This window comes from Motacilla alba, chromosome 4A, assembly GCF_015832195.1.
Source record: "Motacilla alba alba isolate MOTALB_02 chromosome 4A, Motacilla_alba_V1.0_pri, whole genome shotgun sequence".
Lineage (NCBI taxonomy): Eukaryota > Metazoa > Chordata > Aves > Passeriformes > Motacillidae > Motacilla > Motacilla alba.
The window spans coordinates 5316257-5418701 of NC_052045.1; the positions used below are offsets into that span (position 1 = coordinate 5316257).

Sequence of the window (102445 nt, forward strand, 5' to 3'; positions counted from 1 at the left end):
GAAGCATCCACGGCCAGGAAGGCGTTTGTGGCCCTGGGGACAGGTCCTGTCCTGTGGGAACTGCCTCTCCCTGTCTTCTGCTGCTGCTTTCCTCGCAGAAATCCTGCAAGGAGCTCCTGTTGTGCTTCCCAGCATGGAAAGTCACCTGTGGGCAGGTGGAGAAGGTGGCGCAGAGGGGGCAGAGAAGTCCTGCAAGGGGTTTAGGGATAAATCCCGGGCCCCACAGAAGTGCAAACCATCATTTTCTTCCCTGCCTCAGGAATAAACAGTGTGGCAGCCCACAGCTGCATGTGCTGAGCCTGATCCCAGCCTGTGGAAGAGCTGCTCTCCCCCTCTTTCCTAGAACAAGGGGAAAGAAAAGTGGATTTAGTTTGTTGTCGAAGGTCAGTGTCTGAAATTCCTCCTCCCTCCCTCCTCCCAGGATGTTTTTGTGTAACACGCTCTGACTCATGGAAGTCAAATGACTTGGCCTCGGAGCTGCCTCAGCGCAGGATTCTGGCACAGGGATCCCGTGCCTGCCCCTCGTGCTGGGTGAGCGTTCTCCAGCTCCTCCAGGCGCTGCCGGAGCCATGGGGCTGCTCCTGCTCCCCCAGGCTGATCCAAACCCAAGGCAGGGCTGGGATGTGTCTCCAGCCGGGATGGCTGATCCGGGTGCTGAACGCCTGCCTGGGTGTGGATGGGAGCACCGGAGCTGCTGCTGGAATGTTCCGCAGGGCGGATCAGAGGGAGCAGCTCCTGGTTTCTCCCTGTCTCTGAGGAGCCGGGATGGGAGTCCCCAGCACATCTCTGCCTCCAGACCTGGCTGCAGTCAGGCCTTCCTGGGTTATAACAACACATTGCAGCTGCTTCCAGAATGTTCCTGATCGCCTGCCCGACAAAATCACAACACAACTTTATTTTTGGTTCTGTTTTGCCTCAGAAAGTGAAAAACTTTGACAAAACTCACATGGAATGTGCTCTAAGTGGCTTCCAAATCTAGTCAGCTGTCATGAAAACCAGTTTTAAAAAGCTTTTAAATTTGCTTCCCAAGTGGAACCTGTTATTTTCAGAACAGCGGGAACACACTGTCATTTTTCGTAAATCCTGGGATTGCTGGCACTTTAAAAGCTGACTTCAGAGCTATTAATGAAATAACAAAACTCCCTCCGGCATCCCCACAGGGCAGATGGGGGGGGGGCACTGGGCTGTCTGCAGCAGGGGCAGTGGGAAAACAGTTACTGGAATCCAGCAGATTTGGTCTGTGCATCAATTGGCCTTCATGAATATTTATAGTAAAGTGAATTTCTGCCCTGACAGGCCGCGTCTCCACGGCAACCCCGCTAGGCCGCGTCTCCATAGCAACGCCACCCTCCCGGCCGCCGTAGCCGCGCCCCTTGTGTCACATGACCGGAAACTATGGAGGCCACCAAGATGGCGTCTCCCAAGAGCGCCCCTAAAGACGCGCAGGTACCGCGGGGCCCGGGGGGATCCGGGCGGGACCGGGGGGCACCGGGGGCTCGGGGGGCTGAGCGGTGCCGGTGTCCCCCCCGCAGGTGATGGCGCAGATCCTCAAGGACATGGGCATCACCGAGTACGAGCCGCGCGTCATCAACCAGATGCTGGAGTTCGCCTACAGTAAGCGGGGCCGGGCGGGAAGGGCGCGGGGGAGCCGCGGGCGGAGCAGGGAAATGTTGTGTGGAGCACGGGGTGCTCTGGGAGTCCGTGTTTCCGCGGGAGCTCCCCTGTCAGACTCGGTGACCGCGGAGATCTCCTCCAGTCCAGCTGTAATTGTGTGACTCTTTAATCACAGAATCACAAACCCAGGACGGTTTGGGCAGGGGCACCTTCCCCTATCCCAGGGGCCTCCAAGCCGCGTCCAGCCTGGCCTTGGGCACTTCCAGGGGTGCAGGGGCAGCCACAGCTGCTCTGGGCCCCCGTGCCAGGGCCGGGCAGGGAAGAATTCCTTCCCGTTATCCCGTTATCCCGCCAGCGCTGCCCTCGGGCAGGCGGAGCGGCGCCCGCAGGCCGCAGGGAGCAGTGCCAGCCGGGCGAGACCAGGGCGGGGCTGGGGAGCATCTCATGGAACCCAGAGCCCGTTTCCCCCAGGGTACGTCACCACCATCCTGGAGGACGCCAAGATCTACTCGAGCCACGCCAAGAAGTCGAGCGTGGACGCGGACGACGTGCGCCTGGCGATCCAGTGCCGCACCGACCAGTCCTTCACATCGCCCCCGCCCCGCGACGTGAGCGCCGCCGGGCTGGGCGGGGACACGGGGGGGCCACGGGGCTGGCACGGGGACACGGGGATGCCACTGGGACACGGGGGTGTCACTGGGACATGGGGCTGGGCAGGGACACGGGGCTGGGCATGGGGACACGGGGCTGCCACGGGGATGTCAGTGGGACACGGGGCTGGCACTGGGACACGGGGCTGGGCAGGGACACGGGGGTGGCACGGGGACACGGGGCTGGCACGGGGGTGTCAGTCGGACACGGGGATGCCACTGGGACACGGGGCTGGCACCAGGACACGGGGATGTCGTAGGACACAAGGAAAGAGGGCAGGACATGGGAATGAGGCCAGAACGTGGGAATGTCACTGGGACACTGGGATGTGGCCAGGAGACAGGGTTGAGGCCTGGACATGGGGATGTTGCCGGGATACAGGGAGGTGTCCAGGACATGGGAATGTGGTTGGGACACAGGGATGAAGCCAGGACACGGGGGTATCAGTGGGACATGGGGATGTCAATGGGACACAAGGATGTGTCCAGGACACAGGGATGAGGCTGGGACACAGGAATGTGGCCAGGACACAGGGATGTCAGTGGGACATGGGGATGTCAATGGGACACAAGGATGTGTCCAGGACATGGGGATGAGGCCAGGATACAGGGATCTGACCAGACACTGAGATGTCAGTGGGACACGGGGATGTGGCTGGGACACTGGGATATCACTGGGACATTGGGATACCAGTGGGACATGGGGATGAGGCAGGGACACTGGGATGTCACCTGGACACTGGGATGTCACCGGGACACGGGGATGAGGCAGGGACATGGGGATGTCAGTGGGACATGGGGTTGTCACCAGGACACAGGAATGTGACCAGACACAGGGATGTCCCCAGGACACAGGGATGTGGCCAGACACGGGGATGTCAGTGGGACACAGGGATGTCAGTGGGACACAGGGATGTGGCCAGACACGGGTATGTCCCCAGGACACAGGGATGTCACCGGGACACGGGGCTGTGGCCAGACACGGGGATGTCAGTGGGACACAGGGATGTCCTCAGGACACAGGGATGTGGCCAGACACGGGGATGTCACCGGGACACTGGGATGTCACCGGGACACAGGGATGTCCCCAGGACACAGGGATGTCCCCAGGACACGGGGCTGTGGCTGTGTCTCTGCAGTTCCTGCTGGACATTGCCCGCCAGAAGAACCAGACGCCGCTGCCGCTGATCAAGCCGTACTCGGGCCCGCGGCTGCCCCCCGACAGGTACTGCCTGACTGCCCCCAACTACCGCCTGAAATCCCTGCAGAAGAAGGTAAGGGTTGCTCAGGGACTGGGGGTGCACCCCTGGCGGGGGGGAGTGGTGCTAAAGTGCAGTTCTGCACAGCTCTGGGAGGTGGGGGTGAATATTGGCCTGTGCGCGTCAGCTCGGAGATCTCTGGGCTGGATTTGCAATGTGTTGTTGGTTTGATTTTAAAGGGAAATTTTGAAATGTGGGAACTTTTAAAATATGGGAGAATTTCAGGTACGGGAGTGTTGTAGTGTTAAAGAAATGCTGCAGAATCCCAGAATCATTGAAAAGCCCTCCAGGATCACCAAATCCAGCCTGGGCCAGGGCACTGAGTGCCATTTGCAGTCATTCCCTGGACACCTCCAGGGATGGGGACTCCAAAACCTCCCTGGGCAGCCCCTTCCAATGCCTGGCCACCCTTTCCCTGAAGAAATTCCTCCTCATGTCCAGGAGGAACTGTCAGGTTTAATGTCAGCTTGTCAGAGGCACAGGTCAGACTTTGGTGTTGATATCAAAGAGAATTTTTGGCTTCCACCTCAGTTGTTTCTACTTTAGAAGGAAAATATTTCCTTTGCTGGGAAGCCCTGAGTGCCTCACTATGGGGGGACTTTCCTGTTTATTCCAGGCCATTCCCTGATTCCTGGTTCTCTCCCCACAGGTCTCCTCCACAGCAGGCAGGATCACAGTCCCTCGCCTGAGCGTGGGCGCCGTGAGCAGCAGGCCCAGCACTCCCACTTTGGGTAGGGAACAGCTCCACAGGGCATTCCCACCTTCATTTTAGGAAGGGAAAATAAAGAGGAGTAATTTAAAACCCTTTTCAGCCCCTGAGGGAATGTCAGGGACTGCCTGACCTTATCTTGTTTGACGGCATCAGAAAGTTAATTTCATAAATTAATCTTTATTATTACAATAGCATTTAAGGGTAAATGCATTACAGATGTTCTGTATTTGTGATAAATTCTTTATTTAAGGGACTATTCAAGAACTTTGCTAAAATTTAGAGTTATTTTCCTCAGTGTTAGTATGATGCTGAATTAAAAAACACTGGGAAACACCCATTTTTAAAAGGATCCTAAAATTTAAAGCTATGCCCTAAAAATCACTGTGTGTTTATAGCCTGGAATGCAGTAGGGCTGGGAAAAATGTGGGAAAGTGAGCGAATGTGCAGCTCTGCCTGGAAATCTGATCCTTAAATCTGGTGTCCTTCCCGTGCATTCCCACTGTGTCTGATAGCAGATTCCGTTTGGGAGGGGTTGTAGGAGTGTTTGTGGGTTTGTTTTGCTTTATTGTGGTGTGTTTGTGGTGAGTCCAGGCACCCCCTCAGCCCAGACCGTGTCGGTGTCAGCCAAGGTAGGAGCGCCGGTGTCGCTGGCGGGGCAGCGCTTCACCGTCCAGATCCCATCCTCACAGCCTGCTGGCAAGTCAGGTACTCCTGGGATTCCCGGGGCTGGGAACAGGGATAACCACGCAGCCACAGCCTGCTTGGGCTGGGAGGGAGAAGCTCCTCCAGTCCCACCCCTTGCCATGGACAGACACACCGTCCATGCTGCTCCAGGCTGGCCTGGAACGCTTCCGGGGCTGGGGCAGCCACAGCTGCTCTGGCCAAGCTGACGGGGGGATTTCTCCCCCTCTCCCTCATTCCAGGAACTTGCAGTGTTAATTCCCATTCCCAGCACAGCCGTGGCAGCCAGAACACCACAATCCTGGGCAGCTCCCCCCACCCTGGCTCCAGTGTCCCTCTCCCCCTCGGCATTTCCCCATCCTCCCTCTCGGGATGAGCCTGGGATAACGCAGGGATTGCTCCAAGCTTTCAGTGACGCCTCTCCGTGATTCCCACAGCCACTCCCACCACTCCCACGGTGCAGAACGTGCTGATCAACCCGTCCCTGATCGGCCCCAAGAACATCCTGATCACCACCAACATGGTCCCGCCCGGCGCCGCCGACCCCAGCCCGCTCAAGAGGAAGCACGAGGACGACGACGACTACGACGCCTTGTGAGGGCACGCAGCCCTTCCCGAGGGCTTCAGGGAGCCCTTCCCGAGGGCTTCAGGGAGCCCTTCCCGAGGGCTTCAGGGAGCCCTTCCCGAGGGCTTCAGGGAGCCCTTCCCGAGGGATTCAGGGAGCCCTTCTGTGCGATTCAGGGAGCCTTTCCTGTGGGATTCAGGGAGCCTTTCCTGTGGGATTCAGGGAGCCCTTCCCATGGCATTCATGGAACCGTTCCCGTGAGATTCATGGGAGCCCTTCCCGTGGGATTCACACGGATTCCAGAGGGTGGGAATGGGCAGGAAGGCCCCATTTGGGCCTTGGGAGTGTGGAAATAAAGTGCAGAGTGTTTGTAACCCGGCCTTGGTGTCTTGGGCACACACCTGGGGGAGGGGGCAGGGGCTTTTCTATAAATTTCCTTTATAATTTTATATATTTTTTCTATATAGTGTCTATATTTTTCCTATATTTTAATATTAATTTATATATTATTTATATTTACACATATATATATTGTTTTTATATATGTTTCATATATATATGTTATATAATATATATATTTATATATTTTATATATATATATATATTTACACACACATGTAATTGCCTTATACACTCAAAACGCTCCCAGACACATTTTAATATATTTTAATATATATACATTTGTCTGTACACATACATACATACTTATATATTAACATATATATGTATGTGTGCACAAATACATGAAATATATAGAATATAGTGTGTAGAGAGAATACACAGTAGTTAATTATGGATACACAGAAACACTTCATATCTAAATTGTATTTAATATTAGGTACATATTGTAAAATAAACAATGACATAATCCTATGCTATATAAAGTAAAACATATATATTTTCTATAATAATATATAATATTATTATATATTATATGTTATATTATTATATAATAATAATATATAATATTATGGGGACAATCTTCTGTTAGGGCCTGATCCCCCAGAACTTCCAAGCTCGTTTAAATCCCTTGGAAATCTTTTACAGCTCTCAGGGCCTTCATAGACGTGGAAAGCAGGGAGAGTGAGGGGGGATTTCGGGAAGGAATTCTTCCCTGAGTAGTAAAGCCCTGGCTGAGGGTGCCCAGAGAAGCTGTGTCTGTCCCATTCCTGGAAGTGCCCAAGGCCCGCTTGGACAGAGCTTGGAGCAGCCTGGGATGGTGGAAGTGGATGATCCCTTAAGGCCCCTTCCGGGATTGCCTGAGGTAAATCCAAGAGGTAAATAAATATCGAGGATTGTCAGGCCAGGGAAACTGTGCAAGGCCCAGGGAAGGGCTGGGTCACACCCAGGGGCAGAAGAGGAAAAATAAATTGAACAAAATTTTCATTTATCACCTTCTCTTCCTGCTGCCCCTCATGCCTTAGGGCTGAGGGCAAGGAGAAGCAGCAGGAACTTGTTTGGGGGGCCTGCACAGAAAGACCTGAGCAGATCTCAGTGACAGCAGTTCCTGGGCTGGTGTTAAGACCAAATTTAAGCACAGAGTGCCCAGGGGAGGCTGGGGGGTGCTGTGCACAATAATTCCAACTCTAAGCCAGGTTTCTTTAGTAACTCCTTTATTAAAATCACAAACCAGAGTTAAAATTCCTACATTATTCACATAGGTCAAGTTTCTAAGTTTATTGAATAAACACAGTCCAGTGGCCAAAGGGGCCAGGAAGCCTGAGCAGTTCAGAGCTGCTGGTTTAAGACTTCAGCCAGGGCCTTCTCACTCCATGGCTCTCCCAGGGCCGCTGGAAAAGTTCCTTCAGGCTCCATGGGAAGAGGCAGGAGCAGAGCTCCAGTGCAAAGTTCTCTCAAGATTACAGGTGAAACCGTACCCAGCGTTCACAGCTCAGCAGGAGGGAGGGAGCTGGGAACACCCACCTGGAAAATCACCTCCATTCACTCCAGGAATGCCAGAGGAAAGATTCTTTCCCCCCCCCCACCTGGCCCCAACACACAAATATTTACAGAGACATAACAAAGAAAGAAGCAGTTTGGCTCCCTTGCTGAGGGCAGGAGCTGCTGCTCCAGCAGGAGAATCCAACTCCCTCAAAAGTCACCAGGAATGTGGCCTAAAGGGATGGGAAAAGCTCCAGGTCAGGTAAACTACTCCTTGATGGGGGTGCAGCCTGAGAAGAAGCTGATGTTGCTGCTCAGCATCCTCTTCTTCTTCCTCCCAAAGGGGTTCTGGTTCTCCTGGGACTCCTCATCCCTCCCGAGCAGGGAGGCAGCAGTGCTGGGAATCTTCAGGAGCGCATCCTGCTCTGTGATGTCCTGCAGGACCTGTGGGAAAGCAGGGGACAATCTTTGGAGTTAGTCACAGCTGGGGTGACCCACCAGAGGCAGCAGGACACCAAGTGCCAGGCCAACATCAAGAGCTGCTTTTTTTACTCAAGTCAGGAAAAAGACAAATTTTTGGACAAAATACCAAGATCCAGCAGGAAGAGACAGCAGTTGGAATAGTGGGCTCCCATGGGATAAGGGAATTCGTTTAGCTGACGTGAAATGAGATGAGCCAGGTCAGAGAGGTCACTTTGAACATGGACAGGCAGGATTTTATCCTGCAAACTCCTCACTTCCCTCTCTCCTTGCTGAAGGTGCTGCAGGAAAATGTGGCAAGCTCGTGGCATCATTTCAGTGTGGGAACTTGGGAATTCAGCACCCTCCCAGCTTCCACACAAGCTGCCTAGAGCTGTGAGTTTTCCAGCAGCAGCTTCTCCTCTGGGGTGATTTCCCTCCAAGACCCCTCACTCAGCAGCTCTGCTCTGCCCTGGGAATACCTTGGTGGTTGGAGTGATACACAAGGGCTGGAAGAAGCTCTCTTCTGCTTTCACCTCCGTGGGGTCTTCCAGCTTCAAGGACCCCTCCGAGTCCCTTTTGTGCTCCTCACATGTTGTGGTTTCCTGAGGGGCAGCAGAGGGTGAAGCTCTTGCAGAACATCCATCCCTTCCCTTCCCACCACAGCCCCTGCTCTCCAGCTGGGAAGTTTTCCACAGTACAGGATGCTGCAGCTCAGGCTGGGCCTCCATAAAATGGGCAATAATTAGAGCACCGTGGGATGTCCCTGCTCCACATCTGAGATCCAAGAGCAAAATTCCCACTAGGAACATCAGTTTCTCATGGACCTTCCTGCTGCTACGACCCCCTCCCTTAAACTATCCCTTCCATTCTTAAAAAGAAATCTGGAAATGAGTCAGGGATTTGTGTTGTCTGAAGCCAAAGACAAAACTTTAATTTACTGAGTCCAAAAGGAAAATTGAAATAATTTTTTCTTAAATTTGTGGACGAGAAGTGGGAACACGAAAATCTTTGCTGTGAATCTCCAAAATTCTGTCCTGAAAGGTAGAGTCTGGTCCTGCAGTGGAAAATTTTCCTCAGTTACCAGAGAGGCACTAATTAGTGACATTCGCAGAGTTTCAGCAAAGTGCACGTGCTCTGCCTGGACAAACTATGCTCGAGTGGGAATTATCCCTCCACCCAGCTTTGCTCCTGCCCAAATGCAGCCCCTGTGCCCCCCAGAGCAGCAGCACTCACCAGGCCCCGCTCCCTGTTCCTGCACGTGGCCGCGGCGCAGCTGCAGCCGTCGGTGCATCCCAACTTCTGCCTCCTGCAGCCACACTGCCTGTTCCCACAGCGGCCCTTGCACGAGCACTGCGGAGGGAGGCAAGGGGGATCCAATGGCCAGGATGCTCCTGGAATGCTCCAGGTCCTGCCAGCTGCGGCATCTCAAGGACAGGAACACCCCCAAGCTGTCCCTTGTTGCATTTCGCTGCCATTTCACATTTTGCTACATCCCAGAATAATTTTCTTCCTAATATCCAGAATAAAATCCTTCCACCTCCAGATCCATCTCACGATCTACAGAAGTACCTTCAGTTACTCAGTGCCTGACTTGAGGTTACGCCAAAGGATCCCAGTTTCTGTGCCACACTTCCACAAAAAGAGAGCCCCCACCCCTAAAGCCTCAGGAATTCTCTGAGCCACAGGCTGAAGCTCCAGACTGACACAGACAGATGGAAGGTGAGGCTCTGCCAGGACTGGGAGCTGCAAGTTCCCTAAGCAAACAGGGATCCACAACAGGTCAGCCTTTTTTTCTTTGTTTTTCCCCCTAAAATTGGCTCCCTGGATGGATCTGGCTGCTGTTGGGGCTGTTCCTAAAGCAGAGGCCAGCTCAGACACAGGCAGCAGGACAGAACATGGGAGAAGGTGACTTGGGCAGGGAAAACCTGTCCAGGAAGGTCTTGCTGACTGCAGACAACCTTTGCTGTGTCTGTGGGAAGGTCCCAAATATCCCCAGGCACCCAAATAACCCCTTCCTGCCACTTTGAGAGCAGTGGAGACACCACACCTCACAGCTCCATGCCCAACCCCTGCCCACAGCAAGTGATTCCCTAACAGACCCTGGATCAAGTGGATCTTACCCCCATGAGGTTTTTCCTGGTTCCTCTGCCTGCTTTCCCAGGAAGCCAGTCAGAATCCTCCAGCTCCCCAGGGTCGGAGAGCAGCTCCTCCACATCCACCTCGGGGCTGGGCGCTCGGGGCTTGGCCGTCGTCTGCCGGCGGCACTTGGGCTGCAACACAGCAGCACGAGGGGTTAGGCCACCAAAAATCAGCTCTATTTCATTAATAATATTAATAATGGTTATATTTTACTAAGGTTTTATTAGGGTTTTCAGAGTCCCTCACGGCCAAGAAGGCTGTGGGGTGAGGGAGGGAAAAAAAGACCTAATTAATCAGGATTGAAAATTCAATCAATTCGAACTATTGATGACAAATCCTTGGAAGTCTGAGTTGTTGACACATCACATGACAAAAAACAAGTGTCACACTCCTGCCCAAAGAGTTTTAAATCATTTCTTCCTCCCAGCACAAAGATTTGGCTCTATGCAAAGCAGCAAAGTTGGCTGTGAGACACGTGCCTTGCTCTGTAATTCAGACTGGGAATGCTGCAGAAAAACAATCTGAATTGTGAAGGAGGATGCAGAGTCAGAACTACAATGAGGAAACAGGTTTGGGGGTTTGTTTGCCTTTTTTTTTTTAATCGAAACACTAATGCAAGGTATTTGAGTCTTCTGGAAAGGACTGAATTCAATGAGCAGAATTTCAATTAGTACAACATGTGCCTGATAAAAGCAGCTTAGGAGAAAGAAAACCACATTATCAAAGAGCCAAAATTAACTCTGGCAAAGGATTCAGGTGCAATACAAATTCAGGAGCAGCCTCTTACTTTGGGTGGAACATAATCAAAAGAAGAGTCTGGAGACTCAGGTGGCCTTTGCTGGATGTGCCGGAGCTTCTGGCCACTGGCAACTTGGAGGAGCAGCAGTTTCTGTCAAAAGGGATAAGACTTAGCCCTGCAAAATCATCAAACCCAACTGCCACGAGGCTCTGGTGTCTGTACAAGGCTCTACCTGCTTCAGATTGTCATTTTCCCGGAGGAGTTCCTGGTTCTTCTCACAGATCTCCCTCATTTTTTCCAGCTCTTCCTCCTGTTTGCAGGACGAGAGAAAATTTGTTTCATCGCAGATAAATAAGAGAAAATCTCCCAGGGTTATTCCAGCCAGCACAGCTACCACCCCATGCAGCCTTCTGCAAAGGGAACACACAATCCTTCTAATTCCAGGTATCCTAAAGGATCCCAGCCTCCCCCAGCCTCTGACCTGGAACCGCAGTCGCTCCTGCAGTTGTTTCTCCTGCTCGTTCAGGGAATCTTCCAATCTCTTCTCTGCTGCTTCTTTCTGCTGGAATTGGCTGAGCAGGTACAGAACCTAAAAGCAAGTTGGAATAAACAGGGGTGAATTCCTGAAAGGAGCACTTGGCATCAGAGTCCAGGCTCGGGGAAATTTCCTGTCACTTCCAGCACAATTCCACCCTGATCTATCTGAAAAGTGATCTTGTGCTCAGGTGTAGCCTCCTCGTTTAAAGCAGGAGGAAAGTTACTGAATAAACCAATTTACACAGGATGAATACAGAGATTTCTTTGGCTTTGTATGAACCATCTGCAAAAATCCAACAAAATTTGAGCTGATATTCAGCACCAGCTTCATTTCAGCACATCCCCCTTTGCCCTTCCCTCTGAGCCGACCTGGAGATCAAACTCCAAGATTTCCATGAGCTGTGATTCACCTTTTCCTGGTGCTGCTGCTCCTGCACCAAAATCTGATTTTGGAATTCCGCCTCCATCTCTACTATGTGGTTTCTCTCTTCCATCAGCATCTTCTGCACATCAGAGCAGCTGGCCTGGCTCTGCTGCAGGCTGCTCTGCAGTTTGCTCTCCTGCACTTTGGAGGAGACCAGCTGGAAAACAAGAGCAAGGCATGGCTTGGGACAGGGATTCCCTGCTGGGACAGTGTGGAGGAGAAGCATGTCTGTAAGTTCCAGCCACCCCAGGAACTGGACCAGCCCTCAGCACCAAGGAAACCAGGAGAGATTCAGAAGCAGACTCTTTGGAAGGGCAAACCAGGGAGCTGAGGGTCTTGTTCAGAGTCAATTTTTCTTTTCCCAACTCAACACCAATTCCACTGCTTCCCCTGACCTCAGCCAGCACTGCCCTTGCTTCCCTGCTTGTTCAGGAAGTATTTTAGATAACTCTTCTCTTCCACTTTTCAAATTTGCCTTTTCCCTTTCCCATGCAAGCATTTAGCTGGCATCTCCAGACCCTCATCTATTCCACTCCCCTCTTCCCTGCTTTTCACATTTCACTCCCCAGTATAGATTATTTTATTAAACCTCATCCACTACAAGAAGGCTCCACTCCTTTGGTCACGTCCTGTTATTTGTGGCTAAGCAGACTTACAGCCTTTGTTTTCAGGGATAAAAGAGGAAAATGCAGGGTTTACCTCTCCCAGGAGATACTTCAGAGCACATTTGGCCTCCAGGATGGTGGCAATGCTGTCCCAGCGCTGCTTGGCCCGGTCTCCATTGTCTGCATCCAGGAGTTTCTGCTGCAGATCTGCTATCTGGGCACTCCTGGGGAAGAATCCAAGGATTTGGGGTTACAACACAGGAGAAAACCAGGGCTGGTTTAAGGGCTAATGTGACTGTTCCCAGAATATTAAGTAAAATAGTATAAATTGAGATTTTTGCTGCTCAGTAGAGCAGTGCTTCCCTGGGGAGTTCTGCTCCCACTCCACATTCCCAAATCAAAGTGGAGGTTTTCCCCCAGAGGTGCTCACTAACAGCTCAAAACACCCAGACTGGGTGTCTGAGTATTTTCCCCACATTTTGGAAAAATTCCAGCCAGGAAAACCCACTGAAAGGGGTTTGGGGGTTTCACCCCCTGAAAAGCCATTTTCAGATTGTTTAGTCAGTTTGCCAGTAAATACTTGGCCAATACCAAAAACCTCCACATCTTCCACCATTTGTTATAAACCCCTCTGATGGATGGGGTGTTGGGCCCAAATTCCTTCCGGAATCATCCTTTGAACCCCAAGAACTGGAAATTCTTGGTTCTGTAAAAATGGATTTTTGCGTCAAATTTGGCATTTTTGGGCTTGAAGAAAACAAAGACAAAACTTCAGATGTCACTCCCTATCACTCTGTGTATAAAGATGCAGATTCTTGGTGTAATTATACTTCAGCTCTGTTTTTAGTTACAATTTACCATGAGGGGAGTTTTTCATCTGTGGGGACAGAGCTTGGCCAACCATTCCATCAAACACCAAAGGGGGCCCACGTGGCATTGGAAGGCTTTCTCTGCTGACACCCAGTGTAAAGAGGATTATAGACCATAGATACAGAGGAAAAAGGTTTGTCCACCAGCATGACTCAGACTGTAAAGATGATTTTGAACCTCGGAGCTTTGGAAAAAGATTTTCAGCATCTGTATTTTCACCCCAATTTGCTTTGGCAGTGGCTCTAAAACCATCAGATGGGTTAGGGTGCTGGTTAAGGCAGCAGACCAAAGCTACTGCTCCTGCCCTGAGTGAAAAGGCTTTCCCTCATCATTCCAGGGTCAGTCTGTGTGTTTTACACCTTCCTCCTCCTCCTCCCAGAGAGCTGGGATGGAAATGAGGGACAAGGCAGAGGCGAGGCTGTTGGATGGGCGTTGTGGCAGTGCCTTACCTGAGCTCCATCTCTGTTTGCAGGCTCTCAATCTGCTTGGAGACGGAGAGATCCGTGTCCAGAGCCTGCAGCTCGGCCAGGCAGTACGTGCGCCTCTGCAAGGGATGCAGGGCAGGAACAGGGGAGGAAAGCACACATTTACAGATAGTCCAGCTAGGAAAGCCTCCAGGCATCTCCCCACAGTTCCATTGTTCCTCCCCAAAAGCCTGCGCTCAGGGGAGTGAGCCACTCGCATCCCTCCGAATCCTTGAGGCTGGAAAAGCTCTCCCAGAGCGTTGAGTGCAACCATTCACCCAACACTGATGGGTCACCCATGTCCCCAGGGGCCACATCCAGATGGTTTTTGGACACTTCCAGGGATGGAGATTCCACCACTTCCCTGGGCAGCCCGTTCCAAAGCCTGACTGCCCTTTCAGGGAAAAAAATTCCCAGATTCCATTAAGTAACAAATTCCTTCAGCACTTCCTGTCCCTGACAGGTCAGAGGATAAGAATATTAACCCTTTCTCCCAGAAAGGGTGGGATCCATCCCCACCTTCTGAAGGAACAGCTCAAGTAGGAGAGAGAAGAATGAATCCAGTATTGCTGAACAGCCAGAGGAGTGGGGTGGGAAAAGGGGAATTTCCCTCTCACCCGCAGCTTTGGAGGGGGGTTTTCTCCAGCATCTTTCTTCTCTTTCAGCTGAAGGAGCTCTTTTGCAAGGATTTTCCTGTCCTCCAGCAAGTCTGCCAGGTGTCTTCGAGCTTCCTCAGTGCTGACAAGAACCTCCACTTCATTTGCAAGCCAGCTCTGAAAAAATAACCCCCAAAACCCCGTGGCTGAGCTCAACTCCAGGACTGAATCCTTCTGAACAATCCCATTGCAATTCCCTGGTCCTCCTGCTGTGCTCCAGCCACCAAGGCCAGCAGCACCCACCCCAAATCCCAGTTTGCCCAGCGTAGGGATGCAAAACCACTGTTACCCACTTTGACTCGTGCAGCAATTCCTTCCATGCCCCGATTTTGGGTCTCCTTCCGTTTCTCTGCCACCTCCTTCTGCCTCTGCAGGGCATCCTTGAGGCGTTTGTTGGCAGCTGCTGCCTGGAAAAGATTCCCCAAGGAGCTGAACAGGGGCTGCAAATCATCTGCTACAGCTGGAAACACCAGGGATTCCCAGCCCAGGGCAAACACTGGGGCAGTGACAGCACAAGGTTCATTATTCTCAAGTTATTCTGGTTTAACTCAAGGAGTCCTGCCCTTGATTTATTTCCTTTGTTGCCATTCCTCCTTTAAGGAAAAGCTCCTTCTAGGCTTGAAGGTAGAAGAAAACACCCTTAATGGGGGGTTGAAGATGCATTTCTTTTACAAAGCCATCCTGAAAGGATTTTGAACTGCAACCCTGTAGATCCACCACCCAAACTCATTCCCCACTTCCTACCTTGGGCATCTGCATGGATTTGCCACAGGAGCCTGGGAATTCAGAGTCACCTGGCACCCAGTCACCTACCTGGCACCCAGAGTCACCTACCTGGCAACCCAGAGTCACCTCCCTGGAGCAAATTTAACTGGGATCCCTCAAAAGCAGAAATGGGGGTTTCTCTACAGAGAGAATTTTTTTTTCCCAGCCTCCAAACTTCCTTTCAGAGGTTTCAGTGTATGCTGTTCCCTCCTCCAGCCCCACGTGGCAGGCTGTAGGGATTGGTTGGGGTTCCCAGGAGATGCTGGCTCCTCACCTCCTCTGTTTTGCGCCGGAGGACGTTGGCCTGTTTCTGGAAATCCCTCTCCAGCTTGAGGAGCTCATATTGTCTCTTACGGTCCTGCAAGGAGAAACAGCTGCAAAAGTCACATTTTTCATGACAAAGGAGCCCCAAAATTCCAGCATCCCAAGGCACTGAGGGGCAGGAATTGCTGTGACACCAAACTCCAGGTGTTTGCTGGCCATTGCACTCAGCCACCACAAGCAGCTGGATTTTATTGCCCTTCAGATCCAACATTTGTTTGGAAGTTTAAAAACCCCCCATGCTGAGGCCAAACCCCACAACTGTAAATCCTTCAAATATCAACTATTTTTGCTTTCTGCTTTAGAGCAGAGCCACAGCTGTGGCAAGAGCTCGAAGATCTCCAGCCACAAAGTCCAAGTGGTGAAAAGCAGCAGCCACGTGAGCCAAGCTTCTCTTCAAAGCATCCCCAGCTCTCCTAAGATGCTTCCCAGTTAAAGAATCCTTTCAGCAGCTGTTTGGAGGGAGGAACAGTGTGAGGGGCTTGTTTGCTCACTTTTTCCTTCAGCTGGATCACTTCCTTGTCCTTCTGCTGCTTCCACTGCCTGAATTTCTCAGTGTCTTCTTTCATCTGACGCATCAGCTGCACCCTTTGCTGCTTCATTTCCTGAAAAGCACCGGTGGCTGGAAGAACTATCCAGGATTTACATCCTAAAGAGCTTCAACCTCCATTCCCCCCCATGCCTGCCAGGTGTGGGGAGTGGCAGGTGGGAAATCTTGCTGTGCTCCCACTCAAAGTGCTAAAATACAGGGATTTCTTTTGGCATAGGAGGAAGACCAACACAGGCACAATTCAGAGAAATCAAAGAGAAATCAAATGATATGACTGAGGCAATAAATTAGAAATGCCAGAAGATACTTTGGACTTATTTTCCTCCTAGTCATCTGCCTATTGTGGTCATGTAGACACAGGAATCTTGCCAAAAACTGCTATTTTCAGTCTGACTAAACAGAAAGTGGATTCCTGTTTGGGATTCCTGTCAGGGATTTCTGGGATTCCTGCCTGGGAGCTGCTTTGCCCACACTGGCTCGAGTCAGAGGTGCCTGTTGGTTACCCTGATCTCCTGGTTCAGCTTGGACACTGTGTGCTCCGTGGATTCCTTCAGCTTCAAGAGCTTGGATTGCTCGTTCAGCTTCTTCTTGAGCTCAGTAATTTGTGCTTCCAGCTCCTGGAGCCTCTTCCGGCGCCGCTCGCTCAGCCTGGAGAGAAACAGCAACAAATTCAAATGTCACCTGTCACCTCTGCTGCTGCTGAAAGCCCACAGGAGGTTTCTTTGCAGCTCTTGGCACATTAAAGGGACATTTTTACACCAAAAAAGAGCTTTTACAGATCATGGAAGTGCAAGACATCCCCCAGAGCTGCAGGCAGAGCCCTCTTACTTGGCCTGGTTGATGTCTTTCTTTGCCATTTGCAGAGCAAGGATCAGCTCCTCCTTTTCCTTCTGCAAGTTGCTGACCTCCAATTCCAGATCCCTGATATTGGTCTGGAAAGGACAAGAATAAATCTCCAAATAAAAACCTTGGAAAGACACCCTGAGACAAAGCTTTAAGATTAAGAAACCTTGAAAAGCCCCATTCCTTCACAGCAGGCTGCTAAACCACCTCATCTGAGAGCAGCGTGAGGGTCACCGGGGCTGGCCCAGCACACTCTGGAGCTTTGGGGGGCACAGAGTCACTGGGGCCACGTCCTGACTGAGTCATTCCAGAGATGGGAGACCCCAGCACAGCAGGGAACACTGCCCGAGGGAGCAGGGACCCAGCTTATGGAATAAACCCCGATCAGAACAGGCTCTGGGGACACACCTCCCTTCCCTCCCCTGCAGGAGCTGGGCAAAACAAACCGACCAAGGAGGATTTCAGCTTTACCTGGTACTGGGACTGAATGGGCCCAAGCTGAGTATCATTCTGTGACATTTTTTTGGCCAGGGCCTCTTTCAGAGTCAGGGCTTTGTTGAGCTCCAGCAGCTCCCTGGAGAGCTGTGCCTGGCGCAGGGCGTGCTGGGTGCTGAAGTCAGAGACTCTCTTGGATTCCTGGCCCACTTCTGCTCCCTGCAGGAGACACAGCCGTGAGGAGAGGCCAATCCAGAGCTCCTGAATTACCTGATCTCTGTTTCTACAGAGCTCTTCAAATCCATTTTTATGTAAAAAAATCAGATATTCAGAAATGAGAACAGGTTCTTGACCGTGAACACATTGAGTTTGAAACAGCACAGACAGGAGAGATGATTTATCAAGCTTTTGGGTTAGAAAATGAGCAAGAGGGAGCAGATAAAAGTGATGAGGAGATAAAACCATGCCCCAGTGAGGTGTGCACTGCTGAGCCCCTCACTTACACCTGGAGAATCCTGTTCAGAGTTGGACAGCTCTGCAGCAGCTTCTGTGGTGGCATTTTCACTCTGGTGGACAAGAAAGAGAAAATTTGGGTGAAAAGGGAAATATGAAATAAACTGAAGGAAATAACAGCGTGTTGGCACATTGTGGCAAAGCACAACGTGATTCTCCTCTGGCCAGAACCTCTCTGGAAAGAGGAGGCCATCATCTTCCTCCTCAAGGAATGGGAGGAAACTCCACCTTGTCTAGTTGGAAAAGCCATTCCTTGAAATCTTCCCTGAACTCCAGCACTGGAAAGAACAGGAAGAGGAGGAGGAGGAGGAGAGAACAGAGGAATGTCCAGTGAGGGACAACTGAAATTCCTCCATTAGACAAGAGACTGGAAGTTTCTATTTAACAATTTCAGACCCCTGCAATTTACATTGTCCATAAAAACACCAAGTTTGGAACTCTCCATCCAATTTAGGGACTGTAAATCTATGCCAAGCTCCCGTGTCAGGTTTTTCCATGTAGATTCCTCCTTCCTTTCCCCTCAGGAGCAGCACAAGTGGCCTTTCTGCAGCATCAGAGCACAACAGGACAGTTTTGAAGTGGATCTCAAGAGTAATTTCACACTTTCAATTGCTGGGCTCCTTGAGGGAAGTTGTTGGAGTGGAATCCCAGATTTCCCGAGGTTGTTGGAGTGGAATCCCAGGTTTCCTGAGTAAGTTGTCACAACTCCCCCTCCCTGGGCTCAGCCTTACCTGCAGCTCAGCCAGCACCTGCTGCAGGTTCCGGATCACCTCCACATTTTCCTTTAACTCCTCATCTTCCACAGTCTCCACCAGCTTCTGCAGATCCAGCTTGCACCTGGAAACACGGGAACAAGTCCATGGCGAGTTTGTGGCAGGGAAGAGCAACTTCTCACTCAACCTCTGAATTAATTCTGGATGAACAAACCCCAGCTGACTGCATCCAGTTTATCCCACTGGAAACACTGAATTCCCAAGGACATCATCCCAGGAGAAGAGTGTGGGGATACTTACACAGCGTGGTGCTGGAGCTGCTCGAGTTTTGCATTCATCTTCTCATTCTCCTGCTCTGTCTAGAGAAACCAGAATGGTAGAAGGTTAAGAAGCCAGAAATCAGCTGATTAATTTGCAGGAAAAGATTGGCAGTGTGAAAATCAAGGCACTGAAAGATCTTTCATGGCTAGGGCCATCAGTCTGGATTTCACAGCTTTCTTCCAGAGATAGACACTGCAGGCAACAGGAAAAAAGCAGGCTGGGGAAGGGAGAGCACAAGTGTGCAAGTGCTATTTAAAAGATTAAAAATAAATATTTAAAGTATTAAAAAAGCTGAAAGATTCAGGTCTCCTTTTTCCAAAAGGAAACTAAAGACCAACAGATTCAGGCAGGTTTTTGGTTCTGACTGATTTGGGATCCATGTGAAAGGAACATTCAAGAGAGATTCTCAGTATCTCATAAATACTGGAGCTGCTGTTGATTCACCCCCAGCAATTCAGAGCTCTCCTGATAACTGAACTCACCAGGATGATCCTCTCCAGCATCTGTGCTGTTTGCCCAGCAGCCTCGCTCAGCCCCTGGCTCAGCTTCTGGTTCTCCTCCTGCAGGGATTGGTTCTTCTCCATCAGGGACTGGAGGCTCTCCGAGGGGGCCAAACCACTGCAACAGCAAGAGCAGTTGGCTGTGAGTCTGGGCTTTGGGACAGCACCGAAGTCACCTCCAAAATGATTATTATTCCCTGAATAATTTAAATAACTAGCCCAGAATGGTTTGGGAGGGAAGGATCTTAAAGTTCATCCAGCCCCACCCCTGCCATGGGCAGAACACCTTCCACAGACCAGGCTGCTCCAGGTTCTGTCCAGGCCTTGGACACTTCCAGAATGCAGGAAAAACCTCCAAACAGAGGCTGTGAACTCCATGCTCTTGGTTTTGGAACATCCCCAGAACACAACACCTGCACAGTCCAACTCTGTCCCAGATTCTGTGCTTTTAAGGATAATGGAGGTGGAACTGCCCCCCATTTAGGGGTAGAGGGGTGAGGAGAACAGGGATGGACGGGTCTCAGAGACAGGAATTTATTCAGGAGGTGTTTCCTGCTCCCTCTTTTACCTCCTGCAACAGATTTTTGCAATCATGAGGTGTTCACTACAAAACTAAATATCCCAGGGAATTTCAGTAAGGATGACAAAAAGAGGGGGGAAAGAGCAACCAATTTGTTCCCCCCTCACTCCACAGCACTGCCCAGAACTAAGGGATCCAGAGACTTCTCTGGAGTGTGATAAATACACATCCAGAGGACATTAAACAACAGATCTTACTTGAGAGCCACAGGCAGGGTCCCTCCATGGGCCTGGAGCAGCAACACCTGGAGCTGCTGGACCTGCAAAGACAAATAATTATTGCTTGTCAATGTAGCAGCCCCATGGATCCTTGGTCTTCCCGACAATTCCCCTTTTACCACTGCCTGGGGAAAGGAGGGGTATGGTTACTGCACTTATTTATTCCTCAAATAGTTATTCCTTCTTCAAAAGTTATTTATTCCTCAAATATATTCCTCAAAAGGTTCTTCACTTCCCCCTGGGTTCACCCCAGGGAAAACCCTTCCCTTCCCACCGTGCTTGGCACAGGCAGGAGATGTCAGGAAGGCACCAAACCATCCCTGTGATTTTGATTGTGCCTGCAGCTCACCAGGCAATGATTTGCTGGGTGGAAGGGAAATTTAAATTACACCAGCACTACCACTTTTCTCTGGCTGCAGGAAAACTCCAAGAAATATCCACACATCCCCTTCCCACCGCCTCCAGAGACGGAGCAATGCACATTTTTGATGAGGTTGTGCTTTCCTTTGGGGTTTGCTGAGGGGTTCCCCCAGTACCTGCTGCTTCAGCTGGTGCAGCTCAGCTGCCTGGGGGTCCACGTTGACAATGGGTTTGTTTTTGATCTTCCTGGCCCTGTCAGCGTAACGCAGAGTGTTCAGGGTCTCCTCCAGGTTGGAATCTGCTGGGCTCACACAGGCAATCATCAGCGTGTGGCTGTTCCCACCCAGGGAGTCTGGGAAGGAGAAGAAACAATGTCAAAGCTGTCAGAGCAACAACGACAGTGAAATGTCATCCTTCAAGGGTTCCAACCCCACGAGTACATCCCCAAAACACTGATTAAACAGCTGGATTTTGGTGCCACTCGTTACTTTCTCCTCTGCACACTCAGTTCTGCTTTAAAGTGGGTTTTCAAAAGCCAAAGTCAGGGTTTGAAACCAAAGGTTTCACCCCAGAAGCCCCAGTTGCTGCCCTAATAAATAACTTTACGCCATTTCTGGCCTGGTTCTTTTCCCCCCCCCAATAACAAGACCTCCAGGAATATCCAGAATTTTTTCCAATTTAAGGAATTACTGGCTAAGAACAGATCACAAAGCTGCATGGAACTTCGTCCTTTGGTTTTACACAAATTGGCTCTTCAAGCTACTGATCAGAAAAAAATCAGGAGCCCCACATCCAGCCCAATCCAGGTTTTAATTAGGTACTTTCAGACACGGAAAATACTGAAGAGCTTTTGCAGCAAATTATGTAATTACCATCAAAATCCCAGTAACTTCATTACTAAGGCTGAGCCAAAATGAAAGGGTAACTTAAATAAAATGCATGGAAAGACAAATCCCAGCTATTGAAAAATAAAGACCAGATATTCAGACTAAGAAAACAAATCCCAGGGAAGGCACAGACAGCTGGAGCTTCATTCTGGCTGTGACATCACCCAGGGAGTTGCTGTAATTAAGGTACAATAATAGATCTCTGCTCCCAGCCTTCTCCTCTTCCTTCTCCCCACCAAAAATATGCCCTGATTTTGTCTTGTTTCCTCCTGTCACACAAAGTGCAGGAGAGCAGGACTTGTTGTGAGCTCATCTCACTGCATTTGCAACCTAAAAGAAGAGTTCAGGAAAGGCCTGGCTCCAGCGAGGAATTAAACAAACAAATCCCTTTGCAGCAGCAGCTCTGAGCTGGGGGGTTTCTCCTGCTTTGTTATTTAAAAAGCACCTGTGAATTTAGGCTTTGTCATCATCTTCTCTCACCTTGCAGCAGCCTGGTCAGCTTGGAGTCTCTGTAGGGGACAAACCCTCCTTTTTTATTCTCATCTCCCAGAGCACTGATGACATTCCCCAGGCACAGGAGGCCCCTGTTGATGTTGATTCCTGCAGACAAAGCTCACAGTGAGCACAGTCACCTCAACAGCTCCGAACTCCTCATTTCCTGCCCTTATTATAAATTTAACAAGGTTAAAAAAAAGCAGATTAAAGGGTTAAACAAATGCTTTGCTCTTTTATTAACTCCCAAGCGAGAAGAAACCCAGACTCCACCAGTCCCAGCCCAGAGACCTTCTTTGAGTCTGTCTCCCTCAGCCTTGGTCTTCTTTTGTCTCTCAGAGCCAGCAAGATCCACCAGGTGCAGCTTGCAGTGAAAACTGCAATTCCTAGGGCAGAAAGAACCTGTTTTACCCTCCCAGGTGGAAAAGGAGCAGCCCAGGAGCTGAAAATTCAGAGAGCCAAAACCTGAAGTGCCTTGAGAAGCACAGCTCAGGACCAGGATGGGGGAATTTTGGGAAGGTAGCTCCCATCACAATGACACTCACTTGTCATTCTTCTTCTTCTGATCGATGCAGATGGTGAAGATGGCGTGGGATCTGGAGGACTGGGAATTCATGGCCGTGGATCCCACAGTTCTGGAGTTGTTCCCCTGCTCCAGGCAGGACACGGTCTCTTGGGCACAGGTGACATTTCTTTCTGTCAACCCCACAATCTGTAGCCAGGAAGGAAACACTGTTTATCCTCTGCTTCCTCTTCATCCCACCTGGGATCAGAAGAATCTCCCTGCACACCTCAGGCTGTGCCAGCCCATTCCCAAGAATCACCTCCAGCCAGGGGGGTGGAAAGGAAACTCCCAGGAAAAACTGGTTCTGAATTTCACTTCAGGAACATGGAATCACATCACCTGTTCCTAAACACCCCCCAGGATCCTCTGCCCGCTCCAGAGCCAGAGCTCCTCAGGGCTCCAGGGACAAATCCATGGATATCCCAGGCCAAGCTGGGAGTGCCAGTGACAGCAAGGGGCTGAGGGGAGGGGATTTGTGTGAATAAAGCCCTGCAGAGGCAGCTCCCAGGGACACAAACCAGACAGGGGATGAGCAGCAGGGACTGGATGTGCTCCTCGGCAAGCTGTGCTTCCCCTGAGCATCCCACCCCCTGGATCTCCGGGCTGCTCCCAACACAAGGATTAGCCCCACCCCGCTGCTCCAGGGATGACAAAAACTCCCACGTGAACCCCTTCTTCAGCCCCCAGCCCTGCAGACCTTGATGCCTTCCTTGGGGTCCTCCCGGATGCTGATCTGGGAGCGCTCCCGGGAGGGGCACAGCAGGTCCAGGATGTCCTCGTTGTAAATCTGCAGAGGAGCAGCTCAGAGTTACCAGCAGTCGTGCTGAAATCAGGGCTAATTAAGCATCACATTTTACTCCTTTCACCTTTAGGGAAAGGCACCTTGGACCAGAAAGGACAAACAGAACCTCCTGGAGTCCTGGGGGGTGATTTCATCAATATCTGTTACCTGAAGGGGGTGACCTCAAAGCTCCCTTTATTCCCAACTTGACAAAACCCAAATTTTTACCTCCAAATAAGAAACTTTGAGGACGAAGTCCCAATCCTGCCTTTGCTGTTTCTCCTCAAAGAGCAGCTTGATGACCCTGGGGATGACCCCCACGCTGGGCTCATGCTCCTGGTTGGCAGTGTAGGTGCCTCCCATGGAATAGGTTTTCCCTGACCCCGTCTGTCCGTAGGCCAAGACGGTGGCATTGTACCCTGAGGGAACAAAGGACAGCCGGGTGAGTCACGTGGAGACTGAAAGCTGCATTTCTGAAAACCACCCTTGCAGAAAATCAGCAGCTTACACCAGCTTTCAGCACAGATTACAGTCAGGAACATTGAAGGGGAAAAACAAAGCCATGAAAACTTCATAAAGCGCAGATAAAGTTAGTATTTCACCTCTTTTTTAAGACTGGATGTTTTATTAGAGCTAAACAAAAACGCAGCACAAATTCTCTGCTGTCCCAGCTCCACTGCAGCAGCCTGGAACAGGATGTTTATCAATTCACTGTGCTATTCTTAAGGAGAGAGAGGGACTTGTTCTGATGGCTTGGAGTCACAGGACAAGGGGGAATGGCTTCCCAATGCTAGAGGAATACTGGGAAGGAATTGTTCCCTGTGGGGGGAAGGGGGGTGGCTGCCCCTGGATCCCTGGAAGTGTCCAAGGACAGGCTGGACAGGGCTTGGAGCAACCTGGGATAGGGGAAGGTGTCCCTGCCCATGGCAGGGGTGGCACTGGATGGGCTTTAAGGTCCCTTCCGCCCCAAACTCCTCTGGCATTCCATGAAGAGTGGCTCAGAGCGCACAGCCCCCTCGTTGTGCGGAGGGGAACGGGCTCCGAACGGGCAAAACCCGCGACAAACCTTTGAAGATGCCTCGGACCAGAGGCGACACCGCGGTGTTGAAAACCTCCTCCTGCTCCACGGACGGGTCGAACACGTAGTCGTAGGTGAAGGCTTTGTCATTGCCCACCACGACCTGCGGACGAGAGGGACGAGAGGCAGCGCTGGGAAAGGCGCCGGCGCTGCGGGACCCCCGGGAGCGCCCCGCGGCTCACCTGCGGCTCTCCGGGCACGAAGGACAGGCACATGCGGCAGCCCTCGCTGCTCTCCTTGGCCACCAGCGGCCGGCAGCGCAGCGCCACGCGCACCGGGATGCCCTTCTCGTCCTCCCGCACCATCACCGGCCTGCGGGACACGAGCGCCGTGAGGCGGGCCGGGACCGAGCGGGGCTCCCCGCGGGGCTGCCCGGCCCGGGGGTGGAGCGGGCGGGAAGCGGCCGCAGTGGGGCGATGGAGGGGCGGGGAGGGGGGTGCAGCGGCCCTGCCGGGGCTCAGGGATGGAGCAGAAGCCCCGGGGCTGGAGCGGGGGCGGAGCGGGCCCGGCCTGGCCCTGCCCGGTGTCGCGGGGCGGCCGCGGGACTGACCTGGAACCGCCGCTGCCCGTGCCAATGGCGGCGCCGCAACGGCCGCCGTTCGAACCGGGCCGCGCGCCGCCGCGGCCAATCAGCGGCGGGCGCCTCCAGCGGGGCGGCACCGCAGCCAATCGCGGGGCCGTGCGTCGCCGAGAGGCGGGGCTGCAGCCAATCGCAGAGCGGTGCGTCAGGCAGGGGCGGGGCCAAGAGAGGGTGGGGACGGGACCGCGCGAGGGGCGGGACGGAGCCAATCGAGTGCGGGTGCGTCAGGCGGGGGGCGGGGCGAGGGGAGCGTCTCGGCCAATCGCAGCCCGGTGCGTCGCGCTCGGGGCGCGTCCCGGGCGCGGCGGAGCGGCAGCATGGAGGGCCGGGTGCCCTACGACGACTTCCCGGTGGTTTTCCTGCCGCCCTACGAGAGCCCGCCCGCCTGGGTGCCGCCGCACGAGGTCAGCCCGGGACGGGGGGAGCGGGGGCACGGCCCGGGGGCGGCGGCGGCGGCCGCGGGGCCCCTCCGGGCGGGGGAGCCCGGCCCGGCCCCGGCTGAGCCGCCGCGCGTCCCCCGCAGCGCGTTTACCACCCCGACTACAACAACGAGCTCACGCAGTTCCTGCCCCGCACCATCGTCCTCAAGAAGCCGCCCGGGGCGCAGGTGAGGCGGGCGGCGCCGGCCCCGGCGCTGCCTGGTCGCGGTGTCGCGTTCCCGGAGCGTTTCCTGGCGGAAAAGGCGCTGGGGTCGCGATGTTCCCGGCTGGCAGCGTCCTGGCGCAGGGAATTGCTGTGACAGGCGTGGGGCGGGCAGGGTGACACATGCCAGGGCGGTGGGCAGGGGAGGGGTTGTTCCCGATGTGGTATCTTGGGATGTGGAGCTGCTGGAGGATGGAGCGGGGCCCCTCGGGTGTTCCCGGTGGCAGGAATCAGGAGAGGGGACCTGGCGCTGCTGCCTGGCTGAGCACCGCAGCACCCACGCCTCGGATCCCTCCGGGAGGCAGGGCAGGGAGAAGAATCCTGGGGAATGGAAAGAGAACTGGGCCAAGGGAAGGGTCCCGGTGACTGCGTTTCCCTTCTGGCTTTTCTCACAGCTGGGCTTCAACATCCGGGGAGGAAAAGCCTCGCAGTTGGGAATCTTCATCTCCAAGGTGTGTCCGTCCTTGTGCCGTTCCCGCCCGGATCCTGCCTGTGCCGGTGGGAGCAGCTGAGCCCCAGGGAGGCTCTGGCTGCCTCAGAACATCCTGCACCACTCCCTGCTCTCCTCCCAGCCCCTGGAATTGCTCCCCGGAGCAGTGTGGGGGGCAGCTGTGGGACATCCCCTGCTGCCATCCCTGCTCTCCCTTCCCAGGTGATTCCCGACTCGGATGCTCACAGGGCCGGGCTGCAGGAGGGGGACCAGGTGCTCTCAGTGAACGATGTGGATTTCCAGGACATTGAGCACAGCAAGGTGGGCGCTGGGATGGGGAGTCCACCTCCCTGCAGCCTCTCAGCCCAGCACAGACCCCATGGAATGCTCTCTCCTCCTTTCCCAGGCCGTGGAGATCCTGAAGACGGCGCGGGAGATCACGATGCGCGTCCGGTACTTCCCCTACAGTACGTGCCCGGGCCTGGGGTGCTCCTTGGGGAGCAAAGTGCCATGAATCCCTGCCCATTCCACCCCAGTTTAGCAGCTCGAGGTCACTGATTGTTGATTTGGGATCAGGCACCACATCGGGATAATGAGGCCTGGCTTCATCCGCCCCTGTAGGAAAGCTCGGAGAGCAGGAAGGTGGGATGGCTGGGAATGGAAAAGTTAATTTAAAGCTCATGACTTTCAGCTAATTTTCCCTGAATGACATAGGAACGAGGTCTGGCACAAGTGCAAGTGGTGCATATCCCTGCCTAAGGACGTTTGAATTGTGAGTGAAGGGAAGGACTGGGTTAACTCCCAGTTTCTGCTTCTGCACCCATAAAGTTTCAAGATTTAAGGGATAAAAAAAAGGAGAAGTCAAGCCAAACCAGGATTCTTCATAGAATAGAAATCCATTGTGAAGAAAAAAAAAAAGGAGTAGGGGAAGAGAGGGTTTTGAACAAATAATTTCAAACAAAGCATTTTGTTCTAAATGCCTTAAAATCACTTGAAGTGACAGGCGGGGGTGCCCTTTTAAAGCCAGAGGGTCTCAAACACTGCCTCCACTTGGGAATGTGTGTTTTCCTGAATGTTTTGGGTGATTCCCCCTGGCCATCCTCTCCTTGTCCCTCCCTCCCAGATTACCAGCGGCAGAAGGAGCGGACAGTTCACTAACAGGGAGCTGCATCCTGCCCAAACCTCTCCACTCCTTTTTCCCAACGTCTGAGATGACTCCTCACGTTTCAGCTGTCACTGGAGGCACCACTGGCCTGCACAGGATCAGCTCTTTGCCCCGCGGGGGGATGCCCAGGGGCTCGTTTGGCTGGAAGGTGGATGGGGGTTGAGGCTGTGCTCCTGGGAACGGGTGTTGGGGAAAGCTGGTGTGAAGGGGGTCCTGGGGGCAGCTGCTCCAGCAGGATCCAGATTTTAGCAACACTTTAATTAATGAGTTCGGAGCTGGTTCTGGATCCCTTGATCCTGGATCCCTGGTTGTTGAGCATTCCTGAGCTTGGCACAGGCATTGTCCTCCAGGACATTCACCTGTTCCACTCTCTTGTGCCACGGAATTCTTTCCTTCTCCTCTGTCCCACCTCTGCTCTGCATTGCTGGGTTTGCTGGCAACTCCAGGAGTAAAATCCAGCCCCAGTCCATGCACAGCTCGGGCTGTTTGTGCCTCTTTGCTGATAAAACCCCCACTATATAGCACTGGGATGTTTGGAAATGTTAATTACCAAGGAAATCATCAGCAAATCCTGGGGCAAATGCCTGGTGGGATCACATTGTAATGGCTTCAGGACAGCCCTGGCTCTGACTTCTCTTCTTTGTGGTGTTTTCCACTTTTTCTGTAAAAACAAATCAATAAATCAAGTACGGCAGCGTGAATTCAGCTTCTTCCCACTCGGGAAGTCTGTGTGGAGGTTGGGATGTACCCTCCATGAGCATCTTTCCAAGGGAATGCTGGGACAAGGCTCAGCCCCGGTCACCCTTGCAGCCTGCAGGAGAAAATTGAGGATCTGCAGCTGTTTCTGGGGCTTTCTCCAGTGACTCTGCTGGAAATCAGCCCCTGAGGAACCTGGAGCGTGTTCCAGCACTGCTGGGAAGGAGCAGGGCAGGATTGTGGCTGTGGTGGCACCAGCACAACTCCAGGAGCAGGGCAGGGCCCTGAGCCAGGCTGGGAACGAGGAAAAGACACCGGAAAAGAGATTTTCTCTCAGAATTAAAAATCAGCTTTTGCACCACGGGAATGAACATCCTGAAAGCCCCTGCAACACTCTGGAAAAGGAAGGAGACCTCTCACCTCTCTGGTTTCCCACAGTCTCTGTTCCATGGGGAAGGAGGAGCTGCAAATACAATCTCAAGGTTGATATTTGTCCCTGCTGCTTCAGAGCATTCCCTGGCAGGAGCTCCAGGAAGGTCTCCCCTGCCCGGGGCAGCTCCTCCCAGGGAGTGACTCAGGTGTTTTCCTGCTGACCTGACTGACAGGAAAGAGTGGATTCTTTCCCAAGGCACATTCATGTTTTGGGTATGTTAATTAGCACAGCATTAAGGCCACCAGAGTCCATTTCATCCTCCAGAATTTGAGCAGTTACTGATCCCTGCTGGGAAAACAGCTCCAGCAACACTGGATTTTTTTTTAGTGACACAAAACTGGGCTGAGAGGCACAAATTTATAAAATCATGGACTGGTTTGGGTGGGAAGGATCATCCAGTGCCACCCCCTGCCGTGGGCAAGGACACCTCCCAATACCCCAGGGTGCTCCAAGCCCTGTCCAACCTGGCCTTGGACACTTGCAGGGATGAAGGGAGCACTGCCAGGGGTTCAGGCTGCAGGGAAGCAGCACTGCCAGAGTCCTGCAGGTCCTTCTGGAGCAGCAGGACCAGTCCCAGGTGTGCTGCAGGGCAGGGCTCACCTGAGGGCTCCAGGAGCCGTGTGCTCTTGGCTCCATTCAGAGTCACGTTTGGATCCACAGGATCCTGCTGTTATCCCAAAATTGGGATGGATCCTTCTTCCCAAGCTTTGGTAACCTCCCCAGGGCTGAGATCACTGAAGCATGTCCAGCCCTAACCCTCAGTGAAGCAATTCCACCCACAAGTGACCTGTCCCTCCAACACCTGGACATCACTTCCAGCTCACTGGCTGCTCAATTTCTTGGATTAAATCTCATTTTTTGCTGATCAGGCTGGAAGGTGACAAAGATCAAACATCAAAGAAGAGACCTCCTGAGAACATTGTTACACATTGCACATTTTGCAACAACATCAGCAAAGTCCTTTCTCCTCCTCTGTCCTTTCTCCTTCCCTCCTCCCTCTTCCTGTCCCTCCTTCTGTTCCATTCTTCCTCTTCTGTTCTTCCTTCTCCATTTCTCCACCTCTGCCCCTTCTCCCATTCTTTTTCCTCATTCATTCTTCCTCCTTTATCCCTTCTTCATGCCACCTGCTCCATCCTTCCTCCTCCTCCTCTTCCTCCATTCCTCCTTGCCTTCCTCCTTTTCCTCCCTTCATGCCACCTGCTCCATCCTCCCTCCTCCTCCTCTTCCTCCATCCTTCCTTGTCTTCCTCCTTTTCCTCCATCCTTCCTCCTCTATCCCTCCTTCATGCCACCTGCTCCATCCTTCCTCCTCCTCCTCTTCCTCCATTCCTCCTCGTCTTCCTCCTTTTCCTCCCTTCTTCCTCCTCTTTCCTTCCTTCATGCCAGCTGCTCCATCCTTCCTCCATTCCTCCTTGCCTTCCTCCTTTTCCTGCATTCTTCCTCCTCTATCCCTTCTTCATGCCACCTGCTCCATCCTCCCTCCTCCTCCTCTTCCTCCATCCTTCCTCGTCTTCCTCCTTTTCCTCCCTTCTTCCTCCTCCTCCATCCTTCCTCTGCTCCTCCTCCATCCCTGCTCAGGACAGGAATGTCACAGCTGGGAGCAAACCCCTCTTCCCCCAGCCCAGCGCGGCAGCAGGAGAGCGCGGCGTTGGTGAAATAACTTTATTTATTTAGTGATACACTGTGGCTGTGTCACACAGTCCTTACTCAGAGTTACAGTCACACTTACTCGCTACAGCTACAAGACAGCGGGGCCGGACACACGGCAGGAACACATCCAGAAAAACAGTGGGAAGGGAACTATTGGATTCCACTAATTACCCCCCGCCCCTAATTGGGGTCTCCCCCCTCCCGCCCCGGTCCGTGACTCGAACAACACGAAGGGACAGCAGAGCTGCCTGGGGAGGGACAGCAACACCGGTTCTACAGACACGGACACCGACACCAGCGACTCCCACGAGGGGCTATGTACAGGGAATGGGATCAGCTTCCCGAGGGGTGGGACTGGACTCACATCCCAGCTTCCTCCTGCGGCCAGGGGAGGGGACTCTGGGGACCTCAGTGAGCTGCTGCCAGGCCAGGGCTGTCCCTTCCCCTCCTCAGGTGACACACGGTGTCAGGGACCCAGGGACACCCTGCCAAGGGAGGGGAGGGAGCGCCAGTGACCCCCCCACCGCGGTCACTGTCCTGCCACAGCATCCTCTGTGTCACACAGGCCACGTGGGGAGGGACAGTGGAATTCTCCTCTCTGCCAACTCACAAACCAACTTTTGGTGGACCCAAAAGCCCAGGAAATCTCTGAAAAGCTCTATGAATTAATCCAAAACCAGGGGCTGGGGGAAAGGAGGCAGTTCCCAACCTCCAAGGTTGGGGAGTGACACCAGAATTCCCTTCAGCAGCGTCCAGTCCTCCAGTCCTCCACCCACTGTGACAGGAATTCCCTGCCACTGCTCCCCTCAGCTTTGGCAAAGGTTAAAACTCCCCCTGGAGTGAAATGGCTGCTGGTGCCACCCCAGAGCTCTGCTCCAAGGGCAGAGGCAGTGGGAATGATTCCATCAAGCAGCAACCTGGGAATGAGAGTGGAATGTTGCCCTTCCCTCTGCTGTGGCTCTCCTGCTCGAATGAACCAGCTCCCACGACAAAGAACAGGAGAATGGAGATCAGGGAAGGAGCCTGAGGAGCATCCATGACTCCCAGGGCAGGTATTGCCCCTGCAGTGATGGATTCCAGGTCACTGTTTGCTTCCAGAATCCCTGAGGATCTCTCCCCACCCAGCCTCGGGCTGCAAAGCCTCTGTTCCCTCATCCTCCCCCAGGTCTGCAGCCAGCACTCAGCAACATCCTCTGGATGGGAAGAGATTCCAGCAGGCTCTGGGATGTCCCTGCCGCACAAACGGGAGCAGCAGGGTCCAGAGCTCTCAGAGCCTGGGGCTGTGTGACTCAAGGGGCAAAACTGGGAAGCGGTGAGCAAGAGTTAGCCAGGATCATCCACGGAAAGGAGAAACCAGGGAGCTCACGGGGCGTGTGCCCTGCGGGAAGCAAAGCCTGGGAACCTGCAGAGTCCAAAAAGGCAAGTCCAAGTGACTGGTTTAAGTTTAAGGAGCAGCCTTTTACCAGAGGAAGTGGGGATGCAGGACAGGGGGCTGGAGAAGGCAGGGGGAGGATGCAAGGCAGGAGGGAAGGCAGAAAACCCAACCCCCAAAGCTTCATTTTTTGTCTTCCCTAACTCGGCAGCTTTTCCATGGCATTCACGAGATACATCTGAGCAGGGAGGCTCCAGGTGGGAACACGGGGAGAAAGGCAGGAAGAGAGAGAGAGAGAGAGAGAGAGGGAGAGAGAGAGAGTGTGAAGGGCACCATGGTGCCAAAGTGCAACAACATAAAAAAATAAACTCAAAAGACAGGACACTCATTCTGCACTCAGGGCTCAAACCATGCAGTGAGAGGGGCGGCCAGGGCTGCTCCCCACCAGTACCCAGGGGTTCATTTGCTCGTTGGGGATGGTTTGCCAGCCCCGGGGGGGGCGATGAGCGCGAGGTTCTCTGCCAGCCTGGCCGGGCAGGGCTGCTGCTGCTGCCAGGGGCTGTTAGCAGGAGCACCCGCTCTCCGTGACTGGCTGCTCGGGGGGCTTCTCTAGCTTGATGTCAATCACTGCAGGGACAGTCAAGGAATCACCCAGCACAAGATGTGGAAGGGTTGTTCGGGGTCTCTCCATGGCCTGCCTGCACAGGCAAAGCCAGGCATGAGGTGAGACCACTGAGAGGATGGACAAAAAGAGTAACAGACTCCAGTGTTCTAAAGCTGTGGAAATTCCAGCCTCAGTTCAAGTGGAGAAGCAAAACTTGTGCTGGCCATTAGTTGTGTACATTTATACCTGGCCCACAACCAGGGTCATACAATCCAGGGTGGCTTGAGTTGGAGGGGACCTTAAAGATCACTCAGTGCCACCCCCTGACACCTTCCACTAGCCCAGGGTGCTCCAAGCCCCATCCAACCTGGCCTTGGACACTGCCAGGGATCCAGGGGCAGCCACAGCTTCTCTGGGTAATCTGTGCCAGGGCTTCCCACCCTCACAGGACAGAATTCCTTCCCAATATCCCACCTAACCCTGCCCTGTGGCAGAGGGAAGCCATTCCCCCTTGTCCTGTTGCCCCAAGCCATTGTAAATATTCCCTTTCCATTTTTCTTTTTGGCTTCTTCAGGTCCTGAAGGTCACCCCAAAGCTTCTCTTCTCCAGCCTGAACAATCCCAGCTGGCCCAACCTTTCCTCATGGCAGAGCTGCTCCATCCCTCTGCTCACACTCCAACAGCTCCGTGCCCTGCTTCAGCCACATCCCTGCAAAGCCCAGCAAGGCCCGTCCCCACAAGGTGCCAAAGGAAGTCAGCAAGCCCAGTTTAACACCAGGAGATTGCCCAATTCCATGGGAAAACAAGGATACTGTCTTCTTTGCTCTTCTCTGGTGTGCTGTCCATCCCAGGTAAGGCAGCAGCCACACGGCGGAAAAGCTGGAAAGCAGCAAGAGAGAAGCTCAAGGCTTGTCAGAAACAAGTTCCTGTTAAAAACACTGTTTTACAGCAGAGTCTGAGTTGTACAAACTCCTTAAGTGGGTACTTTAGCAGGCAGAGCAGTGATCAAAAATGCCACGAGGATTTTATGCAGGATATTTAACAGGTTTTAAAGAACTTTTTATTAAAGAACTTACTCAATGCCTACGAAAAACCAGTTTTATTTTACCTGTTCCTGCTTGAAGAGAACGTGGAATTAATTAGTAACATTCTTCCAGGGATCCATGGAACTCCCTCCTGCACTTACTAAAAATCATTTACCATGTTTAGCCTCTGCTTGTGCACAAAGGGTGCACGTTTGGGGATTTCTCATCACTCAGCTGGCACTGAATATTCCTCTGTGGAACAACAGAGCTTTTAGAGCCCAGCCCTTCAGATCAGCCCTGCTGCCAAAGAGCCATTCCTCAGCAGAACTGCTGGTTCCAGGGAGCTGCACTTACACTGGGAAGGGCTATGCTATCCCCAGAAAACCTGGAAAATGAGTTTGCATCACTCCTCAGCCAATGCCTGGAGCTCGCCCTGCTGCCCTCACGCAGTGCAGACACTGCCAGGCTGCTGAACTCTGCTGCATCAAAGCCCAGAGCAATCCCTGCTGCTCTGATTCCCCTCCTCAGCCAGCCCTCAAAGGGTGCTCCTTCAAAACCAAGGTCCCAGTGAGGTGCTGGGGTTTGCAGCCTTCCAATCCCAGCTCTCCTCACAAACTCCCACTGGGCAAAGAAGGCAACAGGAGTCAAAATCCACACTAAAGTGGGTTCAACCCAGAACAGCCACAAAAACTGAGCCCAAAGCCTCCCAATCCCACTGTGGGGCAGAACCAAGCTGCTGGTGTGCAGCAAACCCCTGAGGATGTTTCCCAATTTCCTCCAGAGCTCCTCACAGCTCCTTATTCCAAGCTCTGTCATATCCAGAACAATCCCTGAACCAGTGGAGAGGGGAATCACAAGCAAGAAGCAAAGAGCACAGGCAGAAATCAGAGAAATTCTGCTTAAAATGAAAATTTCAAGGTTATTTTGCTGTTTGGTTGATCAAACACTGGCACCTGGACAGTTCCTGTCCTTTGAGATATTCCAAACTCAGCTGGAGTCAGTTCTGGGCAGCCTGCTCTGAGCAGAAGGGCTGGAAGGGGTGATTTCCAGAGATCCCTTCCAACCTCAATTCCTCTAAAACATTTCAAGATTCTCTGGCTGGCAAACAGAAGGAGGAACTTCTACTCCAGTGCATCAGCAGAAACAATTCTCCCCACTGATGTCAGCAGTGATTTCAGCAAATTGACTGTGAACCAAACCAAACCAAACCAAACCAAATTCCAGCTGACTGGCTGCACAATTTCCCCCCTTTCCCATCCCTCAGCACATTCTGGAGTGAGTCCTCCTTTGTTTCAAGGTTTAGCTTTGACAGGGAATCATTGACTCAACGGGAGAGGAGCTTGCACTACATAAACCAAGAAACATCTCAGGGGCTGGCATTAAACACGAGGGAATTCCTGCAGGATCACAAATCCAGCCTGGAGCAGACCCAGAGCAGGGAGATTCCTGCCTGGGAACACAGCCTGGGCGTACCTGTTTGACATTGTAGCCAGTCTTTGCACTGGTCTCAATGAACATCACATTCAGCTCTTTGGCTCTCTGCTCCCCTTCCTCTGTGGTGATTTGCCTGCACAAAGGTGGAAAGGAGACACAAGGAACAGAAGGAAGAGTTGGAGATGGCTGGCAGTGAGCTGCTGCTCCCCCTCCAAGAGGGTGCAGCCCACCTCAGGACCCCGGAGGCTTCACCAGCCCCAGGTATTCCAGCTGGGAGTGAAAACACCTCAGGGAAGCTCCCCAGGGAAGCCCTGGAGTTGTGGCAGATGAGCAGCACAGGATGAGGTTTGTGCAGAACAGCTGAGCCTCATCCACAGCGTTCCAGGCAAGGAAAAACCCCCACATCGAGACAGGGAGTTTTCCAAATCTAACAGAGGGAATGCTGTGAGGTGACACAGAGACTCCAGCAGCAGGGACAGTGCAGCAGCGTGGGGACAAGCACCTGGAACTGCCCTTCTGTGTGCCATTAAGCCCTGCTTTAGCACTGCTTTCAACACACAGCACATTCAGCTCCTGGGCTTTTCCCTCACCCTCCTCTACAGAAACCTGTCTCCAGTAATGAGAACAAATCACAGAGCAGGAAAACCAAACCAAAGCAAAAGAGTCCAAAAATGAGAGAAAGAAAGCTGCAGGGAGAAAGAAAAAAAACAACCAAAAAAAGCCACCAGCCACCAACTGAAGCAACGTTGAGTGGAATGAAAAACTTACCAGGCTGCACTGAACAGGAACAGAGCTATTTTTAGTGCTGCTTTTTGGCCTCAGAACTTGCCTCATCTCTGGTTTTTATCAGAGGATGAATGGCTTCCCTGTATTCTGCCTCAGAAAAAAAATGTCACCTTTGTGACACCAAAGGTGGCTTTGTCCAGCCTTCAGAGGCCCAGAATCAGCCTGACACAACCCCAAGGTCCTTTGAAAAGAAAGGCAAGGCAGCTCCTGTTACTGACACCTGGATATTCCCTTCCCCTTCATTCCAAATTCCAGCCCACACCAGGACTACTGGCACATCCAGCTGCCAAAATAAGAATTTCCAGGGCTGCATGAACTTCAGCTGTAGCTGCTTCAAACAATTTTCTGGTATTTTTAATTCTTCCAGCAGTGCTGGGCCAGCTGTTGTGCACCATCAGGAAATACTGCAAGGCTGAAATGATCCCGTTGGCCTTTCTAGTTTCACATGAAACTGGATTTTGAGAGGAATTAGAAATGCCAGGCTATTCAGTCAGGGAGCTGCAGCCATTCCCAGCTGCCAGGAGGGCACGGGAGAGGCTCAGTGGTCAAAATCCAGAGCTGGCTCAGGGACAACATCTCGGATTTTGCTTTTGTGAACGTTTTCAGGGACAGATCATGAATTCATCACACATGGAATTCTTAAGCAAAATGAACTGCACATGGTTTTATTGTATTCCTGAAGCTCTCAGCACCAAGTTTTAGGAATATTTCCAAAGTGCAAGGAATGGAACTCCTCAAAATGCTTCCCAGCGAAGTGGGAAAAGACAAATGGAATAACCCCTGCTTTTCCTGCTGGGCATGAAAACTAAAAACCTGCAGGGCAAACAGCCAGGGATGCTGGGACACAAAACCACCAGAGCCACAGGAGAAAACCCACATCACAACACATCCTGAAGGAATGTGTAACTGCAGGAGTGAGCAAAGCAGGGGTTAGCAGTGTTCCCACAATGGAACACTCAGATCACTCTGCCCATCATCCCAAGAAACAGAGTAAACTGATACTTAAACAAAAGCCAAGATTTTGCTCAGAAAACATCAATTTCATCTATAAATTGTTCTCCTTCGATCAGGAAAATCTTCTGAACAGCCAAAGTACAAGAACTTAATGTTTTAAGGCTTTGTTTTGCTGTGAGATCCAGGTTCTACCTTCCTGAGGTGATTTTCTGTGCATCAGATCAAAATCCCCCTGTGGCTTCCAGCCCTCACACACGCCCTGACACCCAAAGCCCACATTTCTGGGATCTGTGAAGGTTGGAACTGCCTGGTTCACTGCACCTTCCCTTTGCCAACTGCTTCTGGCAGCACCCACTAAAATAAAAACCTTCCCTTATCTACACTGCTCCTGGTACCCTCCTAAGGAACAAAAATCTCTGAAAATATTCACCAGAATCATCGCTAAATCAACAATCCAGAGAAGGATTTGAAATAGGAACACAAAGTAAAGCCTGTGCTCTTCTAAGAGCTCGTTACATTGGTTATTTTGGTTGATGTGCTGTAGAATTAAGAGTTTTAAAGCAAAATGCTTTATGGCACCTCCCAACACATTACTCTGTGTCACTTTAGGAGTCTAATCGAATTCTTGGGTCTCTCTTTGCGGGAAGTTTGGGTTTTGCTGATTTGGTTTCCTTTCACACACCCACAAGCTCAGTGTGTGTTATGTATGACGTGAAATTTATACTCAGAGAAATTCATTCTTTTAGATCAATCCTCCAAAAGTTTGTGCTGCTTCTTAACGAGGAGAAATTGAACTTCCAGTTGCACGTGGAGAGAGAGTGAGGGTAATTAGTGGAAAACAGTGAAAATCAGCTGATTTCCTTGCTTTCACAGGCAGCTTTTAGCCTTTACCTCAGTGTGAAAAGGAAAAATCAGACAAAATACCCTACTGAGATAATGGTGCAGAGCCACTTAAGCAATTTTTTTAGGTGGGTTTGCTTTAAACTATTTGTTGGACGGCAAAGGGAATAACTTTTGCTGAAACCAGAAGTGAGAATTTCCTGACGAGCAAACGATGTTGTGTTTAAAACTAAGGCCTTGTTTAAAGCCCAGACTGGCCCAGTGGTGGCTCCGGGCAGGGCAGCAGGGCCCAGTGTCCCCTGTTACCTCTTGTCTGCCAGGTCGGTTTTGTTCCCCACCAACATGATGATGACATCACTGCCTCGCTCTGTCCTGACGTCATCGATCCACTTGGAGGTTTGCTGGAAAGAATTCAAGTCTGCAGGGAAGAATGAAACAGCAAAGCTGAGGATAAAACTCCTTTACGACACGGAAAATGCTTCACTTGTACTCAGGTGCTTCTCCAAACCTCCACACCCCACATCAATTATTTCCCACCCAGACAGAAAAACAAGGAAGGCATGAGAACATCTCTGATTTTAATGATGTTTTTGCAGAACTTGAGGCTGTAACTTCTCCATTCTGCTCGTGTGGGGCGTTTCTACCAAGGGCACAGCAGAGCACCCCTGCCCGGAGCTGCCCCAGGGCCCCACTCACTTGTGATGTCATAGACCACGACGGCGATGGTGGAGTCGCGGATGTAGCTGGGGATGAGGCTGCGGAACCGCTCCTGCCCCGCCGTGTCCCAGAGCTGCAGCCGCACCTGCTGGGGCCAGCCCGGCCCACAGGGAGAGGAGAGAGAGCAGGGAAACCCTTTAGGGAAAAGGCCACTCCACACCCAACTGCAGCAGCTGAGGGGACCTTGTCATCTTGCCCCCAAATCCAACCCCAGCAGAGCTGTTTCCTGGATCTGTTTGTAAAGTGCTTTGATTCCCTCCTCTGCTTGCCCAGAGATCCTGGGCATCCAAATCATCATCAAACCAGATCCCAAACAACTCTAGGATTTGGCTCCCACCTCATTACTGGGGGTAGCCAACAGTACAGCACTGATCTCCCAGGATTATGGATGGGATCTCCACAGGACTCATAGCCTGGAGCATCTCTGATCAAAGCTTTTGGGGCAATTCTCCCAGGACAGACACCAGGCAGGAAAACAGATTCAACCTCCAGCACAGAACATCCGTGTGATGGCAGTGGGGATTTCCATGTGATACTGAAGCAATGATAACTTCAATTCCAGCAGAAATGAAAGCAAGTGTTACACACTGCAGGGTTCAGGTGGTGCAAAGGGCATTGGGTTCTCCCAGAGCAGCACAGGAGTCATAAAAATGCTGGAGGAGTTTGACTCCAAACACAAACTGTTATTATTATATATTACATATTATTATATATGACAGCTCCATGGTCTGGGACCTGCCTGGCTGAACCAGCACGACTCATAAACCCCCCAAACACCCCAAACAAAAAGCTTTCCACACTGGGAGTCCTTTTCCTTCGCCCCACAGTTCCTGAGAACAGGATTGCTCCTCCTTCCCAACAGTTTTCTGGAGGCACCCACTGGTTCCCAGTTTACAGCCACAAATAATCCCAGCAGGGAGGCAGAGCACTGGTTAATGAAGCAGCTCATCAAGGAAAAAGCAGCTTCTCCAGGACCAATCACTGCTTGTTTAGAAGAGGAAGAGAAGCTGATAGAGCACAGGCCTGCAGTCAGATTCAAAACAACATCTTATCTCCATCAGGGAATGTCGAGCTGATGCCCTGGGGCTTAAGGAAGATTAGGGTTTATAGTTAAAGCAATTAGCTCTTGCTTCATTATGACGGCAGACTTGATTACAGGAGCAGAAGTCAGGGCTCTTCTCTACTCAGGAAACTCAAGGTGACAAAGTGGGAGCACCTGGGCAGTGTCACAGCAGAGCTGGAAGATCAGGCTGATCAAAACAGCTCCTGGATTTCCCAAGCTTCCCTGGACAGTGCTGCTACACTGGAATATTCCAACAGTCACCCAGGTGGTGACTGAACCACCCCAAACCTTCAGACTCACAGCAAAAGGCAACTGGAGGAAGCACCACAGAGATGGCCCAGGCAATTTGTTTTATTTGTTAAATTTATTTAATTTTATAGATTTGTTTAATTTATAATTTGTGCAGAGTAAAGTTATTTGAGGGAAGGTTTCCAGTGAGCAGGTAGGTACCACACAGACACCCCTGAAGTGACCCAGGTTTGCTGCATTTCTACAAGCCCAGGTTTGTGTACACCCATTTTAGAAGGGAAAATACAAATAACCACTGTGGGACACCAGGAATGAGCCCAGCCTCCCTTAGGAACAACCTTCAAGAGGGGCCTGAGCTGAGTATGGACTCCCCTCATGGATCTCTCCACCTGCATTTTGGGATATCCAGCACATCATCACTAGCTAAACAATTTGACTGTGCCCCCAGAAGTACCTGAGCATGTCCCTTCTGCAACACAAGAAAACTTTAAACCTCTCAGTCACTAAGAACTGTGAAAAAATGAAACTATCTGCAAAGACCAGCCTGTTACTGAAGAATCATGAGATCAGCTGTCACTTAATTTCTTCTGACATGGCTGGGAACTGTTAAGAACAGTATGGACTGGCAAAATGCTTCCAGCTGCCTGGATAAACAGCATCCTGTACCTGCACAGTGGGAAAAATGATGCCAAGCTGTGCATCCTGCCCAGCTGCCTCAGCCAGGAGAGTCCCCAGCACAGGCCACCACCTGCACATCTCTGTGCTCCCCAAACAGGCCAGTCTGACATCATGTGCACCAAACCAGGAATTCCCCAGGACTTCTCTGGGAGAAAGACCAGGAAATGATTTGCCCTGAATAGGGAGGATAAATCACAGCCTATTATTGTTACAGTTCAGCCTAGCAGAGCAAAACAAACACCTGAGTCTAAACTTGTCTGTAACAGAATAAAGCTGGGCCAGAGCTTTTCCACTTGTGCTGTTTTCTTTAGTGAAATTCATATAAATCCTGATACTGTAGATTAACAAAACCCCCACCAGATCAAGTGGAATCAAAACCAAGGAGTTACAACAAAAAATTCTCTTCATAACTTCCTATCCTGTATTAAAACATTCACGTCAAGAGTTACAGAGAATTTCCCTCAAGCTTGTTTGTTCTTTAGAAATTGTGGTTGTTGCACCTCTCCTCTTTCAAAAGCTCTCTCGTGAGTCTCCAGGTGTCTTTTCCAACAAAATGGGAATCTTGAATCCTCCTAAGTCCCTCTGCAGCTTCTGTTTAAAAGGGTCTTGTTTTGTTTTACCTACTCTGACAACATTCCTTTGCTCTGGCACCTGAAGCTGTTACTTGTATAACCTCTCTCCTTACCCAGAAATGAAAAAGAAAAATAATTTTGAAGTTAGAAAAAATAAAAAACCAAACAAACAACACAAACAAAAAGAAAAACAGTAAAGCTTTGCAAAGGCTACCAACAACCAGCACAGACACAGGAATCCCCAATCCCTGCCAACACCCACAGGTGGCTGGTGGGCTATTGTAGCTCTTTTTGGGTGCCACCACCACTTCAAGAGTAAGATATGTGTTAAAAGCAAGGTCCCTGCAGACCCTGGGCTCGATACCTACTTGTGATGTCAAAGACAATGAGAGCCACAGCAGAGTCACGGGTGGAGCTGGGAATGAGGAACCTCTCCTGGCCGGCTGTGTCCCACAGCTGCAGCCTGATCTGGGAAATGGAAAAGTGCAGGGGAAAGGGGAAGGGGAACAGCAGGAAAATGGAGAACAAAACCAAAACTCAAGTGAAATCAAAAATAAATAAATAAAAATAAGTTGCAAAGCAAAACTAAGGCAACAAAAGGAAAGTTCAAATGGAACAGAAATGTGAAGAGGCAGCGGCACTTCCCGGGGTCTGGGAACATCCCTCCCTCCACACACCCAGGAATATCTCACACATTCCAACCAGAAACCAGGAGAGCCCTAAATCCCTCCTCATGGCACCAACTAACAAGGGAAATGCACAGCCAGGCCTCAGGGATCCTGCCAGAGCAGCCACACAAGCAGCTGGCCAGATGTGGGACTCCTGACCCTAAGGACCACCTCAGCCCAGCCTGGATGATCCCACTGGAAAACCAGAGGTGGTGGAACCCCCAAGAGCAACCACGCTGCAGGCTGGCTTCTCCTGCACTAATCCAACCAGGCTGGGAAGATATGGACACACAGAGCAGGAGGAACTGCTCAGTCTGTCAGGAATGAGAGGAACTGGCACGTGGATGTGGCTCCTGACAGTCAGGACTGAGGATGGGGCTTCAGGTGGCTCCAGCCACGCATCCCAGTGCTGGGAATGTCACACAGCTGCCCTTCCTGGGAGATGGTTTTAAAGAACCAAATTGCACATGTATTTCATGGAATCCCAGAATGGTTTGGGGTGGATGGGATCTTAAAGCTCATCTCATTCCACCCTGCCTTCCACTACCCCAGCTTGCTGCAAGCCCTGTCCAGCCCAGCCTTGGACCCTTCCAGGGATGAGGATCCCTTCTGCTGGCTTTTGCTGTAAGGCCATATCAAATCCACCGAAGCACACATCCCAGCTGGAGGCTCAGCATTCCTCATTTCCAGCCCAGAAATCAAAGCCTATTGCAAAATCCAGCATTAACCACATCTGAGAAACTATTCCAGCGTCTGAATTTCCTCAGCTTGCTTGCTTGTATTTGTCCCTCCTCTTATCTACACTCCACACCTCTGTTATCTGAACAGGCTTTATGGGCTCTGTGAACCACTTACATAACCAGGAGAGCTCACAGCACTCCAACATTGGGAGGAAAATGGGATTTTCTGGATAGCAGAGCAGCAGGTGAATGACATCCTGACTTACACAACCATGAGGAACCCACATCACCATAACATCACACAGGCATCCACAGGTGTCCAGCAGCATTCCCAGGGTCTTTGCTTTAAACAAAGGTTAAAGAAGGGCTTTTCTAAGAGGGAATCGTTGCTAAAATGGCAGAAAAATTCTCAGGAAATTCAGCACACACAATGGGAAGAGGCTTCTTTGGAACAGCAGGCCCAAAGCTCCACACAGGAGTGTTTCCTGCTCCCCACAGCTCTCTCACACTCCTCACACAGCAGTGAAATGGGAAAAAGGCAAACACTGGCACAACACGAGCAAACCCACAAGTACTGAGAGGAAATCCAGGAGAAGGGAGTGAGAGGTCTCTGTGCAAACAGGAATCTCATGCAGGCTAAATCCCAAATTGCTTTACTGCAGGAGGTCAGAGCTGTGCTACCACAGGAACTTCCTAGGAGGAGGAACAAGATCTAATCATGAAGGACTTCAAGACTTGGAACACCAAATCCTTGGCTTTTTATTGGCTTCAGGAGCTGCACTGCATGAGCCACATGGGTCCTTTCCAGCTCAGAATAGTCTGTGCTGGTCTGAGGTCTGCTCAGCCCTTTTCATCCTGACAATCCCAGAGGCAGAGCTGCAAATTCAGGGAGCAAACTGCACCTAAAGCAGGTCCACACAAGAGGCAGCACGTTCCCTGGGATGTGGCCATCACCCAGCCCCAATTCTCCATGGAAGACTTTGACTTCCTGACAGAGGTATCAGATCTTGTACCAGTGATGGGATTCAGCCCAGGCTGGCTCTCTGGAGGCTGCTGAGGGATTCCAGCAGCTGCTGGAGGAAGGGCCAGGGGAAAGAGCCCTCCCAGCCATCCCAGCCCTGCCCCACTCACCGTGCGGTCCTCCAGGTACATTGTTTTGGACAGGAAATCAATTCCAATGGTTGCCTGGAAAGAGGAGAAGCATTAGGAGCTGTGACTTGCCTCCCAGCATCCCCTTGCTGCACAAACTCTCAGAAATGTTCCCAAACTTGTTATGAAGCTGGTGAAGTGATTTGCCTTCAATTGCCTTCAACTGAAGTGATGAAAACAAAGCAATCTGGGGATCTGCACCAGCTGCATTTCACAGCATTCCTCAACACTTCTCAGCTCCACAAGAACCTCTGAGTCTGGATTTTAACCTCAGACATTCCTGCATTTCCACACAGATTGTATCTGAGCTGGCAGCTCCTTCTGGCCTGCCCCAATTCAGTCTGGTAAGAATTATCTTGTTAGAAATACCCAAAAGGTAGAACAAACGAGATCTATAAAATATGGGCAGCCGAAAGCTAAAAAAGCCATTTTTATCCAGGCCTTTCTGCTTCAGAACGTGCCTCCCTTCCAGGGACATTCGGCAGCTTCATTTCCCAGGCAGGTCTGCATCCATTCCCATTGCTACAGCAATTCCAGCACAAAGGCATTTAAAATACTGCCCTCAGTAAGGTGCACTCCCAGGCACTTCCATCAAGGAGCTGTCCTGGCTCATCAAAGCCCCAGGAAAGAGGAGAGAGCTCCTGATGTACCAGATTTGAGTGTTTTAGGCAGATTATCCCCATTCTTAACACTCACAGCTGAATGTGTACCACTGGATAATTGTAAAGAGCAACACAGTCAGTTTTGGGAGGGAGAATTTATTTCTGGGAGGTCAATTTTCCAACCAGGCCATGGTTTATAACAAATACAACAAGCAATAAATAAATCTGTGAGAGCATCTTACAAGAGTCAGGAAAAGAAAGGAAGCACAGGAGAAGAAAAAGCACAGGAAGCACAAGAGAATCCAGTTCCAGTGACTTGTCCTCGACTTCCAATCACCCCAAGCTAACCCAGTAACTCTTCCAGGCTGAATTAAAAGATAAAGCCCTAATCTCATCTGCTTTACAGATATTTGATATTCCCATGAAATACCTCTGAGTGCTTTTGATGCAATTAATTCTTCCCCAAACCTTCAGGCCTCTTCCACATCTTCTGCTTTTCATCTGCAGCCTCTCCATCCCCACCCCCCTCTTTGCCTGCCAAGACTTCCCTGGCTTTTCCTATCTTTAGTCCTTTAGTCAAAAAATAGTAATAAAAAAACTGAGAGACAAAATATACCAAGCTGACTGCTGGCAGATCCATCTACACACTCCAGACTCAACTATTCTGACTGAAATGGAAGCTCTAAAGATAACAGAGACTAAGAATGTCAGAAGGTGCTGGGTTTTTATTCATTCTCCATTTCCTGAGGCTCCCACATCCAGCACCAGAAATCCTGACCATAAAACAATGTTCTCCCCATTTTCCTCAAGGCTTCTCACAGGATCTATCCCACATCCAAAGGGGATCTAAATCTTGCTCCCTTTCTGGGCACTGCACTTCCTGACATCACACTGGATGCTGTGATTCACCATTTCACAGCACATTTTAACCCCCTATCTGATTTTTGAACTGACATCTCATGGAGAAATGGGCTCCCGGGCATCAATTTGAACAGCAGGGCATGGATTCATTAATAAAAATATATTTTAAAAGCAAATAAATACTATCACATACCTGGTAAGTATTGTCAAAACTGTCATACATAAACCTGGTGATCAGGGAGGTCTTCCCAACTACAAGAGAAGAGAAAAATTACTTTCAAGCGGCAGTGGGGGAGAAAAAAAAAAATAGCACTGCTTTGGGAGTGGCACTGATGTGACAGCAGCTGCCAATCTCAGGCCATTCCAGCTACACCTTCCTGGGAAACAGCCAGCTGGAAATTTCAGTCCCAAAATGACAGAGGCAGATCAATCTCTGCAGGTCCAAACTTAATCACGGAGATAACCTGGCCCTCAGATCAGGTGTGTGGATAACAAAGAACCGCTTGTTTGCTGTGGGCAAGCAATAAATCTGCTTTGTTACCCTGTTCTGCTCCTTATGTAATCCCCAAGTCTGGGACATAAACATCAAAACAAAGCAGGTGATATCCCAGATGCTGTTCTGCTGCCTCTGGCTGCGTGGAAAAGCAAAATTCCACACTCCCACCCTCGCTTTGTAACAAGATTTTAGATACAGAGCAAACTCTGGTGGTTTATTTCAAAACTTTAGATTTACATCTCCAAATATCATCAAGAGACAAAGTGCAGAACTGATAAGAAGTGAAAAACAAAGATAAAGCTCCAATTCTGGCTCAGGAAGCTGGAGGAAGCCAAGAAAAATTGGATATCCGTGGACACGGATAGAAAAGGGAAGAGGAATAAATTGCCTAAAAAGGTTGTGAAATTAGGAACACTGGAGAGGGTTAAAGACAAATTAGACAAATGTCTATCAGCAGCAATGTCAATCCTGCATTGGAAAGGCTGGGAAATGAGACAACTTCTGGAAATCCCTCCAAGCTCTCCAGTTCCAGGCTCGAGGAGAAGGTGAGGAGCAATAACCCCACGACTGTTTGGGTTGGAAGGAGACCTTAAAGCTCATCCAGTTCCACCCCTGCCGTGGGCAGGGACACCTTCCACAGTCCGGGCGGCTCCCGGCCCCGTCCAACGGGCCTTGGACACTCCCAGCGAGAACACACCACGATTCCAAGCAAAACACACAACTCACCCTCCTATTCCCAGGGAAGGGGCACAAAAGGGAGGCCCTTTGAGGCAAAACAAAACCCCCTGCGAGGGAGGGAGGAAGGGAGGCCGCGGCCAGCGGGGCAGCGCAGCCGCCGGGAGCCCCCGCAGCTCGGGGGCCGCCTCCCCGCACGGGCTGCGGGCGCACTGCGGGCCCGGGAGGGCGGAACGGAGCCCCGGCCGAGGGGAAGGGCCGGGAACGGGGCCCCGGCCGAGGGGAAGGGCCGGGAACGGAGCCCCGGCCGAGGGGAAGGGCCGGGAACGCGGCCCCGGGCCCCGCCCGCGAAGGCCTCGGGCCGGGCCGCCCCTCCCTGAACCGCGTCCCCCGCCCCGGGCACGGCGCGGCCTCGGCCCCGCACGGCCCCGGGCGCTGCCCCCCGCCCCGCCGGCCCCTCCCGGTTCCGCCCGGGCCCGGCCCGGCGCTCACCGCTCTGCTCGCCCAGGAACACGAGCTTGAACTTCCTGAGCGGGTTGCCGAAGTCGCCGCCGCTGCCGGGCGCGGACATGGCGGCGCGGGGGGGCCGAGCGGGAGCCGTGATGGGGACAAGGAGACAGCGCCGAGCGCCCCGGTACCACCGCCCCGCGCGTCACCTCCGCCGCGTCAGCGCCGGCCCGCCCCGCGGGGAGGAGCCGCCGGAGGAGGGACGCGGCCATGGCAACGGCGAGGGCCGGGCGGCAGGGGAGGGCGGTCGCCACGGCGACGGGAGGGGTTGCCGTGGTGATGGGGAGGGCGGTTGCCATGGCGACGGGAGGGGGTTGCCGTGGTGATGGGGAGGGCGGTTGCCATGGCGACGGGAGGGGGTTGCCGTGGTGATGGGGAGGGCGGTTGCCATGGTGCCCGGGCGGGCTCCGGGGCGAGGATGCTGCGGCGGGTAGCGGGGGTGCCCGCGCTGCAGCGGGGGTGCTCGAGCGGAGCCGCCTGGAGCGGGACGGAGCCGGCTGGAGCTGGGCTGGAGCCCTCCGCAGCGGCGATGGTTGCGGCAGAATGGGTCTGCCTGTACCGGGATTGGACTGCAGGATAGATCCTGCGGCTGTAGCAGGATGCATCCAGTCGTACCTTGGATGGGCCCGGCCGGGAGGGGCTCCACCACGTCCTGCAGCACCTCGTCCTCCCCACCACTGCACAAAGGCAGTGTGCTCCCCCCGCCCAGCACAACACGGAGCCTGCACCGGGCCACCGGGTGGGTTTATTGGTATCAATGTCGCAGAGCTGTGCACAACATGTCACGGGCAGGTGACAGCCACGCTGGTGACGCGCTCGGCCGGGGCCATCGCATCCCACCCTGTCCCTGTCCCTGTGCTGGCACCCATGGGAACAGGGAGCACCGCGGGGCTTTCCAGCGTGGCGGGCCCGGGAGGAGCTGCAGCAGCTCTCAGCACCACTACCAGGGCTTGGAGTGGGTGAGGAGGGGGGACCTATGGGGACTGTGGGGGGCTGAGGGGGCTGTGCCAGGTGTGGCACAGTGGGGACACTACAGGTGGCTGCGTCCTGAACTGGGGCGTGGGGGCCGGCAGCTTAGCTCTCCTCTTTCTCAGCTTCCTCCTTCTCATCTTCATCATCCTTCTCTCCCTTGAGCTTCTGGCGAGCAAATTCCTCGATGACAATGTCCTCCTCGCTGGAAGGAAGAGCAGAGCACAGTGAGCCCTCAGGAGGAGGGGAAATCCCTGCTGAGCCAAAACCCTGCTCCTGATGGGGACAGCACAGTGGTCACACCGGCCCTGTCACCTCACTCAGAACACTCAGGTCACTGTGAGGCACAGCCTGGACCCAGCACGCAAACCTTGGCCCCATCACTGTGAGCCTGCATGACCCAAGGAGCCAGGCCTGCAGCTTCTGGTGGTTTTCCACAAAATATTTTGCATTTCCAAGGGAAAACAAGGAAAGGAAAACAATGAACTGAGTTACCTCCTGAAGAAAGGCAAGCAGTGAATGACAGCAAGGGAGAAAACAGAAAAAAAAGAGTCAGCAAAAGAAATTCCAAAAATTCCAAAAGCTTGGGAATGTGAAATGATTTGGCAAAACTGATATGGAGCCACCAAGAGATTTCCTCTTTGGAAGTTTAAATGTTCTCACTGAGCTGGGAAAGGGATGTTGCGAAAGGGATAAGTGTGAAAGTCTGGAGTTGCAGCCTGGTTTTCCAGGCCCCAAGTCCCAGTGCTCACATCCTGTTGCAGGGTGTAACCAGACACAAAACCTTCGGCAGGGCCATGGTGTCAGGAATGGGTTTGGCACTGCAGCTTCCCAGAGGGAAGAAGTCGCAGCTGTGGCTTCAGCTGGAAGAAGCTGATTTGGGAGGAGAAGAGGCCTCTGGTGCTGGGGAATGTGCAGGGGCACAGGGACATGGCTGCCAGCAGCCCAGGGACCTCTGTGCAGGACCAAGACCATGGAGACATCTTGTCCAGTGACGGCACTTGTGGCTGGAAGACACTGCCAGCTGCTTCTGAGGGACAGGGCAGGGCCTGGGCTTGCAGCTGCTGTGGCTGCAGCAAGGGCACTTGTCAAATAAGCCCTGGGAGTCTGCAGAAATCCCAATCCTGGGATTTGGTCTCTTCTGCTGCCTCTGAGAGTGGCTGCTGTGACACTGGCTCAGGGCTTTGAGTGGGTGGTTTAATCCAAGGATGTGACCTCAAGCTGGGATGTCAGCTCCATCTGTGATGGATCTGTGTGGTGTGTGTGTTAGAGGGAACATCTCTTTACCTTGGCTTAGCTGTACTCCAGTGATGAGCACAGGGAGAAAGGGATGGGGAAGAGAAAAGATGTGCAGGTTAATACAGAAAGGACATTTCAACTGACAGCTCTCCTCAAGGCTTGGGTGTTTTCCTGGAAAGAGGGACAGGTGGGAAGGGTGCTGTGGGGAGGGCATCTCCCACTCTGCTCCAGGACACAGGATGGGTGCAGCACAGCTGGACAGCTGTGCCCATCCCATGGGAAAACTGCTCCCACCTCTCCCCAACACAGCTGGACAGCTGTGCCCATCCCATGGGAAAACTGCTCCCATCCTGCTCCAGCACAGCTGGACAGCTGTGCCCATCCCATGGGAAAACTGCTCCCACCCTGCTCCAGCACAGCTGGACAGCTGTGCCCATCCCATGGGAAAACTGCTCCCACCTCTCCCCAGCACAGCTGGACAGCTGTGCCCATCCCACAGAGAGCACAGCAGGGCCCTGGGCACTGGGGCAGCTGCACCAGAGTTGTTTTCAGCAGCTGCCCCCTGAACCAGAAGTGCCTCTTTCCCGCTGATTTTTGGCAGCATCCCACACAGAACTCACAGTCATCAGGCTTCGGGTGCATGAGGATGACGGGCATCTCCACCCCAACATCACTGGAAGGAAAAGCAGCTCTGTCAAGGATCCTGCCCAGCACAGGCCCACGCCCGGCCCCACAGGCAGCTCCCCTTACCTGGCAGTGAGATCCCCCAGGATGCTGTGGCAGCAGGAGAGAAGGGACAGAAATGAGCCAAGGCAGAGGAGGGAGGTGTTAGGCTGTGCTTTATACTGAGGTGGAAGATGGTTGATAACAGGGGTGGTGGGGTGGGGGTCAGAGAGCAGCCCAGTGACCCCAGGGGAGCAGGGCAGGGATGAGGGGGGCCATGGTGTGAGTGCTCTCTCATTTCCCTGGGGTACAAAACCCCCCAGCACAGCCAGAGCTGATGGGCCCTGATTCCCCTGCCCACGGAGCCTCACCCTCCTCGGGACACCACCAGGTTGACCTTCACTTTGTAGGACACCAGGATGCCCAGCACCTCCTTGTCCATGCCAGGTCTCAGGCTAGGAAAGAGGCAGAGGGGGACAGTGAGGGGGCAGTGCTGCCTGCAGACCCCATCCACTCCCCCCACGGCAGCACCAGGGTTTATTTGCATCCTGCAACATGTGGGGTGCACTGAGGTTCAGCGGGCGAGGAGAGCAGGAGAAGAGAGGGGAGGGCACTTGGGGGAAGCCACAGAGAAGCTTCTGGAGGCCCCTTCAAGCCCTGCAGAGGGATTCGGGATCTTTGAACAACATTGGAACTGGGAAGCTACATCTCTCCTATGGAATGGAGAGGTGACAATGTCACAACATCTCTACATTTTCCAGCTGGGTGGGCTGGGTGGGCTCAGGGGCCCTTGCTGGGAGCCCAGAGCATCCTGAGCAGGGGGAAGTGGGGGAAGGCGTGGTGGGGAGCAGGGGGAGCCCACACAGCTCTCACATGGTAGTGGAGGCCAGGTTGGTGTCCTCGTGCTTGAGTTTGCCATCGAGAGCGAGGCCTCGCTTCTGGCGGTTCGACGAGAGCAGGGGGGTCACCGAGTACGTTTTGGAGAAGGTGGAATTGGCGGCCACAGTCTCACTGGAAGGGTGGGAGAGAAGAGCTCAGAGCCAGCCCCAGCCTGGGGGTGTTCAGCATCACTGCAGGCACCTGTGCAGGGCCAGCCCTGCCCTCCCCATGCAGCTGCTGGGCCATTTCCTCCTTTCGCTCCCTCCTCTCTTTCCCCTCTGCAACCACTTCTTTTTTCTCCCCACCACCTTTGCTCCCTCCCTCCTCGTTCTCAGGCGGGCAGACGCTGTGCCTGGCCTCAAAAATGCAAAATGAGGAGAAGCAGCAGCCTGGGACCAGCCGTGCACCTTCCCCAGGGACCTTGCCAGCCACCACCAGCTTGTGCTGGTGGGACGTGGCCCACGGCCTTCCCTGTCCTCTGCTTCCTCTGCACCTGCTCTACTAACCAGGACATTTTTGCTGCTTGGTGTAAAACTGCCACATCCTCTGTCCCCATCTCCCATCCTCCTCCTCTTCCTCCCTCTCGGAAATGCCACTTCACCTCCGGCCCCTCATCCCTTACTTTATCTCCTCGGTGCACACGGTCTTCGTGTATTTGTCCAGGGAATACAGGACCACATCTGTGACCTGATCCACTGGGGACAGAAAAGGGGGAGCCGTGTTGGTGACACGGCAGGGGCTCACAGTCCCCATCTCCATCAGTGATGGGTGCTGGGACTTGTCCCTTCTGCCCCTCTCTCACCTGAGATCTTAATTTTTTTCACGACCTTGTTGGTGGTGTTGTTGATGTTGACGGTCACATTGATGGGCTCCCCGTGGTAGTAGATCTGCGAGGGGAAGAGGCTCAGTGATGTGACCAGAAATCCTGGTCCCCATCCCTGGCAGAGGGGACAGTGTCCCTACTGACCTCCCTGTCCAGGGAAGCTTCGAGGTGCAGAGGCTTGTCTGACATCATGAACTGCCGGGTGGTCTCGGCTCTCGGGGCCGGCCCCGTCTGCAGCGGGGCGAACTGGACCTTGCGGATGATGAGGCGCACGGAGTTCCTGTGGGGACACGGGTGGCACCCCCAGTGTCCCCCACAGCATCAACGGGGGGCCACAGGGACTCTCTGGGGACTTCACGGTGTCTCCAGCCAAAGGGTGAGCGTTTCACCTGGCTCTTAGGATGTGACACAGGGACCACTGCCCCAGTTTCTGGCAGAGTTCCCCACCCGAGCATGGCCCAGGCTGACACAAGGCCCTCAGCCTGACCCCTAAGCTGGTCACCCCAAAAAGATCCTGTGGTTTAGTTTTAGGGCTGAAAGGGGGAAAAGGGATCCCCTGAAAATACCTCTTGTGAATTTTCTCCTCCAGATTTTCAGCACAAAATCCTTTGACCTCGAAGTCCACGCCACAGGCCTGGGGGAACATTTGTGGTCACTGAGCAGGAGGGGCTCAGAGCTGCCTGAGCTTTAGGTTCCTTGTCTTCCTTCCTTCCTCCACTGCATTCCCAGAGATCCTGGCTTTGATTCCAGCCATCCTCCCTTCCCACCCTTCACCCCACGGGCCATGAGAATCAATTCTCATTTTTAGCACCCCACGACTCAACCCCTTCCCAGGGAGGATGGTCCAGGGGACACAGGCTGGGGACAGCAGCTCACCTTTCCCACATCATCTGGCCCAGGCTGGAGGGTGATGGAGCAGGGCAGGTTGGTGGCAATCTGGGCAGAGCAGGGAAAGAGAGAAAATGGGAATAAAGGGCGTGTTCAGAGCTGAGCCCTGGTGACACCACGGAGCCACATGGCCGGGAGGGGCTGAGCAGCCCCTACCTCGAAGGTGAAGGGGTAGGCGTTCTCCCCGAGCTTCTTCATCAGCTTCTCCTGCAGAGGAGTGAGGGTTTTGGGGGCCTGGTCGGGCACAGGTGGGTACAGCTGGGTGGTCAGCACGTAGATGTCCTTCCTGAAGGTCAGGCCGATCACGTCGAGGTCATCGCGGCCGTAGCGGAAGGCGCAGGTCAGCGTCACGTACACTGAGCCAGGCAGGACAGGGACCAGGGGAGGGAGGGAAGGCACAGGGAGTGAATAGAGAGGCAAGAAAAATTGTTCATAAAGTCTTCAGCGGAAATGAGACTTCCTCAGACTCTAAATATGAACAGGATCCCTCATATCCTGCCTCGGTCCTGATGGAAAAGGAGCTGTAGGTGACACGGAGCAGCTTTAACCCGAGCACAGCCCCGGGCTGCTGCTGAGCGTTGGGCTGGTTCCATCCCCTCCCCTCATGCTGTATTTCTGTAGCAATACCTTTCCTGTCCTTTAGGTACTCCGGGTCAATCAGGCAGACACCATCTGCAAACAAGCAGAAGGAGAAGGACTGGTGAGCTCAGCTGCCTGGGAAGATCTTTGCTAAAACACAGCTTTTTAAACCCAAATAATCACTTTGCAGCTGGAAGGTGACTGAGAGGAGCTGCTGCCAAGGGGGATGGTGATGCCTCCTCCAGCAGTGTGGCTGGGTTGTTTTGCAAAGAGATTTTGTCCCCTTCCCCACTATTTTTCATAAGGATATTTGCAGGAAAACAGCATTTGCTCCTTCAGAGCTGCTCCTCCTGCTCTACCAGCAGCCTGCAGCACTGAGGCTGGCATCCCCAGCCTCTTGTGCCTGTACTTCCCCCTCAGTGCTGGGCACAGCCCCACTCACCGACAGATTCCACTGAATCCACGTTATCCACATAGTCTCTCTTCCCCAGGTAGAGGGAGAGCTGGAAGCAGCACATGGGAAAAGGAAGGGAGTAAACAAGTTAATGTTTGCCATGGAAATGGCCCAAATTTTGAAGCCCTGAGTTGTGTCATGGGGCTTGTCACCAGGCTGGACCAGAATCACCTTGAAGGGCTGATATCAGGGTATTTTTTAATTTCTGTTTTGAAAAGCCAGTCGTGCTGTGGCATCGTGGCAGGTCCAGGAATCAATCAGATTTCAAAGGGAAGGCAAACCCAGCCTGGATCCTGGGCAGATCCAGCCCAGAGGGATCCCAGCACAGCCTGAACTTTGGGCTGGACACACGAGGGGACAGGGCGCATCAGGGGACAGGGCACAGAGACTCACCTTGCTGTTGGGGCTGGTCTTCTTGAAAACCCTGTGGAGAAAACAGAGACAGGTATTTGGGAATGTCTTGGACAAGGCTGGATGGGGCACAGGGAGATGATGGGCTGCCCTACAAATGTGCGGCATCACCGAGAGCCACGCAGGGTGTCCAGTCCCTGGGGAATTCCATGTCCTGCAAATTCAGGGCCAAACCCACCCAGTGTGGCTACCCCAGGTGTGCTGCTGAGCTCAGGGTGACCATGGAGGAGTGGGGGGATTCTGTGTCCTAAGAGCAAGTGAGAAAGACCAGCACAGAGCTCCACGACAGCTCCATGGGAGCTCACATTCCAGCCCCTGGGAGCAGCAGCTGGGCTGAGCTGCGGTCTCACTTTCCCTCTCCTCCTGTCCTGCTCCATCCCAATTCCAGGTAAATAAATCAATAAAGATGCTTACTTTGATCCATCTGCCATTTTGGCTCAGTGCAGGAATGTCCACGTGGAAATCTGTGGGGGGAAACAGGGAAAGCACTGGATGAGGCGCTGGGGAAGAGGCAACTCCAGCCACGGCCACCATCCAACATCCTGCACATCCCAGCAAACTGCAGAGCCCTCAGGATAGGGCACTGCCACCTTTGCAGAGCTTGGGAGCCCCAGGTTTGGCTTTGTGGCAGCACATGGGAGCTGAGCCAGCTCCTTGTTCCCAGCCAAAATGGTGAGGAAGTGAGAGAGGGTTGCTCCAGAAAAGAGGAAGCACCGGGGTGATTCCTAATGGAGCAGGTTCAAGACTGGGAAAGGTAAGAAAATGAACAAAAGGCCTTATAGAGTCTTAATTTTAATAGTTTTTCCTGGAAACTGGCTGGCATGGCTCAGGGGTAGGAATGGGCTTGTTTTGTCCTGTCACTCACAGGAAGGTGAGGAAAACCCAGGCAAAAAGGTCAAGGGAAGCTCAACTGCCCCACGGAAAGAGGGGTCTCAGGGCACAGGATCCCTCCATTGCCCACCCTTTATGCTGGGAGTGGGGCTGGAGCTGCCCAGCCCTGCCCAAGCTCTGCTGGCTCCAGCCCGTGTCCAGAAGGAATCTGTAAAGATCCCACTGATCACCGGCTGATTCTCCGGGATATTAAACGGGATGAGCTCAGCCTCTTAGGGATAGGCAGCTCTGACATGAGCACAGCTTAAGCCCAGGCAGGATTTTAAGCCCCAGGGGCACGTGGACAGCGTTGCCTCTGAGCTCAACCTCAGGGAAGCTGGTGAGAGAGAAGAATTGGCCGTGGGAGTGAGGGGATGATTCTCTTCCCCACAGAAAGACAAGAGATTAGTCCCAAGCTCAGGATCTTCGAGGTCCTTGGGTGCTGTGGGATGTGAAGTTCGGGAATCCTCGCAGGGTGAGAAGGCGCAGAGGGAGTGGGAGCAGAGTTTGGCTCCCTCCAGACCCCAGGAATTGGGAATGAGGCAATGAAAGGTGGAGGGGAGAAGAGCTGAACTCCTGCTCTGCATCTCCTAATCCCCAAAGAGGGAACTCAGACCCTCCCTGGCTTTGCTCAGCTGTCCCATGCCACTACCCAACCCCTCCACTGTGTCGTTTGGCCACACTGGAATCCTTTTTGTCCTCATTTTCCCCATTTTTCATCTGTAAACCACCCTCCTTCCTGCCACAAGCCAGCACCAGTGTCCTTGCCCTGTTTTCTAAACCCTCAGAACCCCGGAGCCGTGGCAGGGCTCAGGCAGCAGAGCAGGCAGCACTCACCTGGCAGGTAGATGGACAGACAGACGCTCTCCTCTTCCTCTCCCAGCAGCTCCCAGTGCCACCCAGTCACTACAGGCTGCTCTCAGTGCTGCTGCTTCTTATATCCCCCCTCAGCTGTCCCTCCCCTGGCATCTGATCTCGCCCACTCAGCCCTGGCTGGGCTCTGGGGGGTGTGAGTCTGTGAGTGCTCCAGGAAAGGGACTTGAGGGAAGAATCCTATTAGTTGATTAATTGGGGAGACGCTTCATGAGTAAGAGTGGGCTATAAATACGATCTCTTGCTGGAGCCCTGGGAAAGCAGCTTAGAGGGATTGGCAAAGAGGGCTTAGGAGCAAGGTGATGGTAATTGAGGTGGAAGCTCTGCTCCTGGTGGGAAGGAGTGTGGATTCCCACAGGGGCTCTCTCCCGTGGCAAAGGGAGATGGGATGGGTCTGGGCATGGGGCTGGATGGAGATGGCAGAGGAGGGACCAGCCTGGAGTTCTCCCTCTCATTCCTAACTGGATAACAGAAGGATGGAGGCCCAAGCAGCTTCCTGCATGGCCAAGGTGCCCATGAGGTTGCTCACCTAGAGGTGACCTGCCATGGCCCAGGGCACAGAGGACACCCTCCCCATGGGGACACTGCTGTACGAGATGATGGGGTGAAGGCAGGATTCACCCTCCCTGAACCAAGAGGGAAGGACCAGCCACCCCTGGTGGGTGGGACACAGAGCTGCCACTGTCCCCAACACAGCCTGCCCAGCCCAGCATCATTTCATAACTCCAGGCTGGCCTTGCCTGACCCCACTAGTGCATCATCAACTCCAGGTTTGCTGCAGCAAAGAGGAGACTGTGGAAAGCCCAAAGTGGCTCTGCCTTATGGCTGCCAGGCAAGCAGAAATCCCACTGCAACCCTGGCCCAGCCACAGGCATTGTGTGGCATACCTTCCTGTGGGAACAGTTCTAGGGATGGGGCACAAGGACAGCCCAGGGCAGCTACAAACTGCTCCAGCAATACCCCACTCACCCTCCTCACCTCCAGCACCACTCAAGCCCTTCCTTTGGGGCTGCACTTGGTTCAGAGCTGAGCATGGGAATCAGGATATCCCTGCAGGAGCTGTGCCTCCTCCCAGACCCCTGCATCAGCTCAACAACATTTATCACCTAGGTACCAACTCCTCCAAACACAGCTCACCTGTTCATGGCCATGCCATGCCATGCCATGCCCAGCAGCCCCACTGCCAGGGCTTTAGCTGCCAGCACACGTTCCCTGGGGCCGAGACTTGTGATCTCTTTAACTGCACACAGGAGAGCTGCTTACGTTCCAGATTAACGGGTGCTATTTCTGCCACAGTCAGGGGGACACGTGAACTGTGACCTTCACACTGGCAGGTGAAAGAGGAGGAGGAGGAGGAGGCAGCCCCACTTGGACACCCTCAGCCCGGCCAGGGCCCCCAGCACTGCACCTGGGGCACCTAATCCTGTGCTTTGTTTGTGGCTCTTCATCACGCTCTCAATGAAAGCCCTGTGACCGGGCCACTCACTGGCTCTGCAGGGTCTGCGCAGTGTGGCGAGGTGGAGAGCAGGGCTCACCTTGGGTCCCTTCAGCTCAGCCTAATCCCAGCTGGGTGGATTCAGCCTTGCCCAAGCTGGGGAGCAGATAATTCTCCTCCCCAAAACAGCGGGGAGATGGACAGAGCCCACATCCCTTCCCACGCTCTCCCTGAGCTCCAAACCAAGCGCTGGGGAAGGAAACAGAGTTCAAAATCATCAGGAAATGAAAGAGGCTTCTTCCTTTTTCCTGTGCAATGAATGGCCAGAGGTTTCTCTCATCATCTCATCCCACCATCCCTCCAGGTACATGCACTGTGTGAAGCACAGCTCAGCCACTTCCGGAGGGGCAGGACACCCGTGGGCGTGGGGCTGGTGGCTTCATCCCTCTGTCCCAATGGCCCGTGCCCTGGAGTGTCCTGCATTCCCAGGGAAGGGCCACGGGGCCTCCTGCATCCACAGGCTCTGGAGGGAGCCTTGGTGCAGCCAGAGCCCAGCAGCCTGGCCCTGGTGAGCCCACACTGCCGTCCCAGCCTCACCTGTGCCCAGGTGCTGGCGGAGCTGCCAGGTGCCTCTGGCTGGGTGCCAGCTCTGCCTCTGGCACTGCACGCCGCAGCCACCTTACATAAACACTCACAGCAGGCACTGCTGATTTCCCAAAGCCCTTCAGAGCTCCTGGGCTTTCTCCCCTGATCCGGATTAAGCGGCATGGATGGCATTAATCAGGAGACAGGCACCTCCACGCCTGCCAGGAATTACTGCCAGGCTGTTAAGTAACGGGATGGAGCAGCGCTGCTGGGGCTCCAGCAGGATGGGTGTCTCCAGCCCCACACACAAACCTGCCACCTCTGTGTGTCCCCATGGCAGGGGCTGGGCAGAGTTGCACCTGCTGCTGTGTGACCAGAACACCAGCCCAAAATAAACCGGGTGGCCCAACTTCTCACCGGCCTGGCCACAGGTTCCTCTGGAGGCTGGGAAGCCAGGAGGAAGCCTCACAGGGGGTTTTGGTACATCTGTGCCGGAGGGCTGGAGCAGGAGGTGGGGGGAACTGTCCCTTAGCACTGGCCCAGGGCTGCAGGGATGTGCACTGGTGCCAAGGGTGGGGAGCAGTCAGGAGCGTGGCTTGGCACAGCGCTCCATCCTCATCCTTATCCTCATCCTCCTCCAGCAGGAATCTGCTTCTCCATCTATCTCCTGAGCAGCTCTGGAGCTGCCAGGCACTTGGACAGCAGACAGTGACTGCTGCTCATCTGTAATTAATTGCTGTTAATCACCCCGGCAGCTCGAGCCACCACACGCGTGTGGGCCTGCCGCTCCCGGCCACGAGGAGTAAAACCTCTGGAGCTGCACCCAGGACCTGCGGGGCTGTCTGAGCCCTGTCTTGCTGGGGAAATCTCCCTCCTTCCCGACCCTTCTCGGCAGCCCCTGAACCCAAATTGCCTCCCCGCTGCAGGCAGGGCACACACAGTTGTGGTGACATGAGTGCCACTGTGGGTGCCCGGTGCCCGCAGCTCCATCTCCCTCTGCCGAGGGCAGAGCTCAGCCCCAATGCAAGTCCCCAGGAGTGGATCTGCTCACCTCCTCAAGCCCTGCTCACCGCCCCAAACATATTTCAGGGACTTTCTGCCATCCCGCACTGCTGGCAGCGCCTTCTCCCAGCGTTCTGCCCGTCCCGCGTCCCCGGGGAGGATGCGCAGGGAGCAGGTGGAGGCAGAGCGCTCCGCGGGGCTGTCCCCGCCGTGCCGAGCCCCCGTGGCCGCTGCCTGGCCCCGGTAGCGGGGCTGGAGGAGGAGCGAGGAGGCCGCTCTGGGGCAGGGGAGAGCGGGGCTCACAGAAGGAGGAAGAGCGCGGCCGCCGCGGTGCCGAGCGAGCAGCAGCGAGCGGGGCCGGCCCGTGGGACGGGGACCGAGGGCACCGCGCTGGGCACGGCGTGACCCCGAGCTGCCGTCCCGATGGGGCCGGTGTGACCCACCGGGGGAAGCCCAGCGGCATCACGGCCCTGCTCCCGCTCGGCTGAACCCCAGAAGCTCAGCTCGCTGCCCGCAGCACCCCAGAGGAGCCCCGGAGCCCCGCACGGCGTCTGGGAGGGACGGTGAGTGTGTCGGGTGAGGTCGGACCCCTGGGTGCCACCAGCATGGCCTGTCCTCGCCGCGCACCGCGGCAGGATGGTGGCCCAGGGCCGCTTTTCCTGTGACCTCCCAACAGGAAAGATGCGCTCGCTGATCTGCCCCCGTGCTGCCTGCAGGCTGGAGCCTCCGTGATGAGGATCATCCGGACCCCCAGCCACCCCCAGCTGCCCCCCCGGTGCTCCTGCCACGCTGCCCGGCCGCAGGGCACCCTGTCCCCATGAGCATCACCTCGGTGTCTCCCTGTCACCCACCGGGTCCTGCAGCCAGCACCACTCTCGGGTACCGGGAGCCCGGTGTCCCCACACCACCCCCTCCTACACCTGCCCCAGCAGCCCCCGTGACTGCCAGCAGCCCCTGCTGAACTGGATGTGGCTCTGGGAAGGGGACACGGCTCGGCAGGATGGCGGCAGCGCGGTGGTACCACCGCGACATCAGCCAGGTGGTGGCCGAGGAGCTGCTGGCCCAGGCTGGGCGGGACGGCTCCTTCCTGGTGCGGGACAGCGAGTCGGTGAAGGGGGCATATGCCCTGTGCCTCCTGTGAGTCCCTGCCCCGCCTCTGCGGGTGGCTTCTGTGTCTTTGTCCCTTTCCTGCCTCCCTCTGTGCCCCTCCCTGCTCCAGGCACCGCCAAAACCTCATGGAAGAGCGGCAGGGATGTGGGTGGGGTGGGCGGGGTGGCAGCTCCCTGGCGCCGGGGTTTTGGGTGATGCCCGGGCCAGGGCAGTGGAGCCGTGTCCTTGGGAGCAGGATGAAGGCCGGGCCCACAGCCCTGCCCAGCACCACGGCTGCTGAATGAATAACCCCAAATCCAGGGCGCACTGAGCTGTTCTGGGCTGCCTGCTGGCCTGTGAGCATCTCCCACGCTGGGGCTTTGGGGCTACCGCCCCCAACATGGGGCCTCTTGCCATTTTCACACCTGGAACCAGGTGCGCAGCCCCTGAGAGCACTGCTGCCTGCACCCTTCCTGCTCTGCACCCTTCCTGCTCTGCACCCTTCCTGCCTGCTCGTCACATGTCTGTGCAGGCAGCTTCGGCAGGATGCACCCCCTTTCCTTCACTGGCCTGGCTCTTTGTGTGGGACAAATCGCAAATTTGGGCACTGGGGGTGCGGGGCACGAGCCAGAGTCCAGGCTGGTGGCACAGGATGGTGGCACGGGCGGGGATGTGCACTGGCCCCACAGGCAGCACAGCAAAGGCTCTGCCTGGCCCAAAGCCAGCTCTGTGGGTAGCCCAGCGAGTGCTGGGGGAGTCACGGCTGTCCCGGGCTGTTTGGGAGCAGGGGGACATTGCACATCCTCCCGCAGACTCCGAGCGGAGGGTGATGATTTATTTCTAGAAATGCTGGCTCAGCTCCTCTCCCTGCAGCGGGGACGGGGTGTTTGTCTCAGGGCTGGGCCCCCAGCGCTGCCCCAGGGCAGCAGAATGGGGCCCTCACCTGCTCTCTCCAGGTTCCAGAGGCACGTCTACACCTACCGCATCCTCCCCGATGACGAGGGGCTGCTCTCCGTGCAGGTGGGTGCAGCCCCCGGCCTGGGCGGTGCCTCGGAGCTGGGCGCGGGCAGGATGCGGCTGTGCAGGGCCCGGGGTGCTCGTTCCCCTCCCCGTGAGGTGGCACCAGCCTGTGGTTTGTTTTCCGCACGAGCTGCAGGATGCGGGCGCTTTGCAGCCGCTCCAGCTCGGGGCCGTCAGAGGCTCCCTCCCAAAAGCATCCGGACGCTGTCCCTTCCTGCCGCGCACCCTATCACAGCCTGTCCCCTCACGGGGTCTGTCCTGCCCTCGCTTCGATGTCCCCTCAGGGCTTCTCCTGGTACCCAGCTCTCTGCAGCTGCCCTTTCTGCCCCCCTAAAAAGAGCATCCTGGGTGTCCAGAGGATGCTGACGGAGGCTGATGTCTCCATGCTCCTCACCTCATGGGCCCGGTGTCCGGCTGGCCCTTCCAACTCACCACGGGCACATTTTGAGGGACAGACCCACCGGACCCAGCAGGCTGGGGCTGCCCCTGCAGAGGAGAGGGTGTGATGGTGCTTCCCCCGCTCTGCCTCCCCAGACCATCCAGGGCATCCAAGCCAAGTGTTTCCACACCCTCCCCGACCTGATCGGTGCCTACCAGCACCCCAACAACGGGCTGGTGACCCCGCTGCTGCACCCCGTGCACCGCCCGCGGCCGGAGGAGGACTCGGGTGAGCCGGGGAGGGCCCGGGGGCTATGCCAGGCTGGCAGCGGGGAGGGTCCCGCTGATCTGCTGACTCTGCCCACAGACGGGGAGGGTGCCCGAGGCGGGGGGCACACGCTGCCGTGTCCCGGCGCTCCCCCCTCCAGCCGGACCCACATCCCGCAGCAGCTGCACCAGAGGCTGCAGGAGCAGGTCCACAGCAGGTAACGCACCCCTGCCCGCCCCGGGCGATGGGATGGTCATGCCCAGGGGAGATCTTGATGTCCATCCCTCTCCCAGCCCGGCCAGTGACTTCATGGGCTTCATGGCCGAGTACCTGACCCACCACGTGCACGACCTGCAGGCTCTGTGCCACGGGCACCCGCAGCTGCGGCACCTCAGCACCGCGCTCGCCACTGCCTGCCGGGCACTGCACAGGTCGGTGGCCCGGGGACAGTGGGGCTGGAGCGGGGCCACCGCCCGGGGCCACCCACCTGGTCCCCGTCCCCTTTCGTTGGCGGGTGTCGCGTCAAGGCACGGGAAACGCCCACACCGCCCCTCGCCCATTCTCTCCTTCCCTGCAGTGAGATCGACTTCACGCTGGCGGGTCTGGAGACCCTGGCCAGGGTGTTCGACCCCCCTGTGTCCCCCCGCAGCCCGGCCAGGGAGCAGGTGGGTGCCCCCACAGCCCCCGGGGACCTCCACATCTTGTGGAGCAGCCCAGACGCACAGCGAGGAACCCACCAGTCCAGCGCCACCGTGGTGCTCCAAAATTATCCATCCTCCCCTTCAGGGTTTCCCGAGCTGTGACCCAGACCTGGAGCTGCTCCTCAACAAGATCTCCACTGTCAACCACCTCCTCTCTTCACTGGAGAAGAAGGTGCCTGACCCCAGTCATGGTGCAGGAGGAGGCACAGCTCCCCCTCCCCTAAATCAACCCCTCTGCCCCCCCCAAGCTCTGGTGGCAGCACCGCCCAGGGCTCCCAGTTGTCCCAGTGCCCCCAGCATGCTGCCTGTCCCTCTGGCAGGTGCTGAAGTCGCTGCAGGAGACGGTGACAAGGCACAACCTGGCACTGCCCAGCGTGGCCGTGGACCCCCTGCCAGCTGCCAGGCCCCTCGCCGTGCAGAACTTCGAGGTGAGGCTGGGGACACGGAGGGACCCTGGTGTCACTGCAGGGCAGGACGGGTGTGGGGACAGCTCCAGAGCCACATCCCTGTGTGCAGGTGAAGGTGGGCAAGTCCCAGCGTGCGGCCCTGACGGTGGACGTGGAGTCAGGGACAGTGACCGTCACCAAGCGAGGCAGCGGCTCCCCAGAGGAGGTGATCCCACAGGATAAAAGTAAGGGGCTGCTGCACTCCTGCTGGCTGCCCCGGGATTCTCTGGGGCTGCAGGGTTCCCTGCCATAGGCCTGATGCCACGGGGATGGGCCACATGCCCTGTCACACCCCTGCCCCATCCCACTCTGCCCCGTGGTGGAAGGTGGGGGCCACCATGCCCCCCTGACCCCCATCATTCAGTCCTGCAGCTGATCAAGTACCAGAGTGTGCAGAGCAAGGTGAGGCTGGTGTGTGCCCGCGAGAACCAGAAGAGCCTGAGCAGGGACTTCATCTTCCCCAACGCGCGGGTGAGCGGCATCACCGTGCCCACTGAGTGTCCTGGGGGAATATGGGGCCCTTGGGAATATGGGAAGCAGTAAATCAGTGGTCTCGGGACTGTGACCACCTCTGCAAGCTGGCTCCTACACCCGAGGGTGATGCCCACCTGATCCTGGGGTGGCTGTGCCCCCCATCTCTCTGAGACACCCTCACCATCCTGCAGAAGCGAGAGGCTTTCTGCCAGCTACTGCAGCTGATGAAGATCCAGCATTCCAACCTGGACGAGCCCGAGATCATCTCGGTGTATGTCGGGACGTGGAACATGGGTAAGGGGCCAGGAGAAGGTAGCCTTGTCCGGGAGGTTGTTGTGGCTCTTTGTGAGCCTGGCTGGGTTTTGGGAATGTCTCAGGAAACCTCAGGTCCGAGCTGGTGGTCAGTTTGAGGAGGAGCCTGGAGAAGAACCAGTCTGGCTGCCATGGGCTCTGTCTGTCCTGTGGCAATCCAGTCACTTGCAGAGTGCTGGGGAACAGGGATATCACGAGGGTTTTGGCCTGTAAATCCCAGCAGCAGTCTGGGATACACACAGCTGATCCACGGGGCTGGCACACTGCTTCCCATCCCGGCAGCTCCTAGAGACGGGCAGGGCTGTGCTGGGGAGGAGCTCGGCGTCCTGGCACGTCCCCTCTGTGTGATCTGTGTCCCTGCCTGCAGGCAGCACGCCCCCACCCCGCTCCCTGGCCTCCTGGCTGACCTCAAGGGGCTTGGGGCGCACGCAGGACGAGACCACGGCCTGCATCCCCCACGACATCTACGTCATCGGCACCCAGGAGAACTCCCTGGGCGACCGCGAGTGGGTCGAGTTCCTCTGCGCCTCCCTCAAGACCCTCATGGCCATCGACTACCGAGTGGTAACTGCAGGCGCAGCCAGCCCCTGGCAGGCCTGGGGGGCTGGGTACCCCACAGCTCCTACCCCAACCCCCAGGTCCTCCCCCACCCCAAATCAGCCCAGGGAACATCCTGTGCCCCACGGCCTCCCTGAGCGCTGTCCCCAGGAGTCAGGGTCACAGCTGACCTAGCTGTGTGTCCAGCCCCATCCTCCTGGCTGGGGGGCAGGATGGGGGCCAGGCAGACTCACCCCTGCCCCACCACAGGTGGCCCTGCAGTGCCTGTGGAGCATCAAGATCGTGGTGCTGGTGAAGCCGGAGCACCAGCGGCGCATCAGCCACGTCCACACCTCCAGCGTGAAAACCGGGATCGCCAACACGCTGGGTACGGAGGGGATGGGAGATGCCCCCGAGGGAGGGGACAGCCTGAGGGCCAGCACACGACCTCTGGGCTCCCCCAGGGCTCAGTGGTGGCACATCCCTGCAGGCAACAAGGGAGCTGTGGGCGTCTCCTTCCTTTTCAACGGGACCTCCTTTGGCTTCGTCAACTGCCACCTGGCCTCCGGCAGCGAGAAGACGCACAGGTGATGCAGGGATGGGGAGGGTGCGGCTGCCACGGGGCAGGTGGGTGTCTCAGGGGGCTGGAGGAGCCCTGAGGGGCTGTGGGGCTGCCCCTGTCCCCACCTGGCAGGAACAGAATAAGAGTGAGGTGTCCCCGGGGTGGCTCATACGATGCTGATGTCCCCCTGCAGGCGTAACCAGAACTACAGTGACATCCTGCACTCCCTGGCCCTGGGGGACAAACGTCTGGGGGGCTTCGACCTCACCCTGCGCTTCACCCACCTCTTCTGGTTCGGGGACCTCAACTACCGCCTGGACATGGACGTGCAGGTGGGACCCTGCAGGTGCCAGGCTGGGGACAGCAGGGGGAGAGGAGCTCAGGGGGTCACTGTCCCTTCCCTGGCACAGGACATCCTCAGCCACATCGTCAAGAAGGAGTTTCAAGCCCTCCTGGCTGTTGACCAGCTGAACCTGGAGCGGGAGAAGAACAAGGTGTTCCTGCGGTTCAGTGAGTGTGGGGACAAGGGCGCTGCTCCTCCCGCTGAGACAGCAGCACCAGGGTTCCCACAGCCCTCCCCGTGTCACCCCCAGCTCTTGAGGTCCCCTCTCCTGGCACAGCCGTGCATGAGGTGCTGAGAGCCTGGGGGACCTTGGTGTGCACCGGGCCGGGGATGCCAGCCATGGGTGTGAGCCTCCCATGGGGACCATGACACCCCATAGGGACAGGCAGGGGCCATGGCCCCCATGCCACCTGCGTGTCCTGATTCCAGGTGAGGGTGACATCTCCTTCCCTCCCACGTACCGGTATGAGCGGGGCACCCGGGACACCTACGTGTGGCAGAAGTGCAAGCCCACAGGGGTGAGTTCCAGAGGCCACGCTCCAAGCAGGACATCTCTGGGGACAGGGACAGCAGGGTGCTGTGGGGACTGCGTGCTGATGTTCAGTCCCCACAGCTCCATCAGCCCATTCCCCACCAAAACAGGGTCTGGGCAGGATGGAACTCACTTTTTGGGGTGCTGGAATGCTCTTCTGGGCAGCGGCACCCAGAGGCTGCTGGACCAGCTGCTTTCTCTATTTCTAGATGAGGATCAATGTCCCCTCGTGGTGTGACCGCATCCTGTGGAAGTCACACCCGGAGACCCACGTGGTCTGTAACTCCTACGGTGAGTGAGAGCCTGGGGACATAGCAGCCAGGGGTGGCCAGGGCTGCCCAGGACACCAGGGCTCTGGGACCCTCCCCGAGCTGCCCCTCCTGCCATCCAGGCTGCACTGATGACATCGTGACCAGTGACCACTCGCCTGTCTTTGCCACCTTTGAGGTGGGAGTGACGTCACAGTTTGTGCCCAAAGAGGGTAAGGGCTGGGGTCTGTCACCCCTCGGGCCGGGTTTGGGGTGAGCCCTGGCACACCCTGACCTTCCAGGACCTACCTGCAGCTCCCGGCTCCGGCCCCGAGGCGCTGGCCTGCATCGAGTGGGAGAGCATCGAGGTGATCCTGAAAACCACGAGCCGCAGCAAGTGCTACATCGAGTTCCACTCCTACTGCCTGGAGGGTGAGGGGGTGCCTGGGCTGCTGGGCGTGGCTGTGGGGGTCACCTAGCCTGGCTGGAGCTGTGTGCCCCTCTGTCCCCCCCAGAGGTGCAGCGGAGCGGGGAGAACACCTTCCAGAACTGTGACATCCCTGGGTTCCTCAAGCTGGGCTGGTCCTCCAAGCATCTGCCTGTGGTGCGCAGCCCTGGAGCATCCCCATCCCCATCCCTGCCTCTGGCTCTGTACCCTGAGCCCCAAGGGGAGTTGCAGCTGTCACCACCCCCCAAGAAAGAGCCTCCCCATGCCCCCTACCCCGTGGCAGCCCCCCAAGCCTGCCCTCTCTGTGCACAGCTGAACCCCATCCTGCCCGACCTGGAGTACCTGGGGGACCAGCACCTGCTCCTCAGCATCAAGGGCGTGGAGAGCTGCGAGTCCTACGGTGCGTGGGGATGGTGACGCTGGGGCCACCACGGTGCAGGAGGGTGCCAAACACAGCCCCCCAGGTTACAGCCTGCTGGGTGCGAGCTTGGTAGCTGGAGCTCGGCAGGAGGGACCCCAGCACCCCCTCTGCTGCTGCTCACGGGGGCTCCCGTGTCCCCCGAGCCCCGGGGGCTGACGCTGTGCCCGCAGGCGAGTGCTGCCTCGCCCTGAGGTCAGCGATCGGCACCGCGGCCCAGCAGTTCGAGACCTTCCTGTTCCACCGCGGCGAGGAGACGGGCTCCGTGCGCGGCTGGATGCGGGTCCGGGTTCCCCGGGGCCGGAGCGGCACCCGCGAGAGGCTCTACGGTAACGGCGGCCGCACGCAGCCCGCTCCCGGCGCCCTGGGGACATCCCGGGCCACGTTTCAATCTGGCCCCGGGCCGTGGGGTGAGGCCAGACCTCGCTGCCTTTGCAGAGTGGATCAGCTTTGAGGAGGAGGATGCTGAGCCGGCGGCAGAGCCCGCGACGCGCCCCAAGCCACCCCCGCAGCGCCTCAGGTACCCCGGGCGGGCTCGGCCGTGCCGCAGCCGCGGACTGGGGCGATGCTGAGCCCTTTCCCTCTCTGTGCTTCGCAGGAGCCGCCCCCGCAGCCTCCCGGAGCCGGCCACCGGCTACACCAACCCTGCCTACTTCATCTTCGAGGGAGTGCCCAACGCGTGGCTCCCGGCCCCCGGAGAAGCCCCCAAGAAGCAGGCAGAGGGCCCGGCCGGGGGGCAGCGGTGCCGGAGCCCCGCCGGACCGCGGGTCCCGGTGCCCTCAGAGGAGGAGCCGTGGTGTGGCCGGCCCCGCTGTGGGCCACTGAGCCCGTCCCGAGGGCATCCACTCAGCCCCCCCAGAGCGGGCCACCACAAGAGACCCAAGTCTGCCGTCCTGACGAGGGACGCGCTGGGGCTGGGCGACTGCTCGCTGTACGCGGCCGCTCAGCCGAGCCAGCCGCAGCAGGTGTCACCGCAGTGCAGGGGGGACAGGCAGGAGCCCCCCCTGCGCCAGACCCACCACGTCCTGGAGCCGCCGCCGCGGCCCTGCCGGGAGGCGCCGAGGCCGCTCGGGAAGCGGGGAGCGCTCGGTGCCTTGGACCCGGAGGCTCAGCCTCCTCCGCCCGCCGACCTGCAGCCTGCCAGGATGTAGCGACAGCTGTCCCGGTGCCCTCGGCAGCTGCTCCCTCGAGCCCAGCCCTGCTCAGACATTCCCGGAGGACTTTCCCTCCGGCACAGCTCCCCAGGCCGCTGCGCTGCTTCCCTTTGCTCTCACTATCCAGAATAAAGCGCCAGGGACTGGGTGTGTGTTTGCACACCTGCTTCTGCTAAAGGGCAAGCAGAAAAAGTGCCGAGCCAGGTGGGGAAAGCACCAAGGCACTGCCCCTCAGCTCTCCCCGTCCCATGGGAACCCTGCGCTCCTCGAGGCCGCCCTCGCCCATGGCAAAGCCGAAGGGTGTCACAGCCCCGGACACCCCCGCTCTGCTCTGCTCGGCACAGGGAGAGGGGCACCCCTCAAAAACACAGCGACACGCCGAGCCGGCAGTGTCCCGGCTGCGCGACACGCGCGGCGGCCCCGGTTTGGGGACACGATGCCCGGGCTGGCCTCAAGGTGGCAGTGGCCACCTTTGTCCCCAGCATCGCCCCGCAGGGCTGGGGGCCCGCGGAACAGCGCCGCGGGCTCTGCGGGACCCCGGGGGACAGGAGGGCTGTCCTGGGGTGGACGAGGGGCCACGGGCCCCAGGGATGGGGGCTGTGACCCTCGCGGCTGAGGGACTGTGGGCTCCATGAGAGAGGGGCCGTGGTCGCCATGGGCAGAGGGACACAGCGCATGGGTGGGGGACTATGGACCTTGTGGTTGAGTGACCGCGGTCCCCACGGGTGGAGGGATGTGGTCGCCATGGTGGGGGGACACGGTGCCCAGGGATGAGGGGCTATGCCCTCGCGGTTGAGGAGCCTTTCCCTTTCCTGAGGAAAGGGCTGTGACCGCACGGGAGAGGCCACCCTGCCCCATGTCCGGGGGCTGCAGGTGTCCCAAAGCCTGCGAGGGCAACAGAGGGATGGGAGGCTGTGGGACTGAGCCCCGCGGCAGCTCCTGCCTCCGCCTCTGCCCGCCTCCAGCCCTGCCTTCCCTGGGCACTTTGCTCCCGGCCGCGGGAAGCGGGAGCGGGCACGCTCGGCACGGCAGGGCACGGCCAGGGCCGCCCGCAGCCCCCCGGTATGGCCCCGTCCCGCGTGGGGGACAGGCTCTCCCCGTGGGGGCCCCACTCCTGAGAGCCGCCCAGGTCTGCAGGTGAGCCGGGACAGCCCCTGTTTGGTGACAGCCGGGAGGGACAGCCCTGCCATGGTCACGCGGTCCCAGCTGGGCTCCGGGCGTGAGGGACAGAGATGGGATCTGCAGGGCTGGGTGGGCGCAGGGTGGGGGTCAGCCACTTCTCACCAGCCCTCCACCACCCCAAATCCCTCTGTACCGCCTCCTCTCTGACATGCCACCTCTTTCCTCTGTCACTGAGGGCCTTCATCCATCCCAGTGTGTCCCACTCCTCTCCTCCATCCTCCTCTCCATCCCCCAAATCCCTGCCTCATCGTGGGTTGAAGCTGCCCTGGTGCTGCCGTGGCTCAGCCCGACACCGCGGGCTCCTGCCCATCCCCAGCGAGGTGAGGGACAGGGCCAGCCCAGCAAGGGTGGAAGGGAACCCTCATCCCCACCCTGCCCAGGGTCACCTCGGGGCAGGGGATGGGGTGGACAGCGAGGGAAACGCCCGACCCTGCTGGTGTCCCCGGGGAGCTGTCCCAGCAGAGCGTGCCTTGGCTGCTCTTCCAGGCGAAGGGAAGGATTGGAATTGGGTCACATCCCCTTGTGCCGGGGCTTTGGCTGCACCAACCACGTGGCGATTAGGGACAAGGGTCCTTCTGCAGGATGTTTTGCATAATTTCTCCTTGTTTTGCAATTTCCAAGGGCTTAGGCGAGGAGAAAAGCCCTGCTTTTCCCATGCTCCAGCAGCAGCCGGTCCCAGGCTCACCCATCCCTTGGCAGCTGCTCCAAAATCTGCTCTCACCTCCCCTCTCCGAGCTCCCGCTGCTGCTCCATGGCCCCCAGCACCACGATTCCCATCCTGGCCCACCAGCAGGACTTTGGCTCCAGGGCAGATTCTGCTCTGGTGTTGTCCCACTCCTCCATTTTACTGGAGCCCTTCCAACTCCTCCATGAATCCCCAGGGCTGGGGGAACCCTCGGATCCCACCAGGACTGGTGCTGCCAGCGGGGCCAAAGGACAGTTCTGGCTGGGAACACCTGCAGGAGCAGGAGCCAGGGAAAAGCTGCCAATCTTGTGGCCAAGGGCATCGTGTGCCTTCATCGTGCGTCACATGGCTGGCCCCTGCCCCTTCCCACTGGCCCATGGCTGTTGCTGCATTTTCCAGGAGCCCCCTTGCTGCTTCCTGGGGAAAACTCCAAAGACACCATCCCTGGGGGATGTGCCTGCCATGGACAAGGGATTCTGCAGCGTTCCTTGTACATCCTCAAAATGGGCAGAACTAGAGCATCACCTCTTCCAGCAGCACCTTCCATCTTGCTGCTCCAAGTCCTTTTCCTGCAGTGCCTTCCATTTCCCTGCTCCAAGTCCTTTTCCTGCAGCACCTTCCATCTCCCTGCTCCGAGTCCTTTTCCTGCAGCACCTTCCATCTTGCTGCTCCAAGTCCTTTTCCTGCAGTGCCTTCCAGTTCTCTGCTCCAAGTCCTTTTCCTGCAGTGCCTTCCATTTCCCTGCTCCAAGTCCTTTTCCTGCAGTGCCTTCCATCTCCCTGCTCCACATCCTTCCCCTGCAGCGCCTTCCATCTCCTGCTCCAACAATCAGTCCCAACTCTTGGCTCGCCTCTCCTTCTCTCCTCAAAAGCCCACAGCCAAGGATAGTTTTGCTGGGAATGTCAGCAAGAAACAGGGATGGGGCTGGTGGTGATGCGTCCTCAGGCTAGACCAATGTGATTCATTAATTTCAATCACTGATTTTGGTTGTGACTAAGATGAGGAAGAAACTTGTTAAGATATAACTTGCCAAATGTCATCTTCTTCTGCATTTCTGTATTTTGGTGGTTATCCTCAAAGGAATGTGCTTGGGAATGGTTAAATCCCACTGCTGACTGTGCTCAGGCTGCACCAGCTGCCAGAAGCCGGGTGCCTGTGCTCTCCTCTGAGCAGTCCCGCAGTCCACAGCTGCTCAGGATTTTTCCTCATGCATTTTTCACACTTGATTATTAACTTTTATGAACTGTCTTCTCCATATCTTAATTGGTTGGTGACCTGGGTCACGAACACTGATCCTGCAGCAGCTCTGCTCCGGTCACGCTCAAGGCTTTGTGTTCCCTTGCACTCAGAGGAAGAGGAAACAAAATCTCCTGGTCCCTCATGTCCTCAGCAGTTTGGGGACATGTGGCTGTCAGGCCAGGACCACCACTGCCACCTCACTTGCAAGCTCAGGTTTTCCTACCACCCCTTTTCCCTCTTGGTTCTGAGAAAACAAACCAAGTTCTCCCCACTGTTAATGTTTGATCAGGACCTGCCTGTTGCTCTCTGAACTCATCCCTGCAATAAAGGCGGGAGCTGTGGCGGGCCAGGAGCTGCAGGGTGTTGGATGTGGGCCCGGAGCTCAGCCCGCAACTCAAACAGAGCCCCGGGAGCGGGGCTGGAGGGGCCCCCGCTGTCCCATCTGCCTGCTGCGTCATTTATGAGCATCTCTGTCAACCCCAGGTATCTCTCCAGGCCGGGCGTGGCAGGGATGATCCCACAGAGACACCCCAAAGATATTCCCGCAGGGAGAACCCTGCACATCCTCAGGGCAAAGGGAAACAGGAGGAGGATGATGAGGGAGCCAGGGGATGAAGGAGCCTGAGAAGGTGTGTCCTTCCACCTTGTAGTACCAACTCCAACTAACGCGCATCCCTGAGCCCCGAGTCCTTCCCTGTCCTGGTGCCCATCAGCTCCTGGATGAGCTCTGGACAAAAGGAATTTCGTCCATCTAATATGGTTTTGGCTACACCCTGATCTCTGCCAGCAGCACAGCAGCTCCTGCTCCCAGGTTACTCATCCAAGCATCCATCCTCCGTTGGAGGAATCGTTTCACCAGGGATGGTGGAGGGTGTGGAGGGCCAAGTCCCCGGCAGCCCTCACTGATCCTTTGCTGGTCACCACGGTGGTGGCAGACCCTTCCTTTTCCTCGAGAAGAGAGTTCTGAACTTTGACAGCTTGTCCTCATGCCGACTTCCCAGGAGTTCACAGATCCCAGCCTTTGATCCCAGCACAGCCAGGAGGGTCCTGCCTGCCTTGTGAGCTGGGGCTTGGCTCCGGCAGCTCCTCTCCACAGGGCTCAGCTCATCCTTCCCTACGGACAGCACCCGGCAGCCAGCGGCTCCTCGCTGTCCAGGGACGTTCTCCCAAAGGCTCCTTTAACAGCCCCCCTAGGATTTCTCTGGGCCACAACATTCCCCCAGACAAGCCTTTCTTCTCCTCCCGCCTTTCTTCTCCCAAGGAGCCCTCCGGGAGCAGCGGCATTGTCAGGATGGTGCCAATTAGGCTGAGGCAGCTTCCAAGAGGCTGCGCCGGCCCCGGCCGGGGGCTGCTGGTGCTCATCAGGGTCTCATTGTTCGGCGGCCGTGGGGCTGTCCCCGGCGTGGCGCTCTGTCCCCGGCTCGGGGCTCTGTCCCCGGCCTGCTCCCGGCTCCGCGCAGCGCGGCCGTCCCTGCGCCGGCTCAAAGGGGGGATTAATGGGTGATTAATGGGTGATTAATGGGTGTCAGCGCAGGGGCTGCAGAGGGGAGGCTTTGCCGAGCCCGCTCCCCCCACCCCCGGCTCCCCACGCGCGAGTTGAGAAAAACCAGAGAACCATCAAAGTGGCCGGAGCTCCTGGAGGGGGAGAAAATCTGGCAGCTTTGGCTCCCTTCCACGCTTTGTGCCTGACAATGCTCGGGATCACTGACTGGTGTGCTTTTATGAACTGCTCCCTAGGTCTGGCTGGCACACCATGGCCACTCCGGTGAGGATATTCCCAGTTTCCCTGTGGACACCGACGCCGACTCCCTGGCCAGGAGGGAACAGCACAGCAGCACCCGAGGCTAAGTGTGTCTTCAACGAGGAGTTCAAGTTCATCCTGCTGCCCGTCTCCTACAGCATCGTCTTCGTGGTGGGGCTGCCCCTCAACTCCTGGGCCCTGTGGATGTTCATCTCCAGGATGAGGCCCTGGAATGCCACCACCACCTACATGGTCAACCTGGCCCTCTCGGACACGCTCTACGTCCTGTCCCTGCCCACCCTGGTCTATTATTATGCCGACCGCAACAACTGGCCCTTCGGGACGGGGCTGTGCAAGATCGTGCGCTTCCTCTTCTACGCCAACCTCTACAGCAGCATCCTCTTCCTCACCTGCATCAGCGTGCACCGCTACATGGGCATCTGCCACCCCATCCGCTCCCTCAAGTGGGTGAAGACCAAGCACGCCCGCATCATCTGCGTGGCCGCCTGGCTCGTGGTCATCATCTGCCTCATCCCCAACCTCATCTTCGTCACCACCAGCTCCAAGGGCAACACCACCCTGTGCCACGACACCACCAAGCCCGAGGAGTTTGACCACTACGTGCACTACAGCTCGTCCATCATGGCCCTGCTCTTCGGGGTGCCCTTCCTGGTCATCGTCCTGTGCTACTGCCTGATGGCCAAGCGGCTCTGCAAGTCCAGCTTCTCCAGCCCCGGCCTCCGCATGCCCTCCTACAAGAGGCGCTCCATCAAGATGATCATCGTGGTGCTCGCCGTCTTCGCCATCTGCTTCGTGCCCTTCCACATCACCCGCACGCTCTACTACACCTCCCGCTACTTCCAGGCCGACTGCCGGACCCTCAACATCATCAACTTCAGCTACAAGATCACGCGGCCGCTGGCCAGCATCAACAGCTGCCTCGACCCCATCCTCTACTTCATGGCTGGCGACAAGTACCGGGGCCGGCTGCGCCGCGGGGCCGCCCAGCGCCTCCGGCCCGTGCCCACGCTGGACCTGGCGCTGGTGTCACCCTTCGCAGACAGCCTCACGGATGGCAGCCACGTCGCCCGTGTCACCCGAGGGACCGGCGCCGCACGCAGCGGAGATGGCTGCTGAAGGGGTTCCACAGCCTCAGCTCTGGGCTCCAGGAGGTGCAGCCCCTCGGGGCTCCACGTGGGCACTCACAAGTCCCCAGACCTGAGCTGTCCCTGCCCAGCCCTGCAGGGCTGAGGGCTGGAGGCGCCAGGTTGGTCCCAGCCCGGCCCTGTGAGACCGTGGGAGGAGGGTGCTGGTGCTGGGCAGGGCAGGAGAGCCACCAGGACTCATGGGAATGGGAAGGACACTGAGGAGGCTCTTTTGGGGCAGCAGGCTGGTGCTCCATCCCTGGCACTCCTGGGGACACATGGGGCTGAAAAGTCACTAAAGAGAAAGGACACTGGTGCCTCCCTGGGCAGGCACAGCTCTTCCAGATGACTCAGGGGTGACATGCAGGGACCAGACTGAACCTGGGGACAGAGCCCAGGCTGGGTGGGTTCTCAGAGATGTCCCTGTCACACTGCTGGCCTTGGCAGAGGGGGAGTGACATGGCCTGGGGCACCTGCTGCTCGTGACCCCCAATAAAGCCCCTTCCCCTCTCTACCTTCAGTCCTGCTTCTCCCTGCAGCATAAGGAACAGGGACAAGACAATCATCCTCACCCCGGAGAAAATCCACTGGGGCAGGGCTGGAGGGATGAGCCGGAGCTCCCGTGGTGACAGGAAGGTTCTTGGGAATTTCCCTTTACGGGTGTTTGCTCCTCAAATGTTTACCCAGCCCTTTTGTTTGACCAAGTGCCTGCGCAGAGCAGCGCGCTGAGATTGGTATCAGTGCTGTTGACTCTCCCACGCCAGCCTGGCAGGAATGGGACAGGGACAGGGCTGTCCCTACTCCAAGAGCCCCAGGAGTCCCTGCAAGGCCCTGTCCCCATCTGTCCCTGCAAGCCTTCCAGCACATGCCTAAGAAAGGGGTGCCCAGAGCGTCACTGGGGTGTCACACCCCGGCAACCACGCCAGTCACACAGAGCCACGTCCCACAAGAGCTGCCCCAGGGAAGGAGATGGGCCCAGGGATGGCCCATCCCAGCCCTACATCCCTGTTCCACCCAGAGAGACCCTCACTCACCACTGAGCCACGAGCAGAGGGAGCAAGAGACAGCCCTCCTGAGCCCAGTTAAACCAGTAAGAGCTGCCCCTCACCTCCCGTTATATCCAGCGTGGCTCAGGTGCATCTGGGAGCTGCTTGGCTGCACCTGAGTGGTGCAAGGGCCCTGCCAAACACTGCCCCAGCTGGAGGTGGGACTGCTAGGGAGGGGACACACTGGGTGGCAGGGGCACCCAGATGGGCAGTGCAGGGGTACTGCCACCGTGCTGCCTATCCCAACCTCTGGAACACACACAGACAGGCATTGGGAGGTTCAAAAACTGTATTGGGTATGGAGACAGCAGGAAAGGCTCATCTGGGGCCACATGGTCCTGGCTCAGGCCACATCCTCCAGTCCCCAAGTCCAGGAGTGTCCCCCTTCCACCCCAGGGTGGGCTGTGCCCCGGGCTGGTCCCACTGGTCATCAGGATGACAGCCCTCCCTCAGCTTGTGGTGACCTGGTTATCCCCCAGGGACCGTGCCCATGGCTGGCCCCAGCCCCACACCAGCCCCTTGCAGGAACAGCTGTGTCACCCACAGCCCCCCCAAACCCCTTGCAAGGGGGAGCCTTTCCCAATCCTCCCCTCGCTTCCCCCTCTCCTCCCACCTCCCCCTCAGTTTGGAGGACCAGAAGGCCAGGGTGGGGACTGTCCCCCGCATGTCCCCCATGCCAGGCTGGCTGAAATTCCCCCTGCAAGAGCCCTCAGGAGCCAGGACGGGGCCGGTGCTGGTGGCACTCAGAGGATGTGCAGCTCGTCTGACTCGGACATGCCATACTTGGTCTTGTTCTCGTTGAAGAGCTTGAGCAGGGCGCGGATGTAGAGCTCGTGGTACCGGTCCACCAGCTCCCGGCTCGGGTTCTCCACCTTGGGCACCGCCAGCGGCTCCCCCACTGCCGGCAGGGGACAGGCTCAGCCTGGTGCCTCGCCTCGCTGGGGACACAGCCCGGGAGGTGCCTTCCACGGCACTGTCCCCTCACCCCCCAGCCCCGCTGCTCACCCACGGTGGTGATGGGTCTGGCGTAGGGCAGGAAGCCGCGGGAGCGGCAGGAGGTGAGGCCGCGGCCGTAGAAGAGGCAGGGAGCGAAGCCGATCATCTTCTGGAAGCGCCGCTGGATGCTCCTCATCCAGCTGCCCTCCTCAAAGACCACCTGGCGGAAGAGGTCGTTCTCCCCGAAGGAGAAGGAGGGGACGAGGAAGGCCCTGAGGAGGGGATACGGTGGGTGGTGACGGGGCGCTGGGCACCGCCGGGACGCGCGGGGGCGGCGGTGCCGGTGTCCCGGCCGTGACCCACCCGTGCCGCAGGGCCATGCGGACGAAGCCCTTGCGGTTCTTAAGGATGAGCGTGGTGACGCCGGGCCGGCAGGACAGCGACTCGGCCGCGCCGCCGATGACGATGGCCACCGCGTTGCCGGTGCCTTTCTGGGACAGCAGGTACCCGATGGCGCGGCGGGTCACCGGGAACAGCCCTGCGGCGGGACGGAGCAGCGGGGCTGAGGCACCGCAGGGCGCGGCCACCCGACAGGGACCTCCGGGGGTCCCCCCGAGCGACGGCAGCCGGTGGGAGCAGGGCAGGGACAGCGCAAGGGCTCCCTCTGCTGCGGGCAGGGAGCGCAGAGGGCAGGGCGGGGGCAGCGCGGGCAGAGGGGACACGCGGGGTGGGGACAAGCAGCGGGCAGAGCGGAGGAGCGGTCCCGACAGGGTGTAGGCAAGGTGCGGGCAGGGTGAGAGCGAGGTGAAGGTGCAGCTCAGGCAGGGTGTGGGCAAGGCGTGGGCAAGCTGCGAGGCGAAGCCGTGGCTCAGGCACAACGCAAGCGGATCAGCATCCCTGCCCTGCCTCTTCCCGGGAGCACCATCCCGCCCGTGTTTCCCTCGGAGGGAGCAGGAGCTGGGCAGGGCAGGCACCGCTCACCGCCACTCATCAGGTACTCCCGAAACAGGGGCAGGCGGAAGTTTCCGGCCAGCGTGGTGAGGGAGGAGCGGATGCCCGGGAACAGCTCCTCGAAGCCCGTGGAGCCCGTGATGAAGTTGCAGAAGGCGCCGACGCAGAGGATGCCGTGGGGGTGCGAGCCGATGATGTAGTTGTGGCTGGGGGACAGGTCGTGTGTCTTCACCAGCTGTGGGGACAAAAGAAGTCACGGGAACGTGACGGTGGCATCTCCTTTTGGGTGGTCCCAGCCTGTCCCGGCGCCGTACCTTGACCGGGAAATAATCCCGAAAGTGCTTCCACACGGTCCATCGCCGCAGGCACGACAGCCTCCTGCCACCTGCAAAGCCGGGAGGGGCCCCAGGAGATGTCGCCTAGCCCAGCCCAGCCAGCCCAGCGGGCAGCCGGATCCAAGGGAAACGCTCCCCGCGGACCCGCTGCATCCCTCTTCCCACCGTGGTGCTGATGATGGGGGAGTGGAGGGAAGGAGCAGGGGGGATGTGCTGCTCCCGAAATTCTGGGAGACACCTGAAAGGGGGACCTCACTCCCATCCTGCTGCAAAGCTGGAGGAAGCGGGGACACGGCCACCACACCTTTCTCCGGCGTGTCCCAGTCGAAGATAATCCAGGCCAGGTAGAGCACGGGGATGAGCCAGAGGCTGGTGAACAGCAGGTAGATGAGGAGCAGGAGGCTGACGATTCCTGCGGGAGCCGGGCAGGGGGTGAGCGGCTGTGTGGCCCCCCGGGACCCCCCGCAGCCCCCTACTCACTCACCCAGCAGCAGGAAGCTGAGCACCCACTGCAGCACGGCCAGCAGCTGGAGCGCGGAGCCGATGTCGCGCTGCGAGGGCCAGGGCACGGCCAGCAGCGTCCTCAGGGCAGTCTGGATGCTGGCCCGGCTGCCTGCGGAGAGGGGGACGCGGCCCCCGCCCAAAACAGCTCGGCTCGTACGCGGGCGGGGCCACCGGGCTGCCGGGGGACACCCAGGGGCGCCGGCGGGAGGTGGGATGGGAAGGATGAGCAGCTGGGGGAGGAGGGATGGGATGTGGGGGTGGAATGGAGGAGCATCCCCAGGAAGCTCTGGACCGTGCCAGGAGGTGGCCCTGGGCAATCAGGGCTGTCCCCAGAGCGGGGAGCACTGGGCACCCCCAAGCCCAAAAGCTCCAAGCACCAGTGGGGCTGAGAGCAGCGGCACATCCTGCTCCATGCCCAGAGCCCAAGGGCCAGGACCATTCCCGCGTCCTCCTCGGTGCGCTCGGGCTCACAGGGGATTTGGGGATTTCTCAGCTGGCACAGGGAGAGGCACCACCCCCAGCAAGTGCCAAGGCCAGCAGCAAGGCCAAGCCAGGGCGGCTGGAGGTGGCCGTCCCAGTCTGTCCCCACAGTGGCAGCGCAGCCACTCCACTCCCCCTGCCACCCCTTCCCTCCAGCCGATCTTGGTGAACCATTAACCTCCCCAGGCTGGGAGCCAGGATCCAAACTCCAAGCCTGGCCCCATCCCTGCCCCATTCCTGCTCCCTAAAACGGGCCTGAGGCACCGGCCCTGCCAGCACAGTGCTCCTGGCCAAAGGTCCCCACACCGAGACCACCCCAGCGTCACACAAGCCTTGTATTCCTGGGAAAACGACCCCAAATCGGCATGTTGGCCAGAGAGACGATCAGGGGGACACAGGAGCAGCCCTGTCCCTGTGGCTTCCCAAGCCAGGGACCCCAGGGTCAGAGGAGAACCACTGACCCCTGGCTCAGGAAGCTGGCAGAGGTTCAGTTCTTCCCAGCTCAATCCAAACCAGGAATGGGACAAGTGAAATAAATTAAACACCGGAGCCATCTCTGGCCCATGGGGGAATTTTCCAGTTGGAAATTTTTGCCCTTTTCTCCCATGCAGCACGCTGGGCTCTGGGTGATCCCTTCCACCACCCCAAAATCCCAGCCACCTGCAGATCCCAGTGTCTTTTTCCCAGGGAAGACACAGAGCTCTTCCCAGCAAACTTGTGCCCACCAATTGCTTTTTAATTTTCCTAGCTCCTATTCCAAAAACACGGTGAATATCCACACCACGGACACAGAGAACCCCGCAGGGCTCTGCTGTCAGCCCCATCACAGCGACAGGAGCCTCTGCAAACCCAGCAACTGGAATTTGCAGGAGCATCTTGTGTGTGACATTCCCAAAGCCATCCAAAATCTCATCCCTGTAGAGCAACAGCGCCTTTTCCCGTGGAGTTATTCTCCAGTTGCTCCCAACACCCCTTTTCTCCTCAGCACTGCCAACCACCAGCTCCTCGCATTGCTGGAGAACCAGGAACCATCCCAACCCTTTCTGGGAATCTCTTACCACTGAGATTCTGGGAGCAGGCTGCTATGATGGTTTTCATGGCGGCAGGAGCCCTGTGGTGCCGTGGGTGGAAAGGTGAGTTTGGCAATCAGAGGGCGCCGGGTTGTGTGTCCAGAGGCTTTAACCAGGTGACCAGAGGGACTCCGGCCCTGCTGAGGGGAGGGGACCTGCTCCCGCTGGGATTAGGAGCATGGAGAGCAACTGGTGGTCCCTGGAAGGGTCACACAGAGGGTGAGGCACTGTGGCTGTGCTGGGACCTTGCTGCTCCTTAGAAAGTCCTGGCTGCCAGTGCTGGCGGGGGCTGAATTCCTCTGGGAATGCCACATCCCCCTGGGAATGGTACCGTCCATGCTGGGGAAATGTCACAAACAGTGCCATGTGACAGCCCCAGAGCCACCCAAAAATATCACCCTGAAGCTCCACAGCCACCAGACCGTTCCTGCTGCTGCCAGCCCCGGGATGGGCACTCTGCCTCCTGCCCAGGGAGCCTGGAGCGCTGTCTGGAGAGCTTTGAGGGGAAAAATGACAAGGGAAACAGGAGCAGCAGGGAGTCAGCACTGAGGTGGGGCTTCAGGCCAACAGCCCAAGGAACAGAGAGAACCCACAGGGAATAATCCCTGAAGCTGCTCCTCAGGATCCAGCTGTCCAGAGGTGCTCCCAGGAAGTGCTGGCTGACACCAGTGTAGGAGAGGGATAAACACACCCACAGGATCATGGTGGAAAAGAAATGTTTCCTGGGAGATCTGGAACCCACAAACCCCTCCTGTGCATTGTAGGGACTCCACCTGGGAGAAAGGACCACAGTCCCTGCAGGCTTCCTGGCTGTGGATCAGTTCTGAGGACAGGGATTGCTCATCTCAACTCCAGCTATGCCCAAATCCCGCTAACAGGAAGGGAAACCACAAAATTTCTACAGAATCCCACTGTCCCAGGGTAAGGAAGCACCGTGGAGGTGACACTGTTCCAGGTGACACAAAGTGCCAGCCATGCTTTGCTTTTCCATCCCAGTATTTCACCAGGTTTGGAACAAGTCCACCCACAGCTACCAGCCCCACACTGGGCACTTCCAGAGATTCCAGCAGTGACTCCTCACCTTCCTGCACACACCTGCTCTGTGCCAGCTCAGTCCTCTTCTCCCTCATTCAGGAATGGTGCCAGAGGGATCCAGTTTCCACCTTTTCAGGGATTGTACTAGTGGGTTTCAAAGCACACTGACTACTTTGTCCTGGAATATGGCACCATTCGTCCCAGTTCTGTCCCTCGTGGGCTCCATGAGAGCGTCTGGGGCTCACCCCCTGGAAAAGCTCGGGATCAAGAGCAAGACAATTTCATGGCAAGAACCAGACAGCACAAAGAGAGTTTATTTTGCTTAAAATAGAGAGGAAAAAAAAAAATAAATATATCCACCCACAATACAAAGAGCAGTTTCCAAATCCATGGAGCTCCCCTTGGAGGCTGCCTCCGCCTGGGAGGGCAGAGGGAGCCTGACCCTCATGGAGCTGCCCCTCAGAGCTTGGGGCACCCCCCAACACGACCAGTGCCCCCAATCTGACATGGAATGCACACCAAAGCAAGGGGCCACGTGTCCTCCTGCCATCCTGTGCCCTGTCCATCCAGGGAATTCCCAGATGCTCCGCCTATGTACACTGTATTCCCTTCTCCCTCTCCAGGTTGTTCTCCCAGGATCTCCAGGCCCTGCTGGCAGCCAGAGCTTCAGCCCATGTTGTGCCTGTTGCCGTAGCCCCGGGGGTGTGTGTCCTTCCAGTCGTCCCAGTCCCGAGCTTTCCGAAGAGCTTCCTCATCATCCTCCTCCTCCTCTTTCTCCTGCTGCTGCTTCTGCATCTCCTCATCGCTTGTACCTGCTGGAGGGGTGGGACAGGGAGGAGATCCAGGTTCTCCAAAGCCCTGCTGGGAGCTGGGCTTGCCAGACAGCAGGAATGAGAATCTTGGAATGGGCTGGGTTGGAAGGCATCTTAGAGCCCATCCAGTGCCACCAGGAACACCTTCCACGATCCCAGGCTGTTCCAAGCCCCATCCAACCTTGCCTTGGACAGGCCAAGCACGGTCTAACCCAGTTGTTCTCCTAATAAAGTTTGGATTCTTCCATAGTCAGGGGTGCTCCATACCCTGCACACATCCTTGTCCACCCATCCCCTCAAGAGGCTTCCCAAACCCCCTGTTCCCATCTCTGTTCCATACCTGGAACCCTCTGTGGGGTGGACACAATTCCCTGCTTGCGGCGTTGCTCGTACCAGTCATCCACAGTCATGGTGGGCAGCCCGGGATAGCCAGCTCCAAACACCCTGCAGTGGGACAAGAACAGGCAGTGAAATCCCCTGGAACGAGCAGGAACACAGGCAAGGGGCACAGGGCTATTCCATGATCCAATCTGCGCTAAGGATATCAGGATGTCACAAGGGGTGACCCAGTTGTGGCCTTCCTGTGCCTGAGGGAAAGATGGAGAGGGACTGGAGTGACAGGACACAGGGAATGGCTTCCCACTGCCATAGGGCAGGGTTAGATGGGATATTGGGAAGGAATTCTCCCCTTAGAGGGTGGGCAGGCCTTGGTACAGGGTGCCCAGAGCAGCTGTGGCTGCCCCTGGATCCCTGGAAGTGTCCAAGGACAGGCTGGACAGGGCTTGGAGCAACGTGGGATAGGGGAAGGTGGCCCCAGGACACCCCTGGGAAGTGAAGCAGATACATGGAAAGGTCAGTATAAATCACGTGCCAAGCATGACAGGAAATCAGGTTTCTCTTCCATTCCATGCTTTAGGTGCCAAAATTCCTGCACGGATTTCAGGGCGTCACAAACTCAAGTGCAGACATGAAGGTGCCACCTGGATTTCTGCACTTGATGGAATATTTTAGGCTTGGCATGAGAGCACTGCCCCCAAGTGTGTTTGGATCATCCCAATCAATACCTGGCCTGAGCAGCATCCCGGGTGAGGATGAAGGGTTTCACCGGAGTCCTGGCTGGCCGGGAAGGGCGACGGGGACCTGCTGGAGCCTGGGGATGCAAACAACAGTCACCAGGGAATTGAGGGGAGCAGAACTCCCCCTCTGCTTCCCATCCTGAAGTTGTTAAAGGTCTTGTAGAGGAAAAACACCTCAGCTGTCAGAGCAACGCCCCAGGATGGAGAATCCAGGCCTGAATTTGGTTTAAATCAGGAATTCCAACTGTGCCTGCACAGGAATCACTTCCTGTGCCCCTGTGCCACCTGCTGGGGTCAAAGCAGAGCTGCCAGGGCTGAGCTCAGAGCAGAGCAGGAAAGGTTGTTTGTTGTTCCAGTGGAACATTCTGAGCCCATCATTCCATGGACACCTTGGAGGAGCTGAGTCCTGCAGTGCCAAAAAATGACCCCCCCGAACCAGCCCTGCCAGGAGGCTGTGCCAGCACATCAGGAGACATCCCAGGTCACAGAAATCCTGGACACAGCGTTCTGCACAGGGAGTGCAGGTCTGTGGGAAGGTTCTGTCATTCCAAACGGGCTGATAACACCTGGGCAGGCTGCAGACCAGGACTGGAGGCTTGACAGAAACCACAATTTTAACTTCCAAACCCAACTGTCCTTCAGAATTAGGGATCTGCAGAAAAGCCTTTGCACAGCCTGGTTCAGCTCTGGTATTACAAGCTGCAGCATTCCACAGGCTGGGACTGTGGGGCAAGTGTGGCAGCAGAGCCCAGCCCAAAACTAAGAATTCAGAATGAAGGAAACCCCATCAGCTCATGCTGTGACCGAGCCCAATTCCAACTGGGAAGTCACTGAATAAAACTCTGCCACTGAATTCCTCTGAGATTCCTCCCCTCGTGCCCTGAGGAGATGCCAGGAGAGCTCCCTCACCTGCCTGGCTGCATCCCTGCTCTTCAGGATCACCAGCTCCTGGTCGATGCTCTCAATCTCCTCCAGGCTGGTGCCGATCCACTTCTGGATCTGGAGGATGTAAAATTCCCGGATCTGATCCTCGTCCGCTGTCCCGCTCTCCACGGAGCTGCTCATGGAGGCCAATTTGTTCTCCAGCTCTTTCTTCTGCTTGTATCTGTCTCAAACACAGCAAAATCAGACCATGGAATCATTCTTCTCCAGCCCAGCCCAGCCCTGGGGTCTTTACCACCCTTCCTAAAAGGATCAACCACATTTCATGGAAGTTGTGCTGGTTCCTGTTGGAATTTCAGCCTCTCCCATCTGTTAAAAGCTCCTGTAAAATGACATTTAATTCAGAGCGGCCTCAATGATTTTATTCTTCTCCTAAACATTGAGGAATCCTTGGAAATTGAAGCTTTCCTGGTAAAATTTGCCAAGACTGGGAAAATCAGTCTCCTGGAGAAAGCAGGACTGAGAAAATCAGTGGAATGGCTGGTTTGGGATGATTCCATGTCACACAAACAGAATAAAACACCCTTCCAACTTCTGTCTCAGGTGGTTTTGTGTGTGCAGGCATTTTTTAAAATACAATTCTGGCTTTTTGGACTTTTTGGCCGATTCAGGAATTAGTTATTAAAGGGAAGAACTCCCTATATAATGAACTTCCAGGGTAAATTTATTTTTACTTTTTCAGGAATTAGCTATTAAAGGGGAAACTACTCATATAAAACACTTCCAAACTAAACCCTTGTGTCCTCCTTCCCTCAATTATTGTCATCTGAAGAATGAACAATAACAGCCAAGAAACCTTTGGGAGATGAGAGGACAAGGAGCATCAAGGAGGAATTCTAAAAAAGAAACCCTTCCCATTTAGAATATAAATCATATTTTTCTAAGCTTTTCTACAACTTAAGCAAGTCCAGCCCAGTTTGGACCTTTCAGTGCTGCCACAATGAGCAAGTCAGCGGCCAAAATCCCAACCAAAGCACCAAAGGCACCAACCACCTTTTTTTCAAGCTCTAATGAACCCACTAGTAGGAAATGTCCAGTTTGGAAGTCTTTGTGCTGCCAGCAGTGATTAAAGAACTAATTGTAACATTAATTATGAGAGATCAAAGAGCTAATTTAAAGTTTTTGAGCAGTTTTTCCTCAGAGACCAGAAACTGGAGTCACAAACACCCCTCCCCAGCCCCACCCATTAAACAGCGAGCTGCATCCCTTAAAATGAGCATTTTGTGATCAAATTATTCCAATGCCCAGGGAACCTCTTCCCTGTCCAACCCTGCACTGCCTCAGGCTCCCGCTCCTCCCAGAGTGATTCCCAAAGCCCTTCCCACTGCACAGAGCCCACCTTTCAATTTTGGCTGTCCTGCTCATGGCCATGGCCACCAGGTTGGGCTGGGTGGGCTCCCGGGGGCTCCCGGTTTCCTCCTCTCCGGAGGTGCCGGGGGGCAGCTGGGAAGCTCCCAGCCCGTAGTTCCTGCAGAGCTTCAGGAAGCGCAGGAAGTGCTCCCGGGCGCTCTCCAGGTGCTCCCTTCTCCTGCTCAGGTCCACCTGCTTCAGCGTCAGGGCTCCCAGCAGCGCCGGCAGCAGCATGAACTTCAGGTCGGCTGAGGCGATCTCCTCCAGCTCCTCGTTCTCGCTGCCAGGGAGAGAGCAGGGAAAAGGAATGGAGATGGGAAAAGGCTTGGGGTCATGCTGGGAGCTGCGGCTGAGGGAGCTGGGGGGGCTCAGCCTGGAGAAAAGGAGCTCAGGGGGGACCTTGTGGCTCTGCACAGCTCCTGACAGGAGGGGACAGCCAGCTCTGCTCCCCGGGAACAGGGACAGGAGGAGAGGACAAGGCCTCAGGCTATGCCAGGGAGGCTCAGGTTGGACATGGCAGGAATTTCTCCATGGAAAGGGTGGCCAAGCCTTGGCAGGGGCTGCCCAGGGAAGTTTGGAGTCCCCATCCCTGGAGGTGTCCAAGGAACGCCCAGAGGCGGCACTCAGTGCTCTGAGCTGGGTGACAAGGTGGGGACCGGGCACACGTTGGACTCGATGGTGTTGGAGATCTTGTCCAACCTCAGTGATTCCGGGATCCTGTCCCGCTCCCGCTCCACCTCTGCCCTGCCCGGGGACCCTCCGCGTCCCCTCAGCCGCGTCCCCTGAGCTCACCTGAACAGCTCCAGCTGCGTCACCATGGCCGCCGCCCGCTGCAGCGCGTCCAGCCCCTGTCGCACCTTGTCCTGCACGGCCGGGGCTCCCGAGGACGGCTCGGTGCTGGCCTCCAGCTCGTCCCAGAGCCGCCGTCCCAACGCCAGCAGCTCCGCCAGCCGGGGGCCGCCCGCGCCCGCCTCCGCCATCATGGGCCGGGAACGCCGCCGCCGCCACTTCCGGCACGGGCCGGCGCGACCGTACCCGCCCCGGCCGCCATCTTGGGGAGGTCACTGCCATAGCCACAACACGGGGCGACATCTTCGGGAGGTCACGGCTGGAGCTACGGCCGGCGCCATCTTGGGGAGGGCACGGCCGCAGCCGGGGAGCGGAGCCGCCATGCTGGTGAGGGCAGGCTGAGGGGCAGCGGGCCCGGCGGGCGCCGTGATGGCCCCGCGCTCGCCCCGCGGCCCTGGAGCCCCCGGGACCCCGCGGCGGGCGGGCACCGCGGGCCGGAGCGGCTCGGCGCGGCCGGGGGCGCTCAGAGGCCTCCAGTGCCCGCACGCTTTTCCCTGCCAGGTCCTGCCTGGTGCGCAGGCCCGCGCGGGTCCTGGCAGTCTGGGATGGAGTCCGGGAAACTGGGAGAAAATATGGATAATTAGATAAATTGGCAGAAAACATGCGTTTTCCTGCTGTATTAGAGGGGGACACAGTGGAGGTCCTCGACAGTGCAGTACTGGTTGTCAATAAATATCAATTTATTTGTGTAAGCACAGCACTTTCCTATTCTCTGTTTTTCTACAGCACAAGCGGGGCATGCGACTTTTTTTTTTTTTTTTTTCATTTATTTCACTCCTAAAATCTCTAAAATTCAACCAGGCATCGGGCAGGTTAGGGTTAAATCTGTGCTTCTAGGAGCAGGTTATTTCCCTTAGAAATACAGGTGATTGACCTGGCTGTGAGCAAAGTATGGATGTAGCAACCACTACTACTGCTCTCTACTCCTGAGTAATTCTAGCTCAGCCTCTGAGGGTGACTCAGTTTACGATTTACTGTTTGTTTTCTTCATGTCTGTGTCAGATTGTGCAATGAGCTGTTACTCACTGAGCCCAGGAGTGCTGTGGGCCCTCCAAACCTGTCTGGCCCCATTTTGCTGACGGGAGGATCTTCTGGATATTCCCGGCGGGATGGCAGCCCCAGAGGGGGGTTCACGGCCACATCAATGTCTGCTCTGCAGAGGAGAGAGTCCCCAGGCTCCCGTCCCACTGGAATGGCTGCCCAGCCTGGGAGAAATCAGATCCTTCCCGTGAGGGTGGGGAGGCCCTGGAATGGGTTTCCCAGAGAAGCTGTGGCTGTTCCACCCTTGGAAGTGTTCAAGTCCAGGTTGGATGGGGCTTGGAGCAACCTGGGATGGGGAAAGTGTCACTGCCCGTGGCAAAGGGTGGAACAAAACAGGTTTTAAGGTCCTTTCTACCAAACCATCCAAGAATTCCATTATTTCTAGGGCTGGAGAGCTGCTTCCCCTCCGAACCCCCCACAGCCCCTGCCAGAACTGACCTTCCAGCTACACCCAAAATTCCTCAGGCTGCAGCTGGTTCCCCCTCAGATCTTATGGCTCTTACTCACCCCTGACTGTCCCTGTCCCTCAGCTGAAGATCCCCACACGGACAATCCCTGTTTGGGTTTGTCATCCCTAGAGCATCGACGCTGCTGAACACCCCGGGAACAAAGGAGAACAGAGAGGGAAGGGTTTTTCCTTAAATACAGGCGTTTACTCATGCCTGTGTCTTGTGGTGCGATGGTGCACGGACCAACCATCCCAAAGGTCACAGCAACATCCCCCAAATATTCCCAGCAGTGCAGGCTGGACTGGGCTTGGAGCACCCTGGGGTAGGAGAAGGCTCCCTGCTCATGCCAGGAGGTGGAACTGGCTGAGCTTCAAGGCCCCTTCAACCCAAACCATTCCAGGATTCCCTGATTCTGTGAGATGTGGCCCCACAGCTGCGCCCACCCTGGGCTTTCTCCTCCTCCTGGCTCAGCTCTGTGGGCAGCACAAGGAAAAACAAGTGCCGGTCCCCATCCTCATTCCAGTGGGAGCTGCACTCCAGGGCTGTGCGGGAGAAATGGCCCAACATTTCCTTGAACTTTTGGAGTCATCCTGCCTCCAAAATGCTTAATTACCAACGGTTTGCTGCTCATGTTATCCTCCTGGAATGAGTTACACAGCATCCCTCAGTGAATAAGGAAATAAAAGGAAAAAATAAATAAATCAGCATTTTAACAGTAGAATTTAAAGAACCCATGAAAATCATTCGCCTTCCTCCCGACTTCATTGTTTGCACAAGTTCGACCAGCAACAAATAACCACGTTCACACCAACGCTACTCCCTGAAAACCCCTGGGGACAAACGCAGGGATCATTTCCACCGCATCCATCCTCCGGCTCCCGGTTCCCGCGGGGTGCTCCCAGCCCTGCAGATCTCACATCCCTGCTAATTCCAGGTGTGGGCCCGGATCCCAGCAGCCCCCACTGAGAGCGCTGTCACGGAGCTGTCACCCCCTGCCAGCCCGACCCTTTGCTCTCTCCAGCTAATTCCGGCGCCTTCCCATTTCCCGCAAGATTCCGGCAGCACGGTGACCCCTCCAGCCTTTTCCCAGCTCTCCCCTGTGGCCTTGGAGTCCAGGAGGGAGAGGAGGAGTGGATTCTGCATATTCAGCACTTGACCCTGCCTTTTCCCAGGCAGAAATTCCAACGGGACCTCTCTGGGAGGGATCCCGACATCTCCCCTGGGCATTCCTGGCTATTGTGGCTCCTCTCCTCTCCCCCAGGCGATGCGTGTTTGTAGTTACTAAATGCAAATCACATTTCCCACCCTCCTGGCTGGAGTTCTCACTCCACAAGATCCTTCCCGATTTTTTTTTTCTCCTCTCACCACCGTTTTGCGATGCTCGGCGGAGCTCGCAGCCCCTCCGGTTGTCACCTCCCTGTGATCCGGGATGCGATGGGAGGCGGATGGAGGGAAGGCACTGACAATCCTGATTCAGTACCTGCAGCCCCTCCGGACGCAGAAACCGCGGCTGTTGTGCAGCCGGGCAGCTGAAACTCCTTTTCCTGGGGGATGCCGGGCACCGACCCCTAATTGCATTCCGAAAGGAAAACTCGAGCTGGCTTTTGGCCTCGGGCAGCTCTGGGAAGGGAGAGGGCAGCAGGCAGAGCCCGGCAGTGGCACACTGACAATGGATAACGAGGATATATATATATATATATATATATATAATGGATAACTCCTGGCACTCCCCGAGCTCGGGCTCACCCTCCAGCCCCTGCATCCTCCCGAGCCGCCTCTGCCTCCTCCCCGGCTCGCACAGAAACCTGGAGCACATTAAGGGGAGGGGATGCTTTACAAGCAAAGCTCATGCACTGATTCCGTGACCCAGCAGAGACCATTAAAGATGATGGAATGGAGATGGAAATGAGTAATCGTCCAGCTGGGCTCGGGCTGAGCGCGGCCAACTCCAGTCACTGGGATCCAAAAGTAAAGCAGAGCTGCTGGAGCCTCCAGGCAATGCCGGGAGCTGCAGGAATCCACCCGAGGATTCCCATCCCCTTTACCTGTCCTCCTGGTGCTGTGGAGTCCCCCCAGCACCTGCTTGGACTCATCCTTTCTTTCCAAAGGCTGCACCAGCAGGATTCTCATCCCATCCAAGGGCTTGGCCAGATTCCATGCTATGGGAAATGTGGAGCCCCCATCCCTGGCTCCCAACCCCTTGCTGTTCACACACACCCTTGGCTCCTCCAGCCCACATTCCCAAGGATCAGAAAACAACCCTGGACTGACACAGCTTCCAGCACCTGCCCTGAATCCCAGGCAGACGGAGACCTGAGGAAGCAGGGGATAAAACAGGAGCAGAGGAAGGCTGGGATCTGTAATTAAAGGCAAATCTGGGATCTGTAATTAAAGGCAAATCGGGGCCAGTGAGAAGCAGAAAGAGTTAAAAGTGAGCTGGTCCTCAGATGTGTGAAAGGAAAAGTGTGGACATGGGGCTTTATGGACACAAGGCTCTCCTTACAGCCTCTTTCTCCAGGACCAGCTCAGAAAGGCATGCAGGAAATATTGTCCTAGAAAAGAAGGCACAGAAAATTATTTATTGAAAAACACACACCAGAATCCCGCTTACAGGAAGTACAGAAAATAAAGGTTATTTCTTGCTTCCCCAAGACCCTGGAGCCGTGTCCCCTCTCTAGGCCAGAATTCCAACACACCTGGTCCTGAAGGGTGCAAGGAGCAGGCTGATGACCTCAGTGGGCCAGAGGAGGGGCAGGAAGGACAAGCCATGAGAATTTAATGTATTGAGTGTGCTCCCACCTCTGACATGGGGGCAGAAGCTGCAGTGGGGCCATGGCCGGGTTGTTGACACGTGCTCAGGGGTGGGTTTGCCAGGCTGCCCGGTTTTGGCAGCCCCCAGGAGCTCTCCGGTCCCTGATGTCTCTGCCATCAACAAGAGCAGCACCATCTCCATGCAAATGTCTCCGCTGGGAGGCTGCAAAGGGCCCTGGAGCGGCGTTTTCTCCTGGATGAGCCCACAGCAGAGTCCTGTTCCCAAGGGATCTGCCCGTGGCCCCCTCACCCGAAGCAGCAGCGTTCCATCCCTGCAGCCTCCTCCCAGTGGATGGCTCTACCCCCTTCCATCTATCACTCCTGGCTTTCAGGCTGCTGTCAGAATCCTCCTGCGAAGGGACAATGGCAGCCCAGGGTCCCCATCCCTCCCAGAGAAAGGGGCCTGTGGAATGATAGATGGCTTTTCCCAGCTGGAGACAAAGGGCTGGCCACTGACCAGCTGCAGGAGGGCAGCTCTTTGTCCTGCCCCGAGATCTGGCTTGGAAGGGACCGAAGGCTTCCCAAAATCTCTCAGTGTGAGGCTTTCCACGAGAGACCAGGCTTCCCGCACAGCCTCCTCCTTGCTGGGGGCATCCCTTGGGACAGGCTCCTGGTGTCCAGCCGTGCCTGGTGGGTGCCAGCGTGGGTTCTGCTGCTCATTTGCAGACGTGTCTCTCCAGGCTGCGCCGGCAGCGCCTGCACACCACGGAGCAGCACCAGCGGTAGCGGCAGTGGCAGCGCTCCTGCACCTCCTCCGTGTAGGTGTTGTAGCCACGGCCGCAGCACAGCAGGTCACAGCTGTCACTGCCCACCGAGCTCCTGTTGCACGGCCTGCAGAGAGATGTGGGACCTGGGGACCTGCCCTCCCCAGCCCTGGCCTCCCCCAGGGTGGGTGTGCTCAGAGCAGGAGGCAGCAGGATCATGGAACGGCTGGGTTGGAAGGGACCTTAAAGATCACCCTGTGCCACCCCTGCCATGGGCAGGGACACCTTCCACTGTCCCAGGCTGCTCCAAACCCTGTCCAGCCTGGCCTTGAACACTTCCAGGGATCCAGGGGCAGCCACGGCTTCTCTGGGCACCCTGTGCCAGGGCCTCGCCTCTCTCACAGCCAGGAATTCCTTCCCAATATCTCAACTAACCCTGTCAGTGGAAAGCCATTTCCCCCTTGTCCTGTCCCTCCACCCCTTGTCCCAAGTTCCTCTCCAGCTCTCCTGGAACCCCTTCAGGCCCTGGAAGGGGCTCTGAGCTCTCCCTGGAGCCTTCTCCTCTCCAGGGGAGCATCCCCAGCTCTCCCAGCCTGGCTCCAGAGCAGAGAGGCTCCAGCCCTCAGAGATCTCCATGGGCACACACGGATTTGTTGAACAAGTCCCTGCCCACCTTGTGCTGGGGTCCCCAGACCTGGACGCAGCAGTGCAGGAGGGGTCTCACAAGACAAGGATTCAGGGATCTGCTGCAAGCTCACCCCAGCCCAGCCACACCAGCTGCCCAGGGCACTCAAACCCAGCGGAACAGGCACTCCTGGAATCAAAAGCTGAGTTCTTCCTACCTGTCCTGTGTCCCCAGAGAACCCAGCTGGGGGTTTGGGGTGCAGTAGTCAGGAGAGCTGATGAGATAAACCAGATCCATCTCTGTCACTGGCCTGGCATCCCCTTCCTTGGGGATCAGCTGCTTCCTGGGCCCCACGAGCCGATGGGTCACCTTGAGGGCTGCCAGGTACCTGGATTTGAGGTCAGAGGCGATTTCACCCAGGTCTGGCAGCCCTTTCCAGCAGGTTTTCACGGAGCAGGAGCCTGAAACCCCGTGGCATTTACACCTGGTATCCAGGGAATCACTGAGCACCTGCAGGGAAACAGGTGAGTTTGCTCTCTCCTGGTACTGCCCCAGGGGTTGACTCCCAAGGGCACCCATGGGAGTCTCAAGGCATGAAAGAGCTCAGAGCTGAATATAATGGGGCAACCAGGGGCTCAGCCCTGCTTCAATCCCTTCTGGTAAGAACCTGATCCTTGGGGAGCTTCCAGGGGACCTGGCAGCGGGGCTGGAGGCTTCCCAGGCCTCACCTTGGAACAGGAATGGATGGAAGCACAAAGATGGGATGGGCTGGGGAGCCCAGCTGGAGCGGGGCAGGACGAGCTCTGTTTCCAGTGAGAAGGGTGGAAAGAAGCACTGGGAGTACTGGTGTGAGGTGTCAGGTGTGGAAAGGGTCTGGGATGTCTGGGGGTGAGCAGCAGTGTGTGTAGGGGTGTCTGCTAACACTTTTTAACCATTGAGTTGCCCCCTGATGTTCAGGACATCCCAAAAACCTGACATCTGCTGCCTTAAATTAGGAACGCCTGCCCCTGCTGCGAGGGGCGTTGAGCTCCATCAATCCCAGGGGGCTCAGACCCACTGTGCCACCCCTGAGCAGTCCTGGGGGGGCTCAGACCCACTGTGTCACCCCCGGGCACTGCTGGGGGGGCTCAGACCCACTGTGTCAGCCCCGGGCAGTCCTGGGGGGGGGGGGGGGGGGCTCAGACCCAGGTGTGAGTCCCAACTGGGGGGGGCTCACACCCACTGTGTCAGCCCCGCAGTGCTGGGGGGGGGGCATCCCCTCATCCCAGCCTGAGCCCCAAGGGGCTCCCGCATCCCCCATCCCAGCCCGCAGCCCCGGGGGTCCCGCATCCCCCATCCCAGCCCGCAGCCCCGGGGGTCCCGCACGCACCGCCCGCCCCACGGCTCCGTTGTGCCGGTTCACGGCCCTGAGCCCGGGCGTGCTCCCGGTGCCGGCTCTGGCGGAGCCGTCGGTGAAGGCGGCTCCGAGCTGCAGGCCGTGGCTCAGGTTGTCGCCGCAGCCGCCCCAGCGGGAGCCGGGCGCGGGGGGCTCGGCGGGCCCGGGCCCGCAGGAGCACCGCGGGAGCTCTCCGGAGGCGCAGGAGCGGGCGATGCCCTGGGCCGCGGCCGCCGCCGCCAGGGCGTGCACGAAGGCGGCTTCCCGTGTTCCTGCGGAGAAAACAGGGCTGTGTCCTTCCTCGCTGCGCAGCCGGACTCTGCTCTGGCACGTCTCTCAGTGCAAGGAGTTTCTTTATTTCCTCTCGCAGCAGGATAAACCCAAGGACTCCCGAGTTTTGTGCTTTAACCTGCGGCCCCTGGATTACACTGACCGTATCCCCACCTCTTCCCCCGCGTTTTTTGGAGCCTCTGGCAGCTGTTTGAAATGGAAGTCGCTGTCTGTCACCTCCCCCAGACGGACCTTGCGCAGGATTAACACCGCGCAAAGGCAGGCTATTCACCCCAAACCAGAAACCCGGGGCAGAGCATCCCGTAGCATCCCTTACCTGTGAGCAGCTCGGGGCCGAAGCTGGGGGCGCTCCGGATGGAGGAGCAGTTCCACCGCATGTCTGCAAAGCTCCGCTGGCACAGCTCCTGCGTGCGCCGGGCAGCCCGCACGATGCTGGGCATCACCTCCAGGTGCCGGCGGCACAGCTGCAGCTGCTCCGGCAGCAGCAGCCGGCAGTGCTGGCTCTCGTTCCAGGCCACCCCGCTGCCCGCCAGCCCGCTGTGGGGAGAAGTGGGGGTCACTCGGGGGTCCGCAGCGCCCCGAGGGACCGCCAAGAGGGGCTCCGGAAGGAGAGATCCCGACTCACAGCCACTGGATGGCCGCGGAGAGCCCCAGCTGGCACAGCAGCGCGGTGGCAGCGGCGGCGGGGCGGCCCATGGCTGGGAATGGGGCTGGGATGGGGCTGGGACAGGGATTGGGAGCGGGGCTGGGGCCGCTCGGCCCCACCACCCCTTTTATAGCAGCGGGTCCTGCCCCCCGGGGTGGGGAACAAAGGCGGTTTCGGTGCCATTCACAGGGTTAGGGACAAGGAGGGGCTGGAGGGAGGCCAGCTGTCATCAGCGGTGACCGTCCCCAAACAGCACCTGGGAGGGGGCTGAGGGATGAGCCGCTGCAGGATGCTCCCCCAGCACTGCCAAGGCCACTGCTGACCGTGTCCCCAAAGTGCCACATCCACATGGATTTTAAATCACTGCTGCCCTGGGTGCCCTTTCCATGAGAAATTTTCCCTAATATCCAACTAAACCTCCCCTGGCACAGCTGGAAGCTGTGTCCTCCTGCCCTGTCCCTTGTCCCCTGGCTGCAGCCTCCTTTAGGCTCACCACAGGCTCATAATTTCCATTTCTTTTTCTGCCATGGCAGGGCACCAGGGCTGGCTCGTGCCTGTCACAAGGTGCATTTCTTGGGATCTCTCTCTCTCTCCTAGAAGTACGAAACCAAAAGTGCTGCCTGGAGCCCGTGAGGAACCAGGTAGGCCGGGATTTTCCCACAGTGGGAGGTGACATTTGACACAAGCCCAGCTGACCCCAGGTTTTGGAAAGGGTGACAGGTTGAAACCCACTTTTTAGGCTTTCACTTTCTCCCTGGCTGTGCTACTGCCTCTCTTTCTGGAAGGTGCTTTTCCTTGACAGAACCAAACCGGGGGCTGGGGGTTGGTTGCCGTCCCCCCGTGACCTCTCACCTTGACAGGACATGCCTGGGTGGTTGATTATTGTCCCCTTGTGACCTTCCCTTGACTTGGGATCACGTGCACTGAAACCAGGACACAAGTCTTGAGTCATTGTCCTTCCCAAACCATTCCCATGGGATGCAAAGGCCACAGCCCTTTGTGCTGGAGCAGTGGCCCTTGAGGAAGGGTCCCAGGTCACTCCCAGATCCCCCACCAAGTTCCAAAGGGATTGGTTAAAGGGCACAGAGAAAAGGAGGAACACGGGGATGACCCCTGAACACCAAACCTGACGTTTGGGATTCTGTCCCTCGTGGCTCCCAGCTCAGCTCCTCCTCAGGGTGTGGATGGTGTCTTGTTTTGGGACCTGCAGGATCTCCAGGGGGTTGCAAGGACAGCACTGGTGCTGGGTGGCAGCTGGGAAGGCACCTGTGCTCCCAGGGGGTTCTGAAGCTGTGAGAATGGCCAGGAAAAGCTGCTGGAGAGCTGGAATGCAGAGAGGAGCCGCTCCAGGATGGGCTGGCAGGAGGGAATTCCCTTCATGGGTGATGGGAGCTGTGATCAGCACCAGGACAGGGGGGATTGGTCCCACCCCATCCCTTCCTTTGGGATGGGAGCCCACCCTGGGAACTGGGCAGTGGAAGCAGTGCCAGCACAGGGAGCTATGCACCGATGTCACAGGCTGCCACCTCCCACCAGAGATATTTTTACCAATCCCTCTTCACAGGAAAGTTTTGCAATGACGGAGCAGTAGGAAAAACACAAACCCTTCCTTTTAAAGCAAAGCCAGCCCTCCTTTGAATGTCAATTCCTCTTTTTAGCTCAATCCTTGGAACAAGCAGAGGGTGAGTGCTAAAAATACCCCTTCCTTCCCCTTCCAAACTGGGCTGGTGGGGGGCAGGAGGGGATTCCCAACCCAGGAGAGGCTTCCCTTCCCCAGCTGGGGCTTCACTGCCAGGGGGAGACCAAAGGAGCCGGGAGAACATTGGGAAAGGTCCCGTCCCATCCCCCCGCCTGGTGCTGGCCACCCTGGGGACACAGGGAGGGGACAGCTCCAGGAGGGGCTCACGGGGCAGAGCTGGGGCTGCCTCAGAGCTCCGGGGGTGAGGCTTTAGTGGAGGAACAGCAAAGAGTTGTCCTGAAGGGCCAAAGGTTGGTGTCCCTCGCTCCTGGGGCCGGGGGCCAAAGCAAACACCTGTGAGTGGATTGTGACCCGTGCGAGCACGCGGGGTCCCCACGCGCTGTCCCAGCTCCCGATGGCCCTGACTCCCAGGCTCAGCGGGGGCAGATCCAGGGGCCTTCCAGGGGTTTCCCTGCCATCAAAGCGTCCCCTCAGGCCCCGGTGACCTCGGTTCCCCAGCCCAGGGTCACCTACCGGGCGAGCCTGTGAGGAGCCACATCCCTTGGCGTGGAGGCTGTGCCAGTGTGGTGACAGTGACGCTGGGGGTGGTGGCGCGTGGTCATGTGGCACTGACGTTCCAGCTCCTGCCCCAGCGCAGGGGCTGGGGATGAGATTCCTGCTGCTGGTGGACACTGGCAGCATCCTGTCCCCTCTGGAGGCTGGGGACAGTGGGACGGTCACCCTGGGTGGCAGGAGCCCTTCCTGCCACGGAGCTCAGCTTTCCTTCAGGGAAACCATCCCCTTCCTCTTTCCGGAGAGCTCGAGAGCAGGCTGGGGGTGGCAGGGACCTGATCCTGTAGAGCCACCTCCCAGTGCCACCTGTCCCCACAGCATCCCAAACCTGGGAGCAGGGACAGCGGATCTGCACGAGGGCACACACGGGGCGACACTTCCCTGTGACATTCCTGTGCCCACAGCAGTGTCCCCGTGCAGGCAGCCCAGGCACAGCTGGGAGGGAGGATCCAGCTGCAGAACATGTGGCACATCTGTCCCGTCCCCCCCCCCCACCGCCCGGGGAGGTGACGCTGCGGAGGCAGGAGGGACCCGGGGGGACACGCTCCGCATCTGCCACACCCCGAGGCACCTCGGGATGGAGGTCCCAGCCCGGCCAGAGCCCCTGGAGAGGAGGAAAAGTGTCATGAACGACACGGCCGGCCTCCCCCCGGGCTGGGAAGGGCTGCCAGGGCAGCTGTGCCAGTCACGGAGCCGCTGTGGCAGGGAGGGATAATGGGAAGCAGCCCTACGGATGGGAGGGACACAGGGCGGTGTCCTGGAGGTGCCACCAGCCTCTTGTCCCATCCCAAAGCCACAGAGAAAGCGCCACATTCACCAGGAGAACGTCCCAGGCAGCACGAGGATGGGCCTGGATGAGATCAAAAGGATTTGGGAATGGGAGCTGGAGCAATATCAGGGAAAAGAAAAGAAACGGTACCTCCAGCAGCCCCCTGGAAAGGGATGTACCTGCAGCTGGGTGAAAGGACTCCTTATCTTCCTTATCTTATCAGGACTGGGGAGATTTGGGTTAATTTGGGCTCTGTCTGAACACAGAGGGGAAATGTTCCCCTGCTCTCCTGGCTCTGCCCAGCTGGGACGGCCTGAGGAGGGAGATCTGCCAGGCACTGCCCAGGATAGCCTTCAGCTCCCGCAGCAGATGAAGCTCTGGATCGTGAAAAAAAGACAGGAAAAAAAAAAAAAAGAGGGAAAAGGGAAAAAAAAAAAAAAAAGAAAAAGGGACAAAGCAAAACTGCTGTGATGGAAGGGAGTTGAGGGAAGGTAATTTCCGCCTGGGTTAATGAAACAGCTCGGTGGAAATTTTTGATAAAAATCTATTCTTCTTTGAAAATGAAGATCCAGGGAAATGTGAAGGCTTTCCACTGGAAAGAATGAGTTTTGCTGGATTTCTCAACCAGTTCTCTAGAAAATTTGTCAATGGTCACAACATTTTAATCACTGCTGCTTTTTTTGTCAGACCAAAATTTACACTCCTGCCGCCTTCCAGCCTGACACCAAAATGCAACATTTTTGGCATCGCCACTTTATTTGTTCAAAATTTAATATTCTACAGATCTTTTGCCCTCCTTCTGGATCAAGAAAACACTGGAAATGCCAAGACATGCCTGGGATAGGGAAACCATTTCCCCTAAAGCACGGGAAGCTCCGGATGAGCAGCAGAGCAGAACTCAGCACAGACCCGCGTTTCTCTTGGCCTCTTGCTGGTCCTGGGGACACAAACGTGGTTTGGTGCCACCTCATTGTCCCACCCTGGGCCAGCACAGGCTCACCTCATGTCCTGCTCCTGGCCAAGCTGTTCCTGGGGCTGGAAGAAGGGGGCATTGCCCTCAGATTCAATTCTTGGCAAATCCACGGGAGCACAACGTGGAATCCCGTTTTCCTTTGAGGCAGGAAAGAACACAGACATCAGTGATGGTGATAACCCAACACCATGGCCCTGCCTCATTTTCCACACCTTCACAGCCTCTCCTCAGCCCGGGAAGTTCTCCCTCTTCCCCTGGGCTTTACGGAGCCCTTAGGGTTGGAAAAATCCTCTGAGATCAAGTCCAGTTATTTAGGAATTGTTTTGTGGGGTAAAACCAGCCCCAGGATTTTCCCCCCGCTATTTTTAATGCATTTTCCAGCCCATGCTTCAATCCCCAGAGAAACTTCAGCATCAGCAGCCGCTGTCCCCAAGTGCCACTGCCCTGAAGGGGTCAACCCCCGCCAGCTGCTGCTCCGCGGGGACACGACACTGCATAAACACGGCTGGGGACACTCAGGATGCCCGAGGCAGCGCCTGGCACCGAGTGCCGGCAGCACATGGTGTCCCTGAGCACCCGGTGGTACGTGTGTCCCCGCCCGTCCCCAGTGTCCCCGCCCGTCCCCCGCACAAAGCCAGGGCATCTCCTGCCATACCAGTGGGAAGCGCAGCCTGGGCAGGGGTTAAACGAGGAGCAGAGGTCACAAAAATGCACCAGAAACACTCAGCGAAGGCACTTAGGGCCCTGAAGTGTCCCTGCGATGTCACCGAGCGCTGGGGCGGGAGGCTGGCATGGCATCACCCAGCTGCTGTCCCAGCACTCGGTGAGCCCTGGAAAAGCAAATCCTGCCCCAGGGACTGGCTGGACTCACCTGGGGACCCTGGGGAAGCAGGGCCCTGCCCCTGGGAGCTCAGGTGCCACCCGAGGACAGGGGACATCCTGGGGAGAAGCCGCAGGTGGGCACAGCAGCTCCTGGGACACTGCATGCCCAGAGCCCAGCTGGCTGTGACCCCCCAGGGACGTCAGCTGGGGACAGCACAGGGGATGGAGCCAGGAGCACCGGGATGGGAGCGGACCAGGGTTGTGGTGGCTGTGGGACAGGGACTTTTGTGACCTGAGAGGGACACGGGAACAGGAGCTCCAAGGGGAAGGGGGGTGTGGGAGCAGGAGGTCCAGCAAATAGCAGCCCTGGAGCAGGAGGCTGGGCTCCCTCCTGTCCCCAAGGTCCTGCAGGGTGGTGACACACAGTGACAGGCTCCCCTGCTATAGCCACTGGCTGTGACAGGGCACAGAGCTCGGCATCAGAGGGAAACTGAGGCAGGGGTGGAAATGTGGGGGCCACCAAAGTCACCAGGGGACCTGGAGCTTCACGCCCAGCAAAGGACAGGAAGCTGAAGTCCTGACGTATTTTACACCAAAAATGCCCTTGTTGCTTCCCAGTAAAACCATGATAAGCTTGAAAGAAAAAAAAAAAAAAAAGAAAAAAGGAAGAAAATGAAGCAATTGGGATTTTAAGTAACTTCCAAGCCCTTTTGCTCCCACAGCTCCAACCCACCAGGTGTGTGGAGGTGACTGGGCCCAGCTGGGGACTTCCAGGGTGGAACCAAATGGATGTGAAACGTTAAAGGTTTCACTGCACCCTCAGTTATGTATTTCCTGGAGCTGGCCCAGCCCTTCCCGTGCTCCACTCTGCCCTGGAAAGCTGGACAGGTCACTCAAGGGAGAGATGGACACCACCACACACACCACGATCCCACTCAACACCTCCTCCTGCTGCCTGCTGAGCTGGGGTCTGAGCCCCTGGATCATCCCTGCTTTTGGGGGTTGCTCAGAGGGTGCCAAATCCATCCAGGACCATGACTTGGGCAGCACTTACCTCGTGCTGGGACCAGCTGTCTCTGCCACTGTCACCTCGGGGGTCCTGGCACTGAGGGTGGGACATCTTGTGCCAGCCAGGGCAGCACAGAGCCCCACTTCCCCCATTCCCACTATCCCAGAGGGTGAGCACAGGGTGGAATTCCTCCCAGAATCCACAGCAAGGAAAGGCAGCAGAGAGATGGGCAAGGTCCCACAGAAACCCCCTCCCCACCCTGGCACTGAGAGCCACCACCAAGCACCAGTCCCATTCCCTCCTGCTTCTCCCTGGATCAAGGAATGCCTCAGGAGCAGCAGCAGGGCGTTAGCAGAGCTATTACACCTTTTTAAAGGGGCTGCTGGGCTAGCTGGGAAGCAGCCAGGTGGCCCCAATGGAGACAATTCCCATCCGGCTGAGTGTGATGGGGAGGAAGGGGAGTGCTCAGTGCAGCCGGCCCAGGGCTTGGTTTCCTGTGCTGAGAGAGGGGAATGTGTGATGGCGCCCCAAATTCCATGTTTAATTTCTGGCAGGCATCAGAGAGGATGGGGGAATGTCCCTTCTGGAGAAGGGGAGGTGGCTCAGAGCCCAGCACCCACCACGCTCCTGTCACTGGGTTCACAAATCACGCGGGTACCAGCGAGACTTCAACCACAATAATATTATTAATATTAATATTATTAATAATAATAATAATAATTAGAGTTCTGACCGATGGCTGCCGCTCTGGGCTACACTTTGGTGATGCTGTCAGGTGGCCTCTCCTCAGCTGGCCCCTGTCCTTTGGGATGGGGCTGGGACACTCCCACCCTGTTGCTCTCAAGTCCCTCACATCCCGGAGCCTTGCACCCTTTCCTCAGCAGGCAGAAAACCCAGGCACCGAGGAGGGAAAGTCCCACCAGGACCACCAGCAGAGCCAGGGAGGCAGTGCCCTTGGGCTGGGGACAGATCCACTGGGGAGTGCCGGTGATCCTGGCTGAGACATTCCGGCCGTGCTCCTGGAAGACGCAGCGGGCCTGGCGCAGGTCCGGCACGGCCACGCCGGCCGCGCGCAGCGTGTCCAGCCAGCCCAGAGAGCAGCAGCTCCAGGGGTTCCCCGCCACAGACACGGCCCTCAGGCTGTGGGACCAGCTCTGGACTGCTCCCAAGGCCCGCAGGTTGTTATTCCGAATGTCCAGGCTCTCCAGCGGGGAGCAGGAAAGCCCCGTGGGCAGCAGGCTCAGGTGGTTGCCCGACAGGTCCAGCGCTCGCAGCGTGCCCAGGCAGGGCAGCGCTGCCTCGTCCATCTGGTTGTCCCTCAGAGAGAGCTCCTGCAGGGACAGCTCCAACCCTGCCAGTGCTCCTGTGGGCATGGACAAGTCCCTGTTTCCTGAGAGGTCCAGGGAGAGCAGTGGGGTCCCACTGAAGGTGTGGGGCTGCAGCCTGGAGATGTTGTTCTTGGACAGGCTCAGGCGCTTCAAGCGAGGCATGTTGTAGAAGGGGGTGCAGTTGTCTCCGGGGGCTGACGTGTGAGAATCCCCTTGGAAATCCCTTCCCTGGTCACTCCTCTGGCTCTCACAAGGCCGGAGGCTGTTGGAGCCCAGATCCATGGATTCCAGGTGAGGCAGAGAATCGAAGAACCAGCGTGGCAGCACATGGAGGGCGTTGCTGTGGAGGTCCAGCGAGCGCACGGACAGCTCCGTGCCATTGGTGACAGACTCCCTGGCCACGTCCTGGAGGCAGTTCCTTGCCAGGCTGAGGCTGTGCAGGGAGCCCAGGCTGTGGAAGAAGGAAAATGGGAACAGCTCCAGGCGGTTGTTGCTGAGATCCAGGTCAGCCACGCGTGTCAGAGCAGCCACGAGACGCACGGTCCTGTTGAACCTCTGCATCTCCTTGTAGGGTAGGACAAACTCCCTGGGATGGGGTGGGCCTGGGAGCAGGGAAGCAATGAGGTTGTTGGAGAGGTTTAAGTGTGTGAGATCATGGGCTCTGGGGAGCTCTGGGAAAGAGAGGAGTCTGTTATGGCTCAAGTCGAGCACTCGGAGCAGGTAGGGCTCCGCTCCCTCCTCCTCGGAGAAGAGCTCCAGGGCGTTGTGGCTGAGGTTTAAAACTCGCAGCTGCGTGAGGCTGAAGCCAGAGATACAGTGGAGGGAATTCAAAGCCAAGTTCAGCACCTCCAGCTCTTCCAGAGGCTCAAAAGCTCCCTCCTGGATCTCCATGATGTAGTTGTTGCTGAGGTCGAGCTGGCGCAGCCGCGGTGAGTTCTGGAAGGTTCCTGCCAGCAGCTTGGTCATCGTGTTCCCGGAGAGATCCAGCACCCTCAGGCTGCTGAGGCTGCTGATGTACCAGCTGGCCATGTGGCTGTCCAGGTTATTCACAGACAGGTCCAGGACCTCTATATTCCTGAGCAGATGGAAAGCTTCCCCGTTAGCCAAGTAATTCCGGTCCAGGTGGTTCGACCCCAGGAGGAGCGAGCGCAGCCGAGGCAGCTCAGCCAGGGCGGTGGCTGACACGGATTCCAGCTGGTTGAAGCACACATCCAGGTACTCCAGCTGCCCAAATCCTGGCATGTTGCTGCCTGACAGGTTTTGGATGAAGTTGTTGGAGAGTTCAAGGTACTTAATTCCTTGGCCAAGCTCCTTGGGAAATTTCTGCAGGCCGACTCCTTTGCAAGACACCTTTGTGGGGCTCTGTGGAGAGACAGGAGAGATGTGAATGAGGGGGGCTACAAACCACAGCTCCAGGCAAGCCAGCTGCTGTCCAAGATGGCCATGAGAAGTGGGAACGAGCACTGCTCCCCCTTCCCAAGCCCAGCTGGTCCAGAGCATCCCTGTTTAGGCAGAGGAAGGGCACTCTGCAGGCTCCACCTTTCCTCTAGCTCCAGTTTCCTCTGGAGTTGGGAACCTGGATGGGAGCAGCTGATTTTTTTCTGGGGAGACAGAAACCTGCTGTGCCCCATCATCCAGGCTCCCAGCTGCCTCACTGGAATCTCTGCACTCCATCCTCTGAGCACCTCAGGCATGGCAGGGACGTGGGAGCAGCTGGATGCCAGGGACCACCTCACAGGAAACCAGCTCCAAGGCAGGAAAACAGAGGAAAAGCTGGGAAAGTTAAAGAGATGGAGGCTGGAGGGAGGTGAGAGCCGCAGGGAGGGATGCTGGCAGCCCCAGCCACGCTGCTGGAGCCATCCCAGCCCAGGTGCTCCTTGGAAAACAGCCTTACCTGCTGGCACAGCGGGGAGCTGGGCCCGGTCTCCGGGCTAGCCCGGGCTCTGAGGATGGACGGGAGCAGGCAGAGCAGGAAACATCCCCGAGCAGCCCAGAGCATGTTGGGCTGCGGGCGCTGCCAGCCCCGTCCCGCTCCTGCGGCGTCGCTGGCAGGCTGGGCAGGAGCCAGGCTCTGTATAAATAGGCTTCAGGATGGGATGGGGGAAGGAGATAAGGCATGTGGGTGTTCGTAGCTACGGAAGTGGGAAAAGAAAGACATCAGCTCGCAGAGGGGGAAAAACGGCACAAAGCCACAGGGAAGGGAAAGAGAAACGGCAGGATGGGGAGGAGGGAGCTCAGGTGACCGGCTGGACCCGCTGTGACATCAATTGCCAGGAGGCAGAGGTGGCACGTAGGAAAGCTGAGAGGGTTCGGGGGAGTTTCCCTGTGCCAGCGACATGATGTGCCAGCTCTCGGACAGCAGGGGCAGCTGGCGAGGGCTCTGCAGCCATCCTGAGCCAGGGACAGCTCCTGGCTCTGGGATCACCGGACTGTCACACCCAGGCGGTGACAGTCCCTCGCCATCCCAGCGCAGCCCAGCCGAGGGGACTCAGCCTCTCTCGGGAAACAGCAGCTTCGCAGGGCCCACCGCCCCTTCCCAGCGGGATGTGCAGAGCTGGAATCCCCCTCCTCTTCCTCCCCTTCCTCCCCCTCCTCCTCCTCTCCCTCCCCGGGGCTCTGCGGCGTGCAAGCGCTGGGCTCCCCGCTGTCACACCCCGTGTCCCCACCTGGGCTGCCGGGTCACCTCCTCGCCCAGGGCAGGAACGGAAGGGAACTGTTCCCGCAGCAGCTGCAGGTGGGATCTGTGCGCCCGGAGCTGTGCCCCACCCACAGGGACATTTTTTTTGTGATGGTATCTCCGTGTCCTTGTGCCACCTAGTGCTGACACACTCCCTGGGGACACGCCCCTCATGCTTCACGGGGCACTCTCCAAAATGCAGAGTTTGGGGTTTTTTTGGCTCAGTGTGGCTAATTGCATGTGAAGGAGCAACTCAGCCTACAGAAAGGTTGTCTGAGGATGTGAAGTTTCAGCCACAGAGCTCATGCTCTAATCCTGGAGGTGTCTGGCAGGAAAAAAAATAATATATAGACATAAAATACATAAATAAATAAATATAGACTATATTTTTATATATATATATACCCACACACAGAGTTACACAACCGAGTTACCCCTCACCCTCCGATAGTCGGCGTGGTGGGGGACACTTTGTCACCTCAGGATGTGACTCAGCCTTGAGCTGGCCGGGTGTCCCCAGCATCCAGGTCAGGCAGGACAGCGGTGACAGGCCAGGGACAGCGTTTTGGGCTGATGCCCCGCGGTGCCGGGGCTGGAGGCAGCAGCGAGCACACGGCACATGTGTGCAGATGTGAGCTCCTGCCAGGGAAACACCGACCTCTGGATCACCCCCGGGCCCTCCCCGAAGCAGAACCGGCACATTCCCCTGCCACGCCCGGGGAAGCCCAGCCTGTCCCCCTGCACCCCAACTGCTGGACATGGCTCTGCACGGTGACACAGCCCCTGCCAGCAGCTGAAAAGTCCCTGATTTGGAGCAGGGACTTCTGCAGAGAATCCCTGGGCATTTGCATCCCAAGGCTGTGAACTCCCTCGGCAGGAGCACCGGGCGTGGATCAGACCCGGCAAACACCGAGAGGCTTCTCTTGGATGGTGATAAAGGCAGAGTGAACCACACGGCCTGAGCAGGGAGAGATCTGCTCTGAAGCCAGC

The 102445-nt window shown here is 56.6% G+C and overlaps 11 protein-coding genes across 21 annotated transcripts; 4 read left to right on the forward strand and 7 right to left on the reverse strand.

Moving 5' to 3' along the window:
* The first annotated feature begins 1350 nt into the window (after positions 1–1350).
* Positions 1351–5860, forward strand: TAF9B (TATA-box binding protein associated factor 9b). Its single transcript, XM_038123166.1, has 7 exons — positions 1351–1446; positions 1533–1614; positions 2086–2222; positions 3404–3538; positions 4173–4254; positions 4827–4940; positions 5354–5860. Exons 1-7 carry the CDS (start codon positions 1396–1398, stop codon positions 5512–5514), a joined length of 762 nt encoding a protein of 253 aa, XP_037979094.1. The 5' UTR covers positions 1351–1395; the 3' UTR covers positions 5515–5860.
* A 1217-nt stretch (positions 5861–7077) lies between these two features.
* KIF4A (kinesin family member 4A) lies at positions 7078–24775 on the reverse strand. 2 transcript variants are annotated; one of them, XM_038123182.1, is made up of 31 exons: positions 24731–24775; positions 24363–24492; positions 24169–24283; positions 23331–23521; positions 23019–23108; positions 22302–22468; positions 22048–22142; positions 21745–21864; positions 20554–20729; positions 19997–20058; positions 19202–19337; positions 18699–18757; positions 18417–18522; positions 17676–17738; positions 17209–17391; positions 16723–16826; positions 16398–16542; positions 15839–15949; positions 15298–15381; positions 14552–14665; positions 14220–14375; positions 13588–13682; positions 12363–12492; positions 11650–11820; positions 11184–11291; positions 10935–11012; positions 10751–10852; positions 9945–10094; positions 9058–9174; positions 8304–8426; positions 7078–7806 (listed from the first exon to the last, which is right to left on the reverse strand). In XM_038123182.1, exons 2-31 carry the CDS (start codon positions 24483–24485, stop codon positions 7630–7632), a joined length of 3651 nt encoding a protein of 1216 aa, XP_037979110.1. In that variant the 5' UTR covers positions 24486–24492; positions 24731–24775; the 3' UTR covers positions 7078–7629. The 2 variants fall into 2 exon arrangements, with proteins under 2 accessions (XP_037979110.1, XP_037979111.1); XM_038123183.1 differs by lacking the exon at positions 9058–9174.
* A 246-nt stretch (positions 24776–25021) lies between these two features.
* On the forward strand, positions 25022–27702 carry PDZD11 (PDZ domain containing 11). The gene is made up of 6 exons (XM_038164807.1): positions 25022–25164; positions 25284–25367; positions 25798–25854; positions 26055–26153; positions 26239–26299; positions 26956–27702. The coding sequence occupies exons 1-6, from the start codon at positions 25078–25080 to the stop codon at positions 26988–26990; spliced, it is 423 nt and encodes a 140-aa protein (XP_038020735.1). The 5' UTR covers positions 25022–25077; the 3' UTR covers positions 26991–27702.
* A 2070-nt stretch (positions 27703–29772) lies between these two features.
* On the reverse strand, positions 29773–45888 carry RAB41 (RAB41, member RAS oncogene family). Of its 6 annotated transcripts, none has more exons than XM_038122745.1 (9): positions 45692–45828; positions 44222–44280; positions 42548–42601; positions 40437–40536; positions 37486–37591; positions 37096–37207; positions 34249–34342; positions 32563–32629; positions 29773–31774 (listed from the first exon to the last, which is right to left on the reverse strand). In XM_038122745.1, the coding sequence occupies exons 2-9, from the start codon at positions 44245–44247 to the stop codon at positions 31710–31712; spliced, it is 624 nt and encodes a 207-aa protein (XP_037978673.1). In that variant the 5' UTR covers positions 44248–44280; positions 45692–45828; the 3' UTR covers positions 29773–31709. The 6 variants fall into 6 exon arrangements, with proteins under 6 accessions (XP_037978673.1, XP_037978672.1, XP_037978671.1 ...); XM_038122744.1 differs by having other exon boundaries at positions 37486–37594; XM_038122743.1 differs by lacking the exon at positions 37486–37591 and having other exon boundaries at positions 45692–45888.
* A 747-nt stretch (positions 45889–46635) lies between these two features.
* On the reverse strand, positions 46636–54464 carry ARR3 (arrestin 3). Its single transcript, XM_038122740.1, has 17 exons — positions 54319–54464; positions 53026–53075; positions 52594–52624; positions 52189–52249; positions 51795–51839; positions 51324–51523; positions 51156–51215; positions 50846–50913; positions 50424–50559; positions 50259–50343; positions 50079–50151; positions 49451–49588; positions 48949–49032; positions 48665–48688; positions 48535–48587; positions 47962–47972; positions 46636–46882 (listed from the first exon to the last, which is right to left on the reverse strand). The coding sequence occupies exons 2-17, from the start codon at positions 53040–53042 to the stop codon at positions 46781–46783; spliced, it is 1188 nt and encodes a 395-aa protein (XP_037978668.1). The 5' UTR covers positions 53043–53075; positions 54319–54464; the 3' UTR covers positions 46636–46780.
* Positions 54465–57443: 2979 nt separating this feature from the next.
* On the forward strand, positions 57444–66454 carry INPPL1 (inositol polyphosphate phosphatase like 1). Of its 2 annotated transcripts, none has more exons than XM_038122850.1 (26): positions 57444–57939; positions 58093–58513; positions 59422–59485; positions 60020–60152; positions 60231–60348; positions 60425–60562; positions 60709–60796; positions 60918–61004; positions 61153–61260; positions 61349–61463; positions 61643–61749; positions 61944–62046; positions 62432–62628; positions 62872–62989; positions 63092–63188; positions 63357–63495; positions 63574–63673; positions 63936–64024; positions 64248–64329; positions 64430–64519; positions 64602–64718; positions 64802–64890; positions 65047–65134; positions 65326–65481; positions 65591–65672; positions 65751–66454. In XM_038122850.1, the coding sequence occupies exons 2-26, from the start codon at positions 58377–58379 to the stop codon at positions 66301–66303; spliced, it is 3195 nt and encodes a 1064-aa protein (XP_037978778.1). In that variant the 5' UTR covers positions 57444–57939; positions 58093–58376; the 3' UTR covers positions 66304–66454. The 2 variants fall into 2 exon arrangements, with proteins under 2 accessions (XP_037978778.1, XP_037978779.1); XM_038122851.1 differs by having other exon boundaries at positions 58053–58513; positions 65751–66303.
* Positions 66455–66569: 115 nt separating this feature from the next.
* Positions 66570–72818, forward strand: P2RY4 (pyrimidinergic receptor P2Y4). The gene is made up of 2 exons (XM_038122852.1): positions 66570–67443; positions 71150–72818. Exons 1-2 carry the CDS (start codon positions 67163–67165, stop codon positions 72288–72290), a joined length of 1422 nt encoding a protein of 473 aa, XP_037978780.1. The 5' UTR covers positions 66570–67162; the 3' UTR covers positions 72291–72818.
* A 797-nt stretch (positions 72819–73615) lies between these two features.
* Positions 73616–77876, reverse strand: LOC119695044 (diacylglycerol O-acyltransferase 2-like). The gene is made up of 8 exons (XM_038122853.1): positions 77609–77876; positions 76051–76179; positions 75871–75978; positions 75546–75616; positions 75262–75466; positions 74644–74818; positions 74350–74552; positions 73616–74242 (listed from the first exon to the last, which is right to left on the reverse strand). Exons 1-8 carry the CDS (start codon positions 77646–77648, stop codon positions 74088–74090), a joined length of 1086 nt encoding a protein of 361 aa, XP_037978781.1. The 5' UTR covers positions 77649–77876; the 3' UTR covers positions 73616–74087.
* Positions 77877–78934: 1058 nt separating this feature from the next.
* On the reverse strand, positions 78935–83845 carry IGBP1 (immunoglobulin binding protein 1). 2 transcript variants are annotated; one of them, XM_038122855.1, is made up of 6 exons: positions 83628–83845; positions 82825–83115; positions 81453–81648; positions 80532–80617; positions 79808–79911; positions 78935–79467 (listed from the first exon to the last, which is right to left on the reverse strand). In XM_038122855.1, exons 1-6 carry the CDS (start codon positions 83816–83818, stop codon positions 79322–79324), a joined length of 1014 nt encoding a protein of 337 aa, XP_037978783.1. In that variant the 5' UTR covers positions 83819–83845; the 3' UTR covers positions 78935–79321. The 2 variants fall into 2 exon arrangements, with proteins under 2 accessions (XP_037978783.1, XP_037978782.1); XM_038122854.1 differs by having other exon boundaries at positions 78935–79470.
* A 3511-nt stretch (positions 83846–87356) lies between these two features.
* Positions 87357–95757, reverse strand: LOC119695154 (protein Wnt-11b-2-like). 3 transcript variants are annotated; one of them, XM_038123094.1, is made up of 8 exons: positions 95647–95757; positions 93839–95023; positions 92753–92949; positions 92479–92549; positions 91297–91517; positions 90684–90961; positions 89532–89824; positions 87357–88816 (listed from the first exon to the last, which is right to left on the reverse strand). In XM_038123094.1, the coding sequence occupies exons 5-8, from the start codon at positions 91418–91420 to the stop codon at positions 88642–88644; spliced, it is 870 nt and encodes a 289-aa protein (XP_037979022.1). In that variant the 5' UTR covers positions 91421–91517; positions 92479–92549; positions 92753–92949; positions 93839–95023; positions 95647–95757; the 3' UTR covers positions 87357–88641. The 3 variants fall into 3 exon arrangements, with proteins under 3 accessions (XP_037979022.1, XP_037979023.1, XP_037979021.1); XM_038123095.1 differs by lacking the exons at positions 93839–95023; positions 95647–95757 and having other exon boundaries at positions 92753–93180; XM_038123093.1 differs by lacking the exons at positions 92479–92549; positions 92753–92949; positions 93839–95023; positions 95647–95757 and adding an exon at positions 91606–91938.
* A 2317-nt stretch (positions 95758–98074) lies between these two features.
* Positions 98075–101282, reverse strand: LOC119695153 (transforming growth factor beta activator LRRC32-like). The gene is made up of 2 exons (XM_038123092.1): positions 100673–101282; positions 98075–100140 (listed from the first exon to the last, which is right to left on the reverse strand). The coding sequence occupies exons 1-2, from the start codon at positions 100775–100777 to the stop codon at positions 98203–98205; spliced, it is 2043 nt and encodes a 680-aa protein (XP_037979020.1). The 5' UTR covers positions 100778–101282; the 3' UTR covers positions 98075–98202.
* Between the last annotated feature and the right edge of the window lie 1163 nt (positions 101283–102445).

Bases quoted from the DNA above. Each gene is read 5' to 3' on its own strand.
- PDZD11 (XM_038164807.1), top strand. From the start codon at position 25,078: ATGGAGGGCCGGGTGCCCTACGACGACTTCCCGGTGGTTTTCCTGCCG. The intron at 25,368-25,797 runs GTGAGGCGGGCG...CTTTTCTCACAG, and splicing joins AGAAGCCGCCCGGGGCGCAG to CTGGGCTTCAACATCCGGGG. The intron at 26,300-26,955 runs GTACGTGCCCGG...CCTCCCTCCCAG, and splicing joins CGTCCGGTACTTCCCCTACA to ATTACCAGCGGCAGAAGGAG.
- ARR3 (XM_038122740.1), bottom strand. The intron at 50,344-50,423 runs GTCAGTAGGGAC...TTCCCCTCGCAG, and splicing joins AAGCTTCCCTGGACAGGGAG to ATCTACTACCACGGGGAGCC. The intron at 48,588-48,664 runs GTAAGGGGAGCT...TTTTCCTTCCAG, and splicing joins CTGGGGGATCTCACTGCCAG to TGATGTTGGGGTGGAGATGC.
- KIF4A (XM_038123182.1), bottom strand. From the start codon at position 24,485: ATGGTGCGGGAGGACGAGAAGGGCATCCCGGTGCGCGTGGCGCTGCGC. The intron at 20,059-20,553 runs GTACTGGGGGAA...TTGTCTTTGCAG, and splicing joins TGCACCAGCTGAAGCAGCAG to GTCCAGCAGCTCCAGGTGTT. The intron at 9,175-9,944 runs GTAAGATCCACT...CTCCCTCCGCAG, and splicing joins CCAGGAAAAACCTCATGGGG to TGCTCGTGCAAGGGCCGCTG.
- LOC119695154 (XM_038123093.1), bottom strand. From the start codon at position 91,676: ATGGGCCGCCCCGCCGCCGCTGCCACCGCGCTGCTGTGCCAGCTGGGG. The intron at 91,518-91,605 runs GTGAGTCGGGAT...TTCTCCCCACAG, and splicing joins TCCGCGGCCATCCAGTGGCT to CGGGCTGGCGGGCAGCGGGG. The intron at 89,825-90,683 runs GTGCGTGCGGGA...GTTTCCCTGCAG, and splicing joins ACGGAGCCGTGGGGCGGGCG to GTGCTCAGTGATTCCCTGGA.
- RAB41 (XM_038122741.1), bottom strand. From the start codon at position 45,770: ATGTCCGCGCCCGGCAGCGGCGGCGACTTCGGCAACCCGCTCAGGAAG. The intron at 37,595-42,547 runs GTGAGTGGGGCA...GGCTGGCCCCAG, and splicing joins TGTACCTGGAGGACCGCACG to CAGGTGCGGCTGCAGCTCTG. The intron at 37,208-37,485 runs GTGAGTGGGGCC...TCTTCCCTGCAG, and splicing joins CGTGGTCTATGACATCACAA to ACTTGAATTCTTTCCAGCAA.
- INPPL1 (XM_038122850.1), top strand. From the start codon at position 58,377: ATGGCGGCAGCGCGGTGGTACCACCGCGACATCAGCCAGGTGGTGGCC. The intron at 60,153-60,230 runs GTGAGCCGGGGA...CTCTGCCCACAG, and splicing joins GCGGCCGGAGGAGGACTCGG to ACGGGGAGGGTGCCCGAGGC. The intron at 64,891-65,046 runs GTGCGCAGCCCT...CTCTGTGCACAG, and splicing joins CCTCCAAGCATCTGCCTGTG to CTGAACCCCATCCTGCCCGA.
- LOC119695153 (XM_038123092.1), bottom strand. From the start codon at position 100,777: ATGCTCTGGGCTGCTCGGGGATGTTTCCTGCTCTGCCTGCTCCCGTCC. The intron at 100,141-100,672 runs GTAAGGCTGTTT...GTCTCTCCACAG, and splicing joins GCTCCCCGCTGTGCCAGCAG to AGCCCCACAAAGGTGTCTTG.
- LOC119695044 (XM_038122853.1), bottom strand. From the start codon at position 77,648: ATGAAAACCATCATAGCAGCCTGCTCCCAGAATCTCAGTG. The intron at 76,180-77,608 runs GTAAGAGATTCC...CCCTCTCCGCAG, and splicing joins CTGCTCCCAGAATCTCAGTG to GCAGCCGGGCCAGCATCCAG. The intron at 75,617-75,870 runs GTGTGGTGGCCG...CCGGCTTTGCAG, and splicing joins CTGGGACACGCCGGAGAAAG to GTGGCAGGAGGCTGTCGTGC.
- P2RY4 (XM_038122852.1), top strand. From the start codon at position 67,163: ATGTCCGGGGGCTGCAGGTGTCCCAAAGCCTGCGAGGGCAACAGAGGG. The intron at 67,444-71,149 runs GTGAGCCGGGAC...ACTGCTCCCTAG, and splicing joins AGAGCCGCCCAGGTCTGCAG to GTCTGGCTGGCACACCATGG.
- IGBP1 (XM_038122854.1), bottom strand. From the start codon at position 83,818: ATGATGGCGGAGGCGGGCGCGGGCGGCCCCCGGCTGGCGGAGCTGCTG. The intron at 83,116-83,627 runs GTGAGCTCAGGG...TCTCCCTGGCAG, and splicing joins ACGCAGCTGGAGCTGTTCAG to CGAGAACGAGGAGCTGGAGG. The intron at 79,912-80,531 runs GTATTGATTGGG...GTCCCACTGCAG, and splicing joins CGGGATGCTGCTCAGGCCAG to GGTGTTTGGAGCTGGCTATC.
- TAF9B (XM_038123166.1), top strand. From the start codon at position 1,396: ATGGAGGCCACCAAGATGGCGTCTCCCAAGAGCGCCCCTAAAGACGCG. The intron at 1,615-2,085 runs GTAAGCGGGGCC...CGTTTCCCCCAG, and splicing joins GATGCTGGAGTTCGCCTACA to GGTACGTCACCACCATCCTG. The intron at 3,539-4,172 runs GTAAGGGTTGCT...CTCTCCCCACAG, and splicing joins TGAAATCCCTGCAGAAGAAG to GTCTCCTCCACAGCAGGCAG.